This window comes from Pan troglodytes, chromosome 3, assembly GCF_028858775.2.
Source record: "Pan troglodytes isolate AG18354 chromosome 3, NHGRI_mPanTro3-v2.0_pri, whole genome shotgun sequence".
Taxonomy (NCBI): domain Eukaryota; kingdom Metazoa; phylum Chordata; class Mammalia; order Primates; family Hominidae; genus Pan; species Pan troglodytes.
Window position 1 is genome coordinate 60974046 of NC_072401.2, and position 106476 is coordinate 61080521.

Below are 106476 nucleotides of genomic sequence, written 5' to 3' on the forward strand. Positions count from 1 at the left end.
GTTTTCTGTTGAACCATTTTCATCCTCATATGCTGTTACCAAAGTTTTCAATATTTGATCCTCAGAGTCTTACCGAGAAGGTCATTCTGGACTACCCACTATATAGGTGAATATTGGTACTAAGGTATCTGATTTCCTGTCATCAAATTTCCATAGAACTATATAGATAAGGGAGCCTAATGATGAGAACACGTGGACACATAGAGGGCAACAACACACACTGAGGCCTTTTAGAGGGTGGAGGGAGGAGAAGAAAAAATCACTAATGGGTATTAGGCTTAACACCTGTGTGATGAAATAATCTGTAAAACCAACCCCCATGACACAAGTTTACATATGCAACAAACCGGAACATGTACGCCTGAACTTAAAAGTTTTTAAAAAGTATGTACCTTGTTCTATGAGTGAAATTGAAATGATAGCATATCTGTTAGAATTCTAAAAACATTGAGATCACCTAGTCAAATGCCTTCCCTATGGCTAATAAGGAAATGAGGACAAGTTAAGTAATGAGAACTATTAGAAGACTGAAGTAAATGGAACAACTATATTTTCTTGACTAATTTTTATATTGTCAAGTTAAATACAATCATGATGTTTCATACATAGTGACTTAGAGAATTGTGATAATAAATTAAAAGTTCAAATATTTAAGTAATTGTTAGGCAGACATAATTCTAGTATAAAGAAGAGTAAAAAATTACTAATGATCTACACATTTTTATTAATGTATTTACTACATACACATTCATCTCACAAATTTAATATTACGTTTTTCATTTACAAAACAATCAAATGGGAGTGAGTTTACTTATATTCATTTGTTCCATAAGTTAGAGTCTGATACCTGACAATTTACTAAAAAAGCAAATCTATGCCATCATCTATGTATGAGAAATACACTAATCTACTTAGAAAGTACATATAATTTGTTTCTGATTTACAAATTATTAAGTGCTTCTTCCAAGAAAAAATTTTAAGTGATATTTTTCACATATATCGAGAATATTAGCACATTTACTACCACTGGAAATGATTTATATGTAAAAATAGTGATTGGCAGCTTATAAATCATAGGGCTGTTGAAAAACTTCCAAAATTGTGGTGACGCTAAATTTTGTTCTGTTGGCTGTTAACTCTTTGATGGTACACTCTAAAGCCTTGACAGATTCTGTCTACCTTAAGGGCAGGATTTGATCCCCCTTCTTTATATTACATCTTCCTATCAGATATTGGCCTAATCCAGTCCACCAAGGCAGTTTGGTTTTTCTATTTCTCTAAATCTACATGGCTAAGTGGGTACCTAGACTCAGGGTGGGTGAGTTTGGGCTTCCTTTTTTCTAAATAGCCGTCTGAAAAATACACTGAATAGACCTATTTCAAAATTAGGGTAAGTAAAGAGCCCCAGATTACATGGAAAGCCTAAACTCCATGATACATTTCAATTTTTTTTCGATACCTACTTATTGTGCTAGTGAAGTAACTCATAAAGTATAACTCCTTTCTGATAACATTTGTAGTGTGTACAGTGCACTTAGGAATCCTGTAAATAATAGAATTGAATGGCAGGGCAGAATTTGGTGATATCTGTTACCTGCCGCCACTATCATAATAATACCAAAATGCCATATTGCACCTCCTAATTATGTATTTTTTTCTAATCACAATGTTAATGGCAAAATATTACCAATCAGCAACACTCTTTGTGCTGTTTTATCATCTGTCATGTATATTGTTTATAAATTGACATCTTTTTGCAGGAATCAGGAGTACCAGAGAGAGACCTTGGGGTGTATACAGGAGGATATCTTTATTGAGTGCACTCAGACTCAGCTGACTTAACATCCAGAGATTGGGCCCCAACAAAGACAGCACTTGACTTTCATACACACTTTCCAAAAGGGGTGGGCTAACTTGATGTAGGCTTACAGTGACATGAAAGCAGAGATACAGAGGGAGAACAATTAATCAAATTGTGACAGTTCATAACTCGGGATTACACATGACTGTTGCTTTGCAACCTAGATGTCTGTTATCTAGGTTTTGCTCAAAAGAGCCTTGCACTGGTTTGCCTTATAACCTTCACTAGGTGCCCAGACAGCTGTAGTTCAGGCCTTCTCAGGCGTCTCATGACCTTCGCAGTACCTTTTAGACAAAACAGAATACTTGAAGTTACTAATTACAGAGAACAAGAATCTGTAAACTCATACCATAAAACAAAGGAAAATTTGTCTTTCTTCTCCCTATGTTGAAGGAGTTTTGGGAGAGTCTACAGACCACATTTTTTTGGTGCATCTCCTGGCTTTTTAGATAGTAGTATCAAGACTTTCCCTGGGTCTGGGCTGTACCCGTTGCTGCGTCTGGGACAAGTTAGCCTAATACAGGAAAGCTTATTTCTCTTTTTAATTTTATCTTTCTTTCTTTCTTTCTTTCTCTTTCTTTCTTTCTTTCTTTCTTTCTTTCTTTTTCTTTCTTTCTTTCTTTCTTTCTTTCTTTCTTTCTTTCTTTCTTTCTTTCCTTCCCATCTCATCTTCCCCTTTGATGCCTCCTGTAAATGGAATTCAATAGAAGGCATCACTATCATTTGATTCCTCATTACAAGTCAGTTCTTCTCTGTTTGGTATGGGTTGATACTTGTTTAGAGCCATCAGTGGAGTGGAGGTGGTTCTGTTAACGATGGATTCTGTGGTTGATTGGATGTTTCTGATGAGGAGGCCTAAGAGGCAAGGGAACATTAAGCAACCTTTTAATATAGCCAACACTACCCCTAATGTTTTAAAACCACCAAAGGATGAAAACCAACCTCCTAAGAGGGAATCTGGAGACCATCTGGGTTCCAGGTCTGAACTGGGACATGAGCTATCTTCCACATCCTGGCAGCTATTTCTATGATGGCTTTCCTGTTATCATTAATTTCTAGGCAGCAATTCATCAGGCTCAACTTTCCACATAATCCTTCTTTTTGGGCTAGGAGGCAGTCTGAAGCCAGTCTATTCTAATAGATGGTGATCCTTATTTCTGTGGCTTGCTGGGCCAGCAAGTCTAACATATTTGCTGTCTCATTAGTGATGATTTCAAGTACCACCTGCAACCTTATGATGTGATTAAGCATGTAAATAGGGGTACAGTACCCCCTGACCTATCTTGTGCCCAGGTACCTATAGTATGTATGGTATAATAAAGTCTTAATTACTGTGTTTCTTATCCATGTAGTGTGCATGCAGTGATGGCATCCTAATACGGGTCCTCCTTCTAGCATAGATATGGGGATCAGCACAAACAAAGCAAACAGTAGCATTCTTACAGCCAGCATGGACAGTAAAGGCATTTAGGGGGTTGGTTAAACAATAGCACAAGAGCAATATAATGAATAATACAAAGAAGATTACTGGGCCTAAGATTTCTGGCCACATTTATTCATCTGATGACGATTCTTCAAGCTTCGGCCGTGCATAGACTAGTCAGTTCTTGGTGTGACTAGAGCAGGGCTTGCTATTTTCTCAAGCTTCCACCATGCATAGACTGGTCATCTTCCAGAGTGACCAGAGCAGTGCTGTTGTCATCTCCACTGGCAATGTGGTCTCATTGCAGGATCATCCGAGTCAGATGGTCTATGTCCTGCTGGTTGGTCCACTGGTCCTGGGCTGATAATTTCAGCTAACTGTGGTGGATCCAAGGCACGATACCTGCAATTTTAACAACAGTGGGAGTGGACAAGATCACAGTATGGGGCCCGTCCCATATGGGGCTCAGAATAGTTGGATTCTATTTCTTAACCTAAACAAAGTCTTCAGGTTTGAAAGGGTGTACTGGGTCTGCCAGACTTATAGGCATTCTTTCCTGCGCTTAGCCATATACTTTTTGCATGGCCATATCTAAAGCCTGCATTTGCCTTCTTAAAGTTAGTTTTTGTAGCTCACGGAGATTACCTTTAATCTGACTTATGATTGGGGGTGGCTGGCTGAACAAAATCTCATTGGGCGAATACCCAGTGTGGTTTGTTTTGTGGGGGTGCACCTGACTTGGAGAAAGACCATGGGCAAGACCTGGTCCCACCTCAGATGAGTTTCCTGACAAAATTTCTTCAGCAGCTGCTTGAGTATCTGGTTCATGTGCTCCATCTTTACTGAGCACTGAGGCTGGTAGACTGGGTGCAACTTCCATTTTATTTTTAACAGTCGAGTTAAGTCCTGAACTATTTCAGCCACAAATGCCAGTCCTTTATCTGAACCCAAAGTTAGGGGCAGTCCAAATCTGGGAATAATGTCTCTTAACAATACCTTCATCAACTCTCATGCCTTCTCTGTCCTGATGGAGAAGGCCATGACCCATCCTGAAAAGGTACAGACAAGCACCAAAATGTACCTATAGACCCCTGCTTGGGGCAATTCGGTGAAGTCCATAAGCAGGTTTTCACAGGGCATAGCTCCTTTTTCCTGAATTCCCGGGGGCTGAGTGGGCCCTTTTCAGGGGTTGTTTTGGGCACAAGTTAAACGCTGTTTACAAATGGCTCAAGTAATAGCGGTGAGCCATTGCACATAGAAATGACACCCTAATCATGTCTCTAGCACCGTTTTTCTCATGTGAGTTCCTTGGAACTGTTTTACAAATCTGGGGGCCAAGATTTCAGGTATGGCTAGCCTCCCATTGGAGAATTTCCACCATCTTCCTTCAACGTAATTCCCATTTTCCTGGGCAAACCAAGCCCTTTTATTTGGAGTGTAGCTTGGGGTCCCTGGAAGGGGAATCTCCAGGAGGAGAGGCATAGCTAAGGCTTCTTCTTTAGAATAGAAGGTGGAGTTGCCATTGCAGCTTGCTTTGCCTCTTTGTCTGCCTTTCTGTTTCCTTTAGCCTCTAATGTTCCTGCCTTTTGCCTACAGTGCATTACTGCTACCTGTTTGGGGGCCCATACCACATCCAGGAGCCGTAGAATTTCTTCATTACACTTTATTTCTTTACCTCCAGGAGTTAAGAGTCTTTTTTCTTTGTAAATAGCCCCATGAACATGCAAAGTGGCAAAAGCATATTTAGAGTCTGTGTAAATATTTGCCTTCTGGTCTTTTGCTAGCCAGAGAGCTCTTATAAGACCTATCAGCTTTGCTTTCTGAGAGGCAGTTCCTGTAGACAAAGACTGTGCCTCTACTGCTGAGTCCAAAGTCACCACTGCATACCCAGTTTGGTGGACTCCCTCTAGTATGAAGCTGCTCCCATCAGTAAAATATTCAATGTCCAGGTCTCCGAGGGGCCGATCTGTCAGATCTCTCTGGCTTGAGAACACTTCATCTACCACATCCACTCAGCAATGAAGGGGGCTTCCTGGCACTGATTCAATGGGGAGCAAGGTAGCTGGGTTTAGGGTACTCACAGTCTCTAAAGTTACACAGGGATTATCACATAGGAGCCCTTGGTATTGAGTTATTCTCGGATTCGATAACCAATGGTGCCCCCTTTGGTCCATCAAAGTTATAACTGAGTGCAGTAGCTGGATTGTCACTTGCTGTCCTAAAGTCAGCTTATTAGCTTCCTGTGCCAGCCGAGCAGTGATAGCTAGTGTCTTAAAACAAGGACTCCATCCAGGTGCCACAGAATTCAATTGCCTGGATAGGTATGCCACCGGGTGATGCCACAATCCTATGGCTTGAGTTAGAACTCTTATGGCCATTCCCTTTTGCTCATGGACATATAAAAAGAAAGGCTTAGTTAGATCTGGCAGTCCTAAAGTTGGGGCCTGAGTCAAGGCTTCTTTGATTTCCTTAAAGGCCTTTTCCTGGTCAGCCTCCCAGAGGAGGAGATCCTTTTTCCCCTCTTTGTGGCTTCATATAATGGCTTAGCCATGAGCGAGAAATTTGGGATCCAGATGCAGCAGGACCCTGCTGGCCCTAGGAACTCTCTTGTCACCGGGTGGTTGGAGTAGGAAGTGTACAAATGGTCTGCTTCTGTTCACTACCAAGCCATCTTTTCCTTTGGCTTATATAGAAGCCTAAATACTGGTCACTTTCAGAGCAGATTTGAGACTTGTTCCCTGACACTTTATATCCTGCCTTCCATAGCAAGTGCAGGAGGTCTTGGGTCCCTTCGAAGCAGTCCTCTCAGGTTGGGGCTGCTAGAAGAAGATCATCAATGTACTGGAGCAAGACACAGTCACTATTTGGTGGGGTGTATGCTTTAAGGTCTGAGGCCTGTGCCTCTTCAAAGATTGTAGGAGAGTTTTTAAATCCTTGTGGGAGTCTTGTCCAAGTGTACTGTGATTTACCCCATTGAAAAGCAAAAATAGGCTCATTAATTGGTGCAAGCCAGAGACGGAAAAATGTATCCTTTAAATCTAGGACTGTAAATCAAGTGGCACTTGCTGGAATATGTCCCATTAAAGTATATGGGTTTGGCACCACTGGGTGGATGGTCACTGTGGCTTAGTTTTCCACACACAAATTCCGTACTGGTCTATATTCACCAGACGGCTTCCGCACTGGCAAGAGAGGGGTGTTTCATGGTGACTGGCATTTGACTATGATTCCATGTTTATGAAGACTCTCTAAATATTTGCGGACACCCAGTATGGCCTCAGGGAGTAGCAGGTACTGTTGGACCTGAACTGGAGTTGCTCCCAGTTTTAACTCTACCACCACTGGTGCCTGACTTACAGCCAGTCCAGGTGGGTTACTATCAACCCAAACTCTGGGAATTTTAGTAAGCAACCCAGGCATTTCATTTACTCTTGGTTCCAGAGTCTTTTTTGCATATAGTCTCTATTCTTCAGCCTATGGTACAGTACGGGTTAACATCATAGCCTCCGGGTGAGGTAGATTTAAAGTTACATTCCCTTGTGGCCCAAATGTAATCTGTACCTGCAGTTTTTGAAGTAGGTCTCTTCCCAGCAAAGGAACAGAACCATTTGGGATGAGAATTCATGTTGGACTTCTCATCCTCCTATAACACACCTCTTTGACCAACCGATGGGCCTCTTTTCAGAGACTCCAGTGGCTCCCACAATAGTTGCACAGTTCTTGGATAGTGGCCCTATAGGTTGGGTCACTACTGAGTGTTTAGCTCTGGTGTCTACCATAAAGTCCATTAGCTGGCCTCTAACTTCCAATCTGGCCATGGGCTTCTCAGGGCCCAAAGAGAAGCAGCCTGGTCTGTCCTAGTCCTCATATCCTTCAGCCCCTGCCAGTCTGATCAGATCAGTGCCTGGTTTCTCCTGGGTGTGGCAGCCCCTGGCTGGTGGCCTTCCTGTACGATGGCCCTGACCCTTCTCCTTATTATTATTCTCTGGACACTCATCCTTCCAGTGTCCTTGTCTTTTGCACTGTGCACACTGATCTCTTTCCAACCTTGGCCAGCTCTCAAATCCCTGTCCATACTGGCTTCTTCCACGCCCACTTCCATGCCCACATCACGCCACCTGGCAAAGCCAGCTTCCCTCCCTGTGAGAGCTGCTGCCAGCCAATCAGCCTTTTTCTTAAGCCTTTGATTAGCCTCTGTCTTTGCCTCCTGATCTCCATTAATGTACAACTTGTGGCCACTTCAATAAACTGAGTAGCATTCATGCCTGCAAAACCTTGCATTTTCTGCAATTTTTGCCTGATATCCCCCTGGGCCTGCTCTACAAATGCTGTGTTCAGCATGTGCTGGCCTCACTAAGTCTTTTATAAAACTGGCTGGGGCTTTCATATGCACCCTGAAGCACCCATGAGATTTTTCCCTATATTGATTGCCTTTCTCCCGCCTTCCCTTAAACTTTGCAGGAGTGCCTCTTGGTATCTGGGCAGCTGCTGTAGTTGGGCTGCCTCATTTGGATCCTAGTCGGGGTCCTCTTGTTTCCCAGAGAGGCATTTGCATAGCCCAAACATGACCTGACTGGAGACAGTTTGCTTTATTTTCCTAGCATTTCACCTTAACTTCCTGGAGTGAGGGCTCAGATTTTTCCATCTCAGGTGAGACTGGGGCATGTATCCCTTTGAGCTTGACTCCTCAGAGGCAGTAACTCTGGGTAAAGGGGGGTAGATTGGAGCATATGGAGGAAGGGTCTCTTTTCCCTCCAGTGGTTCTTGCAAAACCGGGTTTTCCTGTGGCTTTCTTTTTGTCTCTGTGTCTGCCAGAGAAGATTTCACTTTCAGCTCAGCTCAGGCTACAAGCTCCTGTGACTTTCCCTTTAACTCTGTTTTCACTTTGTCTTTGTAGCTGCCAGCACAGCTGATTTCTCTTGGCTTGAACTGCGAGCATTCTGCAATAAGCTGCTAAACAGGGCTGCATTCAGCCATGAGTTAATATAAGGAAATTTGGTCTGAATGCCCTGACTGTCCTCTGACTCCGGTCACCACCTTAAACACAGGGCCAATTGTGTCCCTATCTATAAGTACATTTGGCCAGCCAGCCAACACCAAAAGAGGGCTATTCTAATTCACAGAGAGCTCTCAGCATTCAATGGGTTAACTTGACTCCCTAACCACCACCCCCCCACCACCACAAAGCCTTTCTTAAAGTTCTTTAACATGAATTCCAATGGGGTGGGTTTTGAGGATTTTCCTCCCATTTCCTGCCAGTTACAACACAGCACATTCACCTTTCCTTTCATTTTAGACCAATCGGACCGGTTGTTCCTACACTTTGCTCAGATAGATGCTGGGATTGTTTCAAGGTCTGAGCTTTTGTAATAGTGCTGTTATGAATATGGATGTGCAAATATCCCTTTGAGATCCTGATTTTAATTCTTATGGATAAATATCCAGAAGAGGGATTGCTGCATCATATGGTAATCTTACGTTAAATATTTTGAGAAACCTCCATACTGTTTTCAGTAGTGTCAATTTTTTAAACAAACCTCATCACTCAGTTCCTTTGGAAGGAGGTATGTGCCACAAGATACATTTCCTCTATTATTAATACACAGTCGTGCAAGTGTGCATGTGTGTGTGTGTAGCAGGACAAGCCACAGACAAAACTTCTCAGACACCAAGTTGTAGAAGGAAGGGCTTTATTCAGCTGGGAGCATCAGCAAGCTACTGCCTTAAAATCTGAGCTCCCCAAATACACAATTTCTGTCCCTTTTAAGGGCTCACAACACTGAAGATTTCACATGAAAAGTTCATGATTGATTTGAGCAAGCATGTGGTGCATGACAGGGGCTGCATGCACTGGTGGTCAGAGAGAAACAGAACAGGGCAGGGAGTTTCACCATGTTCTTCTATACAATGTCTGGAATTTATGAATAACATCAGTTTCTAAGTCATGAGTTGATTTTTAACTACTAGGTTTAAGCCAGGCAGGCCCAGGGCTGGTTTTGAGCATGGTGCTGGGCTGCCTGTCTTTGATTTCACTTATTTCTTTTTTTCTTAAAACAGGTACTGAGGATAAAACAATATAAAATAATATGAGAGGGTCTTTCTCTTCCTTCATTCCCCTCTTTTGAGACTCTCACTTTTTATTAGCGGGAGTTCTCACTCTTATTTTTGTTACTTATGTCTTTTTGTGCAACAGATTGATAGTGATTTATATAGTACACTTGTGCTGAAGCACTTTGGTGAACTAAGGTAGCGATGAAGCTTTTTATCATTTGAAGAAGTACAGGTAGGAAACAAAGGAGCAGTAAGTAGGTTCTTAATTACTATTATTACTCTTATTATAAGAGTTTTAAATCTTCCTATTGCTGGGAACTAATTTTTAAACATGGCTTCCAGATTGTGTCTGTGCCACACTTGCATGGGTACATGTGCAAGTTTTGTTATGTCTTTAACTATATCCTCAACTACTTGTCCTTGATCATCTATGTGTAGGCAACAATTAGTAAGGTTAAATTTTCTACAAACTTTTCTTTCAGCTGCTAGCAAGTAGTCGAGAACTAGTCTATTTTGATAGATAGCATTTCTCATCAGAGTCTCTTGCCGGGCAAGAACAGTCAAGGCTTGATTGGTTTTATTAGTAATAATTTCTAAAACAGCTTGTAACTGTATGATTCGGTTGAGCATTTAGATGGGGGTCTAGTATCTTCATGAGCCATCTTGTGCCCAAGTGGCAGGTCCATAGTATTGTATGATTTTTTCAGGGGGCCATTTATTATCTTTTTAATCACCTATGGCTATGCTTCCTTTTTTGTGGGAAGCATAGACTGGGAAGCCTAGAAGTTTACCTGTTTTTATGGGCAGTAAGAAGAAAGAAGGCTTAATGGTGCCAATTGCACAGCTACCTCTCCACTGATCAGGCAGCTTAGCATAAGCTCTGTGTCTACATATCTAGTATAACCTGGTGGGGACCATCCAGTCCTGGTAGAATTCTGGGTGGGCCTAAACAGTATGCAACTTTGGAAATTTACTGAATGGATTTCTTTCTGTGTAATTGGAACTCCACCATGTAACTGTTTTTGTGGTACTATTATAGAGCTTTTGTCTAAGACAGCTAAGCTGCCTTACAGGATGAGCGAATCCTTTTCTTTCTTTAGATATGCAATACTGTCTAATAATTGAGACTTTTAGAACCTAGAGATGATCAGGGTGATTCTTTTGGTCTGGGAATTCATCAGGAACTGGGTCTGTAGGAACTAATTCTGGGGCTTCCCATGGCCATTGATCTCCTGTTACGGTTTTTCCACAAACATAACGTGAAGTGACTTGTAGAGACTGGGCTACGTGTTCGGCTAATTGCAAAAACAAATTTTTAGTTTTTCCTGGAATCTCAGGTACTGGCACATTTAGTTCATCATAGAAAGTCTGAAATACTGGTTCTGGATAGTGTTCTTGAACTTCTTCTTTTATTAGGATGCTTACACTAGGATCTAGTCTTTTTCTATTAATGTCTAATGTTACATATTTTTCTTTATTTTACTTTGGGTCTGAGGGGTTTGTGATTATCAATTTTAAAAGGTTGCAGCTCCTACTCATGCAGGAGGGGAGGGACTGACCTTTTTATTTTTTATTTTTTTGGAGTCAAACAGGATCCTTTTTATCTTTTTTTAAGTAGTCTAAATGACACAAGACCAGTATTAACACATCTCACAAAAATATGATTCTTGACAGATATACTTATTTTTTTACTGTGTAACTAGTTTTTCAATTTAGAGAACCACATCTTATTTCATGCTGCTTACTATTAATAACAGCACAAGTGTCAAATTTTAAGATTACGTTTTTGGGGACCTTTCTTTTTTTTTTTTTCTTTTTTTTTTTTTTAGCTATTACTTTACTTGTGTCACTTAGAAAAGGATCAGTCCTTAATCATGGGAGGCTTACAGTGAGTCATAACACGCATCAGGCTGGTCACTTCCTGGATTACATACTTTGTACTGAGTGTTATTGTACAAACAAGTTCCTTTTGGAGTTCCTAGGCATTCATAATAACTATAAAATAATAGGACTGTAGCAATCTTTTGTCCTACCTCAGTGACTTGATGTATATACTGGGAACAGCCCTCAGTCTGAGGAAGTTCAGCTGAAGTCCTTAATGTACAAGTCCAAATTTTAAGGAAAATGAGTCCTGCGATGAGTTTCCTCATGCTTCAGCCGTGCGTGGACCAGTCAGCTTCTGGGTGTGACTGGAGCAGGGCTTGTAGTCTTCTTCAGAGTCACTTTGCAGGGGTTGGTGAAGCTGCTCCTATCTACGTACAACTCCTAGTCTACTGATGTTTAAGGATTGTCTCGGAGGTTGGGCCTACTAGAATAAACTGAGTCCAGCACCTCTAAACAGTTATGTTTAACTAGGCTCTCTGATACCAGGAGTAAGGTGGCAGGGTTAGGGTGTTGCAAACTTCAATGGTTATGTGGGGATTTTCACAGAGCAAGCTTTGGTATCTACTTAGTGTAGCATTTATTAGCTAATGGTGTCCTTTGGTATTTATTAAAATCACCACAGCATGGGGAGACTTTATGTTTAGGTTTTGTCTAAGAGTTAGCTTATCTGCTTCTTGTGGTAACAGGGCCATTGCTGCCAGGGCCCTTGGACATGGGGGCCAGCCTTTGGAAACCCCGTCTGGTTGTTTTGAGAGATAGGCCACTGGCCTTGGCCAGTGCCCCACAGTCTGAGTTAAAACTCCAACTGCCATTTTTTTCTCTTTCTGACACACAGACGTCACAGAGTTTTGTCAGGTCAGGTAACCTCAGGGCTGGGGCCGACATGAATTTTTTTTTTTTAACTCATGAAAAGCTCTTTGCTGTTGGTTGTAATAGAATATTACAACAATGTAATAAAAATGTAATCTACATTTTTATTCACTGTCATCTACCAAAATATTGACTTAAATCCTGTAGCTATTTGATTTCAAGCTTTAAATTGATCTGGTATTCCTTGCGGGGCTCTAATTGCATCTAAATAGATATGAGAGTTGGAAGACCTATAAGGGGCTTCTCTCGCTTTATGATATCTTATTATTTTCTTTTCTTCCTCTGGTTGATGAAATGCCAGGGTGAAAGGGATAGCCAAATGGACTAAAGCACAAGTGCCACTCTAGTTATTCAGCAGAGTACCTAGTAAAGGTCCACCACAATACCACCACACATCTGCTCGGGGATGAACAAAGGCTGACTGATTGATAACCTTTTGAAAATTCTTAAGCTCACTGCATCCTTTCAGGTCTCTAAGGAATGCTGTCTCCTCCCTGCTGTGAGAGACACGAAGTGAACTTAGTGTTGGAAGATGGAAGCTGGATGGCTCTCGGAGGCTGACCCACAGGGACTTCAGGATATAGCAGAGAGAGCTTGGCATGACTTATTACTCCAGGCTGTAGAATCCTGGAAAAGAGTTACCATGCAGCCTACGCCTGGTCAACTGGAGGACCACCGTAGTGGAAAGGGGACAATTAGGGCCTCTGGCCTGCCGTGTGCACAAGCATAACAATTGCTTTTGTTTAACGTGCAGATGGAATATTTGATCTATTTCAACCAGGCATTTGCATCTTGGTATGCTGTCTTAATTGCCAAAGTTTTTTTTAAGTCTTTAACTTCTGTGATCTTCTAGTAAAATGAATGTTTCCTTTAGCACCAATTTGTATTAGTTTTTAGACCAAAGAAAGCTAAACACCATTTTATATTTAATAATGCTTCTTGTATGATTTTTATACCAGATAAGCTAAATTTTACCTTTATATTAGTGTGCTATTAATATTAAACTTAATTTTAATAAAACCTTGAAGACATATTTATCTAATTTTTCATGTTTGACCATAAGGTAAGATTTTATAGACTCTTTTTAACCTTTTATAATTTTTGTTAAAGAGCAGGTTGATGCTTTAAGAAAAAAAACCTGTTGCATTTTTACTTTTATGTCTAGTTCCCAGAAAAACTGGATGATACCTTTTTAACTTTAGCTAATATGTTTACACACAGAATTTTCTTTACAATTAATGTTTTAAAACTTGCTTAAACTTTTAAAACAATAATTTTTTTAACCTTTTAATGTAGGTAAAAATCCACATTTTGATGCCTCCTTATAATCTTTTTACCAAAGGTATGTTTTACTTTTTTATACACTTTGCACATAAACTGTTTCTTCAATAGTACTCAAGAGGCCAAATTACTTTTAAATTATAAAACCTTTTTGCATAAATTTTTATAACTTTTTTTCACGACTTCCGCTGACAATTCTTCAACATGTCTCAACTTTTTGACTTATTACAAACATTTTTTCTTGAAACAACCAATTTATTTCAGAACAAGAATTTACCATATAACACTGTTTTTACGTAAATTTTGCCTCCCCTTCTTTTTTTTTTTTGAAGATAACCATTTCTTTTTTTTAAAGCAAACTTTTTTGATGTCTTTGGACTAGACTGTCTAAGGCCACAAGATTAGAATTTACCATAATGTGTGTTACACTGTTAACTTTTAGCAAACTTCACTTTTGTTGAAAACCTTGTAAGTTTGGAATTTCTATTATCCTTTGCTATTAATAAGACCTTGTTTAGTCTAAATTAACTTAGAATTGGTATAGATGGCCTTTTTTTTCTCTCTGCTGGTCTTTCCTTGCCTCTGCCAGCTGCTTATGCTGCTGTTCTCTTAACTACTGTTGGGGGAGAAGGGGTCTAAAGACAGCTGTAACTGTCTATGTACGGAAACTGGTCTTGGTGCCTTGGTTTACAGGTTACTTTGTGTCATACCTTTGAAACAAGGGACCTGTCCAGGCTTCCTTCTGATGTCCAACCTACCTCTAATGCTGGCCAGTCTATTTCACACAAAGCTTTAAGTTTTCCTGGAGTCATAGTGACTCCATAGTCTCCATTAAATCCTTTCTTGAAATTCTTTAACATAGTTCTCAGTGGGGTGGGCTTACTTTGCACCTGATCCATGTTTTTTCGAGGCAAAACACCACGCTTACACCACACACACACCACAAAACAAAGAACAGGTAAAAGGGCACACACACACTTTTGCAGTTTATACCAAACCAAAATCAAAACCAAAATCAGCATACCCAGAAATTCAAGCCAGGCCAAAAACCGAAACCAAAGTATCCAGCAATTCAAGTCAAGTCAAAACCAGAACAAAGGTGCCAATACAGGCACACCTTGGGTGATCAGGCCACGATTCCACTCAGGTGGAGTGGGGCAAGTTCCAAAGACTAGTCTTACCAAATTTTAGATGTCTGGACTCCAAGTGCCAGTTCCTTCCTGGTGTTCAGCCACTGTGTTAATCCTCTGTGAGGGCCTGCTACCTGCTTCTCTGGTGAGGCATTCCACCGGGGCAATTTCCTACCCAGGAGGGCTCTTTGGATCATGTCACTCAGGCTGGCTGGAGTCCCCCACAGGGGCACTCCACAAGCCAGGCTTAAGTTGCCTAAGGGGCTGCCTCAGCTGTCTGTCAATCACGTTGCTTCCCAGTCAGGGAGCCAAGAAATATAACAGGAGGAGCCGCAGACAAAACTCAAGACACCGAGTTGTAGAAAGAAGGGACTTATTCAGCTGGGAGCATCAGCAAGCTACTGCCTTAAAATCCGAGCTCCCCAAATGCACAATTTCTGTCCCTTTTAAGGGCTCACAACACTAAAGATTTCACATGAAAGGATCGTGATTGATTTGAGCAAGCAGGCGTTACGTGACAGGGGCTGCATGCACCGGTGGTCAGAGAGAAACAGAACAGGGCAGGGAGTTTCACAATGTTCTTCTATATAATGTCTGGAATCTATGAGTAACATCGGTTTCTAAGTTATGAGTTGATTTTTAACTACTAGGTTTAGGCCAGGCAGGCCCAGGGCTGGTTTTGGGCCTGGCGCCGGGCTGCCTATCTTTGATTTCACTTATTTGTTTTTTTCTTAAAACAGGTACTGAGGATAAAACAATATAAAGTAATATGAGAGGGTCTTTCTCTTCCTTCATATGTACTTGACTTAGTATATATAATAAGAATTAAAATAGCATCTTTACAGAGTAGTGGGAAAGATACTGTTAGAAAATATGGAAACCAGACTCTTCATTTATAATATTTTAATCACTAGTATGGATTCTTAGGAAGACTAGTGTTATTTGTTTACTTATCTTTAATTTTATATTGTTACAGCTCTGCTAAATAACTTGTATTTATTCCAGGCAGCTTTTCTGTTTAGTCATGAGAATTTATTTCCCTGACTATGAGCACAAAGGAAAAGTTACTTGTGATTGGGAAGATGTTATGTATTTCTCTTAACTATGTAATCCAACATAAAACATGTTTTTCATGATCTTATTGGACATTTGCATATTCCCTGGTAAAATTCCTGTTTAGATTCTTAAACATTTTTTGATTATGTTATTTGTCTTTTTAACATTGAGCTGTAAGCTTTCTTTATTTTTTTTTATATAAGTAAGTCACTTATCAGGTATGTAACTTGCAAATAGATACTTCAAACTCTGGTTTCTCTTTTGACTTTATTGATGGTGTTCTTTGATGTGTGAAAAATTTTAATTTGATGAAACCGAATTTATCAATTTTATTTTGGTTGCTCCTGCTCCTGGTGTCATATCTAAAAACTTTGCCACATTCAATGTTACAAAAAAATTTTACTTTGCTGTATATACAATTGTTTTTGTGCTTAAAATATTAATGAATTCATCCTTTCAGCAACCCCATGAGGTTGATAATACTATGACCACCAATGCCATTTCATTGGTGAGGAAGTTGAAGCAAATAAAGTCCAAGTAACTTGTCCAACCCCACATCATTATGTAGTGGTTTCTCAGAGACTTGAATCAAGGGCATCTGGATCCAGAGTGCCAGCTCTTAACCACCATGTTATGCTGAGTCTTCTATTTGAGGTACAGATATTTTCAAAATATAATATTCCCTATTTTCCACTCATGTAGCTATATATTAATTGTAATTTTATTACAAATGTATAATTTAAAATATGTAGATTTATTATTCCAGTTATATATCACTGCATGACAAATTGTTTCCAAATGTCAGGCCTTAAAACAACTGTAATCATTTTATTATCATCGCTCAGAGTTTGGGTGTTGGTTGAGCTCAGTTATGTGTTCCTTCCACAGAGTTTCTTAGGTAGCTAGTTTCCTACGGTGCCTCGGTCTATAATTATCTGAAGATCATTCACTTACATACTTAATGATTCAAGTTGAAGGGCTCAAAGTGCTAGTGGGCTACCAGGATTTCTTGGGCATATATCTGTGTCTCTCTACCAAATTGTCGTTTATTACGGGGACTACGGATGGAGTTGAGGAGGTGTAGAGAGAAAAAGAAACATACAAACAAAAGATCCAAAGAGAGAGGGAGAAAGAGAGAGAGAACACTTTGTGTTTCCAACAGAACTTTGTAAGATAAGCTGCATTATTTCCACTATATCGTTTCTGTTGAGACAGCTACAAGGTCTGCCAAACTTCAAAGGGAGGGGATATTACTTGACAGGAAAATTGTCAAAGTATTTATAGTCATGTCACAAAAATCACAACCAATATAACCTTTTGAAGAAGACAGTAGAAGTTGTTAAGTTATTGTAAGATTCATAAAATATTAAAAATAATAAAAAAACAAAATATGAAAATTATGTGAATTTAGATATCTACAGTTCTTGCAATTTTTTAAACATTGTATTATATGTATCCATAGGTATTTTAAACATGGAATAAGGGTTCTAAAAAAAGCTGCAAATGAATAAAATAGCATGTGAGAAACATGATCAATTCAAGTTTTTTGAATAACACTAATGAATTAATAATGAAATGTTAATTTTTCAAACTTCGTGTACTGATTTTATGTTTATTTCACAAATTCATTTTTAAACCTCATAAATAACACATGAAACTATTGTAAAAAGTTAAATACTGCAGGATTCTGTAGAATAAAATCTAAAATTCCCATCCTTATATTTATGTGCATTCTTCTAGATTTTTTTTCGTTGTACAAGTTTACATATATTTTATTTTATTTCATTACAAGTACAAGTAAGCCTTTTTTCCTGGAAACTACTTTTTCTATTTAGCAATGGAATAAACTGTTCTCTGCGATGGCTACACTCACACATTTGTTGGAGGTATGTGTATTCATTGACTGGAGCCAAGTAAGTGCTGGAGGAAATATTCTGTTCATACATGTGCTTATATGGAAGGATTTCTGCATGACAGTTTCTAGATGTAGAACTTCAGTTTCAAACTGTATATTGACATTTTATTTTAGAAGGTTATTTTGCATTATACTCCCTCAAAAATAGATTTTTCAGATTTTTATAGGTTGCAAATCTCTAGAGCATTAATTTATTGGCATTGTTTCTATTTTCCTGAGCATCAGTTACTTTATAATCTTTTATATGTTTTTGGGAATTTCTACTTTGAAGTGCCTGTTCATATTTTCATTAAGTTTTATATTGGAATGTTTCTCCTTTTTAGTTGGTGATTGTAGTACTCACTAAACAATAGATACCCATCTTTTAAGTGTGTTGTAGAATAGGTTTACTGTGAATTATTTCAGGCTTATAAGAATGATAAAACAACATTTTTAGCCTTTGCCACCTTGTTATTCCTGTTTTCCTTTATAAATGTATCAATACCTGGATGATTTGTGTAAAATATTCTGTTATACACCCTTCCTATAATTTCTTTAACATCATTGTTTTAGTGCATGTGTGTGTGTGTATGACATGATTTATATATATGTATACAAATACAAATCTACATATTTAGTGATATATAGTGATATATATAATATAACATATGTGTGTGTATATATATATAGTGATATATATGTGTGTATATATACACACATGTTTATATAGTGACATATATTTAAATCATGCCTTAGGCTGAATAATATTTGTTGGGAGACTTGTTTAGTGATAAGACTTCTGATTAACAAAGACAACTGGGTTTCTGTCAATCTGGACCACTTTGATCATAAAGTGCTTCCCTGATGTGCAGATTAAAGGAGGTTTATGGCTTGACTTAGCTATTTTCCACAAAATTTATAAACTTTTTGTATTCTTTGTAGATGTATTTTTGTTATGCTAAAAAATGTAGTGTTGCCAAATTATATTTATCGGAGGGAAAGATCAAAAGACTGTGGAAAAGAGAAAAAAAATTAGACTTGATCATTTATAGTTATGTAGAATAATAATTATAAATTCAAACTGTCTTCAATAAACACATTGAATTTCCCAACATAGCTATTAGATTGTAAAGTGATGCTGTGTCTTGTTTCAAAAGAAATGGACATGTATATGTGCCTGTGTGTTCATCAAGATTGAAAATTCACTAAGTCCCTTTAGAATGCATTTCCTATATTATCACAAACTAAAATTAAGAACTTGTATTTGCTATTAAAGGTCAAAATGAGAATAAAACCGATATGAAATTTAGGATTGTTTTTTCTAGTTCTGTTAAGAATGATTATGGTATGTTTAGGAGAATTGCATTGAATTCATAGATTGCTTTTGGCTGTATGGTCATTTTCATAAAATTGATTTTACCCATCCATGAGCATGAGAGATGTTTCCATTTGTTTGTGTCATCTATGATTTTTTTTTACAGTATTTTGTAGTTTTCATAGTTTTCTTAGTAGAGGTCTTTCACCTTCTTGGTTGGATGTATTTCTAAGTATTTTATTTTATTTTTTTTCTTTTTGATTCAGCTGTTGTGAAATGGGTTGAATTCTTGATTTGATTCTTGGCTTGAAGTCTGCATAGCCAAAGCAAGACTAAGCAAAAAGAACAAATCTGGAGGTATCACATTACCCAACTTCAAACTACTACAAGGCTGTAGCTACTGAAACAGGATGGCAAAGGTATAAAAACAGACATGTGGACCAATGGAACAGAATCCAGAATCCAGAAATAAAGCCAAATACTTATTGCCAACTGATCTTTGACAAAGCAAACAAAAACATAAAGTGGAGAAAGGACACCCTATTCAACCAGTGGTGCTGGGATAATTGACAAGTCACTTGTAGTACAATGGTACTGAATCCACATCTCTTGACTTATAAAAAAGAATCTACTTAAGATGGATGAAAAAATTAAACCTAAGACCTGAAACAATAAAAATTCTAGGACAGAACATCAGAAAGTCTCTTCTAGACATTGGCTTAACAAGGACTTCATGAACAAGAACCCAAAAGGAAGTGCAACAAAAACAAAGATAAATAGATGTGACTTAATTAAACTAAAAAGCTTCTGCACAGCAAAAGAAATAATCAGCTGAATAAACAGACAACTCACAGAATGGGAGAAAATATTCACAAACTATGTACCTGACAAAGGACTAATATTCAGAATCTACGAAAATTCAAACAGACGAGAGAAAAACAAATAATATCATCAAAAATTAGTCTAAGATCATGAATTGACAATTCTCAAAAGAAAATATACAAATGGACAACAAACATAAAAAAAATGCTCAACATCACTAATTATCATGGAAATGCAAATCAAAACCACAATGCAATACTACTGTCCTCCTGTAAGAATGGACATCATTAAAAAAAAAAAAAACAGAAAATAATACAATATTGGCATGGATGTAGTAAAAAGGAACACTTTTACACTACTGGTGGGAATGTAAACTAGTACAACCACTATAGAAAACAGTATGGACATTCCTTAAGAACTAAAAGTAGATCTACATTTTTACCCAGCTATCCTACTACTGGATATCTACACAGAAAAAAAGAAGTCATTATTTGCAAAGACTTATGCAAATCTTTACAGCAGTACAATTCCCAACTGTAAAAATATGGAACAAACCTAAATGCCCATCAACCAATGGGTGGATAAAGAAAATATGATATGTATGTATGTGTGTATATATATATACACACACACATATATATAATATATATATATACACCCCCCCATACACACAGACACACGCCTTGGAATACTACTCAGTCATAAAGAGGAAGAAAATAATGCCATTAACAGCAACCTGGATGGAATTGGAGACCAGTATTCTAAGTGAAGTAATTCAGGATTAGGTAACTAAACATTGGATGTTCTCACTTATAAGTGGGAGCTAAGCTATGAAAATTCAAAGCCATAAGAATAATATAATGGACTCTCAGGACTCAGGGAAGGTTGGAGTGGGAAGAGGGATAAAAGACTATACATTGGGTGCTGTGTACACTGCTCGGGTGATGGGTGTGCCAAAATTTCAGAAATCACAACTAAATAAATTATCCATCAAATCAAACACCACCCGTTCCCTAAAATCTATTGAAATAATATAAAATATGAGAATGAAATCAAACAGATGAATATTTTTAAATGACCAGAAAAAATGGGTAAACTGAGGCTCAGGGTGAAAGACTGGCTCAGCAGAAGGGTGGGACTTGACCCCAGCTCTCCTGATTTTTAGTCCGGTGTTCTCTCCACCACTCACTTACTCATTTCTCCATTTTTAATTTTTTTTTTTTGGACAAAGATGTATTGATTTTGTTGATATCACATGGAAAGCCTTAATTGGCTCATAGAACCAAAGGCTTTGTAAAATAGTTCAATATTACTGTAGGAAGCAGGTAGCAGTTGCTATATTTCTAATGCCACATACGTTCCACTGGGAAATGACTAAAGCTCTAAAACAATAAACATTTTTGCCATAAATTTTAGGAAAAAACTGACGCTGAAGCAGTATGCACCATAAAGGCCAAGCAGCACTACTCATCTCAAAATATCAAAAGGAAGAGAGAGATTTTTTATACAATTCAATTGTTTAATAGTTCCTTTAACAACAGTTAAAATATGAAAATCCTGCTCAAAATGAAGCCAAAGTAATCTGAGTATTTGCAAAATAGAACCGATACTGTCAGTGGACTTCTTAATATTCTTGTGTTTAAGTACAATATGTGAAATGTAGTTAAGCTCAGTAAAAATTTTTTCACGTAACTTGTGAATGAGGGCAATGAATTTCAAAATAAGCTTGACAAATTTTAACATCAGCTCGTATGGCTTTATACTATTTAATATTTTTGCCAGTATTTTCCTTCTTGACAAAAAGTATTTCTAACCATTAAACAGGTATTAAATCTCTGAAAAACAAATTTTTTAGTTGCCAAGGTAAGTAATTTTTGAAGAGATTTTCTGTCACAGAAAGAAAGGAATCTTGCATCATAATCTTTCTTGTTGGAATAAACTGAAGAAGTCCCATCTATCAGGTTTCCCAACTTCAAGCTTCAAATACAACAAATCTGTTTCCCTTCTTTCCAGTTCTAGCAAATTTCCAGACACAAAACATACAACATTTCATGATGGTAAATATCACAGTTGCCACACAGGACAGCAGGAACCCAATCACGTTGAAGGAGTGTTACTGGAAGCCTGTGAGGTCCTGGGCTGCAACCCGAGGTTGCTTGTCTCCTTTACGGCACATGACAAATTCAATCCAGAAGACCGCTCGACCTTTACTGGTTGATCATGTCAAATTCTTGATAACTTCATAGTGTTCTCTTTATATCTGAAGGGTAAACATAGAGATACCAAAATTGAAAGTAAGTTTATTTTCTTGAGCATATCAAGTCCATGTAAGGCTTTTATTTTTTATTTTATTTTATTTTATTGATTTATTGAAACAGAGTCTCACTCTGTTGCGCAGGCTGGAGTGCAGTGGTGCAGTCTCGGCTCACTGCAACCTCCCCTTCCTGTGGTGTCAAGAGATTTTCCCGCCTCAGCCTCCCGAGTAGGTGGGATTACAGGCGCACACCACCATGCCTGGCTACTTTTTGGATTTTTAGTAGAGAGAGACAGGGTTTTTCTATGTTGGCCAGGCTGGTCTCAAACTCCTGACCTCAGGTGATCTACCCGCCTCGGCCTCCCAAAGTGCTGGGATTACAGGCGTTAGCCACTGCACCTGGCCCATGAAAGGTTTTTACAGTGCCAAATGATTCAGAGTAAATGACATATAATTGACATAGAATTTGTACAATTTAGTTTGAGTCATCATAGAAACTTCGGCTATTAAATTGGAATTTTATCATTGACAAATTTTTTAAAGTAAAATGGAAAGTCAGGAAAACTAATTTCTTTCAGGCAAAGCAAATATGAGCCATTTTATTATTTTTTTTTAATTTGTTAATTTTTAGTTTTTGTGGGTACTTACTAGGTGTATATATTTATGGGTTTCATGAGATGTTTTGATACAGGTTGCAATGTGAAATAATCACATCATGGAGAATAAGGTATCCTTCCTTAAACATTTATCCTTTCTGTTATGAACAATACAATTACACTCTTTTAGTTCTCAAACAGGCATATGAGAACGTGCTCAACATCATGAGCAATTTTAAGTTCTTTAGGAAAGATAGTGAAAATACAATTTGAGAATTACCATTTTTAAGTTCCTAAAAGGAATTGTGCCATGGTCAGTGAAATGCCTCATAGCTAGTCACTCTGCTTCTACCCTACCATTTTTCTCCTACTGTTTCCTACCCAGTAGCCAGAATGAAATTTTTGAAATTAAAGGTCAGATTTTGCAACTCCCCTGATTAAGATTTTTGCCTGACTTATCATATTAAGAATAAAATCCAACTCTGTTATTTGGTCTACAGGACCCTGCAATGTCAAACACTGGCAAGCTCTTCTCCTAACACTTTTTCCATACACACTATGTCTTCTAGAGACATTGGTCTATTTTTCTTTAAAGTACCAAAGTGTTCTCATCATAGCATCTTTACACATTTTGCCCCCTCTCTCGCACTCTTGGAACATTCTTTCTTTCAACAACCCAAGGCATGCTTCTATCTCCTTTTGAGGTTTCCCTCTAAGTGTTACCTCTAAGATAGGCTTTTCCTGGACACTCTATGATGGAACCTCTAGGATTTTCTCTATTGTTTTATGCTTATTTTGATATTTGATTCCTAGAATTTTAAATACATTATATATCATATAAAATAAACCTTTAAATATTGAAATGAAAAGATAAAAATACATACACTAAGTGAATAGGTCGAAAGTGTGAGATCATCTTGAACATTATCTTGAAGAGAAGATACCAATTTACCTTCTGCTCAGATCATGGTGTACGATATCACAACCTGCCTAGAATAACTCTCCTTTTCTGAACCATTTATTCACTACTTTTGTCTTCCAATTAAATATTAGCCTGACTTCAAATATCATACATTAGTTTCCTTTGTTTATGTAATTGAATTATATAACATATATTCATTAGAGCCTATTTTTTTTTAAATTTTTGTGTAGCTGTTGTTGGTTAATTCCATTGCTGTTTAGTATTTTGTTGATTGCTAAAACACAGATTATGTCATCATTTTATGACCAATAGACATTTGGGTTGCTAACAATTTTTGGATAATATTAATAATTCTGTCATAAACATTCTTGTATATGAAATCCAAGAGTTCTGGGCCCCCCCTCACAAGATGTGCGACAGCTGTGTGGCTCATCTCTTCAGCCCCCATGCACATTCAAGCCCCTTATGGGAGGGGGAGCATGCAGACAGGCAAGTGCAGGAGCCTGGGCGAGCGCCCCTGGGCTCTGGCCCCATGGCAGCATCCAGGGGTGGGTGTCTACAACTCCCAAAGCCCAAGTAGGTATGTGTTGGTGTACTCTTTTAACCTTGCAATGTACTGATGGCTTAAGTGTTAACCAGTTCAGTGCCCTGTTAGTACTTAAGTCCTTGTCCAGGATCCAGAAAGAATCAGGTCGCACATGGACTCGAAGGATGAATGCAGGGGTTTTTATTGAGTGGTGGAGGTGGCTCTTGGATGAATGGAGAGCTGGGATGGTGATGGAGTGGGAAGATGATCTTCCTCTGGAGTTTGGCCATCCAGCATCCAATTTCCTCTCCTCTCCAACTGTCCCCAGCTGAACTACTCTCTGCATTCAGAAATTCATTCTCTTCTCTCTGATGCACCATTCTGCCATTCTTCGGCTCTTCTTTTCATGCCGGGGGTTTGGGGTTCATATGGGTACAGAATAGGAGGGCATGGTGGGCCAAAAGGCAACTTCGGGCCTCAAAAACAGAATGTCTGTTCTCATTTAGTTTTCAGGCTTGAGGGTGGGAACTTTGCTGGGGAACCGACCTCTTCTACCCAGTATTTTCCTGTTTCCTGTCCATGTCATATGTAGCACTAGGTTTACATATTTATACATATCTGTTGGGTATATAATTGAAAGTAGAATTGCTGAGATAAAAATGCATGCTTAATTATGATTAACTTCTTGACTTTGTTTTTTTCTTAATTTTTAATTTTTTTAAGTTTTATTTATTTATTTATTATATTTATTTTTTTTTTTTGGAAACAGAATTTTGCCCTTGTTGGCCAGGCAGGAGTGCAATGGCATGATCTTGGCTCACTGCATCATCCAACTCCCAGGTTCAAGCGATGGCTCACGCCTGTAATCCCAGCACTTTGGGAGGGCAAGGCGGGTGGATGTTCTGAGGTCAGGAGTTCAAGACCAGCCTGACCAACATGGTGAATCCCTGTCTCTACTAAAAATACAAAATTGGCTGGACATGGTGGTGCATGCTTGTAATCCCAGCTACTGGGGAGGCTGAGGCAGGACTTTAAATTTTTTTGAAGTGTATTTTCTTAATTTCCAAAATTAAAGATATTTTAGTTACATTTTTTTAAATTTCCCTTACTTCTACTAAGGCTGGATCATATATTCTTCATGATATTGAATCTTTTCAAATTTACTGAGTCTTGATTTATGTCCCACCACATGTCACTTCAAATAATTATTAACAATTCAATATGCTCTAAGAAAATGTCTTTTAGTTGATATATATGATACATATATATATGCATGCATGTGTGTGTGTGTATCATGTTACATTACAAGTTTTCATTCGTTAACTGTGTTCTTCTAATGTTCTATGGCATTACTCATTATTTGCTCCTCTTTTTAAAGTTTGTTTAGATTTAATGGAAGTATCTGTGTATTTACATTTAAATAAACCACCTTATTTTATATTTCTTTTATATTTGTCCAACCTGTTTTATTGTACAACCTGTTTTAAAAGTATTCCTTTAGGTGATGGCTGTCTTACATGAAAACATTATTGATAGTAGTTATAAATGCTGAACTGATGGTAGCTGGAGTGGGTAGACATTTTGCATGTTGTATCCTTTGGAGTATAAATAAATCAATTACTAAAAATTTAACTTATTAAAATTAAAAATTTTGTGCTTCAAAAACCATCATCAAAAGTGTAAAATGTTAGCACACCCAGAATGAAACAAAATATTTGCAAATTATGTATCTAAGATTATATCCATGATACATAAATAGTTCTTAAAACTCAATAATAAGACAAGTAGCAAAGTTTAAAAATGTTCCAAGGATTGGAATACGCATTTTTCCAAAGCCATATATGGTCAGTAAGCACATATAACAATGGTCAACATTTTTAGCTGTAATGAAAATCCAATCCAAAACCACAATGAAAGATCATTTCACACCCACTAAGAAGGCTATAACAAAAAGATAATAACGTGTTGGCAACAGTGTGGAGGAATTGGAACCCTCTTGCACTGTTGGTGGGAATGACAAATGGAACAAGGACTTTGGGAAACAGTTGAGCAGTTCTTCATAAACATACAGTTCCCACATGAGCCAGCAATTCCACTTATAGTATCAATCCCAAATAAAGAAAAACATGTTTATGCAAAAACACGTGTAGCAATGTTCCTAGTAGCCATAATTGGAAACAATCAAAAGGCCAATGAACTGATAAGTGAACATATAAAATATGGCATATCCATACTATAAAATATTATACTGCTGTAAAAAGAAATGAAGTATTAATACACACTACAACATGAACAAATCTAAAAACTATTTTAAAAAACCCAAAAATTTATGCTCAGTGAAAGAAGTCATTTACAGAACACCCTAAATTATGTGATTGCAGATGATGGCTTCGTGACTCGTAAGCATTCTAAATATATTGGGATTTTAAACCTTAAATAGGTGGATTTTAAGTCATGGAAATTATATCTAATTATCAACCTGTTACAATAATGAAAGGAATAAAAATGAATTTTTCAGCAGGAAAATAGTTATACTTTTAGATATTTTGGATATTTAATTAAAACATTTTATCATATTTCTTTAAGTTTATCCTTCTTTTCTACTGTGGATTGATCATATAATTTTTTTAAAACAGTCTTTTTTATATTATCTATATTACTTGAAAATTATTTTTGTGTAAAAAATTGTTTCACTATTGGATACCCATTAAATGTACGGAGTTCTAAAAACAGTTTTTAAATAGCTGCTCAAAAATAAAAGAAGATTTCAGATTGGTTACATCATTTAAATTCTTTCAAAATTAGTCTCTTGAAAAAAGGATGAAACTCATACTATTGAGAAGATAAGGTATCTATAAATATCACCTAGTGAAAAGATATTGTTATACTCACAGAGGGTCATTAATTATTGGCTTCAAGCATTGAGCAAGTCTGTACTAGACATTGTGTGGAAGTCCAATCTAATAGCTGTGCCCTTGGCCTTCATGTGTGCAATGTTATCAGGTTGATCTGCAAGCAATGGAATGTGCACCATATGGATCCCATGGTAGATTGCCTTGTAGATGCCATTGGATCCACCATGAGTTATAAAAGCCCTGGTTTTTGGATGAACTAGGATTGGATAAATTTTAGCAATATTACTCATAGGAATAAAATGAGAAATGCACAACGAAACACGCAAGTGACAGTGTTTTCTAGCTAAAACATTGAACTAAATTAAAATTGTGTTTCAGACTTCAGAGGAAGGAGCACATACTTCTGCTGGAGATATAAGTGAAAGCTATATGTTTTGTGCGACTTCAGACTGAAAAAAAATTAAACAAGATTACCAGTTGGACTAAAGAAACAATGTGATCTAAATTAAATGTGCAAAAAAAAGAAAAAGAATCAAAGAAAAGAGAAGGACATGTAAGAATGTGTTCTCCTAAGTGCAGTCACAGAATGTGATATGTGAGATGTGCAAGGCAGCAGGCAGTGGGGTGGTGGTGGTGCTATGATTGAGGAAGGACAGGTCACACTTCGTCACGAAATGAGTCATCACTTTATGATTAAGATTAGGAATTTAATCCTACAGAAAATTCAGACTTCCTGGTGATAGCAGAAGAGCTGTTTTATTAGTGACATTTGAAATAACCCTGCATAAAAAGAAAGAACAAGTGTAAAGTTATAGAAATAGGAGACAAAGAGACAATCTATGATGTTAATAAAAAATTCTGCAAGAAATAATAACACTTGAAATAAAAATACCCTGATTCTGACCATAAAGACTGTGAATGTATATCATAAAATGCCAGCAATTATAGCTTATTATGTTCCCCGTAGGACTGGAAAATAAATATAAAGAAGTTTCATTTTATTTATAAGTTTTTCCATAACACATTTTGAATAAGCTTATTTCATGATTAATTATTCACACTCTAATGGGCTGGTACTAATATATTCAGTATTTCTACTCCAGAGTCATACCAAGAAGGTCATTCTGGGGTATCCACTTGGACACTCGAGTATTGAGTCCCAAGCCATGTGGTCTATTCCCATCAAATCTCCACAGAACCTGCTACAGTAAAAAAAAATCTTATTCCGTTAGTAGAACTCCAAAGTTAGAGAATGTTAGGACTCTAAAGAGATTAAGAATGAGATCGGGGATGTTAGGTAATAAAACTACTCAAAGACTGATGTAAATAGAATGCCAACATTTCATTTTCTTAACTTCTATAATTACTTAAGCATATAAGGAAGTCAGGATTTTCCAAATAATAGCTTAGAAAAATGAGATTATAAATGAAAAGTTCAAGTATTTAAAAAATTGCTATGCTTTACAAAAGAAGACCTATGTGTGGCCAACCATCATATGCAAAAAGCTTACCATCACTGCTCATTAGAGAAATGCAAATCAAAATCACAATAGATACTATCTTGCACCAGTCATAATGGCTATTATAAACTTAAAAAGTAATAGATGCTAGCGAGATTGTGTAGAAAAAGGAATGCTTATACTCTGTTAGTGGGAGTGTAAGTTGGTTCAACCATTGTGGAAGACAGTGTGGCACTTCCTCAAAAACCTAGAGGCTAAAATACAATTCAACTCACCAATCTCATTAGTGGGTATATACGCAAAGGATGATGAATGATTCTCTTATAAAGGCACATACACATGTTTATTAATAGCAGTAGTATTCACAATAGTAAAGATATGGAATCAACCTTAATGCCCATCAATGATTGACTGAATAAAGAAAATGGAATGGGATACATATACACCATGGAATATTATGCAGCCATAAAAAGCAAGATTTGTATTTTACAGGACATAGATGGCGCTGGAGGCTGTTATCCTTAGCAAACTAGCATAGAAACAGAACCACATGTTCTCACTCTTAAGTGGAAGCTAAAAGATGAGAACACATGGAAACATAGCATGGAACAACATACTGGGGTGTATTGGAGGGTGGAGGGCAGGAGAAGAGAGAAGATCAGGTAAAATAACTAATGGGTACTGGTCTTAATGACTGGGCAATTAAACAATCTGTAAAACAAACTCCCATAATACAAATTTATCCATGTAACAAACCTGCACCTGTACCCCTGAACTTAAAATAAAATTAAAAAAATAAAATAAATTTAATTTTAAGCACATAAAAATTCTAAAAAATTGTATGTATGAAAAATATTTAAATAGTCATTATAATTCTAGTGAGAATAAGCAGTTACAATTTAGTAATGACCTATATGCTTATTTTATTTTATGTATTTTATACTAGTTTTCATCTTCCAAATTAAATATTAATTTATTCATTTTTAGTAATATAGGAAGTAATTCATGTATTTCTGCTTGTCTATAAGTTATTATGTTAGGGTTTGGTGTTCTTTGATTGACAAAAAAGCAAGTTGATAAAATAAGCTAATTGTAAGAAATAATGCTACAAAGGTAGCATGTATAACTTCTTTGAAATTATGAATTATCAAGCACTACTTCCGGGAGAAATTTCAAGGGACAATTTCTGAGACAAATTCAGAGTATTATCAGTATTGCTAATTTTTGTTGTTTTTTTTCAGCATTGAAATGAGGAACCTGCTGGTATCATAAATAAAGATATAGCTGTTGAATAAATTCAAAATCATATTTTTCTGAATTTGGTCAACAGATTGTTAGCACTTAGACAATGTGCTACAAAGCTTTGACAACAGTGATTAATATGTTCTACTATCGCCAAGACATTCTTATGTTTAAGTTACAAATTTTGGAACTCCCAAGCAATCCTCATAAACTGATAAATAATTTACAGTGTTTTACTTGTTATATCAGTATTAAAATAACTGGGTTTTCAGCAAAAAACTTTAGTAGAGGTCATTGCAAGAAGACTATATCAGATAGGGAGCTAAAAAGTAATTGACAAATACACAAAAGTCACCGTTTTATTCTATACAGAAGAAAATATGTTCCTACTATGTATTATAGAGGGAGCATCTGAACCTATTCCCCACCTGGCTTCCTTCTGTTTGACTCCTTCCTATATTTTTATGTATTATAGAGGGAGCATCTGAACCTATTCCCCACCTGGCTTCCTTCTGTTTGACTCCTTCCTATATTTTTTTCTGCTGCCTCCATTGGGAAGAATTGTTAATCTGATAGTTAGTGCTGAGTCCTTGTGGGGTCACATTTTATACAGCACAGGATCCACCTTCAGGTCAGGATCCATTTCCATCCTTTTTCTTTCATCTTCCTGTTTTAGATATTGGCTGGGCCCAGTCCAGCAAGGGAGGCTGCTTTTTCTCTTTTTCTAAATCTACCTGGCTAGGTGAGAACTTGGACTAAGTCTGTCAGCCTAGGCCATTCTTTCTCTGAATAGTACCCTGAACATCACTCAGATGGGCCTATTCCAAAATGTAGAGGAACTATATGAGGCCGGATTACATGGCAAGCCTAAACTGCATGAAGCATGTTAGACATTTTGAAATACCTGCTATTGTTATTGTGCTAGTGAAGTCACCCATTAAAATGTAACTTCTTCTGATAACATCTATAGTGTGTATAATTTCCTCAGGAATCCTTAAACATAAGGATCAGATGACAGGGAAATAATTTGGTGATATCTCTTATGTGACCTCAATATCATGGTAATACCAAAACTTTACCTACACCTCTTAATATATTTCTTCCTGTTCACAATATTAGTACCAAATTTATTATCCATGATTATACCCTTTGTATTACTTTAGCATCTTTCATGTACATTTCTCATTTTGAACTAATATCTGATAATTAGTGCTTTCCCAAGAGCTACATTTCCAGGAAGGAAATTTCTATAATTGGATTATTTATAGACTTTAACAGCCTCTTTTGGTAGTTTTCCATACCGTAAGGAACTTTATCTATCCTTCTGTGGATCTTGGCAAGGGCTGATGCAATTACATTGGCCCTTTCTTCAGACATGGTGCTGATCATTGACCCCAGAGAAAACACCACAACACCATTTTCTCCAGAGCTCTGGATAAATTCTTCCATTTCCTGTGAAAAAAGAATTTGTTCCATCACAAAAGAGTAACAGCACAGCAGGCACTACTGAAAGAATTGGTACAAATTACTAAAGAGAGAAAATCAAGTATTATCAGGAATTATTGGAGGAAATTATGTCTTTTAACTGACCCAATCATTCAGTTTCTTATCAAGAAGATGTAAAATATGAGATAGGTAGCCTCTACTAAGTGTGTTTATGTAAATATGTGTGTGTGCATGTTTGTGTGTGTGTGTAAGAGAGAAATGAAATGGAGCTATTGCATAGTAGTCAGGGAGATAATGTTAGAAAACACTATACCCAGACTCTTCACTTATAATATTACAGTTACTAATATAGGTTCTTGGAAAGTGGCACTACTTGGCTTTAATTCTATATTGTCATTCTACTAAATCACATATCTTTATTTCAGGCAGGTTTTCTTATTGGGGGAAACAGCCCCCAATATTTCAATGTAGGTTCTTTTCTATTTTCCCTAAGTATCAGCCAGTCTGAGAAATAAAGGGAAAGAGTACAAAAGAGAGAAATTTTAAAGCTGGGTGTCCGGGGGAGACATCATATGTTGGCAGGTTCCGTGATGCCCCCTGAGCCACAAAACCAGCAAGTTTTTATTAGTGATTTTCAAAGGGGAAGGAGTGTATGAATAGGTGTGGGTCACAGAGATCACATGCTTCAAAGGCAATAAAATATCACAAGACAAATGGGCAGGGCAAGGTCACAAGGCCAGGGTGAAAATAGAATTCCTGATGAAGTTTCATGTCCCACTGGGCACACATTGTCATTGATGACACATTATCAGGAGACAGGGTTTGAGAGCAGACAACAAGTCTGACTAAAATTTACTAGGCAGGAATTTCCTAATCCTAATAAGCCTGGGGGCACTACAGGAGACCAGGGCTTATTTCATCCCTTATCTACAACCATATAAGACAGACACTCCCAGAGCAGACATTTTAGCCCCGCCCCCCCCAAATGCATTCTTTTCCCAGTGCTGTTAATTATATTCCTTACTAGGGAAAGAATTCAGTGATATTTCTCTTACCCGTTTTTGGTAATAAGGGAAACATGACTCTGTCCTGCCTGGCTCCCAGGCAGTCAGACCTAATGTTTATCTCCCTTGTTCCCTGAACATTGCTGTTATCCTGTTCTTTTTTCAAGGTGCTCAGATTTCATATTTTTCTAACACACATGCTTTACGAACAATTTGTGCAGTTAATGCAATCATCACAGGGTCCTGAGGCGACATACATCCTCAGCTTCTGAAGATACTGGTATTAAGAGATTAAAGCCAGGTATAGGAAATTATAAGAGTATTGATTGGGGAAGTGATAAATGTGCATGAAATCTTCACAATTTATGTTCTTCTGCCGTGGCTTCAGCTGGACCCTCTGTTCAGGGTCCCTCACTTCCTGCAACATTTTCTATAGAATTGTTTTAGTTTGAAGCTATCAATGGTTTTCTTCCCTAACTATAAACACTGAGAAAACGTTACTCACAGTTGGGGTGATTTTTTGTTTACATTCATCTTCCTCTATAATTCTTTACACTTCACTAAAATTTTGTCAGAGTTTCCCAGTCTTTTTTCAAAAAAGAAAAAAAGTAACAGTAAAAAGTGGTGGTTAAGAATCACTGACATTCTGGAGTCTGGTTGTGGTTTGGAATTTCTATGAATTAGTACTGAGAGTCTCATTTATAATACTGAATTGTACAGTATATAGTTAGACAGTTGAATGATCATATTTTTCAGGTGATTCTTTAGGTGGAATAACTTTTCCCTGAAATCACACTGTTAAATTGATGTTCTATTTATAACTGCCTGTGAGGAACTCTCATTGTCACTTTGTTGTGTCTCGGAGGCAGCAGCACTTGCACCATAATGGGAGAGACCACCAGCGCTTTCCACAGGGGAGATCTGGTCACCCTCATGAGTAGCTCACTCACACTACACTTCTTGGTGAAGATGTACTTGGCTAAAATTGATTGATATTTACTCTGATTTGCTTTCTCCAATCTATGCCAATATTTAAATTTACAAACTTTCAGTTTTAATCATTAGTGTAAAACTTTTTTTAACTGCTGTTTATAAAACAAAGAAAAAAATCCAAATATTGACTGTGAAGACCATATATTGCTGTATGTTTTTTTCAAATACGATTTTTAATCTTAAGACATCAATGTTAATGTGAGAGTCATTGTACTACTATTTCAGATAATACATGGGGCATCTAGACATTTTGTGTGATTGCAGTTACCTGTTGCCACATTTACTGTAACTCGTGTTCAGGGTTTACTCTCACTGGCTTGATGCCCAGAGCCTTCTTCATCCACCCAGTGTTGAAGGAATCTAACTTCTGTTTACTGATTCATCACTAATGTGGACTGGTTGTTTCAGACTCTGTCACAACTTCATAAAAATAATACAAAATCACTGTAAGTAATTTAACAAAAGTATGAAAAGTTTCAAAAAGAAAAGGAAATATTTCTAAAATTTCTATCTAGAGATATTACCAATGTAAAATATGTATATTCTCATCATGGCTTTTATTCTATTTACACATGTACACTCATGACATTTATTTAGAAAGTTTTAACCTTATTGTATATACATTTTCCTCTTACAAAAAATTTGTCATCTTGTTATATTTATCATTTTCTACTACACTTTACTTGCATTATCACTCACAGTGTAATTGAATATTTGATTGATAAAATTATTGTAAGGCTATAGTATGCATATAGTATAAGTTTTTAGTCATTCCTTCATTTAAGATGTTGGATTATTTCCAATGTGAATTTTATGAATATTTTCCATAAATATTAAATGTGCACATCTTGATTCATTTTTTTCTCAGTATGATTACATGAAACTATATTATTAAACCAATGATTATGTGCATTTTTAAATCACTAGAAATATTTTGCCAAATGTCTTTTTCTCTTAAAATATAGACATATATTATGAGAATCTAATATTTAATTTAAAAGAAAACAACATGGGTTAACAATTATTCTACATAATAAACAATTAGAGAACCAATTTTACAACCATTGACTTGCATTCAAATCTTTCTGCAAGTTAATAACAACAGCTACTATTAGTAATTATCACTATTATACTACTAGTCATCCTTTTTCTTATCCTTCTACACCTCCTATTCTCTTCCCCCTCCTATTGGCACTATCACTTTCCCTTAATATGAATAGGGAAATCTTTCAATAGTAGGGTAGGGTGGCATAGAATTTTTATTAGTCTTACCTTAGCTTTTGTCTCTTTAGAAAGTTATAAAGCACATACAATTTGCATTCAACATAGATATTGTATTTTACCCATGGAATACATTCTCAGTTTTATGTAGACAAAAATCTTAAAAGATTACTTAATAATGTATTAAAGAATGCTTACTTTCTACCTATGTCTTAAAAGTATGACACTAATTTAAAATGTATGAGGTTCTTGTGTTCCTTTACAAAGAACATCATCTTCTAAGTCGACAGAATTCTTTAATTATTGTAAACTAAGTTTACTACTATTCAGATACAAGTGATAGAAATTATTTGGTCTTTATAATACGTGCCTCATTCATTTTCTCCATGCTTCTCTGTAGGGGGCTTTGGTGTCTAGACACAAGTTCAACCAGGAAGCTGTACTAAGTTGCTTGTCATAAGGCTGAAAACACCTGCTCTAATAAGGCATGTTTCTGTTCTAAGATGTAAACGTCAGATATCTCAGTGTAGAATGAGTTACATCCTTGAGTAAAATCAAGTGAACACTGGGTTTGGCTGCAAATATTATTAAGGGTACACATTTATATTGTTGAGTAACTATTTTCTTTTTAAGATAGAATACTTAAAATCCTCATAAATTGCAGTAGAATTTTAGAATGTCAACTTACGCATCTTACTAGCAAAACTAGTATGCCTACTTTTATTCAAGTCCACAATGTATCTGTCCTCCACGACTTTTCAAGAGAACGTAATCTTGATGTGCTGAACAATCTGGTTCTATTAAATGAAGAATGGTATCTCAAGTGACTTGCACATGTTAAGTAATTAATAGTGTTAGTAATCATAACAAAATAACCATAATTGCAAAATTAATATTTCTGAATCACTGACTATATAACAGAGAGATTTTAAGTGTTTTGTGTGTATTAACATTTTTTCCACAAAACACAATATGAAGTGGGTACTATTACTGCAAATGTAGGCATAATTACTTCTAGTCCAACATTCTAATCCACTTTTCCATCATCTGCTACTAGATTCCATGCAAAATTTCCCAAATGGTCTGCTCTTTCTTTGTTTCTTTTTTTTTTAATAACCTTATCATATATCTTCATTTCCTAACTCTTTTTAGTAGTCCCCAAAGGTGCTTAATAAATATTTTAACTCCTAATAAGTATCAGGCTCTAACGTGTCTCTCAGCATCATCTGATTCTCACTCAGCCTGTCCCTGCAAACTAAACTTGGAGTCTTGAGAACTTTCCTGAACACTTTACCTTTTTTTCTTTTTGTGTTTTCTGCCCTCCTCATTATTTCACCAATTTCTGCACATTGTTCAGCTGTCAGCTTCATTATCAGTGAGTCCAGGATACTTTCTATTATCTCCACTGATGCTATCTTGGCATGAGATAATAGCTTTTGCACAATTTTTATTACTTGTACATATTCTATCTTTTGAAATAGAATGTAATGTGTGTGGGGACAGAAACTGTGTCTATTTTTTTCCTCTTGCCTGTGGTTTTTGTTAAACTTTTATAAATATTCTCTTAATGAATGACCAATACCTTCTTACGTGTTGCATAATCAAGGCTTTAATTTAACCAACCCTATTTTCAAAGTCTCCTTAGTATCCCTCTGTATCTATAATAATGATGAAACTCACGTACTTGTGATGGTATCGATAAATCAACAAGTACAAGAGTTCCTAATTGCTATCTGCTTTACCCCACCCACTTCCCATCTTTCTTTCTAAGTCAGACACTCTGCAGGAAGACGGTAGAGTCATTCCTACTAAAAATTCAAAGCTAACAAAACCAAATCAACAAAATTATCTTTACCTTAGGTAGGGGTTTGGTAGATTTGCAGTGGAGTCCTCCAACAAATTCAACATTTGGTAAGAGTGGATGAGGAAATTGAAAATTCCAGGAGTTTTTAATAAGCCATATGTATGTCAGCTTTCTCCATTGTCTCAGATAAGGTAATGGGTCTTCCTGAGAGGAAAAATGAAAGAAAAAGTGGATTACACAAGATAATTACATTAGGTAATTTTCTGAAAGGGATTAGAATAATGTAGGCAAAAATGTAGACCAAGTGTCTGTACTTTGAAATACATGAACATATATTCAAATATAAACATAAGTTATTTTTTATGTATTATATATTTTGCCCAAGTGTATTTATAAGAAAAGCAAACTGATAAGAGAATTTTGAGGGTAAACTACATCGTTAATGTCACATCGGAATACTCACAATCACAAACAATTATTAAAATAATCTATAGAGAAGTAAACATCCATTTCTTTACCCTTTAAAACTTCAATAGTAGCATATAAACATTTAAACAACTCTTTGAGCTCCATGATCAACTAATTCTGCCTAACCCATAAAAATAATTTTCTGAGAAATAGTCTAGTTTCCGCAGTTCATTAAGCTAATCTTTTTATCTTTGGTTATTCAAGTGAACTGTGGGCTATTTTGAGAGTGTAGCTGAAATCCTTGTACCAACTACTGCTTTTGATTTATGCTAAGGTATTAACCATATTAGCTTTTAAGTAAATATATTTGAAAATTACAGCTAGAAAATTTTGAGAAATTATTCAAATAGAGATTTTTATCCAACCTTAATTTGGCTTATATTTTATAATAAACAGACATAGTATTTTTTTTAAAAAAACTATATAGATAGAAAAATGTTCAGACTTCAATAAGATGATTGGTCTTAAAATGAATAATTTCCAATCTTTTAGTGAAGGAATGTGGAGACATTAGAAACTACAAATTGCCCTTATTGGTTTTTGCATTTGAGACAGAAGCACTATTTCTCTCAACTGTGAAGGAAACCTTCTGGTAACATGGGGACATATTTTAATTTCAGAATAAAGAAACTGCGGTGTACAAGGAAAAACAATTTCTGCAATGTTACATAGATAGTTGTGGTAGAAAATTGTGTAACTACTCAATATACATATATGCATTCAGTAAGATGTTTGTGGACGGGTCTGACTTTTTTAAGATAAAAATATGTATAGTAAAACAGATGTGTGATTGTTTAAAGAAATATTAGGTGCACTAATTTACAGGTTTATGACTTCCTAGAATGTTCTGTACGGCCACAGGGTTTTAACTGAACTTATAATTTAAGCTTTTCTATAATATTTGTGCAATTGATAGATCATCTTGTGTTTTCATTTCATAAATTCACTTACGAAATACTCCACTACCAGCTGGGCATGGTGGCTCATGCCTGTAATCCCAGCACTTTGGGAGGCTGAGGCAGGTGTATCACTTGAGGTCAGGAGTTTGAGACCAGCCTGGCCAACATGGTGAAGCCCCATCTCTACTAAAAATACAAAAAATTAACCAAGTGTGCTGACACATGCCTGTAATCCCAGCAGTGAGTTTAGATTGCACCACTGCACTCCAGCCTGGAAGACAAAGAAAGACTCCACCAAAAAAAAAAAAAAAAAAAAAAAAAAAAAAAAAAAGGACCCTGACTTTATTGCTTTATATAAGCTCAGCTTCAAAGGCACAGGAAAGTTAGATCTCCATATTACCAACTGAAAAAATTACTTAGGTAAAACTTCACTGGAAAACTGATCCCACTTCTTCATATTAAATATTTGGTTGGAACCAAAATTGAAAATAAACCAGATAGATCATATATTTTTACCCTCTCTATGAAAGTCATTTGGTCACTTAATTCTGACATAACAACAGGTATGTAGGAAGGCAGAAACAGAAATCCTACACTGTGCTTTTCAAGTGTGTAGCCAGCAGAGAAGTGGAGACTGTACAGGAAGGGTATGTTAAATAGCTCAGCCAGCAACTCACCACAGGGAATAATAGCATCTGCAAGAACAACATCAAATTTTAACTTTTGTAGTTTTTTCATAAGTTTATTATTTTAAACTACATCCTTACAGAACTTTCTAAGTATGTCATTAAATGTCCACATGATTTCTTGTACTTGTGAAAAATATGACCAAAATGTGTCTTTTGGAAGGGCTGCCCATCTCTTGACTAGTTGCATGATGATGTCCTCCAACTCAGTTTTAGTTAAAGATGCAGGATAAACTTAAGTTTAAGAGTAGGTAGGCTGTTGGGATCAAACAAATGGAAGCTGAAAATGCCAGTACAGGCACCTCATGCCCCCTCTGGACAAGCTCATCCAGGATTGTCTTTATATTCATCCAATGGCTGAATGCTATGGGCCACACCAGCACCTTTCCACAACTTCCAGAGCTAATGTAACAGCTCAGCTGTATCCGCAGCAAAATTGAAGTCCATTTCATACACATCCTGGTGCAATGAAATGCTTTTTTCCATTTGCTGTTTCTTTCTGTCATTTATTATGGTTATATCCATGGATAAATCAATCACGAAGTTCAAATGTAACTTTTACACTTCAAAGGAAATATATTATCATTAGATTAACAGTCTGAGCATGTAGATGGCAAGGAGATAAATGAAGGTAGATGATCTATTTACACAAGTGTGTTTAATGTCCCTTTATGTTTATAAGTGCTATCTTTGAGCTAATATCAATGTTCTTGTATGGACACATCACTTGTCTTATGTAATTTATTTTAGAAAAGTTTCCAGAAACGTAGTCATGAGAGGTCCATGTTTGTGCATTTTGTTTGACACAGAACTAAAGATAAAATAACAAAACATGGTTCAAATAATTTTTTGTATATTTTGTTTACATATAATTTATATACCACACAGCACCTTCAACTGAGGCATGGTGTGCAGTGCAGGCTGCCATTTTTGCTGTTTGTGCAAGTTAGCTGTTCTGCCCTTCGAGCTTTGGAGAGTCCAAATGTACATTTGGTGGAAGGAATTCCCCAGTTGCTGCACATCTGCTCTATAAAAACATGGCCAGAGTGCTTCTTTAAGCAGGTACCAGATCCTGTTCCTCCTCACTGGGTGGGACTTCCCAACAGGGGACTCCAACCACTCCCACCAGTGTTCTTGTGTCTACAGAGATTTGAAAACTCCCTGTGACAGAGCTCCCAGAGAGAGTTACGGGCTGGCATCTTTGCTGTTTAAGTGACTTATCAATTCCAGTCTGTAAGCTTTGAAGAACCCATGCTGACTGGGGTGAAAATGATACAGCAGAACAGCACAGCAGCCATATAAAAATGGGGCCAGACTGCTTTTTTAATTGAGTTCCTGACCCTCGTCCTCGTTACTGGGTGGAGACTCCCCACAGAGATTTTTGGCTACCATCACTGGTATTCACAGGCTGACAGAGGTTCCAGGCATCCCTGGTAAAGAGACCCCAGGAGGCAGGGCAGGCTGACATCTTTGCTGTTTGGGCAACTTAGCCATTCCAGCCTTCTAGCTTTGGAGTGTCCAAGGCAACCGAGGGCTGAAGTGTACCCCCAGCAAAGCACAGCTGCTTTATGAAAATGTGGCTAGACTACCTTAAGCAGGTCCCTGATACCATTCCTTCTGACTAGGGGTCTGATCTCCCAACTGGGGTCTCCAGCCACCTCTTAGAGGTATGTTTGTGGCAGAAACAGGTCCATATCTCCCTGGGATGGAGCTACCAGAGAAAAGGGCAGGCTGCCGTCTTTCCTGTTTCTCAGCCTTCACTGGTGATACCTCCAGGTACTAAAAAATCTGAGGTGAATAGTGACTGGAGTGGCCCCTAGCATAACACAGCAGCCCTACAGAAAAATGATCAGAGTGTAATGTGGTTGCCTGCTCCTGTATGTCCTCATCATGCAGATCTTCCAGGCCTGGGTCTCTAGCCAACACCTGCCCAATCTATCCAGCTAGTAGCAAAGTGGCAACTCCTTGGAGAGAGCCACTGGGGAAACAAAAAGCCTCTCAGCCACTGCATCTGCAGTGAAACTTTCCTTGACTCCCTTGGACAAACAAAGGAGCAAAGACACTGAGCCATTGCTGGCTTGCATCTCTCTGAGATGAAGCCACAGGAACAAACAAAGTAGCAAAGCAGCAAGCCAACTGATGTGGAGCCCAGAGCAGTGGGTGCAGGAGAATCTGTAGCAGTGTGGCCATCTCTGTAAGTTCAACTTTCATGAATAAGAGACCCTAGCCCTTGGGTAACAGTCAGACCTGATCCCTGCATGGTGATCCTGCACATCAGATGAGGCTGGTCTGATTTGAGACTCCTTGATCTTCTACCCTCTCCTGGGGCCCCAGCCTTGCCATGCCTACTTACAGGGCAGCCAGAAACAACCATAGTTTCTGCAACAGAGGACCAGGCCTGACTGACAGAGAGTTCCAGTGACGCAGTCCCTACAACTGTGTACCAGTCTGCATGTTCCCTCCCATACTGCAGCTTCGACTGAGCCTCTCCCCTGAGAAACTCCTCACACCACTTTGCTGAGTGCATGCCTGCATGGGTGGATTTTGCTGTACTTGACCTACCAGCACACAGGAGTGCAGTGCATCCCTCCATGAACCCCCACCGCATTCACTCAAATCACACTGATAGCCTTTGCAGCACTGCAAAGAGAGCCTTGATGGGCACAGAACCAGAAATCCCTGTCAAGCCAGTGCCCACCTTTTTCTGATGCTGCATAGAGGACAGGGGATCCTTCCATACCCTGAGTGATCACTTCTGCTTGCAGGGCACAGAGAAGGCACCCAGACTTGTGCTGGCAATCACCCCACCCTAAACAAACACCACCTCCAGTGTAACATCACACAGTCTCCAGCAGGGGTCTTCCATTCCCCTTCCAACTGCTTTGCTTCTGCCACTGTTGTGAACACTCAGAAAGAGGCAGACACTCCTGCACTCACTAGCACTCTGCTGCACTTGTTGCACCTTGATCACCCTAGTGCAGTAGACTTAAAGCCTTGAAAAGCCAGAGAACAAAGCTGGGGCTCAATGCAAGTCCATCAGAGTTAAAGCATACCGTCCAGGAGTTGGGAACTGAACTCTGCCCCCTCTACAAACAATGTCGGTTGGCTGAATCCACCTTATATCACAAACAAACCTTCAAGGCAATCAAATAGAATAAAAGAAAAAAAAATCCAAAGGCCAGCAACCTCAAAAATTGAAGGCAGATAAGCCCACAAAAATAAGAGAGAATCAGTGCAAGAACAGTGAAAACTCAAAAAGACAGAGTGAATTCTTTCATCCAAATTACAGCATCACCTCTCCAGCAAGGGTTTAGAACTGGGCTGAGGCTAAGATGGCTGAAATGACAGAAGTAAAATTCAAAACAGGGATATAAACAAAGTTTACTGAGCTAAATGAGTATATTGTAACCCAATGCAAGAAAGCTAAAAATAATAATAAAACATTGCAGAAGCTAACAGACAAAGTAGCCTGTAAAGAGAAAATGTAACTGACCTCATAGAGTTGAAAAGAACACCACAAGACTTTTATAACGCAATCACAAATAAACCAACTGAAAAATAATAGCAAAATAAACCAACTGAAAAAAAAATTATGAGAGCTTTAAGACAGGCTTTATGAAATAAGACAGGCAGGCAATAATATAGAAAAAAGAATAAAAATGAATGAACAAAACCTCCAAGAAATATGGGATTATGTGAAAAGAATGAGTCTATGAGTATTTGGTGTATCTGAAATAGATGGAGACAATGAAATCAACTTGGAAAGTATATTTCAGGATATCATTCATGAGAACTTTTCCAATCTAGCTAGAGAGGCCAAATTTAGAAATGCAGAAAACCCCAGTGAGATAATCAATGAGAAGCTCATCCTCAAGACAAATAATTATCAGATTCTCCAAAGTCAAAATAAAAAAAAAATGTAAAAGACAGCTAGAGAGAAAGGCCAAATTACCTACAATGGGAAGCTCATCAGACTAACAATGGACTTCTCAGCTGAAACCCCGGAAGCCAGGAGAGATTGGCGGCCAATATTCAACATTCTTATAGAAAAGAAATTGCAATCTAGAATTTCATATCCAGCCTAATGAAACTTCATAAGCAAAATAAGAACCTTTTCAGACAAGCAACAGCTGAAGAAATTGGTTACCACCAGACCTGCCTTGCAAAAATTTCTGAAGGAAGCACTGAATTTGGGGGGGGGGTGGGGGTGGGGAAAGAGTGTTACCAGCCTTTACAAAAGCATACGGACGTACACATACTAGTGACACTGTGAAGCAAGCACATAAACAAGTCTGCAAAATTACTTGCTAACATCATTATGACAGGATCAAGTCCACACACATCAATATTAACCTTAAATATACGTGGGCTTAACACCCCTATCAAAAGACACTGAGGGGCAAGCTGATTATAGAACCAAGAACCATTGATATGCTGTGTTCAAGAAACCCATCTCACCTGCAGTGACATATATAGGCTCAAAATAAACCAATGGAAAATAATCTAACAAGAAAATAAAAAAAAAAAAAAACAGAAAAAAGCAGCAGTTGCAATTCTAACTTCTTACTAGACAGACTTTAAACCAACAAAGATAGAAAAATGACATAGAAGGATGCTACAGATGTATACTATTAAGATGATGAAAAAGAGGCAGGACTAGTTTGCAGCTTCTACTCGAATGGATAGAGCAGTGTGTTGGGACTCATGTCATGAACTGTTTCTCCAAGGATTACAGCAGGAACACACCAGGAAAGCTGAGAAAATTCACAGACTCTCTGAAGGAACTGGACCACCACTGCAGGCTCCCTGAGATGCTGAAAAACTGAGTCTGCTTGCTTTCTAGGTGAGGAGGCTTGTGGTTAGCCCTTCAGAGTTGGTCCAAATTGAAATGAGGAGAATGGGCCTTTAGAGTCCTACACGTGACCAGTCATTGGATATGGGCTGTCTTGGAAAAGTCACTACATGCTAGATAGCTTTCAGCAGAGATGTACTGAGAGAAAGCTTATAGGTGAGGTATGTCAGTTTTTAATCACTTCATCATCTGGAAAGTAATTTCTATATTCCCAAAAGGGAAATCTGGGTGACACATAAAGCATGCACTCAAGGACATTAAAAATGTTGAGCAATATTGCCACTCTGCTGGCAATATTTGCTCACAAACTGTGTTCAAATATCCTTTTAAGAAAGATTTACCTCATTTCAGGTTAACAGATTATTAATAGAATAAAAACAAATTTCTCTATTTTGTGACATGCATCTTTTCCTTCCTAATTCTACTTTGATGTAAATTTCTGGTGAGACTTTTTAAAGTAGAACTTACCTGAATTACAAGGCAATCTGTGAAACAAGTTCAGTAGTAGGCGTTTAGAAGATAAATACTTTCTAAGAGTGAGAAACGTAAGCAATGTTGCAAATATTCAGAAAAGGAAAATATTGTGATTTAGACAAAATATTTTCAAATGAAGCAAAGTAACTGTAATTGTACTTAAAACATATCTGTTTGGATAAAAATAAAATGAATTTCTACAGTCAGAAAAACAATGTCAAGGAACATGAAATGAAGCTAATATAATAAGTGTGAAACTACATAGAGAAAATGAAGATGGTCTATTTGAGAATGTTTAGATAAATAAGAATAGATCACACCACTGCCTCATTGTTGGCAAAATGATGCTTTCTTATACTAGAAACTCTTTATATACAACTAAATTATCTCTTGTTCTGGAGACAGCCACATTTACAATAAGACTGAAATTTATTATTCACACATACAAACACAAAATCATTCATCCTTTTCTTTATTCTCTTGCTTTCCAAAACCTCTATTGTCAACACTTAAATCATTATGACATTGATTGACATTGATATGTACCAAGTTAGAGAAAGTTATAAAGAAAGATAGCATTTTAACAGTTGTCTAAGAAATGGGCTTTTTGTTTCTTATGCTGACCTTTGTATTCCAGCTCTGAGTCCATGAGAATGTGCTGGTGTGGCCAGTGAAATACAGTCTTTATATCAATTTAATGTTGATACTTGATGAACTTGCTCAGAAACACCATGAGGTAACTGTGCTTGTCACCTTCAGCTTCCATTCTCATTGATTCCAACAAGCTGCTGTTAAATTTGAGGTTTATCCCACATCTTTTACAGAGAATGAACTTGATTTCATTTTTATGAAATTGATCAAGATGTGGACATACAAGTTCCCAAAGAGTACATTGTTGGCATATGATTCAAAGATGCAAAAAACACATATTATGAATGTTCTGATACTGTTCAAAAGCTCTGTGAGTATGCTGTTTTGAACAAGAAACTTACAAGGAACAACAAGATTCCAGAATTTATGTCATTCTTGCAGATGTCATTTCTCATTAATGAGCTGCTATCTGAACAGCTTAATCTGGTAAACATTTGTTATACATTTGGTCTACAATCATCCATTTACAACTGGCAGTATGTACCAAGAACTCTGTGGAGGACTTTCATTACCTCCTTCTGATGTAACTGTTGTCATATCAGAACTTAGTACCAAAATACATTTATAGAAAGGTGAAAAATCTTTTCCATTTTCTTCATTTTGACTTTGCATTTGAGACTTTTAACAAAAAGAAGTGGAATCAGTTTTACAGTGAAGTATTAGGTAAGTTATTATTTAATTTATTCACTTTTCCCTCCAATATGTGGAAGGAAACTTTCCTTTCTTTGTGTCTGTTAGAGTGTGTTTATGAATTAAAATAAAAAATAACCTTTTTTGTTATTTGAAAGACAAGGTTTGGCAAGTTGGTGGAGACACTGAAACCCTCATACATTGTTGGTGAGAATAGAAAATTATTCACCCACTTTGAAAAAGTCCAGCAATTCCTCAAAAGGTTACCTATATATTTACCACACAATTCAATAATTGCGTTTCTAGACATATACCCAAGAAAAATAAAAACATGTCCAAAGAAAGCATGTACATCAATGTTAATCAACGCTATTCATAACGGCCAAAAGTGGAAGAAAATCAATGTCCATCCACTGATAAATGAATAAATAAATGGTGTTTATAAGTAGCATCTGATACTATTTGGCAATAAAAATATCAACGCTATGCATAATGGCCAAAAGTGCAAGAAAATCAATGTCCATCCACTGATGAATGAATAAATAATTTGTGTTTATAAGTAGCATCTGATACTATTTGGAAATAAAAGTGAAATCCTTATATACACTATTCTATGGATGGTCCTTTAAAAACATTAAACTAAATAGAAGAAGCCAGCCACAAAAGACCACATATTATATAGTTTCATTTATTTTTCAAAAGATCCTGAATAAGCATATTTGTAGAGGCAGAAATTAGATTACTGGTTGCCCAGTGCAGGGTGGATGCAGAAATTCAGGTGGGGAGATGATATTTAATATACAGGATTTTTTTTAGATAAAACTGATTGTTATGTTGGATGCACAAGTCTGTGAACTTACTTGGAAATATTTAATTTTAAATAATAATTGATGAATCATATGGTATATGAATTATATTTCAACAAAGTTTTACAAGATATTCCTTGAACCACGATATTCAAAAATTCTATTTGCATTGTATAATTACTTCATCTCTTATTCTGTGTCAAGGGGCCTGCAGGACTCTCTCACTTGCCACTGTTCTTGACACTATTACAAAATACATTACATAAAACAGGATACTTGCAAGGTCATTAAACTTAGGTGGATGACAGCAAATATAAACATAAAAGAAACATCAAATATTCTTGAGTAAATATGAAGTAATCGAACTTTGTCTCCTTGCCATCCATGTACTCAGGATGCTCATATAATGTATTTACTTTGAATTGAAGCAGCTTTGTTTTAACTTGATTGATTTATCCCTGTATATAAGTATGAGAAAGAAACAGTGACTGGAAAAGAATGTTCACATTGCACCAGGATGGCTCTGAAATGGACATCAGTTCTTCTGCTGATACAACTCAGTTGTTACTTTAGCTCTGGGAGTTGTGGAAAGGTGCTGGTGTGGGCCGCAGAGTACAGCCCTTGGATGAATATGAAGACGATCCTGAAAGAACTTGTTCAGAGAGGTCATGAGGTGACTGTACTGGCATCTTCAGCTTCCATTCTTTTTGATCCCAATGACTCATCCACTCTTAAACTCGAAGTTTATCCTACATCTTTAACTAAAACTGAGTTGGAGAATATCACGATGCAACTGATTAAGAGATGGCCTTACATTCCAAAAGATACATTTTGGTTATCTTTTTCACAAGAACAAGAAATCATGTGGGCATATAATAACATAATTAGAAACTTCTGTAAAGATTTAGTTTCAAATAAGAAACTTATGAAAAAACTACAAGAGTCAAGATTTGATGTCGTTTTTGCAGATCCTTCTTTTCCCTGTGGTGAGCTGCTGGCTGAGCTATTTAACATACCCTTTGTGTACAGTCACAGCTTCACTCCTGGCTACTCATTTGAAAGGCATAGTGGAGGATTTATTTTCCCTCCTTCCTACGTACCTGTTGTTATGTCAAAATTAAGTGATCAAATGACTTTCATGGAGAGGGTAAAAAATATGCTCTATGTGCTTTATTTTGACTTTTGGTACCAAATATTTGATATGAAGAAGTGGGATCACTTTTACAGTGAAGTTTTAGGTAAGAATTTTTTCAATCAGTAACATGAAGCTCTAACTTCTTTCTGTCTTTGAAGCAGAACTTGTACAAAGCCATAAAGTCAAGGAAGTGGAGTTTTTGGTAAGTGAATTTATGAAATGAAAATACAAGATGGTCTATCAATCTCACAAATATTATAGAAAAGCTTAAATTATAGGGTCAGTGAAAATGCTGTGACCATCACTCATACAGAACACCCCAGGAAATCATATACCTATATATTAGTACACCTAAGACTTTAAGTAATTACACATCTGTTTTATCATAGAATGTTTCAGATCTTAAAAACAGCAAGTTCCATCAAGTAACATCTAACCGAATGCATAGATTTAGAATGAGTAATTACACATCTTTCTACAACTATCTATATAACTGCAAAAATTTTTCCTTGTAAACCTCAGTTTTCTTATTTAGAAATTAAAAGATGTTCCCATGTTATCAGGAGGTTGTCTTCACAGTAGAGAGAGATAATGTCTATATCTCAGATGCAAAAATCAATAAGGGTAATTTGAAGTTTCAAATGTTTCTATACTCCTTCACTAAAGAATTGGAAATCATTTATTTAAAGTCCAATCATCTCGTTGAAGTGTGAAGGTTGTTATATCTATATAGTTTATTTGAAACTGTGTCTCTTTATTTAAAAATATGAGACAGATTAAGGTTGAGTACAGATTTCTATTTCAATAATTTCTCAAAAATTTCTAGCTATAATTTACAAATATCTTTACTTAATATTATTAAGAACTTAGCTTGAATCCAAATGAGTAGTTGGTACAATGATTTCAGCCAAACTCTCAAAATAGTCCACGGTTAACTTGAAGAACCAAAGATAAAAGGATTAGCTTAATGATTTGTGTAAACTAGACTATTAGTTAGAAAATTATTTTTATGGTTACAGTAGAATTAATTGATTATGGAGCGCAAAGATTTTTTTAAATATCCAGTGGCTACTATTGAAGTTTTAAAGAGAAAATAAATTGATGTTTAATTCTCTATGACTTATTTTAATAATTGTGCGCATACTGACTTGACATTAGAGATGTAGCTTAACCTCACAATTCTCCCACCACTTTGCCTTTCTTATAAATAAACATGGGCAAAATATAGAATACATAAAAAATAAATTATTCCTATATGTATATATTTTTCAAAGCATACAAACCTTACCTACATTTTTGCCTACATTATTCTAACCCCTTTCAGAAAATTACATAAAGTAATTATCTTATGTCATCCACTTCTTTTCTTTATTCCTATCAGGAAGACCCACTACCTTATCTGAGACAATGAGGAAAGCTGACATATGGCTTATGCGAAACTCCTGGAATTTTAAATTTCCTCATCCATTCTTACCAAACGTTGATTTTGTTGGAGGACTCCACTGCAAACCTGCCAACCCCCTACCTAAGGTAAACGTACTTTCATTGGTTTTATTTTGTTGGCTTCAAAGTTTCAGTAGAAATGACTCTATAGCCTTCATGCAGAGTGTTTGGTTTACATTGAAAAAAGATGGGAAGTAGGTGGGGTAAAGCAGATACCAATTAGAAACTCATGTACATGTTGATACCATCATAAGCATGTGAGTTTCATGCATATTACAAATAGGAATACTAAGGAAACTTTGAAAATAGGGTTGGTTAAATTAAAGTCTTGATTATGCAACATCTAAGAAGGTATTGGTCATTCATTCAAAGAATATTTATAAAGAGATTAGCACAAAACACAGGTAAGTGCAGAATTTTCAGAGAAAAAAATAGACACAGTTTTCTGTCCCTACATACCTTACATTCTACTTTGAAATATAGAATATAAGTAAGTAATGAAAAGTATATAAAAATTATTTTCTCAAGGAAAAACCCAATGCTAAGAAAGCATCAGTGGAGATAATAGAAAGTATCCTGGAGTCACTGATGAGTACGATGAGAGCTGAACAATAAGCAGGAATAGGGAAAAGAATGACGGGGAGAGGCAGACAAAAAGGGAAAGCAGATAAAGTGGTCAGGACAGTTCTCAAATCCTCAGGTTTAGTTTGCAGGGAATGATTAAGAATCAGACAATGCTAAGAGGTAGATTAGAGCCAGATACGTATTAGGAGTTGAAATATTTATTAAGAACATTGAAAAAGTCCAAAAAAAGAGTTAAGAAATAAGGATATATGAAATGATTCTCTTTTTAAGAAAAGGCTCCGAGATATTCAATGGATTAAATTGCAGAAGGGCCAGACTGTAAAGACCCAAACATTCAGGAAATTTTTCATGGATTCAGGTAGCAGATGATGAAAAAGTGGACTACACTGTTGATAGAAATAATTATGCCTACATTTACAAAAATAGTGCCAACTTCATATTGTGTTGTGTGGAAAAAATATTAACACAGACAAAACACTTAAAATGTCTCTGGCATATAGTCAGTGACTCAGAAATGTTATTAATTTTGCAATTATGATTATTTTGTGATTATTACTAATACTACTGACTACTAAACATGTGAAAGTCACTTAAGATATCATTCCTCATTTAAGAGAACCAGATTATTCAGCACATCAAGGTTATATTCTCTTGCAAAGTCATAGATGACAGATACCCTGTGGATTTTACTAATAGTAGACATACCAGTTGTGACAGTAAGATAAGCTAGTTGAAATTCTAAAATTCTTCCATAAATAATAGGATCTTCACCAGTATTCCAGCTTAAAACACTTCCTCAACAATATAAATGTATGCCTCAAATATGTACAAACACAGGGTTCACGTGATTTTAATAAAGCATTTAAATCATTGTGCATTGAGATCCCAGAATTTTACATTTTAGAGCATAAACATACCCTATTAGAGCAGATGATTTCTGCCTTATGACAAGCAACTCAGTAAGACTTCCTGGGGGAACTCGTCTTGACATCATAGGTGACTGACAGAGAAGCACAGAGATAATGAACACTGCATGCATAATAAAGACCAAATAATTTCTACCACTTGTGTCTGAATAGTGCCCTTAGTTTCAATATGAAAAAAAATACCATCAGCGTATAAGATTACATTCTTTTTGAAGGAAAAGAAGAACCTCATATATTTTAAATTAACATCACATTTTAAGACATATGTGCAAAGAAGGCTTCTTCAATGCATTATTATGCAATCTCTTAAAAGATCATTTTTACTTGCATAAAACTGAGATTTTATTCCATTGTTAAAACTCAGTATCTATGTTTAATGCAAATTGTATGGGCTTCATATAGTCAGTTTCTCAAGAGTCAAACGATGAGGTAAGACTAATGAAAAATATATACCACTCTACCCTACTCTTGAAAGATTTCCCCACTCACACTAAGGGAAACTGATAGTGCCAGTAGAAGGAGGAAGAGAGTAGGATGTGTAGAAGGACAAGAAAAAAAGGTTGACTGGTAGTACAATTACTAATACTAGCTCTTGTTATTAACTTGCAGAAAGCTTTGAATGCAAGTCAATGGTTGTGAAACCAGTTCTTTAATTGCTTATTATGTAAAATATTTGCTAACCCAGGTTGCTTTCTTTTCAATTATATATTAAATTCTCAGATAATTTCTATATATTTTAAGAGAATAAGACACTTGACAAAATGTATCAGGTGTTTTAAAAATACATATTGTTATTAATTTTATAATATAGTCATGTGAAATAAAAAAATCAAGATGTACCTATGAAACATTATGGAAAATATTCACAAAATTAACATTGGAAGTAATCCAACATCTTATATGAAATAATGATTAAAAACTTATGTGCCTATGATAGCACTAAAATAATTTTATCAATGAAATGTTCAATTACGCTGTCAGCCATAATACAAATACAGTGAATTAGAAAATGATAAATATAACAAGATGGTAAGTTTTTGCAGGAGAAAATGTATATGCAATAAGATTAAAATTTTCTAAATAAGTGTCACATCTGTACATTGACCTATATAAATAGGACAAAATCCATAATAAAATAATACATATTTTCTATAAATAATATCTCTAGATAGAAATTTTAGAAAAAAATTATTTTAAAAAATCTTTTCATACTTTTATAAAATTTCTTACATTAATTTTGTATTATTTTTATAATATTATCACAAAAGGAGAAACAACCAGTCAATATCAGTGAGGAATCTCTACACAGAGGTTAGATTCTTTCAACACTGCACAGAAAAATAAGGCTCTGGCATCAAGCTAGTGAGGTGAAACACTGAACACGAGTTACATTAAATGTGGCTACAGGTAACTGCAATCACACACAATACCTAGATGCCCCAAGTATTATGTGGAATAGTACAGGGACTATCATGTTAACTTAAGATTAAAAATCATATTTTAGAAAAAGCTCTATAATATGTGGTGCACAGTTAATATTTAGACACTTTTTTCTTTGTTTTTTTAAAAACCATTTGGAAAAGTTTTACCCCAATGATTAAATCTGAAAGTATTTAAATTTAAATATTGGCATATGTTGGGGAACACAAGTCAGAATAATTCTCAATCAGTTGCAGCCAAGCACATCTTCACCAGGAGTGTAATGTGGTGTGCGTGAGCTACTCAAAAGAGAGACAAGATCTCCCCTGCAGAAAGGCCTGGTGGCCTCTTCTATTCTGGTGCCAGTGCTGCCTCTGAGACACAACAAAGTGATGATGAGAGTTCCTCACATGCAGTTATAAATAGCACATCAATTTAACAGTGTGATTTCAGGGCAATAGGTGCTCCACCTAAACAATAACCTGAAAAATACAGTTATTCAACTACTAACTACAAACTGTACAATTCTGTATTATAAATGAGACTCTAAGGACTGATTCATAAAAATTCCAAATCACAATACTAGACTCCAGAATGTCAGTGATTCTTAACCACCAACTGTTATTTTTTATTTCATTTTTTGAAAAGCTACCGGAAAACTGACAAATTTTAAGTGAAGCATAAAGCATTGTAGAGTAACGTAAATGTAGATATAAAATTATCCCAACTGTAAGTAGCTTTTCCTCAGTGCTCATAGTTAGGGAAGTAAACCACTAATGGCTTCAAATTAAAAGAATTCTACAGAAAACCTGAAATAAACAGAAGTGATTTAGTAGAACAAAAATATAGAATTAAACCCTAGTGGTGCCACTTTTCCAAGAACTTATATTAGTAATTATAGTATTATAAGTGAAGAGTCTGGGTATATTTTTTAACATTATCTCCCTAACTACAATGTAATAGTTCCATTTATTTTCTCCATTACACACATACAGACACATACCTACACACACACACATATTTACACAAATATCCTTAACAGAGGCCAACTATCTCATACATCTTCTTGCAAAGAAACAGTGATTGAGTCAGTTAAAAAATATTATTTACTCCAATAATTCCTCAAAATACTGGATTTTCTCTCTTTGATATTTTGTACCAATTCTTTCAGCAGTGCCTGCTGTGGTGATACTCTTTTGTGATGCAACATTTTTTTTCCCACAGCAAATGGAGGAGTTTGTACAGAGCTCTGGAGAATATGGTGTTGTGGTGTTTTCTCTGGGGTCAATGGTCAGTAACATGACAGCAGAAAGGGCCAATGTAATTGCAACAGCCCTTGCCAAGATCCCACAAAAGGTAAGATAAAGTGCCTTACTGGTGTGGAAAACTACTGAAAGAGGCTGTTAAAGTTTGTGATCTACATACAAAGAATATTAAAGAGTAGATTGAACTCTTTATAGCTGAATACAGCCTTAAATATGCTTGTATAGCATCCACTGACAGAAGTAATAGTTGTGCCTCAGACTTAGTGATTACATGTGGCCCTGGGGGAGTTACTACCCTTGGTATGCATGAGTGGTTCCTATTAGCATCAGTGGGAACTCAGTACTCCATATGTATCCATAAAAGGGAGCTTGAGACCCACAGTTATTTTTAATTTCTGATATTAACAGTCATACCTACTGCTGAATTTAACTCAATATATTTCAGTTAAGTGAAAATGGTGCTTAATGTAGTCTTTAGAATGACTTTCAGGTATTTTCAACTAAAAATATATATCCACAACTGCATCCCTGTAGAAATACAAGTAAGATTTATGATAATTTTCTTCAAAAGAGTTTTCCTAATCTCAGCAGTATCCAATGGGTGAAGAACACTTGACTAACTCTTGGGCCACCTCTATTACTTGTACTCTGGAAGCCCTTAGTGAATGTTTACAATTAAGGAATGTAGTATTTCTGTTTGTACTTTAAGTCAAATGCTTATATGAAATACATGGCAACAAATAGAGAAGACTGGCTCTGGTAGTCATTATGCAGCATATACTGTATTTAAGGATCAGTGGTAGTATAGCATGATTGAATGTCATTAATATAGGAATAATAACTGGCACATGTGGAGAGTAGGGGAGTAAAAAGAATGAATTCCAGTCCTGTGATTAAAAGTGTAAACTATAGGCTGGGCATGGTGGTTCACACCTGTAATCCCAGCACTTTGGGAGGCCAAGGCAGGTGGATCACGAGGTCAGGAGATCGAGATCACCCTGAACGATATGGTGAAACCCCATCTCTACTAAAGATACAAAAAATTAGGCAGGAGTGGTGGTGTGTGCCTGTAACCCCAGCTATTCAGGAGACTGAGGCAGGAGAATCGCTTGAACCGAGGAGGTGGAGGTTGCAATGAGGCAAGATCGCACCATTGCACTCCAGCCTGGGCTACAGGGCCAGACTCTGCCTCAAAAAAAGTAAACTAGTAAACTAGAGACTCTACTGCAGTATATTTCAGGACTTAGAAGTTTTACTTTTATAAACATGGTGCCTGGAAGATGTCACTAATGTATTTTACTTCAGCATAGGGAACAAACTTTTTAAGTATATTAATAAATATTCCTGTATGGTAAGTTTTTAACAATTTTTTAAAAGAAACTTTATGAATATGACAAATAAGAAAGTTCAGGCCTAAAAATTTAGCTTTTGGGAAAGAACTAACTATCTCAGATATTAGTTCAAAATCAAAAATATACATGGATGATGCTATAATAATAGAGGCTGTTTTTCATTTATAATAAATTTGGCATTAATAATATGACCAGGAATAAATTTATTTAAGAAATATAGATGAAGTATCGATATTATCATGTTATTGGGATCAGGTAAGAGTTATCACCAAATTCTGCCCCTGTCATTTGACCCTTTTGTTTAAGAATTCCTGATGGCACTGCACTGTACACACTACAGATGTTATCAGAAAAAGTTAGGTTTTAGTGGGTGACTTCACTAGCAAAATAACAAATGTAGGTATTTCAAAAAGTCTGACATGCATCATGCAGTTTAGGTTTGCCATATTATCCAGCCTCAGATACTTCCTCTACATTTTGGAATAGGCCTATCTGAATGATGTTCAGGCTACTATTCAGAGAAAGAGTGGCCTAGGCCAACAGACAACTAGTCCAAGTACCCACACAGCCAGGTAGATTTAGAGAAAGAGGAAAAGCAGCTTGCTCTGCTGGACTGGGCCCAGCCAATATCTGAAGCAGGAAGATGAAAGGGAAAGGATGGAGATGGATCCTGACCTGAAGGTGGATCCTGTCCAGTATAAAATGTGGCCCACAAGGACTCAGCAGTAACTACCAGATTAACAACCCCTCCCAATGGACGCAGCAGAAGGAAATATAGGAAGGAGACAAACAGAAGGAAGCCAGGCAGGGGAACAGGTTCAGATGCCCCCTCCATAGAACATAGTAGGAATATATTTTCTTCTATATAGAATAAACCAGTGACCTTTGTGCATTTGTCAATTACTTTTTAATTTCTTATCTGATAAAGCTTTCTTATAATGACCTCTAAATTTTGCTGAAACCTGAGTTACTTTAACACTGATGTAGCAAATAAAATTAAACACTGAAAATTATTGTTCAGTTTACGAGGATTGCTTTGGAGCTTCAAAATTAGTAACTTAAACATAAAAATGTCTTGGCTATAGCAGAATATATTAATCACTGTTGTCAAAGCTTTGTAGCACCTTGTCTAAGTGTTAATAATCTGTTGACCAAATTCAGCAAAATACAATTTTGAGGTTATTGAAAAGCTTTATTTTTATTCATGATACCAACATGTTCCTCATTTCTATGCCAAAAAAATCCAAAATTAGCAATACTGGTTGGTAATACTCTGAATTTGTGACAAAAATTGTCACTTGAAATTTTTCTTGGAAGTAGTGCTTGATAATTTGTAATTCCAATGAAGTTATACATAAAACCCTTGCAGCATTTATTTATTTCTTGTAAGTAGCTTATTTTATAGACTTGCTATTTTGTCAATCAAAGGACAACAGGCTCTAATATAATAACCTACAGACAAGTAGATATATTGAAACTACTCATATTACTCAAAAAGAAACGAATACATTACAATTAAATTTGGAGATGAAAACTAATATAAAATACATAAAACCAAATAAACATATAGGTCATTACTAAATTGTTACTGTTTTTTTACACCAGAATTGCAATGACTCCCTATAATTTTTTATACTTTTTTAAGAATATTTTTTTTAAATTAAATTAATTTAACCTTTATTTTTAACTTCTATTTTAAGTTCAGGAGTACATGTGCAGGTTTTTTACATAGGTAAACTTGTGTCATGGGGGTTTGTTGTACTGATTGTTTCATCACCCAGGTATTAAGACTAATATTCATTTATTATTTTTCCTGATCCTCTCTTTCCTCCCATCCTCCACCTTCCAACACATCTCAGTGTATGTTGTTGCCGTCTATGTGTACATGTGTTCTCATCTTTTAGCTTCCACTCATAAGTGAGGACTTGTTACACTTGGATTTCAATTCCTATGTTAGTTTGCTAAGGCTAATGGCCACCAGCTCAATCCTTATCCCTGCAAAATACATATTTTTGTTCTTTTTATGGCTGCATAATATTCTGTAGTGTATATATATCATATTTTCTTTATTCAGTCCATAATTGATGGTCATTTAGGTTGATTTCATGTCCTTGCTATTGTGAATAGTAGTGCAACTAACATATACTTTCATGGATCTTTATGAAAGAACAAGTTATAGTCCTTTGGTTATATACCTAGTAATGGGATTGTTGGGTTTCATGGTATTTTTGTCTCTAGGTTTTTGAGGAATCACCACACTGTCTTCCACAATGATTGAACTAACTTACATTCCAACCAACAGAGTATAAGAATTCCTTTTCCATACAACCTTGCCAAAATCATGATATTTTTTGAGTTTTTAATAATGGCCATTCTGACCAGTGTGAGATGTTATCTCATTAGGGTTTTGATTTGAATTTCTCTAATGATGTGTGATGTTAAACTTTTTTTCTGCATATGATGGTTAGCCCCAGGTAGTTCTTCTTTTAAAAAACGTAACAATTTTCTAAATACTTGAACTTTTCATTGATAATCTTATTTTTCTAAGGTACTATTTTGGAAAATAATGGTTTCTTATATACCTAAATCATTAAAGTTCAGAAAATAAAATGTGGGTATTCTTTTTACATCGGTCTTTGAGTAGATTTATTTACTAACATCCCTTGATCTCATTCCTACCCTTTTTACAGTTCTAACATTCTACAATTTTTGAGTTCCACTCATGGAATAAGATATTCTCTTTACTGTAACAGGTTCTTTGGAGATGTGATGGGAATAAACCAGATGCCTTAGGTCTCAATACTCGGCTGTACAGGTGGATACCCCAGAATGACCTTCTAGGTAAAACTCTGGTGAACAAATACTGGATATATTAGTAACAGCATATTAGAGTGTTAATAGTTCATCATGAAATAAGCTTATTGAATATTAGTTAAGGAAAACAAAATGTAACTTCTTTATATTTATTTTCCAGTCCTAGGGGGAAAAATTTGCTATAATTGTTAGCATTTTATGATATACACTCACATTCTTCACGGTCAGAATCAGAGAGAATCTTCATTTCAGGTGTTATTATATCTCACAGAATTTTTCAATATCTTCCTGGGCTGTCCCTCTGTCTCCTATTTCTACAGCTTTACACCTGTTTTTTCCTCTCCTGCAGGGTTATTTCAAATGCCACTAAATATAATAGCTCTTCTATCACCAGTGACTCTGTATTTTCTGGAGGACTAAATTCCTAATCTTAATCTTAAAGTAATGACACATTTCATGATGAAGTGTGACCTGTCTTTCCTCAATCCTAGCACCACCACCAACCCACTGCCTGCTGCCTTGCATACCCCACATATCACACTCTGTGACTGTACTTAGAATAACACTTCATTTCATGCCCATCTCTTTGCTGTCCTCTTTTGTGCACATTTTTAAAATCTAGAATGCCCTTTTTCATTAGTCCAACTGGAAATCTTGTATTAAGTTTTGCAGTCTGAAGTCACACACACCATATAGCCTTCAGTTACATCTCCAACACAAGTACCTGTTTTTTCCTCTGAAGTCTGAAAAGTAATAGCAAATTAGTTCAATGTGTTATCTATAAAACACTGTCACTTTCAGAGCCTTTCATTGTGCATCTCATTTTATTCCTATGAATAATTTTGCTAAAATTCATCCAATCCTAGGTCATCCAAAAACCAGAGCTTTTATAACTCATGGTGGAGCCAATGGCATCTACGAGGCAATCTACCATGGGATCCCTATGGTGGGCATTCCATTGTTTTTTGATCAATCTGATAACATTGCTCACATGAAGGCCAAGGGAGCAGCTGTTAGATTGGACTTCAACACAATGTCGAGTACAGACCTGCTGAATGCACTGAAGACAGTAATTAATGATCCTTCGTGAGTAGAACAATATTTTTCATTAGGTGGTATTAATAGATAGTTTTTTTGTCAGTAGTTAGCATAAGTTTCATCCTTTTTATGAAAGTAATTTTGAAAGCATTTAAATGATTTAACCAATCCAAAATCTGCTTTTATTTTTTATCTGTTATTTAAAAATTGTATTTAAACCCCATACATCTAGTGAGTAACCAGTGAAACAATTTTCTAAACAAAAATAATTTTAAAATGATATAGATAATATAAAAAAAATTTCTTAAAAATTTGACATAATGAATCCATAGTAGAAAGGAAGAATAAACTTGAAATAATATAATAAAATGTTTTAATTAAATATCTAAAATGTCTCAGAATATAACTATTTTCTTGCTGAAAAATTAATTTTTATTATCATTATTGTAACAGACTTGAAAATGAGATTTAATTTTGATAGCATAAAACCCACCTATTTATGGCAAAAATTCCAAATATTTTTACTATGTTTACAGAGTCATGAAGTCATCACCAGTATATAAGTTTGGAACATTTTTATCAACACAAAAGAAACTGCAATGACACCAAAATCACCTCCCATGACTGCCTAGTCATAGTCTAACACCAATTTGTTTTCTTTCTCTATAGATTATTCTCTGTAGATATTTCATATAAATGGAATCATACAGTCTAGGGTACTGTGTAAATGACATTTCACCTAGCCTAATTTTTTGTTTTTTTTTATGGTTTTTAGTTTAATTCATGTTGTTGTGTGTTTTAATATTTAATTTCCTTTTACACTTGTATAATATTTTGTAATATGAATACGTCATAATTTAGTTGTTCATTTATCAGTTCATTGGCCTTTTGATTGTTTCCAATTGAGGCTACTATGAATATTGCTACACATGTTTTTGCATAAATGTGTTTTCCTTTCTCTTGGGTTGATACTATAAGTGGAATTGCTGGCTCATGTGAGAACTGTATGTTTATGAAGAACTGCTAAACTGTTTTCCAAAGTACTTGTTCCATTCATCACTACCACCAGCAGTACAACATGGTTCCAATTCCTCCACACTGTTGCCAAACCTCTTATTATCTGTCTTTTTCTTACAGACTTCTTAGTGCATATAAAATTATCTCTCATCCTGGTCTTGGATAGCATTTTCATTACTGCTAAAGATGTTGAGAATCTTTATATGTGCTTATTGATCATTCATATATCTTCTTAGAAAATACGTCTACTCCAATCCTTGGAACATTTTTAACTTTGCTATTTGTCTTACTATTAAGTTTTAAGAACTATTTATATATTATGGGTCAAATCAGATATATAATTTTTAAACATTTTGTCCCATTCTGGGTGACCAAACTTTTACTTTTTGATGATGGTCTTTGAAGCACAAAAAATATAATTTTAAGTTAATTTTTAATAATTGATTTTATTCACACCCCAAAGATAACAATGTGCAAAATTCCTTGTGGAGTCCAGCTACCATCAATTCCGCATTTATAACTACTCTCAATAAAGTTTTTGTGTAAGGAGGGTATCATCTAAAGGAATACTTTAAAAATATTGTATCACAAAGAAAATAGAAGGATAATGAATGATCAAAATACCTTTAAAGAAGATAGGAAATAATTGAAAAGAAACACAAACCAGGTTGGACAAATAGAAAAGAAATATAAAACAAAGTGGTAGATTTAAATGTGATTATACAAATACTTTCACTCAATCTAAACAGACTTTTAAAAAAAGAGCAAATAATGAGTAAGGACATAAAACATTTGAAGAACACAATTAACAAATGGAATCTTATAATGTAAAATGATATACACACACATATGTACATATACAATACACATATAGGTATCGTATATATCAACTGGAAGACACATTTTCGTAGAGCATGTCGAATAGTTAATAGTCGTTTGAAGTGGCATGTGGTGGGAAATAAATCAAGACTTAGGAAATATAAAAAGATTCAATATCATAAAGACTATATGATCCAGCCATAGTGGAAGTAAGGGATGTTATAAATACTATTACTAAAATATCTTTAAATTTTGGAAATTAACAAAATACACTTAAAAAAAATTTAAAGTCAAGAAGTAAATCATAATTATGCATGCACTTTTATCTCAGCAATTCTACTCTCAATTATATACACAACAGATATGTATAAATATATAAATCTAATGGTATATGGAAGAGTGTTCATGACAGAATTATCAAGTGTCCAAAAATTGTTAGCAACAGAAATATCTATTCAACATAAAATGAAGACATAGTTTGTGCTTTATCAATCAACAAAATATTACACAGCAATGGAATTACCCAAGAACTGCTATATTAAAAAAAACAGACACTAAGGAGTACATATTATATAATTCAATTATATAAACAAGCAAAACTAGTGCTGCTATTCAAAGTCAGGCTAATCTTTAGTTGGTGGACAAAAGTGGTGACTAATTGGTTCAGAAAAAGAGAGCTATTCTAGGCAGGTTGTGATATCCTATACCATGAACTGAACAATAAGTAAATTGGTATCTTCGCCTCAAGATAATGTTCAAGATGATCTTCCATTTTTGAACTATTCATTTAGTGCATGTATATTTATCTTTTGTATTTTATATTTAAATGTATATTTTATGAGATATATAAATCATTTTAAAAATTCTAGGAATCAGATAGAAAATAAGCACAGAAAACAGAGAAAATCCTAGAGGTTCCATCAGATTGTGGCCAGTAAAAGCCTCTCTTAGAGGTAACACTTAGAGGGAAGCCACAACAAGAGAGAGAAGCATGCCTTGGGTGTAGCGACAAAGAATACTCCAAGAGCGGGAGAGAAGGGATAAAATGTGTAAAGTGCTAAGATGAGAACACCTTTGGAAGCTTAAAAGAAAATAGTAGGCCAATCTAGAAGACAGTGTGCAGGGAAACAGTGTTAGAAAAAGACCTTGCCAGTGTCTAACAATGTAGGGTTCTGTAGACCAAATAACAGAGTTGGATTTTATTCTGAAAATAATGAGAAGCCAGGCAAAAATCTTAATCAGGAGAGTGCCATAATCTCACTTTAATTGCAAAACATCATTCTGGCTACAGGGTGGGAAACAGTAGGAGAAAAAAGAGTAATCTAGAAGCAAAGTGACTAGCTATGAGGCATGTCACCCACCATGATAAAATTCCTTTTTAGGAACTGAGAGATGATAATTCTCAGATTGCATTTTCACATCTTTCTTACAGCACTTAAAATGGCTCATGATGTTGAGCACATTCTAATATGCCTGTTTTAGAACTAATAGTGTAATGTGGAATGTGTTCATAATACAAAGGATAAATGCTTAAGGAATGAGTATCTTATTTTCCATGATGTGATTATTTCACATTGTATCAAAACATCTCATATACCCCATAAATATATACACTTAATATGGACCCACAAAAACTTAAAATTAAAAAATTAAAAACAAATTAAAAATGCCTCATACTTTCTCTGCTTGAAAAAATAACTTTCTCACCTGACCTTCCTTTTCTACTTTAAAAATATTTGTTAATGAGAAAAGTCCAATTTAAAAGCCAAACTTTCTATGATGACTCAAATTAAAATACACAAATTCTATGTCAATTCTTTGACATTTACTTTGAATTATTTGACACTTTAAATGCCTTTCATAGACTTGATATGTACAGGCAAATTAACTTACTTTCAGTGTTGGTATCTTTATTTTTATCCTTCAGATATAAAGAGAATATTATGAAATTATCAAGAATTCATCATGATCAACCAGTGAAGCCCTTGGATCGAGCAGTCTTCTGGATTGAATTTGTCATGCGCCACAAAGGAGCCAAACATCTTCGAGTTGCAGCCCACGACCTCACCTGGTTCCAGTACCACTCTTTGGATGTGATTGGGTTCCTGCTGGCCTGTGTGGCAACTGTGATATTTATCATCACAAAGTGTTGTCTGTTTTGTTTCTGGAAGTTCGCTAGAAAAGGAAAGAAAGGAAAAAGGGATTAGTTAAATCTGAGATTTGAAGCTGGAACACCTGATAGATAGGGATACTTCGGTTGATTCCAGCAATAAATATTGTGATGCAAGATTTCTTTCTTCCTGTGACAAAAAAAAAAAAAAATCTTTTCGAAATCTACCTTGTCAAGTAAAAATTTGTTTTTCAGAGATTTACAACCCAGTTAATGGTTAGAAATATTTTGTGGCAATGAAGAAAACACTAGGGAAAATAAAAAATAACATAAAGCCGTACGAGCTCATATTGAAATTTGTTGCACTTATATTGAAATTTGTTGTTCTAATTCACAAGTTACATGAAAAAAAATTACTCAGCTTAACTATATTTCACACATTTTACATAAACACAAGAACATTAAGAAGTCTACTGACAGTATCAGTACTGTTTTGAACATACTCAGAATAATTTAGCTTCATTTTGAACAGGATTCTGTTGTTTTAACTGTTGCTGAAGAAACTATTACATAGTTAAATTGTTTAGAAAGTCTCTCTCTTCCTTTTGATATTTTGAGATGAGTAGTATTGCTTGGCTTTTATGATGCATGCAGCTTTATTGTCACATTTTTTGCTAAAATTTATGGCCAAATGTTTACTGTTTTAAGCACATAAGTCATTTCTCAGTGGAAATTATGTGGAATTAGAAATATAGCCACTCTTACCTGCTTCCTACTGTAAATTTGAACTATTCTGCAACATCTTTGGTTTCACAAGCCAATTCTATTTTTTCCAGATATTTAAAAATATTCATCTGTTTTATTCTCATATTTTTAATTATTTCAATAGCTATTTGGGAACAGGTGGTGTTTGATTAGATGGATAAGTTCTTTAGTGGTAATTTCTGAGGTTTTAGTGCAACATCACATGAGAAGTGTACCCTGCACTCAATGGGTAGTCTTGTATCCCTCACCCCCTCCCACCCTCTCCTCTGAATCCTTAGAACCCATTATATCATTCTTATGCCTTTGCATCCCCATAGCTTAGATCCCATTTATAAGTGACAGTTTAGAATGTTCAGTTTTCTATTCCTGAATTACTTCACTAAGAATAATGCCCTCCCACTTCATACAAGTTGCTGTTAATGCCATTAGTTTGTTTATTTTTATGGCTTAGTAGTATTCCATGGTATATATATATATAGTATGCATATGTGTGTGTATATATGTCTGTGTGTGTGCATGCGCATGTGTGTGTATACATTTTCTTTATCCACCTATTGGTTGGTTGATGGGCATTTAGGCTACTTCCATTCTTTTTTTTTTTAATTGCAAACAGTGCTGTTGGAAACATATATGTGTGTGGGTCTTTTTCATATAAAGACTTCCTTTCCTCTGCAAAGATACACAGTAGTGGGATTGCTGGATCAAATGGTACTTCTACTGTTATTTCTTACAGGAATCTTCATACGATTTTCCATAGTAGTTGCACTAGTTTACACTCCCATAGCAGCATAAAACTGTCCCCTTTTTACCACATCTATGCCAACACTTTATTATTTTTGGATTTTTAAATTATATTCATTCTTTCAGGAGTATAGTGGTATTGCATTGTGGTTTTGATTTGCATTTTCCTGATAATTAGTGAAGTTGAGCATTTTTTCATATATGTTGGCCATTTATATATCTTCTTTTAAGAATTGTCTATTTATTACCTTAGGCTACTTTTTGATGGGTTTTTTTTTTTTTTAGCCATTTGTGGATTCTGGACATTAGTCTTTTGTGAGATGCATAGTTCATGAATATTTTCCACTACTCTGTGAGTTGTCTGTTCACACAGCTGATTATTTCTTTTGCTGGCAGAAGCTTTTTAGTTTAATTAAATCACAACTATTTATCTTTGTTTTAGTTGCATTTGCTTTTGGATTTTTGGTCATAAGGTTTTTGCCTAACCCAATGTCTAGAAGAGTTTTTCCAGTGTTACCTTCTAGAAGTTTTTATTGTTTCTGATCTTAGTTTTCCTTATTTGATCCATCTTGAGTTGTTTTTTTATAAGGTGAGAGACAAAGATGAAGTTTCATTCATCTACATGTGGATTGCCAATTATTCCAGCCCCATTTGTTGAATAGGGTGTCATTTCCCCACTTTATGTTTTTGTTTGCTTTGTCAAAGTTCAGTTGGCTGTAAGTATTTGTCTTTATTTCTGGAATCTCTATTCTGTTCCATTGATCTAAATGCCTGTTTTCATACTGATATCATGTTGTTTTGGTAACTTTTAATGTGCCTTATAATACATTGGGTAATGTAATGCCTCTAGGTTTGTTCTTTTTTGTAGTCTTTCTTTGACTATGCAGGTTTCAAAGCCGAGAATCAAATAAAGAACTCATCCATTTTGAAAATAGCTGCAAAAAAAAAAAAAAGAAAGAAAGAAAAACAAAACAAATTACTGAGAAATATATGAGGAATATACCTAACAAAGAAGGTTAAAGACCTCTACAAAGAAAACTACAAAACACTGCTGAAAAACGTCATAGATGACACAAACAAATGGAAATACATCCCATGCTCATGGATGGGTAGAATCAATTTTGTGAAAATGAGCATATTGCCAAAATAAATCTATAAATGCAATTCAATTCTCATCAAAATACAATCGTCATGCTTAAGAGAATTAGAAAAAACAATCTTAAATTTCATATGGGTTTTATTATCATTTTTGGCCTTTAATAAAAAATGTAAGTCCTTAATTTTAGGTTGTGATCATATAGAAATTGCACTCTAAAGGGACTTAGTGAATTTTCAATCTTGTTAAACATACATATACATATACATGTCCATTTCTTTTAAAACAAGACACAGCATCAATTAACTAGCTAATAGGTATGTTATTGAATTCAAAATTCAAAGTGTATTTTGAAGACAGCTTGAAATAATTATTATTATTCTACGTAACTATATTTTAAATGATCATATCTATTTTTTTATTTTCCACAGAGATTTTTGATTCATCCCCCCTAAAAATGTAATATGGAAACATAATTTTTTTAGTAAGTCAAAAATATTTACAAAGAATACAAGAAGTTTATAAATTTTGTGGAAAATACCTAAATTAAGCCATCAATCTCCTTTAATCTACACATCAGGGAAGCATTTTATGATCAAACTAGTCCAGATTGACAGAAACCTAGTTGTCTTTGTCACTAAAAAGTCTTACCATTAACCAATTTTCACAAAAAATATTCTCCGGCACAAGGTGTGATTAAAAACAAATATATATATATATATTTATAATTACATAGACATAGATAAATCACATTTTATATATATATATATATACACACACACTCTGAAACATTGATAAGATAGAGGAATTATAGAAAATTTTATGCAAATCATCTAGGAATTAATAAAGATATAAAGAAAAACAGAACTTATATAGTGCCAAAGATTAATAATGTTGTTTTATCATGCTTATAAACCTGTATTAATTCACATAAAACCTATCCTATAACACGCATAACAAAAGATTGGTATCCATTGTTCAGTGAATACTAGAAATCACCAACCAAAACCGACAAACAATCTAATAAAAAATTGATTAAAATATGAAGAAGCAATTCGAAGTAAAAATGGCCCATAAGATATAAAAGATTAAAAAGTTACTGATGCTTAGTAAAATAGAAATAATGCCAACAAATTGAAGTCATAGAGAAGATTTTCACCCTATAAAAACCTGAGAAATCTATTTTTGAGGAAGTAAATTTGAAATAACACTTTTAAATAAAATGTGAATACGCCGTTTGAAACTGAAGTTCTACATCTAGGAATCTGTCATGCAGAAATCCGTGCATATAAGCACATGTATGAACAGAATGATTCCTCCAGCACTTAAATGGCTTTCAGTCAATGAACACATGTACCTCCAACAAATGTATGAGGTTAGCCATTGCAGAGAACAGGTTCATTATCACATTGCTAAACAGAAAAAGCAGTTTCCAGAAAAACAAAAAAAGTATTTTTTCAATGAAATAAAGTATATGTAAACTGTTACAAAGAAGAAAGAATCTCGAAAAATACATGTAATTACAAGGATGAGAATTTAAATTTTTATTCTATATAATTCTGCAATGTTTAACTTTTCACAAACGTTTTCATGTATTAATTACGAGATTTAAAGTTTAATTTGTGAAATGAACGCAGCAATTCAAGACAGGAAGTTCCAAAATGTAACATCACAAATTAATTTATTAGTGTCATTCAAAAAACTTGATAATGTTTCTTGTATGTTATCTATTTTATCCACTTGCAGCTTGTTTTTAGAACATTTGTTCTGTTTTTGAAAATATGTTTGAATAAATATAATACAATGTTTAAAAATTGCAGTAATTGTAGAAATCTAAATTCATGTAATTTTTTTCTTGTACTATTTTTAATATTTTATGAATCATACGATTCATAAAACTTTAATAACTTCTGCTGCCTTCTTTGAAAGGTTATATGTGTTGTTATTTTGAGATATGACTATAAATACATTGACAATTTTCCTATCAAGTAATATCCCCTCCCTTTGAAGTTTGGCAAACTTTGTAACTGTCTCAACTAAAAGAATGTAATGAAAATAATGCAGCTAAATTTTCAAAGCTCTGCTGGAAACACAGCATGTTCTCGCTCTGTTTCTCCTGCTCTCTTTCTGTCTCTTCTTTTCATGTCTTTTCTTCTGTCACTATTACCCAACACCTCAACAACTCAGTCAGTAGTCCCCATAACAAATGACAATTTGGTAGAGAGACACAAATATATGCCTAAGGAATCCTGGTAGCTCACTAGGACTTGGAGCCTTTCAACACGAATCACTAAGTATGTAAGTGAATGATCTTCAAATAATTATAGACCCAGGCACCATAGAAAAGTAGCTACCTAAGAAACTCATTGGAAGGAACACACAACTGAGCCCACCTAACACACAGACTCTGAGAGATGATAATGAAATGATTACAGTTGTTTTAAGGCCCTACATTTGAAAACTATTTGTTATGCAGTGATACACACCTGGAATAATAATTCTACATATTTTAAATTATACGTTTGTAATAAAATTACAATTAATATATATCTACATAAGTGGGAAACTGTGATATTACACTTTGAAAATATCTGTACCCCAAAGAGGAGTGTCAGCATAACACGGTGGTTAAGAGATGGTACTCTGGATCCAGATGGCCTTGATTCAAGTCTTAGAAACCACCATATAATGATGTGGGATTGGACAGGTTACTTGGACTTTATTTGCCTCAGCTTCCTCACCAATGAAATTGCAATGATTGTCATAGCATTATCACTATCATGGGGTTACCAAAAGAATGAATTCATTAATATTGCAAAGCACTAACAATTGTGTGAACAGCAAAATAAAATTTGCACTATCATCATTAAACAAGTCAAAAAATTTCCATAATAATAATTTTAGTGTTTATATAATTGCATAATATATTATAGTTTCAAAACATGTTATGTTTCTAATGCAAATGATAAAAATGACAGCACTTACTATTTCAAGCATGTGGGAAATAAATTTGTAGCATAAACCAAGGGCTGACAAACTATGGCCTCTTGGTCTCTCAAATCTGGTCAGCCACTTTTAAAAAAAAAAAATTGATATAGGAATCTCACACCACAAAATTATACACTTTACGCATTTGACCTGTATGATTCATTGGCATTTAACATATTTGAAATGTTGTGCCACTATCACCACTATCCAGATCCAAATTATTATTTTTTCACTACAAAAGGAAGCTTTATACCCATTAGAGAGTCATCTCGCATTCTCCCCTCCTTCGTGCCTTGCAACCTGGAATTATGAGTTGGCATGATTGTATAACCTATTGGGTAATATTACTTAAAAATTGCAAATACGTATATAACTTTGAAAAAGTGTTTCATTTTTTCTTACTTCTAACATGTCCTATTTCTAAATAGCAATTCTATGATGTATAAAATTAAACTTTTATGTTCTAATTGCTCTGTTATTAAATATATTCAGAGGTGCTGTGATTTACATTGTTATGAGTTCTTTCCAATTCTATATTGAAGTCTCTTTCTTGAAAATGGCCTTAAACCAAGACCCTGGAAAGTTCTGATGGAGGTGGGGAAGTGAGTTTCAGATATATGAGTGAGGTAAAATATAATGAAATGAGAAAGGAAGAACAAAATACATAAAATAGAAGAAATTTATTACTCACAGTTCCTAAGTGATGTTAGGGATGATCATAAAAAACTGAAAGAAAGTCCAGAGGTGGCAGAGAGCTCAACCACCTGCATAGAAGTGTGAGGGGGAACCTCTGTGGGAGGAATTTTATTAAGGACCATGGGTATTATTTCCTAGGCTTCTCTGCAGGAGTTGAGGAATGGCTAGCTTAAGGGAAAACACATGAAGGGGAAAATTATTATACAACTCTGGTATTGATCATTAGGTTATATCATGGTCATCACTTCCGTGATGTGTTGCATTTCTGGGTCATTAGGATGAGAACCAAATAGATTCTATCTCAAACAACTACTTGAGAAAGGGAACTTTTAACAAAGCCAAAAGTGATAAGCTATGACTAGATCTTAAACAACTCATGTTAAGCCTAAAAATCAATGCTGAGGCAGAACAAACTTATGACAAGAAGGCAGACAGACATTTTAGAAGAAAACATGACCCAGCCACGTCCAGATTGGTAGCATAAAAAGTACCAGGTATCAGCTCCAAAATGTGACAAGAATAAATAGTGAAAATTGTTTTTAGAGACAACTATTTAAACATATTAGGAGAAGTTGACTGCAGTGGCATGCACCTATAGTCCCAGCTACTCAGGAGGCTGACGAGGGTGGACTACCGGAAGCCAGAATTTCAAGGCCAGCCTGGGCAACTTTTTGAAATCACACCATTTTCCAGTTTAGGAAGAAAAGGGTACAGCTCACAGCCAGCACTCATTTAATTTCACATAAATACACTCTTGGAGGCTGAAGCAAATCTGATTCATTTTCAGTGTGAACATGTATTACAAAAACTTTTTTTGGAGCTATTTCTAAACAGCTAACATCCGAATCATCCGAATCATCCATTTTAGAAAAATTGCATTCATCAAATTAATCTTCAACCAACAACTGCTCAAGAACGATGTTAACAAAAAATCATTAGAAGGGACCATTTGCTTGACGAAGCTGAAGGTCTTTTACCAGATGACGAGCTTACATTATTTTGTGAGATGAGTGTGGTACTAGATTCAGTAAACATATAAGGACATACTAATACAAATACTTTGAAGGTGGCTGAGTGTCGACTAGGAGAAGATTTATGTAATCTCTGTGAAAACACAAGATGTACTGACTGTAGTTTTTTGTGAGAGGACAAGAATTTAAAGCTCATAAATCTGCTGGTACATCCATCCCCAGTTTTTAATGCCATGTTTGAACATGAAATGGAAGAAAACATAAAGAATCGAGTGGAAATAAATGATTTAGGCCCTGATGTTTTTAAAGAAATGATGAGATTCATTAACACAGGGAAATAACTAAACCTTGACAAAATGGCTGACAACTTGTTGGCAGCTGCAGACAAACATGCACTGGGAACAGCTGAAAGTCATGTGTGAGGAAGCTTTGTGTAGTAATCCCTCAGTAGAAAATGTTGTTGATACACTTGTCCTTGCAGATTTGCACATTGCAGAACAGTTGAAAGCAAAAGCCATAGACATTATTAGTAGGTGCAGTGTACTTCGACAACTTGGGTGTAAACATAAGAAAAACTGGAACAGCAACCAAGCAACCGACATAATGGAAACATCAAGGTGGAAGTCCATGATTCAGTCTCACTCTTACTTAGCAGCAGAAGCCTTCTAAGCACTAGCATCTGCACAGTGTCCACAGTTTGGCATTCCACACACACGGCTAAAACAGTCCTAAATCTTCCGTGAACAGTTGAAAAATGGAATTGACTTTTAGTCATTCAAGTCCAGAAGGATTCTAATACATAAACCATAAGGAAGATTTGTTTCTGTTACTTGGTCCACAGAACAGAAGCTGAAAAAACATATTGCTTGCATTTTAGGTGGATAATTAATGGTTTATTCTTCAGGTTTAAGTTAGACTGATTAATTCACTTCAAGGCCTTAAATTATTTTCAATGACTTCTCTTGTTTGTATAATAATGCTTTATTTTCTTTTATTTTGCCTTGTCATTTTGACCAATGCTATGCAAAATTATATAAATTAGCTTTATAATGCAGTAATAATGATAACTGAAGATACTAAGTTTCAAAAGGATCTTGTGTTTTGTAGAGGAAAAATGTATTTTATAGGGTTTGTCCTATGCTATCTCAAGGTTTAAGATTAAATTCTGTTTAAAAGCAATCGTATTGGAGAATACCAGTAATGTCTTCAATCTAAGTTCTATAAATACCAGAGAACACACTTACCTTCCCAGTAAGTTACCACAAAACAAGTGTTTGTCCTGTATGTTAACTGTCCCACAAACTGTGGGCTTATCTACATTTGCAATGATTGAGAACTGAATGAGGTTAAGACATCATGAAGAAAGCATGTATTGTGTGGAGGTAATTTTTCAAATTTATAGTGACCTACATTTATATATACATGTTAAGAGTAAGGATGACCAAACATAAATTTAATGAGTGGACCAATTAACCAAGATATATATATATACACACATATATATATATATATACACACACACACACATATATACATATATATACACACATATATACACATATATATATACACATATATATGTAAAATATACACACACATATACACTTTCACTTTTACTGTGTAACTTTTGTATGCTGAATGGTACATATTTATTTTTGCTTTTGAGAGAGTTAATAAGGTAGAATTAATTGTGTCTTAATATTTTAAAGAAATTTTTAGAAGGAGGCAACTAGGATGTTTGTGATAATAGATAAGAAAGATATTCTTGATTGTATTACATAGTTTTGGATTGCAGAGATTCATTATCGAATTTACTCCTGTTTTTTCACACTTTGGAAAATATACCCAACAATTAATGAATCTTGGATAATCTACTCTCCTTCAAAACCTGAACTGAAGGCTGAGGTGGGTGGATCACCTGAGGTCAGGAGTTTGAGACCAGCTTTGCCAACATGGCGAAACCCTGTCTCTATGAAAAATACAAAAAATTAACCAGGCCTGGTGGTGGATGCCTGTAATCCCAGCTACATGAGAGGCTGAGGCAAGAGGCTTGCTTGAACCTGGGAGGCGGAGGTTGCAGTGAGCCAACATCACACCATTGCTCTTTAGCCTGGGTAACAAGACTGAAACTTTATCTAAAAAAAAAAGAGAGAGAGAGAACTGATACTTGCCTGTGGGAGACACATACAAAAAGAGAGAAACCTTACAGTATATCAGGTCATACACCATGAGCATCCCCACCCACCTCTTATTTCTTCTTTGTGTTTCAGTTACTGTACTAACATTGTGGATGATATGGAAATTCTGCTTAATATGAACAGTTATAAACAACTATTTATAATTTGGAAAAAAAAGAATGACACCAAATGATAACTTGAATTTATAAGAACAAAAAAGAATGGTAATGAGGAGGTGCAGTGTGGCATTTTGGTATTATCATGATATTGGAGGCAGGTAACAGATATCAACAAATTCTGCCCTGTCATTTAGTACTTTTGTTTACAGGATTACTGAGGGGTACACACTACAAATGTTATCAGAAAGGAGTTATGAAGGAGTTATGTTTTAATGGGTAACTTCACTAGCACAACAACATGGAGTAGGTATTGAAAAAAATCTAAAACATATCATGGAGTTTAGGCTTCCCATGTAATCTGGGCCTTTTTACTTCCCCTAATTTTGAAATAGGCCAATTCAGTATGTTGCTCAGGGGGCTATTCAGAGAATGGAAACCCAAGGCTCACCCCTCCCTGAGTCTAAGTACCACTAAGCCAGGTAGATTTTGAGAAATGGAAAAACCAAACTGCCTTGGTGATTGGACTTTGCCAATGTCTGAAAGAAAGGAGTAACAGAAAAGAGGGGGATCTAAGGTAGATCCCGTGCAGTATAAAATGTGCCCCAAAAGGACTTTGCTTCTAACACATATATTGATGCTACCTCCCATCTGAGAAAGAAGGGGGATATAAGCAGGACTCAAGGCCAGGAACAGTGGCTTATGCCTATAATACCAGCACTTTGTGAGGCGTAAGTGGGAGAATCCATTGAGCCCAGGAGTTTGAGACCAAACTAGATGACTTAGAGAGAGCCCATTTCTAAAAAAAATAAAATAAAATAAAATAATAATAATAATAAAATAGCAGGACATGGAGGTGAATGCCTGTAGTGTCAGTTACTCAGGAGGCTGAGGCAAGAGGATTGATTGAGCCTAGTAATTTGAGATTGAAGTGAGCTATGATTGCACCACTGCATTTCAGCTTCAGATACACAATGTGACCCTATCTCAAAAAAGACGAAGCAGGAGAAGGAAGAGGAGGAGGAGGATGAGGGAAAGGAGGAGGAGGAGGAGAAAGAGGAAGAGGAGGAGGATGGGAAAGAAAGCGATATGGAATAGGGGCAGGGAACTGCAAGGAGCAGAAGCGTAGGAACCTGGCAAGGGCTCCACCCCTGACTTGTGCCCCGGGACCTAGGTGAAGACAGGCACTCCTGCTTTCATGCCCAAATGTTGCATTTCCCAAGACCACACTGCCCTGCCACGCCCCCATCATGTGCCTATAAAAACCCCTGAGACTCTAGCAGGCAAGCACACAAGTGGCTGGACATCAAGAGGAGTGGATTAGCAGAAGAAGAAACAAATGTCTGGACGTCAAGAGGAAGTCCAGGGGAGCATGCAGGCAGGCCACCAACTGGCAGAACAACACGGAGTTTGACTGGGGTGGTTGGAGAGCAGCCCGACTCCAGGGGAAAACCGTCCCCTTTCTGGCTCCCTCATCTGCTGAGAACTACTTCTACTCAATGAAACCTTTCACTCATTCTTCAAGCCCACGACGATCCCATTCTTCTGATACACCAAGGCAAGAACCCCTGACACAGAAAACCCTCTGTTCCAGTAATAAGGCAGGCGTCTAATTGAGCTGACTAACACAAGCCATCTATGGACTGCTAAACTGAAAGAGCATCACATACCATGTAGAAGGAAGCCAGGCAGGGAGAGAGGTACAGATGCTTCTTCCACCATAAAATTTAGTAATAACTAGCTTTCTAATATGTACAACACAACTCTGATATTTGAATATTTATAAAGCAGCTTTTAGTATATCCTGTATAACATTCTTGTAATCACCCATACTAATTTTTTTGATGCAAATGTGTAGTTACTTTTAAAACTCAGATAGCAAGTAGATATTAGAAACTTGTAGATTATACTCTAGTTTATGAAGATTGCTTGGTAATTCCAAAATCAGTGCCACATTGTGGTACTAGGCATGTACTCTATGGCTTAGCTATAGCAGACCATATAAACCACTGCTGTCAATGCTTTGGATTGTGCCATTGAAGAGTTAAGAGCCAGCAGAATGAAATTTAGCATCACCACAATTTTGGGATATTTTAAACAGACCTATTATTAAAGAACTGCCAATCAGTCTTTTCTACCTTTAAATGATTTCCAATTGTAGCAAATGAGATATTATTCTGGATATATGGGAAAAAAGTCACCTGAGTTTTTTTCTTGGAAACAGTGCTTAATAATTTGTAACTGGAAAAAATATATATGTGCTTTTTAAGCAAATTAATGTATTTCTCATACATAGATGATTGATAGATTTGCTTTCTTTGTAAATATGAGATATGAGATATGAGATATGAGAATATAAGTTATGAAACAAGTGAATATAAGTAAACTCACTGCCAATTCATTGTTTTAGAAATGAAAAGCTTAACATTATATTTGGAAGTTGAAAGTAAATGTAGTAAATACATTAATAAAAAAGGTGTACATGATCAAGTGGGCTTCATCCCTGGGATGCAAGGTTGGTTCAACATATGAAAATCAATAAACGTAATCCAGCATATAAACATAACCAAAGACAAAAACCACATGATTGTCTCAATAGATGCAGAAAAGGCCTTTGACAAAATTCAATAATCCTTCATGCTAAAAACTCTGAATGAATTAGGTATTGATGGGATGTCTCTCAAAATAATAAGAGCTATCTATGACAAACCCACAGCCAATATCACCCTGAATGGACAAAAACTGGAAGCATTCCCTTTGAAAACTGGCACAAGACTGGGATGCCCTCTCTCACCACTCCTATTCAACATAGTGTTGGAAGTTCTGGCAAGGGCAATCAGGCAGGAGAAGGAAATAAAGGGCATTCAATTAGGAAAAGAGGAAGTCAAATTGTCCCTGTTTGCAGATGACATGATTGTATATCTAGAAAACCCCAGTGTCTCAGCCCAAAATGTCCTTAAGCTGATAAGTAATTTCAGCAAAGTATCAGGATACAAAATCAATGAACAAAAATCACAAGCATTCTTATACACCAATAACAGACAAACAGAGAGCCTAATCATGAGTGAACTCCCATTCACAATTGCTTCAAAGAGAATAAAATACCTAGGAATCCAACTTACAAGGGATGTGAAGGACCTCTTCAAGGAGAACTACGAACCACTGCTCAATGAAATAAAAGAGGATACAAACAAATGGAAGAACATTCCATGCTCATGGATAGGAAGAATCAATATCATGAAAATGGCCATACTGCCCAAGGTAATTTATAGATTCAATGCCATCCCCATCAAGCTACCAATGACGTTCTTCACAGAATTGGGAAAAACTACTTTAAAGTTCATATGGAACCATAAAAGAGCCCACATTGCCAAGTCAATCCTAAGCCAAAAGAACAAAGCTAGAGGCATCATGCTACCTGACTTCAAACTATACTACAAGGCTACAGTAACCAAAACAGCATGGTACTTGTACCAAAACAGAGATATAGACCAATGGAACAGAACAGAGCCCTCAGAAATAATGCCACATATCTACAACTATCTGATCTTTGATAAACCTGAGAAAAACAAGCAATGGGGAAAGGATACCCTATTTAATAAATGGTGCTGGGAAAACTGGCTAGCCATATGTAGAAAGCTAAAACTGGATCCCTTCATTACACCTTATACAAAAATTAATTCAAGATGTATTAAAGACTTACATGTTAGACCTGAAACCATAAAAACCCTAGAAGAAAACCTAGGCAATACCATTCAGGACATAGGCATGGGCAAGGACTTCATGTCTAAAACACCAAAAGCAATGACAACAAAAGCCAAAATTGACAAATGGGATCTAATTAAACTAAAGAGCTTCTGCACAGCAAAAGAAACTACCATCAGAGTGAACAGGCAACCTACAGAATAGGAGAAAATTTTTGCAACCTACTCATCTGACAAAGGGCTAATATCCAGAATCTACAAAGAACTCAAACAAATTTACAAGAAAAAAAAAAGAAAAACAATCCCATCAGAAAGTGGGCAAAGGATATGAAGAGACACTTCTCAAAAGAAGACATTTAGGCAGCCAAAACACACATAAAAAAAGCTCCTCATCACTGGCCATCAGAGAAATGCAAATCAAAACCACAATGAGATACCATCTCACACCACTTAGAATGGTGTTCATTAAAAAGTCAGGAAACAACAGGTGCTGGAGAGGATGTGGAGAAATAGGAACACTTTTACACTGTTGATGGGACTGTAAACTAGTTCAACCATTGTGGAAGTCAGTGTGGCGATTCCTCAGGGATCTAGAACTAGAAATACGATTTGACCCAGCCCTCCCATTACTGGGTATATACCCAAAGGACTATAAATCATTCTGCTATAAAGACACATGCACATGTATGTTTATTGTGGCACTATTTACAATAGCAAAGACTTGGAACCAAGCCAAATGTCCAACGATGATAGACTGGATTAAGAAAATGTGGCACATATACACCATGGAATACTATGCAGCCATAAAAAATGATGAGTTCATGTCCTTTGTAGGGACATGGATGAAGCTGGAAACCATCATTCTCAGCAAACTATCACAAGGACAAAAATCCAAACACCATATGTTCTCACTCATAAGTGGGAATTGAACAATGAGAACACATGGACACAGGAAGGGGAACATCACACATTGGGGACTGCTGTGGGTTGGGGGAAAGGGGGAGGGATAGCATTAAGAGATATACCTAATGCTAAATGATGAGTTTATGTGGGCAGCACACCAACATGGCACTTGTATACATATGTAACAAACCTGCACATTGTGCACATGTACCCTAAAATTTAAAGTATAATAATAATAATAATAATAATAATAATAATAAAAGGTGTGGACCATTAGTAATTTCTTACTCTTCTTTACACTGGAATTATGTCTGCCTAATGATTACTTAAATATTTGAATTTTTCATTTATTATCTCAATATCTAAGTCACTATGTATAAAACATCATGATTTTATTTAATCTGGTTCAATATAAAATCCAGTCAAGGAAATATAGATGTTCTGTTCACTTCAGTCTTCTAGCAGTTCCCATTACTTAACCTGCCTTGTCCTCATTTCCTTGTCAGCCATATGGAAAGCATTTAAGTAGGTGACTTCCATCTTTTTAGAACTCTTTTTTTTTTTTTTTTTGAGATGAATTCTCTCTCTGATGCCTGGGCTGGAGTGCAGTGGTGTGATCTCAGCTCACTGCAACCTTTGCTTCCTGGGTTCAAGCAGTTCTCTGCCTCATCCTGCTGAGTAGCTGGGATTACTGCTGCCTGCCACCATGCCTGGCTAAATTTTTTATATTTTTAATAAAGTTACGGTTTTGCCCCCTTGGCGAGGCAGGTCTGTAACTCCTGACCTCGTGATCCACCCTCATTTGCCTCCCAAAGTCCTGGGATTACAGGCGTGAGCCACTGCACCCGGTCCCTTTTTAGAATTCCAACAGACATGCTCCAATTTGAATTTGACTCATAAAACAAGGTACTTACTTTCTCTTTTTTTTGAAGTTTTACGTTCAGGGGTACAAGCGCAGGTTTTTTACATAGGTCGGCTTGGGTCATGGGGGTTTGTTGTGCACATTATTTCATCACCCAGGTATTAAGCCAAGTACCCATTAGTTATTTTTCTTGACTCTCTCCTATCAGGGGAAATTCAGCCAGATATCAGGTGAAATTCACCCCCAATATTTCATGTAGGTGCTTTTCTATTTTGCTAAGCATCAGCCAGTCTGAGAAATAAAGGGACAGAGTACAAAAGAGAGAAACTTTAAAGCTGGGTGTCTGGGGGAGACATCACATGTCAACAGGTTCCATGATGCCCCCTGAGCCATAAAACCAGCAAGTTTTTATTAGTGATATTCAAAAGGGGAGGGAGTGTACAAATAGAATGTGGGTCACAGAGATCACATGCTTCACAAGGTAATAGAATATCATAAGGCAAATGGAGGCAGGGTGAGATCACAGGACCACAGGACTGGGGCGGAATTAAAATTGCTAATGAAGTTTCGGGCACACATTGTCATTGATAACATCTTATCAGGAGACAGGCTTTGAGAGCAGACAACCTGTCTGACCAAAATTTATTAGGTGGGAATTTCCTCATCCTAATAAGCCTGGGAGCACTATGGGAGACTGGGGCTTATTTCATCCCTACAGCTTCAAACATAAAAGACGGCCGCCCCCCCCGGAAGTGGCCATTTCAGAGGCCTACCCTCAGGAATGCATTCTCTTTCTCAGCGATGTTCCATGCTGAGAAAAAGAATTCAGCTATATTTCTCCCATTTGCTTTTGAAAGAAGAGAAATATGGCTCTGTTCTGCCTGGCTCACTGGCAGTCAGAGTTTAAGGTTATCTATCTTGTTCCCTGAACATTGCTGTTATCCTGTTCTTTTTTCAAGGTGGCCAGATTTCACATTGTTCAAACACACATGCTCTACAAATAATTTGTGCAGTTAAGGCAATCATCACAGGGTCCTGAGGCAACATACATCCTCCTCAGTTTACAAAGATGACAGGATTAAGAGATTAGAGTAAAGACAGGCAAAGGAAATCACAAGGGTATTGATTGGGGAAGTGATAAGTGTCCATGAAATCTTCACAAATTATGTTCAGAGATTGCAGTAAAGACAGGCGTAAGAAATTATAAAAGTATTAATTTGGGGAACAAATAAATGTCCATGAAATCTTCACAATTTATATTCTTCCACCATGGCTTCAGCCGGTCCCTCTGTCTGGGGTTCCTGACTTCCTGCAAGACTCTTCCTCCTCAAACCCTCTGCTCTCTGAAAGGTCCCAGTGTGTGTCGTTGCCCTCTATGTGTCCATGTGTTCTCATTGGTAGGCTCACTTATCTATATGGATCTATGGAAATTTGATGACAGGAAATCAGATACCTTAGTACAATTACTCAGCCATACAAGTGGGCAGTCCAGAATAACTTTCTTGGTATGACTCTGAAGAATAAATTTTGAAAACTTGAGTAACAGCCAATCAGGATGACAATAGTCCCACAGAAAATTTCTGATTTACCATTTATTATTTAAAAACTCAAAAATAAAATCCAACTTCTTTTCATTTATGTTCCAGTCTTGAGGAAAAATATAATTAACTACAAGAGTTGGCATTTGTTATACACAGTCATTTTTTTATGGTCAGAAAACAACTATCTTTATTTCTAGTATAGTTGCATCTCATGAATAATTTTTCATTAATTTTCTGGGATGTCTCTCTACTAATTCAAATGTTCCACCTACCCTTTTCTCCTAACAGCTACGTATTTCAAATGCAACTGAAAAATAACAACCCTTCTTTTATTACCAGCAACTGCATTTTTTATGGAAATAAATCCCCAGTCTTCATTATGAAGTGGTAACACATTTTGTGATGGAGCGTGGCCTGTCCTTCCTCTATTCAAGCATCACCACCACCCTATTCCCTACTGCCCTGGACACCGTGCCCTATCACACTCAGTGACTCCACTATTTCTCTAAGAGAACATGTTCTAGCATGCATCCTACTTCTGGGGGGCTGCAGCAGGGAATATGCAGTTTTCTTTATCCACAGTGTGCTCTATTTGTCCACTTGACAATCTTGTATTTATTCTTCAAGTCTCAAGTCATATACCATTTCTTCAATGTGTAGCCTTCACTTCTCACCCCAGATGACTTAGTGCTTCTTTCTCTGAGATCTGAAAGTAATTTTAATGCAGTTTTACTGTTGCAGTAATTTGTTATCTAGAGAACACTGTCCATTCCATTGGCTCCTATTGAGCATTGCTCATTTTAATTCTCTCATCAAGAATAATTATTCAAACATTTATCTAATCCTGGGTCATCTAAAAACCAATGTTTTTATACCTCATGGTGGAGCCAATGGCACTTATGAGAGGATCAACCATGGGATCCCTATGGTGGGCCTTTCTTTGTTTGTAGATCAACCCGATAAGTTTGTTCACATGAAGGCTAAGGAGGAAGCTGTTAGAGTAAACTCAAAAACAATGTCAACTACAGATTTGCTCAATGCATTAAAAGCAGTCATTAATGACTCTTCATGAATGAAATTTTTTAAACTACATAGCATGTATTGATAAGTTCTCACATGAAGGCCAAGGAAGCAGCAGTGACTCTAAACTTGAACACAATGCTAAGTACTTTTTTTTTTTTTTTGGTAACCCTTAAAGGAAATCATTAATAAACCACTGTGAGTATCATAACCTGTTTTTTTGGTGGTTTCAGTGGAAACATTTGTCAGAGGTTTTAGGATAGGGCATAAGTTTTAAAATAGCCAAAAAGTGAAATAAGAAGAATTGCTGAATATGGTAACAGAAGGATTATAAGGAAGACTGAAAACAAAGTTGAAGAAAAGAAGCATGAATATTATTACAGCACTGACTAATTTTCAGCACAGTTATAAGGGTCTTTTAGGATGAGATCTCATCAAATGTTAGTCTTCAAATAAATTTTATTTTGTCTATTGAAGGTATGGAAAGTGATAGTATGGGATACAAATACTTAGTTAAAAGGCTACCATAATGAAGCAAGTAAACATGTCCATCATCTCACTTTAGTTACCCTTTTTTCCTTGTTTTTAAAACTCTTGTAATTTGTTTTCAGTAAATCAGCATGATTTACTGATCAGATTGACATAATGAGATTGACATAATCAATCTCTAATTCCTATTATATTTAATGCTTTCCAAATTTTTATGCTAACATTTTTATCTCATCACTGATAATGTGTAAACAACTAGAGCTTTCAAATTTGCCTTTACAAATTATTTGAAAAAGAACATACTATATAAATGTAGCCATATTCTTTGTTCTTATGGTTGTGGTTGCTTTTGCTTATTTGGAAGATTTATAAAATTGAAAAATAATTGGCTTGAAAGAGATAGTTTGGAATATTCCTGTTTAATAGCCAAAATGTCCGAAACCAGAAATATAGGATTTCTAAGTTATTTCAGTACATACGTTAATTTCAGTTTTGCTATTACTATTAAATTGATAATATTATAAATTTTAATAAATATAATGTTGTGTTGAAAAATAAAGATAATTTTTAATTAGTTGATACCTATTCACTGTATATGAAATGACATGCATTACATTCATAATTTGTATTATGCAACTTCTTGGTTATAATTTTTCCCAATTGTATTGAAAATATATATCAGGTTTAATTCCCTCCTCTGAAATACATAGTCTTCCCACTCTGTTTTTTAAATATCAAAAAGAGAAGTTACCTCCATTGCTATTGCTACAGTGCCATGTTTTAGCACCCTTTGGTTTCTACTTGGTAAGGCTTATGCTTACATTCATCCTTATTCCTTATTTATTAGTCCATAATTATTTCAGCACTGTTAATAAATGGGACTACAATGCCTCAAAGTAAAATATTAAGCCCCACTTAGATTTTAAAATCACAATGCAAGAAAAACAGTAACAATAGTGAACATTTACATAGAGTCTCATTATGATGAGAATAATTCTACCAAGTATCCTAAGAATCATTACTACTTACAATGAACAGATAAGAAAGATACCATTCTTATTCATTCAATTTAACAATTAAAAAAAAAACAACTAGGAACAGATACTTTTCAAAAAAATAAATAAATAAAAAAGGACCAGTAGATATCAGGTCATGATTCAAACTAAGGCCATGTACTTTTACACTTTTAATCACTAATTCACTCATATGATGTCAATACTAATTTCTGATCAATGCCAACTTCTTATCAGCTTTGCCCTGATATGGACCTGAACTTTGTCATAGATTTGTCTCCTATCTCTAGACTTTGATATTATTTTGAAATTTGCACACCAGGTTCATTACAATTTCATTAATGGCTAATTCAACCTCTGTACCCTCAAATGATTTATTTTTATCCTTTGGACTTAACTAATTTTAATTTCTAGCATAGAAACATTTGTTCTCTCTTAAATTCTCTTTTCACATCGTGAAATCTAATGCATCCAACAAATTCTAATCCATAAACCAAAATCTCTATAACCAACAGGAAATAAAATATTTTATTTTGCACCCACTTATATATGGCACTAACTTTTAACATCTATTCAAAAATTTCACATATTTCTATTTTATATTCTATAAGTTTATGTTTATTTGATTTTCTTTAACTGTAAAGAGAATGTTATATGGTTTCAGTCACTCATTATGATCAGCTTATGAAGCCCACAGACCAAACAGTCTTCTGGATTAAGTTTGTCATGAGCCACAAAGGAGCCAAGTACTTGCTGCCACCTGCCAACAGTCTCACATGGCTCCAGTACTGCTCTCTGGTAGTGCTGGCCTGTGAGGCAATTTTTACTCTCTTTGTGATAATATTTTGCTGGTTTGATTATCAAAAGTTTGTTAAGACAAGAAAAAAAAAGAGAGTAGCACTGTTTGAGATCTAAGGCAAGGAGGCATGATAGGGAAGGTCATGACATTTAATGCCACCAATATTCATCAAGGTGTGGCAAAATTCTCCTCCATATTTCACAAGACTTGTGCCTTCCTGATTTATTCAAATATTTTACTCTTCATTAAACATTAAGTAATATATAATTTTAATTTCAGAAATCCTAAAATTACTCAATTTTGATGCTTACTTATGTATATTTCTAAACTGAAAAAAATGAGATTCACTGAAAACTCAGGTTGTTTACTTGAGAAGGTGGGGAATAATGTATTTCTACTGTGCATTTTTAGAAACCCCTTTTTTATTTTTATTTTATTTTTTACTTCCAACATTTATTGTAATTCCAGAGGTACATGTGCAAGAGGTGTAGGTTTGTTACAGAGGTAAAGAAAACTCTTCTGTATAAACAAATACAATGATATGGATTATGTGTGTCCCTGCCAAGAAAAACAGAGCAAGATCCTTCTTAAAAATAGCAAGACATATTTTGTTCTTACTAATGAAGTAGGAGATAGAGACTAGAGTATAACCTGAGCTCAACTCTAATTAAGACAAAGGTAACTGAGGCTTTTAAAGAGAAAAGTGATATGAATAAATTGAGGAAAACAAAAAGTAGCTAGTGGGATATGTGAAAATGGAAAATTACATAAAAATTTAGTGGGAAATAATTGAAAATTATTAGACAAAGTGGATTAGGCAGTGTATGTATGTTTTGCAGTTTGGCAGCATCACATTCTTTTGAGTCCAGACCTACCATGGAAGCTAGGGTGACCTTTAAAGGCAAATTCATGAACTAGTGCACATATAAGCTAAGCTAAACTTGGCCAAGTCTCCTAACATGGTGTTTATGCAAGTCTTTTATGTTACATGGGAGTGTAAAAATAAGTCCTTCATGAAATACAAAATATTTCTTAATGAGAATGTTCTTTGTTTCAAAATTATTGATGGTCATAACTGACTTCCTATCCAAAACTATGCAACCTGGTAAAATCCTTAGTTAGAAAGACAAAAGATGTTTTCCACATGAGGCCTGGACTATGCTTGAGTTATTATTTTCACTTTAGTAACAACCCTTTGTAATTGGTTAATAATACACAAAATAAAATGCGAGGCTAGTTCCCTTTAGATAGGAATTATAGATATGGTTCAGAAAGTTTAGTCCAGTCCCTCTAGATTACAATGTTACATGATTTCTGTCCTGCAATAATATCTCACTATTTCTTGGCCTTAACTTGTCAAGTCAGACATTTCCAACTTTTTTAATACCTGGAATACTGAGGATACACAAACCAGAAATATATATAATCATTTTACTTATTCTCCCCTCATAACATGGAAAAATAAATTGTAGATGGAATAAAGAGCCAAATATCCTGTACAATAATTTTTAAAATCTATGTTCAAGAAAGCGTAATAAATGGCAAAAGCTCTCTAAATCCTGCCTTTAAATATTGGTCATTACAGCATCTGGATTCAGAAAAAGGTTTGCAAAGCAAATCACAGAGAAGGAAAAAAACAACTTAGAGCAGTTCTTCTGTCTGACAAGAGATGTGCCTGAACAATCAGATGGAAGAGAAGCATAATGATCATTCTAACACATGAAAAAGATTTTTATATTACTCTTTTCTATGAAAAAAATATTTTTAGCAGCAGTTGGTTATAAAACAAATTATTTTAATATCTAGAAAAGAAATATACACTGAATATTTTATTTTATTAAACTTTGAACATATAATCATGCCACTAGAAAGAAAAAAATAACAAAGTGTAAGAAAGGAAAAAAGTAATGCATTTGTGCACTTTAATTATAGTAATGTCTTTTTTTAAAAAAAACAGGGAGAAACTTATGGATAAATATTAGTCTGAGGCAATAATGATGTTCAGCATGTACTACAAAAGCTGAATTCTAGTCTGTTTATATTTTCTTAATGAAGTATCTTCTGAAAATGTATCGGAATATATCAGAATATACTTTCCTAATAAAGTATGTTCTTAAAATAGATCTTCTTTGAAATTCTTAGACCATATATCCAGATACACATATCTATGTCTATCCATGAGTGAACACATAATACTTTCACTAGTTTAATTCTGAGAAGCCTTTTTACATAAAGTGATATGTACATATATACTTAGGAAAATATGTGAACATGACGGTATGCTTGATGGAGAGTCATAAAAATTCCATTATAAATTGGATTACAAAAATTGCAATAATATGATGTGTCTGCTCTTTGGAGATTGATTGTACAAGCTTTTAAATATCTCCGCAGTTAAAAAATTTAAACACAGAAACTCTAAGCAACCACATAGAATGATATAATTGAAATAACATTCTTCAAATTTGCGATATTCTTTTTTTTAAATTTTGAATATGCTGCATAAAGACAGGGATATTCAAGCACCACAGAAGATAAACACAAAAATAACATAATTGTAATTTTAATCTTTAAAATAACATATGAAGCTGAATCTATCTATGTCAAGGACAAATGGTTTATGTAGGAGTTTTCTGAATTAATTTCTTTGCAGAATGCAATATTTCTTAAAAGATAAAACAAATGTGCTATTAGAAGTTTTCCTCTTACTTTAAGTATATTCTTTAGTATTCTTAAGTATATTCTTTAACATTCATATTCTTAAACTTCAATATTAATGATAAACATTACTGAATAACTAAAGTGTGAGTCTTGGAAGGGATGCACCTTCCTGCATCAAGCACCTTACCATCACTCGAGTGTCCTCTACTGATGAAGCTTAACCTTCAACCAGCTGGCAAAAGAGGAATGCTTACAGGATCCTGATTCAGTATCATAAAGCTATATTTGGATCCGAGCTACAGTAAATTGAAAACTGGTGAGGCATAAAATTTCAAATTTCTCATTTGTTATTATTTTAAAGTTGTACCCTAAGACACTGAATCTTGGTAAAGTTTGGATGAGAAGGAGGCATGACTTTCTTTTTTGAAAGTGGGGGGCCATATAGAGGTTCAGACAAAGGTGAGCTTAGAGTTGGCCCACTGAGTCCGCAGTTCCACTGGTGGTCACTTGCCTAATGTCCAAATATATATTAAAAATTGCAATACTAGTAGGTTGGATTTTTTATTTCAGTAGTTGCTGGCTCAGAGTTGGTTAGAGGGGATTCTTGTTGTGCTGAGCCTGTGGATGCCCTTCACCTATCACCACTCTATTCATACTCCCAACAAACCAGCACTGGAGTCGCCAGTTATTTGGTGCTTTACCTATGATAAATATTAATTTTTCCAATTCAAAGTATATGAAGATATATAATTGATTTCATTGTTAGTCCCTAAATAATAAACTGATTAATCACTTTTTGTGTTTATGATCTAGTCAGAACTTTGTTCACGTACTGCACTCATTTTTTCAAGTGATATTTTTCATTAGATTCTTCTTTAGTATAGAGACTTCATTAAGGATACATTTATTATTCATAAGAGATCCAGAATCCTAAGTCATCATGACCATGGCTCAGAGTGACTGGCAAAGAGACAAAATTAATAAAGATCAGATAAACAAGTAAAAATTAATGAATAATCCTTAGATAAGGTGAACTTTGCAGTTGGATTGATCAATAATAATGAAGACATGCAGATTGCAAGAGGTAGGATAGAATGAAATAAAAATTGAGACAATCACATTGAAACAGGGCATAAATACTTTAACAAAGCATATAATGGATAGTTAAGACCAAGAAAACAACTAGAAACTAGAGAGCTTTGGAAGAAAAACTAATCAGGAAAGCTTTAACAGAAGGTGTTAACAAGCAATACTTTTATATTTTAATCAGTTTACTGGTAATTTCGAGATCATTAAGTGATTATTCTTGGGGGCTGTACCAGTCAATCATTCAGTTCCACTTTATTTTATGTAATCAAACAACATTTCATATAATTAGGGAGCACATTTCTGATTTCAAGAATATCTAATTATTTTTGTATTCATCCTCACCTCATCCCATTCTTGTTTTATGTTAGTGACTCTTTCATCTCTGAACATTTGAATCATGCTTATTTAAAAATATTTTTGTAACGTTACGGTGGTTCACATCTGTAATCTCAACCCTTTGGGATGCTGAAATGAGAGCATTGTTTGAGCCCAGGAGTTTGAAATCAGCATGGACAACACAACAAGAGCTTATCACTACAAAAAATAAAATAATTAGTTGGGCATGGTGACATGCACCTGTGGTCCCAGCTACACAGGGGGCTGAGGTGAGAGAACCACTTCAGCTTAGTAAGTTGAGGCTGAAGTGAGCCATGATCACACCACTGCACTCCAACCTGGAAGACTGAGCAAGGCCTTAAAAAATAAATATAAAAATCGAAAATCAAAATCTCATTCTGATCGTTTCCTCTATCTAGAATCCTTGAGTGCAAATCTTCCAATTGTGTATGACTGCTTAGTTTCTCATGTAGTTTTCTTGGGGAAATCTTCAACAGGTTTTGCTTTCTGCAACATCCCTCATGTTCTGTATTGTAAGAGCATCCCTTCACAATTTTTTCAATTGTCTCTGCTGCAGTCTAGGGAGATCTCTAGTTCCACACATTTTTTCCCTACTTATTTTTTAACAGGATGTCACTGCATCCTGTAGAGTAAATTTTGTTCCCTGCTTCTAGAGACTATGTCTCATTAGTTTTCCTCCCAAAAGTCACTTTGTCACAGCTCTTACAAGCATCTATTCACAGAATTCCCTCTGATTTTAACAATCGGTAAACATCCTTCCTTCATTTTTTGTTCGTTTGTTTGTTTGTTTTTACTCTAATGTGGAATCTGAAGTGCAGGGACACAATCTCACCTCATTACAAACTCTGCCTCCCCGATTCAAAGAATTCTCATGCCTCAGCCTCCCGAGTAGCTGGGATTACAGGCGCCTGCCATGACATCTGGCTAATTTTTGTATTTTTAGTAGAGATGGGGTTTCATCATGTTGGCCAGGCTGGTCTCAAACTTCTGACCTCAGGTGATCTGCCCACCATGGCCTCCCAAAGTGTTGGGATTACAGACATGAACCACTATGCCTAGATCTTCCATCATTTTATACTAGGCTATATATGTTGTTGTATGTCATTTTTTCTTGTAGATGTGTATGTGTCTGCAGTAGAATAAATGGGAAAGAATTGAGCCACTTAGGATCACCTCAGTATTCTATGCCGTATGATTAATTTGACGCCTGTTCTTAGGAAACCTATTTTATATTTAAAATATCTATGAATAAATATTTTACAATGCATAATAAAGGTTTCAATAGTTGTAAACTTTTAAATTCACAAACTTTTATGATTTTACTGTGTTTCTATTTTCAATATATAATGAATTTGCTAGTTACACAGTGACTTCTGTTGACTAACTCAACAGCTTATATTTCGGTGATTTAGAGACATGACTGCAAATACTTTGACATTCTAATCAAACCATGGTCCCTGCCCTTGCACTTTAGCAAGGCTTGTGGCTGTCTCAGCAAAGAAAATATGGTAGAAGTGACAGCGTAATTTTGAAGACTATGTTAGAAAAGGCAGTATATTATCTCTGTCTGTCTCCTTGTCTCTGTCTGTCTGTCTGTCTTTGTTTTTACTTATATCTCTTTCTTCCTCTCTCTCTGTCCTTCTGTCTCTTTTTCTTCCTCCGTACACTGTGGAGCCCTGTATTACAGCCAAAGTCTTGATGATAAATGACTGTTTGGGGAGGGGCACACAGAGGAGACTAGGAAGTCAAGATTATTCAGTCAAAAAGGAGTTTCAGTCTTTCGACATCAATCACTAAGTATGTGAATGAATGACCTTCAGATGACTACATCCCCAGCCATCATATGAAAGTAACGACCTGAGAAATACTCTGTATGAACCACCTGGCTGAGCCCACCCAACACTCATGCTATGAGAGTTCTAATAAAATGCTTATTGTTTTTCAAAGTCCCCACTTTTGAGGGTAGTTGGTTGTGAAGTGATAGATAACTAAAATATTTCTAAAAATGTAATTATACATTCGTAATAATATACAATTAATATAGAGGCAAGAAAATGAAAACTACAAATGTAGCATTTTGAAAATAACTGAAACTCAGAAAGGGAGGTCAGCATAGCATGGTGGTTAAGAGCTCTTGCACTCTGCATCCAGTTAGCCTGGATTCAAGTCCCTGCAAAACCACTACAGAATTATGTGGGGTTTGGCAAGTTGCCTCACCTCTATGCCTCAACTTCTCCATCAGTGAAACGGAGATGAAGTAACGCCATTATCTACCTCATGTGGCTGATGAAAGGCCGGATGCATTAACTTGGTAAAGCACTACAGGTGCTATATGTAGCAAACTAAATTTGCATTAATTATAATAATTATTAACTAGACAGAAAAATTTCCACAATGATTTGAGTCCTTACCTAAATTGCCTCATATATTTTTAAAAGTATCATTTTTCAAAAGTAAATGATAAAAATGACAGCATTTGCTATTTTAAATATGTCAGAATTAAATTTCTTATAATTTAATTAACCAAGGGTTGACAAATCAATTGGGTCCTCTGGGCAAAATTTGGTCAGCTACATGTATACATGTTTTTTTTTTAATATTTGAGGTAAAATTACATAAAATAACATGTACTATTTTAACCATTTAGAAGTGAACAATTCAGTGGCATTCACAGTATTGTGTAACTATCACTTCAATCTAGATCCAAAACTGTCACCAACCTAAAAGAATGTTTATACACATTAGACAGTCACTCTCCATTCAAGCTTACCCTATGTTGGTTATATGGCATTTTGTGTTAAAAATCATTCTGTTGTATATTAGAAGATTTTTTTTAAGACATACAAATTATTTTTTTCTTAATTCTCTTGGTGTTATGTATCACATTTATGGGTTTGCATAGGTTTAACCTTCCCTGCATCCCTGAGATAAATCCCAGTTCATCATAGTGTATAATCTTTTTGACGTGCTGTTGAATTTGATTGGCTAATATTTGCTGAGAATTTTTGCATCTATGTTCATCAGAAAAATTGGCCTACAGAATTTTTCTATTTTTTTTTTTACTTTTTGGCTCTTTCTTTCTGGTTTTGCTATCAAGGTGATCCTTATCCCAGCCATAAAACCCTATTTTTTAAAGCATTCAATTCTCCTTAATGTTTCGGAAGAAACATTTTTAGAAAAATGGTTTATTTTTCAATAATTTGAATAAAATTAGTACATTTTTATGGAGTTTTTATTGCTGCTTCAATTTTGTTACTCGTTATTCCTCTACTCATGTTTCTGTTTCTTCATAATTCAATCCTGATTTGTTGTACATTTCTAAAAGTTTGTCTATATCCTTTGGATTTTTTAATTTGCTGGCAGGTACTTGTTTATGATAGTCTCTTATAATCCTTAGTATTTTTGTGTATCAGTTGTTATGTATCCTTTTCATCTCTTATTTCATTTATTTGAGTCATCTATTTTTGTAGCTATTCTAGTTGAAGCTTTTTCAATTTATGTATTAAAAAAAACAACTTTTCTCCTCTTGATCTTTAAATATTTTCCAAATGATGTTTTAACTTTCTATTTATATTTTTGGTGTTTCCTGAGCTCTTTTATAAAAAGATGTGCTCTGAATTCTCTGTCAGAAATGTTATATATGTTTATTTCTTCTACTGCATTAGGTGAGTTCTGTTGTTTTTTAGCGGTGTTGTTTCCTTTCATCTGTACATTGCTGTTTCCATATTTAAAGAGATATTGACATGGTATAGCTCTTATAGGTGTATTCTTGTGCTGTTCAACCTTTACTATTTATTATTGGAATCTAATTCCTTGCCACCAGTTGCTTTTTGTTTGGGCAAGGACTTCATATTTGCCACCAGAATTTAATACTGCACCAAAACTCAATATTTGCTCTAATGTTGTTTTCCAGTCTTGGGAGACTTATTGTGAGCATCTGAACATAAATGCTGCACTGGAACTTAAACCCAGACTTGCAGTGATTTCTAGGTCTGCGACAGATTTAAACAATCATTGGAACTTAATTTCAAACCTTATACTTGTTTCCCAGTCATGGAAAATCTCCATCCACATGACTCCCTGGGAATTGTAAAAAATCTTGTCAAAGATTCAGACCTTCTCTTAGATCTTGCCTCCTGCAGTGCTATGGTTCTGGTCAGACTCCTCAGTGTGGCATCCCTGTAGCTAGGTACACAAAGCAGACGCCAAGATCTGTGGGCCAATCACTGTGATTACTACTCTCACTTTTGGTCTCAAATTTACCCCAGGTGGTTCAGCCCTGTGAACACTCTTAATACCTCTTGTGGGGTGGGACAAATGTGGGCTTTCCCTCCAAATTTACAGACCCATGAAGAAATTATATGTCCACTTGAAATTCCCTCCTCCCATTTCAATAACTGCAGGTAAAATTAAGTTATCTCACAGTGGTGTCATTTTTGTGTGTGGAAGGGGTTGGTATAGCCCCCAAAAATTATTCATCTTACCAATCATAAGTTTGTCATGTCCGTGAGTCTTGGGGTTTTCTCCTTCTCTATTGAGATCTGGTGAATTCAGAGTGGCATTTGTGTATTTGGATAGCTACTAGTTGTACTTTTGTTGGGGAATTGATGTTGGATTTTTAAAATTTTATTGTTTTGTTGACATCACAAAATGCCAACAAATTGACACTTGATATTGTTGAAATAGTTTTATGAGTTTACTAACCATTATGTTTTTAGGATTTGATGTCTACCAAATATTAAACAAGATGGACATTTCTCACTTAAATGTTCTGTATAACTATCTGATTGTGTGCTTTTTCTAGTAAATAATTATTATATACTGAAGCCATATGTTTCTAACACAAACTTTCTCATTTCTATGCTAAAATGCATCTCAGAATATAGGGACAATACAACTATATATATGTCAACTTCAAAATTTTATTTTAGAAGTATGCGTAAACTGTATTATTCTATTTGGCATTGCATCTTTATAATGAAGAAAATTTTTTTCTCTGTAGGAAATGGAAGAATTTTTCCAGCGCTCTGATAAGGATGGTGTTGTTGTGTTTTCTCTGGAGTCAGTTGTAAAAAACCTTACAGAAGAAAAGGTTTATCTTATCACTTCCGCCCTGGCTCAGATTCCACAAAAAGTCAGTAGAACCTCCAATCCTTATAAGAAGCTATTCACACAATGGAGAAAGTATGGCTTTCCATTTGGAACTTGAATCTCACTTTTCAATTTGCGTAACAGGCATTAGATTTACGTAACAATTTGGAAAGCATTACGGTAGTGTATGTGGACACAACTGATTATTTGCCTAGTGATCTTTTCTATTGCTTTAGAAACACATCTCTTGCTTGTCATTTGTTAATAATAAAATAAAAATAGTGCATTAAGTCCCTATTTCACATTGCAGGATTTGAAATCTTGAGACATATTCTGATGACTCCAAAGGAAACTTTTTAAATACACTAGCTCAAAGGAATATACAAATTGGGGAATTATATAAGAAAGAGAAGAATCATGCTCAATAGTATTCTCAACATATTTGATTATATACGAACTCTATTCCATGTATTTGAACATAAAAGTAGAAGCTTAAATTTATGTAGTCTTTCTAATGAACTAGAGTTTTCTATAGTTAAAAGGCAATTACGGTTTTAATATTATAGTCTAGCAACCTGCATGTAATTCTTTATGATATTCAATTAGTTTTGTTATTACTGTAATTCTAGTTTTCCTCTCTTTAGTTAGTGCTATTTATACACCAGCCTAGAGGTTTTTTTTTTTTTAATTTTATGTTTAGTTAAATTTCAAAACACTCAATAAAAGCAAGTATGGTAAATAGGAATGTGAAATTGGTTTTAGTCATGAGATTCTCTTTTTGGGAGTTCAGGGTATCTATGTAATCCTTTGTTTTCAAGTGTGAGATTTTCATATACGTTTCTAGAAAGAAAAAAGTATGGAACTAAGATACAAATACAAACAAAATTTAACCTTCAACAATGAAATATAGGTAACTCCTCTCTGTTTTTTAATTAAAGATAAATGAAATAAAGGAGAGAAGGAGGCATGAAGAGAAAAGACAACCAACTACCCAAAACCAGACAAAAACCAAAGCAATGTTTGTCTCTGGGAAACTATAAATTTGATAATAGAGCTAGAATGGCCAAGTGATTTACATTTACACAGAAGTTGTGTGTCCTTAAGAAACTGAACTTCCATATGCTGACAAATTAGCCAACACTGCTTTATTTTTTTGTTATTTTTATAATCTCACTCCTAGATGATTTGAGTTTGCAGGAAACAAAATAATAAATGGTAACCCCAAGAGTTGAATGGTACCTACCCTTTTAAGAGGTGACTGTCAACAGTCTTACTATTTTTTTCAGTGATTACATATGACCCTTATATACTCCTGTCTCAAATATCATCTGAAATAAAGTGGATTGTATGAATTATAATGATCTGAAAACTCAAAATGCTATTATCTTGTGGTTTAACTTGTGAAATGCATACATTTTCTTCCTCAGGTTTTATGGAGATTCAAAGGAAAGAAACCAGCTGCACTGGGAACCAATACTCAGCTCTACGTTTGGATATGCCAGAATGATCTTCATGATAAGATTATGACATAGTAAAAATGAGGAATTTCATAAGGGAAAAATTGAATAACTGTTTAACACCTAATAAATTTAACAAAAATTTAAAATTTATAGTTTGTTATTTTACCTTTAATTTTAAAGTATATATAATTGAGTAATTGTTGGTCATTATATTTTTTGATTCTTACTTTTATTTTTAAGGTAAGTTTCAAGCAATGCAGAAATAAATTATTGCCTGTTTTCCTTAAGAAACAAATTTCTTTTGCAATGATGCCCTTTCTGTTCACTTTTGTAGAAAATTCTGCCCTCTTCAGTGAGTTATTTCAAAGATTTTTTCCCTACATGTCTCTGAAATTCTTTTAAGATTATGATAATAAAAACCATACTTCTCATTCAGTTTCCCAACTAGGTCATGCACAAACCAAAGCTTTTATCACTCATGGTGATATAAATGGGATCTATGAAGCTATTTACCATGGAGTCCCTATGGTGGGAGTTTCCTATGTTTGGTGATCATCTTGACAACACCTCTCACATGAAAGCCAAAGGAGCAGCTGTGCAGATGAACATGAATACAATTACAAGTACAGATTTGCTTAGGTCTTTGAGAACAGGTATCAATAATCTTATGTAAGTATTACTGCTTTAAAAGGCTTATCTACCATTGATTATGTTATATATCATACTAGAAAATGTTAGGGCCATACTGGAAGACTATTTAAAAGATCTTCCCTCTCAATCTCAGGTATTATCATCTTAGTATTGCCATTATCTTAGTATTGCAATGATTATATCATCAGGTATAATCATCTTAGTATTGCAATAGTCCTGGAAATGATAGTTCATAGAGTGTCAATCCTCCTTCTTGGAAGCAGTAGATTTAAATTAACAACCAGCTTACTAAGTATTTTTCTATGTCTTCATTTTACCCCATTCTGCTAAGAATATGTGTCTTTTTCAATTTCCCCACCGTATCTGTTCAATGCTATGCAACCAATGAAGTTCATATCACAACAAAAATAATTCTTTTATTCAACAAGCTTTTGCCTTGTATAACATATGCTACGGTTTACCTACTTCTTTTTAATGAAAACAAAACAAAACTCTGTTTTCCATATGTGCTCTTGCTTTCCAGTTATAAAGAGAATGCTATAAGATTATCAAAAATTCACCATAATCGACCTGTAAAGCCCCTGGGTTGAGCAGTTTTCTGGATCGAGTTTGTCATGCACCACAAAGGAGCCAAGCACCCTCGGCTAGCTGCACACAACCTCTCCTAGTACCAGTGCCACTCTTTGGGTGTGATTGTGGTTTTGCTGGTCTGTGTGGCAACGGCTATATTTTTGGTCACAAAACTTTGTTTGATTTCCTGTCGAACATTTGGTAAAATAGGAAAGAAGAAAAAGAGGAAATAGATGTTTCCGAATTTGGGAAAGGCAAGAATGGAGCAATCTTGTTAATATTTCATCCACAGATAATTTAAAGAGAACACATTACTTTCTCCTCATTTTCATATTTTCCACTCTAAAACTCTGGGGCTTTCTGAAGTCCTTTATGAGACTCCCTGCCACTCAAGAGCTATTGCTTGTAAGACTTTCATTCTTCATCAGTCTGGCGTTGCGTTTTGAGATCAGCAGCAATCAGAGTCCAATTGGCCTTGTGTTTGCAATATGTTCTGCCCTAACCATTTCGTCCTTTCCCAAGAATCTGCTCAGGGTTGCTATCCTCTCTCTCTATGAACTCCCAACCTAGAGTCCCAAAACCCATGAAAAACAAAGAAAGAAATATTGAAAAATAGGATTTTTAATGAGACTAATGTTTACATGAGTTATCTGAGAGGAAAGCAAAATTTACGTATCTACTATACATATAAAAATTTTGTGTGTATCAGATTGATTAAGACAGGAGTTTCCAACTTTTGCTAAACATGAAAAAAAGGGGAGTTTTGATTATAACAACACCAATGCCCATTTCTCTTAATAAATAAAGAATATCTGTCAAAAGCCAAGATTTTGTATTGTTAAAAGGTGTCTCGGTGATCCCAATGCATAGTGGAATGTGGAAAACATGGCTAAACTCAAACTTTAAAAAGTCACAGAAAAGAGAAAATCTTGAAAACTGCCAGTGAAAAATGACTCATCACATATAAGTGAGCTAGAATAAGAGTATCAACAAGAATCTCAGCAGAAACCTCCCAAATCAAAAGTAAATGAGATGATATATTCAAAGCGCTGAAAGAAAAAGAAAAAGAAACCTGCTAAACAAGACTACTATATGGCAAAGTTATATCTTACAATATTTATAGAATATTGAATATCATCTATGATAAAAAATAAAGCAACAATTGAAGAAAATAGTCATTACAAGACCTGACTATAAGAGATGCTGTCCTTCAAGTTTAAATGAAAGGATGCTAGATATCAAAACAAAGGCATATGCAAATAGAAAGCTCTGTGGCAAGGGTAATCATACAGTCCAATATAGAGCTTCATAATGTTGGCGTATCAATTAATTTAAATTTTGGAATACAATTTAAAAGACAAAAACATAAAAAAACTATAAATCTATCTAAATAAGTCCATCTAAGAAAAGAACTGTTACACAACATAAAAAGCTATAATTAGTGACACCAGTAACATAAAGTGAAGATAGTAGTAGATTTTTCATATGTGATTGAAATGGTTTCAAACAATTTAAAATACATTTTTAAACTGTAAAATATTTTATATAATCTTCAGAGTAACTAAAAAATCTGCCTATAGAAGATACACAAAAAATAAATAAGAAACAAAACCTCATGATTTAACAAGCACGGTTGCGTGAGAAAAGTTTCTAGTAAATACCTACATAAAAAAGAAAATCTGACATAAGCAACTAACTTTACATCTCAAGAAATGAGAAAAAAATAATTTTAAGCTCAAAGACAGCAGAAGGAAGAAAATATTACAGATTTGAACAGAAATAGAAAACTTTTTGAATAGAAAAAAATCAACCAAACTAAGAGTCAGGTTTTAAAATGGTCAATAAAACTGAAATTTTTTTATCTAGACTAATTTTAAGATAACAGAGAGAGGAGTTGAATAAACAAAATCATATATAAAACCTCTACAACTTAGCAACTACAACCCAATTTTTTTTAAAAAAAGCACTTGAACATGCATTTATCCAAAAAATATTATATGGTCAAAAAGCATATAAAAATATGTTCAACATCACTAATCATTAGAGAAATGTAAATCAAAAATATAATGAGCTATCACTTCATAACCATTAGCATGGTGTATATGTGTGTCTGTGTCTGTGTATATAAAACATCTCTTAAATAGGTTATGAGCTATCACCATAAGCATTAGGATGGTGTATATATGTGTTTATATATACAAACACACATTATATACCTATATAAACATGTATACATATATAATATATATAACATAAATATGCACACCTATACATATATAATATATACACACATATATATATATAAAAAACATTATGAAGTTAAAGGACTCTATATTGGACTGTATATTTACCTTTGCCATAGAACTTTATACATATACATACACACACACACACACACAAATATGCACACATGCCAGAAAATTAAAATAGAATTTACATGTGACACAACCTTGTCACTACTAGGTAATTATCCAGAACAAATGAAAAGCAGAATTTTGAAAAGCTATTGGCAGACGTCTCACTCCTTCATGTATTACTGGCAGCACATCAGACTGACAGACAATATGACTTATGTGCAAAGCTTAATTATTTTTTCTTCTATGTAACTTGTGATCTGCTATTATTACACATTTATAGGATGGGGAGAGTAGTATAACTAGGTGTTAGGTCATAGCAAAATTTATTTTCCTAATTATTTTATATTGAAAATGTAATTATCTTTGAAATTATAAAAGTAATATTACAGTGTAGAAATAGTTAAAAAGATATTGATAAAGTGAGCATAAAACGATTATATTACTTTAGTAACTGAAAGTATTGACTATACTTTGTAGTTAAGGCATAGAATATTGTGGCCATAACGTTTTAGAAATAAAGTATTTATTATTTTGTAACCGAAACCCTTTCAGCTATGTTTCACTTTGTGGAGTATCTCTGTACCTTTCACTTAGGTTGCGTTTCCATTGTATTTCTTCACATTTGCACGCCGTTTACAATTCTTAATGGTTGCACTTTGTTTTTAGAGTCAGAATTCTGTGTGGGTTTATGGTGCAATAATGTAGTTCTAGGAATAAATATCAATTTTGTTCTTCTTTTGATACTCTACAGAAAAGCATAAGGATATTTCTATAAAGAATCATGATTTTAGGCTTTGGACTTTTTCGATTTTTTCTTTGTATGTTTTTCAAGCATATTCTTCCTTTGCTTTCTTACCAACAGTACCTTCAGATTCAGCTTGTATCTGTTTATACTGAAAATCCTCTCTATGTCTATGTAGTATATAATTTTAGCCCTCCTTATATCCTTACTTTCTTACACTATGGATTAAGCAAAATATTTTTAATTACATAAACAATCATAACATGAATTTTATGTTTATCTGATGTACATGATTCAGAGTTATCTGCTTACTTTACTTCTGTAATCCCTCTCTATAATGAGTAAAATATAATCTAAAAGTTAAAACTTTATCTGAACCGTAATGTTGCTGAGTATCAACAGGTTCTGATCAATTTATATTCCATTGATATCATCTCACATTTATAATGTATAGTTAAAATTCAATTGAATTCAAAATCTTTACTAAGAAATAGTCATTATATATTTGTTTGAAAATTTGGAATATTACTAAATTTAAACCTCAACCTAAGCAAGATTATTTGTATAAAATTACACTTCAATCACAGCTTTTATTTTTCCAATAGGTATCATTATTTCAGTTTTACTTCAATATAATAACTATAAATGCATTTTACTGGAAAAAAATGGAGAATCAGTAATAGCATCAGTCAATTCATATTGATGTATGTACATGTATATTTTTAAAATATTTAAGAAATTCTCTTTAGTAATCATTGCATGCTTTCTCAAAATTAAATCTATATCATGTGTATAAAACAAAAATGTCTCAATATTCTGTCAAACTAAGGTGTATATTCAGACTGAAAAGAATCACTTACGTAAAATTTGGAGTATGAATGATCTAACCCCTGCTACAGGTCCTGTATTTATTTCAACACACACTTTATGAGCACTGATGATGCTGGGTCATAGGCTAACCTCTCATGTTACAAAAATAAATTTTAACTCTAATAATTTTTTTCTCTCTTTCTCTTACTCATTCTCTCTCTTTCTCTGTGTTTTCATGTGTCTTTCACCTTTGCTTCTCAATACAGTACTTCACCACACTACCAGGTGGTATGTTAAAATGAAACAAATCACAGACAGTATTGCTCCATTCATGTATATATTTGTTAGTAAAAAGGCCTAATAAAGTGATGAAATGTATTCCAGCAAGCTCAGTACAATCCCACCTCTTTGATCTTTTAATCACTCCATGAGAAGCTCTGAGCACGTGTATAGTATATACAGGGATAAGTTCCTGTCTGCTGGTGTGTAATCATGACTTAGAATCAAAATACTTGCCTAAAAAACCAGTTGTGTAGCTCCTTTGTGGAGTTGTGTAGATCCTTTGGCCTAGAGATCTTTATGTAGCTACCCTAAATCATCTCTCTGAAGTTCAAAGTTCCATAAATCTCTAGGGCAGGGTCAAAATGCCGCCAGTCTTGTTGCTAAAACATAACAAGTCACCTTTGCTCCAGTTCTTCATCCCCATCTGAACCCACCTCGGCCTGGACCTTATTGTTCATATCACTATCAGCATTTTTGTCAAAGATATTCCACAAGTCTCCAGGAAGTTCCAAACTTTCCCACATTTTCCTTCTGAGCCCTCCAATAGCCCTGATTATTGTATTAGTCCATTTTCTAGCTAGTGATAAAGTCATACCCGAGACTGGGAAGAAAAAGAGGTTTAATGGACTTACAGTTCCACATGGCTGGGGAAGCTTCATGATCATGGCAGAAGGCAAGGAGTAACATCTTACATGGATGGCCGTAGGCAAACAGAGAGCTTGTGTAGGAAAACTCCCATTTTTGAAACCATCAGATCTCATGAGATTCATTCACTATCACGAGAACTGTGCAGGAAAGACCTGATATATAATTCAAGACCTCCCACTGTCTTCCTCCCATGACACATGGTAATTTTGTGAGTTACAATTCAAGATAAGATTTAGGTGGGGACACAGCCAAACAATGTCACCCAGTCTTATGAAGTTCATTATAGTAGTGTGAGAATGGACTATTACAGTAAGTTGGTACTGAGGTAGTGGGGTATGGCTATAAAGATACCTGAAAATGTGGAAGTGACTTTGGAACTGGATAACAAGCAGAGACTGGAATAGTTTAAAATGCTCAGGAGAAGATAGAAATATGTAGGAAAGTTTGGAACTTCCCAGAGAATGGTTGAATAGTTTTGACCAAAATACTGATAATGATGTTGCCAATGAATTCTAGGCTGAGGCGGTTTCAGATGGAGATGAGAAACTTCTGGAAAACTGGAGCAAAGGTAACTCTTGCAATGCTTTAGCAAAGACATTGGCACCATTTTGCCCCTGCCCTAGAGATCTATGAAACTATGAAGATGAGAGAGATGATTTAGGGTATCTGGCAAAAAAAAAAAAAATCTAAGCAAGAAAGAATTTAAGAATTGACCTATTTGATTTTGAAAGCATTCATTCTTATGTGTTCATGAAGAGACGGCTTGAAATGGGAACTTATGTTAAAAAGGAGAGCAGAGAAAGATTTGCGGTTGAAAGTTTGAAAGATTTGCATGCTGACCATGTAGTAGAAAAGAAAAACTCATTTTCTAGGAAGGAGTTCAAGCCAGCTTCAGAAATTTGCATGAGTAATGAGGAGCCAAATGTTAATCACAAAGACAATGGGGAAAATGTCTTCAGAGCATGTCAGAGTTCTTAATAGCAACCCCTCCATCACAGATCTGGGAGCCTAGGAAAGAAAAGTGGTCCACTGCTGTTCTGTGCAGCCTTGGGACTTGGTGCTCTGTTTCCCAGCCATGGCTAAAAGGTACCAAGGTATGGCTAAGCCCATTATTTCAGAGGCTGCAAGTTGCAATCCTTGTTGGCTTCCACATGCTGTTGGGCCTGGAAGTCCACAGAAGTCATGAACTGAGGTGTGGGAACCTCCACCTACTTTTCAGAGGAAGTATGGAAATGCTTGGATGTCTAGGCAGAAGTCTGCAGCAGGGGTGAAGCCCTCATGGACAACCTCTGCTTGGGCAGTGCTAAAGGGAAATAAAGGGTTGGAGTATCCACATTGAGTCTGCACTGGGACACTGTCTACTGGAGGTGTGAGAAGTGGGTCACCATTCTCCAGATCCCAGAATTGTGGATTCACCAAAAGCTTGCACCACACACCTGGAAAAGCCACAGACACTCAACACCAGTCTGTGAAAGCAACTGGGAGGGTGATTGCACTGGGCAAAGCCACAGCAGCATAGCTGCCCAAGACCATGGGAGCTCACCTCTTGCATCAGCATGACTGGATGTGAGACGTGAAGTAAAAAGGAGATCATTTAGGAGCTTTAAGATCTAATGACTGTTCCACTAGATATCTGATGTACATGGGGAGTATAGCCCCTTTATTTTGGTCAATTTCTCCTATCTGAAATAAAAGCATTTATCCAATGCCTGTACCCTCATTGTATACTGGAAGAAACTAATTTGCTTTTGATTTTACAGGCTTCTAGGTTGAAGGAAATTGCCTTATCTCACATTAGGTATTGGATATGATCTTTTGAGTTAATGCTGAAATGAGTTAAGACTTTGGGGGACTGTTGAATAGGTACGATTGATTTTGTAATGTAAGGAAATGAGATTTGGAAGGGGCCAGGGGGAAATGCTATGGTCAGGCTTTATGTCTTCACTAAAATCTCATTATAAATTATAAACCCCATAATACTTATACATCAAGGAAGAAACCACATGGAAGGAAATTGGATTATGGAGGCAATGTGCCTCCCGTGATAGTCTTGTGATTGTAAGTTATCATGAAATCTGATGGTTTTATAAGTGTCTGACAGTTTTTTCCCTCACACACTCATTCTCTTGCCTGCCACTATGTAAGATATGGCTGCTTCCCCTTCTACCATGATTGTAAGTTTCATGAAGCCTCCTCAGTCCTGTGGAACTTTGAGTCAATTAATCCTCTTTCTTTTATAAATTATCCAGTCTTGGGAAGTTCTTTCTAGCAGTTCGAGAATGGGCTAATACATAAGGATTTAGTCATAAATTGTTTCCAAAGGCGAATGTCCAGAATGGTGTCTCCTAGGTTTTCCCTTAAGATTCTTACAGTTTGAGATTGTAGAGTTAAATCTTTAATTCATTGCCTTAGGCCATTTTTGCATTGTTATGAATTAATACATGTGGTTGCATAACTTACGAAGTAAGGAATTTTAATTGGCTCACAGTTTAGTATATTGTATAGCATGGCCCCAGCATCCGCTTCTAGTGATGGCTTCCTGAAGCTTACAATCATGGAAGAAGGTGAAGTTAAGACTTTGGGGAACGGTTGGAAGGACATAATTGTATTTTGAAATGTTAAGACATGAGATTTGGAGGGGCCAGAAGCAAATGATATGGTTTGGCTGTGTCTCCACCAAAATCTTATCTTGAGTTGTTGTTCCCATAATTCTCATGTGTCATAGGAGGGACCCAGTGGGATGTAATTGGATCATGGGAGTGGTTTCCCCCATGCCATTCTCATAAAAGTAAGTTCTCACAAGAACTGATGGTTATATTAGGGGCTTCCCTCTTTGTTCTGTTCTCATTCTTGTCCTTGTTGCCACCATGTGAAAAAGAATATGTATACTTTTCCTTCTGCCATGATTGTAAGTTTCCTGAGGCTTCCCCAGCCCTCTGGAATTTTGATAAATTAAACCGCTTCTTTATAAGTTACCCAGTCTTGGGTATGTCCTTATAGCACATGAGAGCAGACTAATACATCATAGAAAAAATCTAGTTCTTAAAAAAATGTCTTCAACTTACCTTCTCTCTCTTGCTTCCACTCTCCCTTTTACTCATGCAAACCTCTCTAGCAAGTTAATGCTCTGAAGCCCACTTGAATAACTCTACTGAAAAGCTATTTTCATTTCAACATCATGACTATTCTGAGAATTTTCCAAACTTTTATGCTCTTTTTTTTCCTTTTAAATACACGTTCTAACTTTAGGTTCTTTCCTTGCTCCTATATCTTATCATAGGCTGTTAGAAACAGACAGGTCACCTCTTGAATGCTTTGCTTCTTAGAAATCTCTTCCACCCAACACTCTAAGTCATCACCCTTAAGTTGAAACATTCAGAAAGCCCTAGGACATGATCATAATGCAGCCAAGATTTTTGGTAGGGTGTAACATGGGTGACCCTTATTCTGGTTCTTCATATCTTCCTCATTTTCACCAGGGACCTTCTCAGTGTGGCCCTCACTGTCAATATTTCTGTCAGCATTTTGGTCACAAACATTCTACCAGTCTCAAATGAGTTCCAAACATTTTCTCAACTTCCTTTCTTCTTCTAAGCCCTCAAAACCCATCCAACCTTAGACCGGTACCCATTTCCAAAGCTACTTCCACATTTTCAGGTATCTCTATGCCAACATGCTACACTTGGTATCAATTTTCTGTGTTAGGCTATTTTTAGCACTGCTATAAAGTAATAAATTAGGCTGGGTGATATGGTTTGAATTTGTATTCCTGTACAAATCTCATATTGAATTGGAGAAGGGGCCTGGTGGGAGGTGACTAGATCATGGAGGTGGATTTCCTCCTTGCTGTTCTCTTGATAGTGAGTGAATTTTCATGAGATCTGGTAGTTTAAAATTTTGTGTTACTTCTGCCTCTGCTTTCTCTCTCTCTCTCTCTCTCTGTCCCTCTGCCTCTCTCTTGGTGTCCTGCCACCATGGAAGATGTGTTTGCTTCCCCCTTTACTTTCTTCAGATTTTTAGTTTTCTGAGGTCTCCCACTCATGCTTTCTGTTACAGCTATGGAACTGTCAGTCGTTAAACCTATTTTTTTCATAAATTGCCCAGTCTTACGTAGTTCTTCAGAGCAGTGTGAGAATAGACTAATATGCTGAATAATTTATAAAGAAAAGAGGTTTAATTGGTTCACAGTTCTTTAGGCTGTGCAAGTTTGTCTCCAGTATCTGCTTCTGGTGAGGACTACAGAAAGCATACAATCGTGATGGAATTTATAGAAGGAGCCATTGCATCACATGGCAAGGGTGGGATCAAGAGAGAGAAGGGATGTTCCCAACTGTTTGAAGCAACCAATTATTGTGTGAATTACCTGAGTGACAGTTAACTTATCACCAAGGGGATTGTGCTAAATCATTCAATAATGCTTCACTCTCATAATCCAGTCACTTTCCACTGTACCAAAAGAGGGTCTGGTTGCTCACCACTTGTAGAAAGAAGCCAAAATAGTAAGAGCAGGATATAATAAGAAAGACAGTAAATTTTATTACTGTTGTCAGCAAAGGGGAAAGTGGCCAGAAGCACTTTCAAAATTTACCACTTCTTTCAAAATTTACCGCTTCTCAATTTCTGTAGATAGGGCAATGATTTAAGAAGAGGGGCTTGGAATGCAGAAGAGGCAAGATGGGTTCAGATGTGCCAGGTTGTGTGACACACTCCAGTGGTTTATCTTGAATTATTGTTCCATCTAGTGAAGGGGAGAACATTATGTGCTCAACCTGGTTACAAATTAATCACAGAGAATCTTGCAGTTACTCTGTAACTGGGAGTGAACTCCAGCCTTGAAGTAATCTCCTGCTGGGAAGAGAATTCCAGAAATGCCTGCAGCATGTTAGGATTTGATCCCTGAAACTTCTAACCGGTATATGGTCAGATAAGTTATCATGGTGTGTGCTTAACAGGCATCTAGGTAAATTAATGTGCAGAAGGCATGGGAGCTTAAAGTGGGAAAGGAGAGTGGAGTTTTAAAGCACATTCTCATGCTCTATTTCAAGATGAAAGAATACACATCTGTTGATTGTTGCAAAGCTGTGTCTTGAGACTGGAGAGAAAGAGGAAATAAAGTTTTTTAAATGTGGTTTGAAGCTAAGCTGCTTGGTTACACACTGATATAATTTTTGCAAAGGTGATTTTAATATCTCTTTTGGCTTTCATACATCTTATTCTTAAGTTTGTGGACATAGAGATAAAAAAGCGTGAAAATCAATCTGGTTTCTTCCTGCTGATAGGAGCATAGTTAAGGATTTAGTCCCAGGGAAATAGGAGGGAAATCACTGCTATGCAGCTATCTGCATGTACTCATGGTTGTATAACAAAGATGTTAATATTCTCACCCACAGTTCTAGTACAGCACTTAAGTGAACAATAGACTATAGGTTTTTACAAAGACAGATTCAGTTAAATAAGAAGAGCAAACTTAAATATATCATCCTATATCTTTTTAGTCAGTGTTCTAGTCCTGAGACTAGATGAGTTCAGTTAAACAAATGTTTCTCGTATCTGTTTAAGGAGGCAACATTGAAGATAAGCTAAGCTTCTGTATCTATGAAAGAAAACAGATATTTAATAAAGGCATTTATGTAGAGACAGCAGAAAAACAAAAGGTTAATGTTTGGCACAATTTCTCTATACATTAGACTTAAAGGATTTTTATTTAAAGAGGAGGAAGGTAGTATCAATTTCACATGCTTTTTTCTCATCTGTATTACAAAGAATCAAGGCCTCAGAAAAGATGTAGTAACAATTTTATTGAGGCCAAGTCAGAAAAAGAATTAAAATATAATTTGCAAGCATTAGTTTTGGGACTTATAACCAAGAAAAAATTCAGGATTAAGTGCACAGTGTATAAAATATTAAAAACTCAAAAATAATAGACAGGACAAATCTAACAACAGGTGTGCTATATTATTTTCCTGAAGCACAGCTTTTCTTTCTTCAATTCCCATTTTTACTGAAGAAAAAACAAATAGTAGGACAAATATATTTGCATAAAGTAAAAAAAAAATTCCTATTTTACTTGGCCTGGGTTTTTGTATAAAGTTAGTCAGAATAATTATTTGCCTTATAGAATTCTTAAAATTAGCTTTGCTGGAACTTTATTCCATAAGAAATATTAGCTTAGACTTTTCAAACCCTTCAGCCCAGCCACAGATTTATCTGTGCCTGCAAATATCAGTATGGGTTGGATGAATTTCTCACCTTGAGGTCCCAAGATAACGTGGGGCTCCTGAGACTGTCAGAAAGTGACATTCTTTACTTGCCATAGGGAAGAAATTCTTACAAGAATTGTGTAGACCAGTTAAGAGGTCACATTTACCAAGGGGCTTTTATTGGCTCTATTAGTCAACTTTGATCCCTAAAGCAATCTGAAAGTATTCCATTCGAGTTAAAGCTTTGGTATATATTTCCTAATAGTGTCCTGTTATTAAAAAGAAAAAAAAAAGATTCTTATTTAACTTACACAAATAACTATACTGTCATAAATTAAGTATGCTTACAATGAGTCTTCAAATTCTGGAGAAATCAGGTAGAGAGAGAAATATGTTTTAAATTTTGCCCAAAGGAGTGTACTTTACCCAATTGTTAAACGTTGTATGAGGCTCAAAAGAAAAAAAAAGGTTTTCTAATCTCTAAAAAGAAAAATAATTAGCTATGTTTCAAACAAAAGTCCACAAAAAAATTTTTATCTTTCATTAGTTAGGTGTGGTTAGTTTACTCATGTTCTTTTCAATATTATCTCTCTATGAAAATCTGGGAATTTTTTCCTCTATTCTAATGTAAAGAACACCACTGTTATCAGGTAAATGAGTCACAACAACCTTACATATAATCTGCTTAAACATCTCAAATTTCTTAATCCTGTCAACATTTACAATTTTATGTTCTGATCCCAGGAGCTTTTCTTCTTTATCTTCAAACCAATTTAACTTTCTGGTAAAAAATAAAATCTCCCAGAATAGGGTTGAGCCAAGATTCTCAAGCCCTTTTGTCAATCTCTATCTAAACTTGCCTCAACATTGCTGCAGGCAATGTCAGCTTTCCCATTAGATTACAAATTTTGCTTTAAAAAAAATAACTTATCCAATCTAAGGCAAATACAAAAAAAACTGGTGTAGGTCCCTTTGATGTTTGGGGACCAACAGGAACTCCCTTTGGTTCACCCCACCTTTGATAGCATTTTGTGCCCAGGTAGAAGGGGCCCACTTAACCATAGCCTTTACTATGATCAGGGTAATAGGTATATTTAGTTGAATAATATTCTGGTATTGATAAAGCCAGTCCCATATGGCTTGCACATGAAGCATATCAGTTGCTTCATCTGGGGAACTCCACCTGGAATTTTACAGGGTGAGTTGGGCAGTCTCTTTCTCAGGGTAATCAAACTTAACAATGGCAATTATTCTCTCCACTAGGCTGGTTGTTTTCTCAGGAATAAACTTTTGTGAAGCTGGGTCACATATACTCTTCAGTGATTATTTAATCGTGAGCTGTGGGACCTGCATAAATGCATGCTCTTTCATTCTGTAGCACTTAAAATAAAAATATTGTCCTTAAAGTAGTTATTTTTCCAATCCATTATAGTAAAGGTTTCTCAGAAACTGATTATATTACTCTACAAAATGGAGCAATTTCTTTACATTACACCCTCTGGGTTTAATAGTTAACTTGGCTTTCCCTTTCCCCACATTGACCAGAGGTTCTTGGTAACTACAGGTCTCAAAAGTAACTTTGTTGCCCTGGCTTAAGATGTATATGTTTGTGTGTGTGTGTGTGTGTGTGTGTGTAGCTTTGAGGCTAGTGGCCTGAGCTGAGAAAGACCCACATAAATTTGGTCCAGCCTTAAGGCAAAACCCAGCACTCTTTTACTTTCATTTTAGCGATTACAGATAGCAATAACTGAGGGAATTAACATTTTGTAGTTTTCTTATTAGTTTACATTTTGTTATGCATTCCCTGAACTAACTCCCTGGGAGTATGGCTATCATCCATCTCTAAATTTCCACTGGTAACTTTTACCTTTAGTAACTGAATGCAGCCCAGCTGCAGCTCCTGAAGGTGGGTAACCGTGTAGCCACCCAAGAGTCAAAAGTTTCTCATTCCCTGAGTTTTCATTTTTCTCTTTATCCATTTGGTCTTATCTTTCTATCTATCTATCTATCTATCTATCTATCTATCTATCTATCTATCATCTATCTATCTATCATCTATCTATCTATATCTATCTTTCTATCTATCTATCTATCTACCCCATCATTTTTTTTTCTTGAGATGGAGTCTCTCTCTGTCTCCCTGGCTAGAGTGCAGTGGCGTGATCTCAGCTCACTGCAAGCTCTGCCTCCCAGGTTCATGCCACTCTCCTGCCTCAACCTCAAGAGTAGCTGGGACTACAGGTGCCTGCCACCATGCCCAGCTAATTTTTTGTATATTTTTTTGGTAGAGATGGGGTTTCACTATGTTAGACATGATGGTCTCAATCTCCTGATGTCATGATCCACCTGCCTTGGCCTCCCAAGGTGCTGGGATTTCA

General features: G+C 35.4%; 1 protein-coding gene, 1 long non-coding RNA gene and 3 pseudogenes across 3 annotated transcripts; 4 read left to right on the forward strand and 1 right to left on the reverse strand.

The window, feature by feature from the left end:
* Positions 1-7546: 7546 nt before the first annotated feature.
* Positions 7547-12962, forward strand: LOC129143734 (uncharacterized). The gene is made up of 2 exons (XR_008547526.1): positions 7547-7934; positions 12559-12962. It is a non-coding gene; the product is annotated as an uncharacterized LOC129143734 (long non-coding RNA).
* Positions 12963-21810: 8848 nt separating this feature from the next.
* On the reverse strand, positions 21811-38421 carry LOC100612543 (UDP-glucuronosyltransferase 2B4-like; annotated as a pseudogene).
* A 7436-nt stretch (positions 38422-45857) lies between these two features.
* On the forward strand, positions 45858-63974 carry LOC471219 (UDP-glucuronosyltransferase 2B10). Of its 2 annotated transcripts, none has more exons than XM_001162541.7 (6): positions 45858-46614; positions 47893-48041; positions 52109-52240; positions 56255-56342; positions 57182-57401; positions 61117-63974. In XM_001162541.7, the coding sequence occupies exons 1-6, from the start codon at positions 45894-45896 to the stop codon at positions 61394-61396; spliced, it is 1590 nt and encodes a 529-aa protein (XP_001162541.5). In that variant the 5' UTR covers positions 45858-45893; the 3' UTR covers positions 61397-63974. The 2 variants fall into 2 exon arrangements, with proteins under 2 accessions (XP_001162541.5, XP_009446073.4); XM_009447798.4 differs by lacking the exon at positions 45858-46614 and adding an exon at positions 46625-46713.
* A 4830-nt stretch (positions 63975-68804) lies between these two features.
* Positions 68805-69288, forward strand: LOC100612934 (speckle-type POZ protein-like; annotated as a pseudogene).
* A 21004-nt stretch (positions 69289-90292) lies between these two features.
* LOC743267 (UDP-glucuronosyltransferase 2A2-like) lies at positions 90293-93292 on the forward strand (annotated as a pseudogene).
* The last annotated feature ends 13184 nt before the right edge of the window (positions 93293-106476 follow it).

What these genes read in the sequence shown, in the direction of transcription:
- LOC471219 (XM_001162541.7), top strand. Translation starts at nt 45,894, where the DNA reads ATGGCTCTGAAATGGACATCAGTTCTTCTGCTGATACAACTCAGTTGT. An exon ending in TTGCCAAGATCCCACAAAAG is followed by an intron (nt 52,241 to 56,254) that starts GTAAGATAAAGT and finishes TTACTGTAACAG; the next exon opens with GTTCTTTGGAGATGTGATGG. An exon ending in ACAGTAATTAATGATCCTTC is followed by an intron (nt 57,402 to 61,116) that starts GTGAGTAGAACA and finishes TTTATCCTTCAG; the next exon opens with ATATAAAGAGAATATTATGA.